The 140,403-nt window shown below is 46.5% G+C and overlaps 4 protein-coding genes and 1 non-coding gene across 17 annotated transcripts; 4 read left to right on the forward strand and 1 right to left on the reverse strand.

Annotated features, from left to right (window-relative positions):
* Positions 1 to 6,722: 6,722 nt before the first annotated feature.
* Positions 6,723 to 60,829, reverse strand: LOC115127296 (dynactin subunit 4-like). 12 transcript variants are annotated; one of them, XM_065018291.1, is made up of 17 exons: positions 60,537 to 60,829; positions 59,726 to 59,796; positions 57,776 to 57,954; positions 57,257 to 57,300; positions 30,301 to 30,408; positions 29,239 to 29,259; positions 28,458 to 28,531; positions 26,892 to 27,004; positions 17,054 to 17,163; positions 16,830 to 16,903; positions 16,656 to 16,710; positions 13,660 to 13,767; positions 12,606 to 12,703; positions 8,968 to 10,495; positions 8,887 to 8,930; positions 8,150 to 8,810; positions 6,723 to 7,536 (listed from the first exon to the last, which is right to left on the reverse strand). In XM_065018291.1, exons 1-14 carry the CDS (start codon positions 60,669 to 60,671, stop codon positions 10,279 to 10,281), a joined length of 1,407 nt encoding a protein of 468 aa, XP_064874363.1. In that variant the 5' UTR covers positions 60,672 to 60,829; the 3' UTR covers positions 6,723 to 7,536; positions 8,150 to 8,810; positions 8,887 to 8,930; positions 8,968 to 10,278. The 12 variants fall into 12 exon arrangements, with proteins under 12 accessions (XP_064874363.1, XP_064874364.1, XP_064874361.1 ...); XM_065018292.1 differs by lacking the exon at positions 8,887 to 8,930 and having other exon boundaries at positions 8,150 to 8,766; positions 9,054 to 10,495; XM_065018289.1 differs by having other exon boundaries at positions 8,150 to 8,930.
* Positions 60,830 to 61,063: 234 nt separating this feature from the next.
* On the forward strand, positions 61,064 to 81,746 carry pld7 (phospholipase D family, member 7). 2 transcript variants are annotated; one of them, XM_029647599.2, is made up of 12 exons: positions 61,064 to 61,249; positions 62,666 to 62,776; positions 63,441 to 64,445; positions 65,305 to 65,492; positions 70,611 to 70,794; positions 78,707 to 78,821; positions 79,150 to 79,277; positions 79,478 to 79,681; positions 79,922 to 80,061; positions 80,292 to 80,457; positions 80,640 to 80,739; positions 80,947 to 81,746. In XM_029647599.2, exons 1-12 carry the CDS (start codon positions 61,163 to 61,165, stop codon positions 81,138 to 81,140), a joined length of 2,622 nt encoding a protein of 873 aa, XP_029503459.2. In that variant the 5' UTR covers positions 61,064 to 61,162; the 3' UTR covers positions 81,141 to 81,746. The 2 variants fall into 2 exon arrangements, with proteins under 2 accessions (XP_029503459.2, XP_064874358.1); XM_065018286.1 differs by lacking the exon at positions 61,064 to 61,249 and adding an exon at positions 61,338 to 61,422.
* A 160-nt stretch (positions 81,747 to 81,906) lies between these two features.
* polr2g (RNA polymerase II subunit G) lies at positions 81,907 to 85,647 on the forward strand. The gene is made up of 8 exons (XM_029647602.2): positions 81,907 to 82,048; positions 82,408 to 82,517; positions 82,740 to 82,899; positions 84,494 to 84,544; positions 84,635 to 84,700; positions 84,822 to 84,893; positions 85,172 to 85,205; positions 85,298 to 85,647. The coding sequence occupies exons 1-8, from the start codon at positions 82,037 to 82,039 to the stop codon at positions 85,309 to 85,311; spliced, it is 519 nt and encodes a 172-aa protein (XP_029503462.1). The 5' UTR covers positions 81,907 to 82,036; the 3' UTR covers positions 85,312 to 85,647.
* A 307-nt stretch (positions 85,648 to 85,954) lies between these two features.
* Positions 85,955 to 117,709, forward strand: LOC115118871 (elongation factor 1-gamma-like). Its single transcript, XM_029647597.2, has 11 exons — positions 85,955 to 85,985; positions 87,339 to 87,416; positions 87,723 to 87,803; positions 88,530 to 88,593; positions 106,443 to 106,585; positions 109,432 to 109,575; positions 111,157 to 111,286; positions 111,781 to 111,991; positions 115,584 to 115,756; positions 116,709 to 116,833; positions 117,360 to 117,709. Exons 1-11 carry the CDS (start codon positions 85,974 to 85,976, stop codon positions 117,516 to 117,518), a joined length of 1,320 nt encoding a protein of 439 aa, XP_029503457.2. The 5' UTR covers positions 85,955 to 85,973; the 3' UTR covers positions 117,519 to 117,709.
* LOC115118875 (small nucleolar RNA SNORD36) lies at positions 88,186 to 88,265 on the forward strand. Its single transcript, XR_003861915.1, has one exon. It is a non-coding gene; the product is annotated as a small nucleolar RNA SNORD36 (small nucleolar RNA).
* Positions 117,710 to 140,403: the final 22,694 nt, after the last annotated feature.

A 140,403-nucleotide genomic window follows, 5' to 3' on the forward strand; every position in this document is an offset into this window, starting at 1 on the left:
TACCTTGTCAGCTCGGGGGTTTGAACTTGCAGCCTTCCGGTTACTAGTCCAACGCTCTAACCACTAGGCTACCCTGCCGCCCCCCCTCTGCTTGGCTCATAGTCAAGTTGTCGGCCATAGAGGAGCATTGCGCTTCTACAACGACAGGTTCGTCGATTCCGCAGCAGGAACCACTTATTGTCCTAGCAAGAGAAGGAACGGCCTCCTACTGTGATCAGTACCTATAGGGAGTCTATCAGCAGTCAGATTCTCTGTGTTTCATGCTTTAGTAAAATAAACATGGGGTCTACCCCCCTCCTCTGTGGCTTTCACCACTTGTAATGTCTGTTGTTATTTTTGGTCAGGTCTCTCTCGAAAAAGAGACGACCAGTTTCCAAGAGAATAAACCTGGTAGAATAAGTTGTGTTGTGGGGTTTGGATGAGGGCCTGGGGAAGGCTGAGAGAAGGAAACCAGACAGAGACCCACAGACCTCTCTGACAAACAACTCATGTATGTTTAGTCTGGTAGCATGGCTGTCTGCTAGGAGTGTGTAGTATCGCAGTAGTATTAAACTGGTAATAGAGTCATGTAATAAAGAACACACGCAGGGAAGGTTGAAACCACACCACACCACAGACCCAGTACCACCACAGACCCAGTACCACCACAGACCCAGTACCACCACAGACCCAGTACCACCACAGACCCTCAACCTTCAGGACAGACCCAGAATCACCACAGACCCAGAATCACCACAGACCCAGTACCACCACAGACCCAGTACCACCATAGACCCTCAACCTCCACCACAGACCCTCAACCTCCACCACAGACCCTCAACCTCCAGGACTGATGCTGCAATGTATTCCTGATCTATGTAGACTATGTCCTATAGCTACGTGTATGTACATGACATAGTTACTGACTTTTCTACGGACTTGATATTTCAGTCTTGTCAACATCTAGGCTCATTGAGACAGCTGGAGAAGACCTGGCCTGCATCGTATCTGACTGTGGTGTGTTAGCGGTTGCAGGGTCTCATGCGCTTCGTCCTGTATCAATGACCTGTGAAGCAGGGCCCGTATCCACAAAACATCTCAGAAAAGGTCCTAGGAATCCTGCTACAACCGGTTTTAAGAAGGATTTTTAAAAATGTAAATCCCACCTCAGAGTAGGTTTTTAGGATGATGTTTAAAGACCACTGGTCAGACAAACTCTGAGGCAGGAGTAAAATCAACGGATAAAAGTTTACCTCAGCTGGTAATCGCGACAGTTATTAACGCAAAGGAAGGATGGTGATGACGCTCATTTACATCGGTCACGCCCTGGTCTTAGTATTTTGTGTTTTCTTTATTGTTTTGATCAGGCCAGAGTGTGACATGGGTTATTTTATGAGGTGTGTTTTGTCTAGGGGTTTGTTGTAGGTAATGGGATAGTGGTTAGTGGGGTTGTCTAGAATAGTCTATGGCTGCCTGGAGTGGTTCTGAATCAGAGGCAGGTGTTTATCGTTGTCTCTGATTGGGAACCATATTTAGGCAGCCATATTCTTTGAGTGTATCGTGGGTGATTGTTCCTGTCTCAGTGTTTGTTTGCACCAGATAAGGCTGTTTAGGTTTTCACGTTACGGTTTTTGTTTTGTTCATGTTTATCTTTTATTAAACATGTATCGAAATAACCACGCTGCATTTTGGTCCGATCCTTGCTAAGAAAACCTTAACATCGTTGCAGATGATGGGGAACAACCAGCTGTGAACCCAGTACTGTGAACTCTATAGCTGCAGGTATCCACAGTGACTGTAGCCGACATTTTTATTTATTTTTATTTAACCAAGTCAGTTAAGAACAAATTCTTATTTTCAATGACGGCCTAGGAACAGTGGGTTAACTGCCTGTTCAGGGGCAGAACGACAGATTTGTACCTTGTCAGCTCGGGGGTTTGAACTTGCAGCCTTCCGGTTACTAGTCCAACGCTCTAACCACTAGGCTACCCTGCCGCCCAATGGTAAAACGTTTGCCATAATTGTTTGCCAGACACGATCACATTGCCTGCTCTTTATTCTTGCCTAACACGTTGGCATGCATAACCTTTTTTGAACCAATTCTGATATTTTGAATAATGTTATAAGCATATTGCAGAGAATCATTACAGTATGATGGTTGTTAACCCGCTAGAGTCGATTGACTCACCGGTTGGGTCAATCTAAGTTACATAACAAAAAAATAACAAAAAAAATCTGTCAGTTTGAGCCGGAGATATGGGTCTATATCCACCAGAATCCGTCAGTTTGAGCCAGAGATATGGGTCTATATCCACCAGAATCCGTCAGTTTGAGCCAGAGATATGGGTCTCTATCCACCAGAATCCGTCAGTTTGAGCCAGAGATATGGGTCTCTATCCACCAGAATCCGTCAGTTTGAGCCAGAGATATGGGTCTCTATCCACCAGAGTCCGTCAGTTTGAGCCAGAGATATGGGTCTCTATCCACCAGAATCCGTCAGTTTGAGCCAGAGATATGGGTCTCTATCCACCAGAATCCGTCAGTTTGAGCCAGAGATATGGGTCTCTATCCACCAGAATCCGTCAGTTTGAGCCAGAGATATGGGTCTATATCCACCAGAATCCGTCAGTTTGAGCCAGAGATATGGGTCTCTATCCACCAGAGTCCGTCAGTTTGAGCCAGAGATATGGGTCTATATCCACCAGAATCCGTCAGTTTGAGCCAGAGATATGGGTCTATATCCACCAGAATCCGTCAGTTTGAGCCGGAGATATGGGTCTCTAGCCACCAGAATCCGTCAGTTTGAGCCAGAGATATGGGTCTCTATCCACCAGAATCCGTCAGTTTGAGCCAGAGATATGGGTCTCTATCCACCAGAATCCGTCAGTTTGAGCCAGAGATATGGGTCTCTATCCACCAGAATCCGTCAGTTTGAGCCAGAGATATGGGTCTCTATCCACCAGAGTCCGTCAGTTTGAGCCAGAGATATGGGTCTATATCCACCAGAATCCGTCAGTTTGAGCCAGAGATATGGGTCTCTGTCCACCAGAGTCCGTCAGTTTGAGCCAGAGATATGGGTCTCTATCCACCAGAATCCGTCAGTTTGAGCCAGAGATATGGGTTTCTATCCACCAGAATCCGTCAGTTTGAGCCAGAGATATGGGTCTCTATCCACCAGAATCCGTCAGTTTGAGCCAGAGATATGGGTCTCTATCCACCAGAGTCCGTCAGTTTGAGCCAGAGATATGGGTCTCTATCCACCAGAGTCCGTCAGTTTGAGCCAGAGATATGGGTCTCTATCCACCAGAATCCGTCAGTTTGAGCCAGAGATATGGGTCTCTATCCACCAGAATCTGTCAGTTTGAGCCAGAGATATGGGTCTCTGTCCACCAGAATCCGTCAGTTTGAGCCAGAGATATGGGTCTCTGTCCACCAGAATCCGTCAGTTTGAGCCAGAGATATGGGTCTCTGTCCACCAGAATCCGTCAGTTTGAGCCAGAGATATGGGTCTCTATCCACCAGAATCCGTCAGTTTGAGCCAGAGATATGGGTATACATCACCTCACCCCACCTCCGGGGCCAACCAACCAGAGAAAGGAGGGGGGGGGGTCTGATACATCACCTTACCTCCGGGGCCAACCAACCAGAGAGAGGAGGGGGTCTGATACATCACCTTACCTCCGGGACCAACCAACCAGAGAGGAGGAGGGGGTCTGATACATCACCTTACCTCCGGGGCCAACCAACCAGAGAGGAGGGGGGGGGTTACACAAAATACCAGGGACCCTTTTCTTCACAACCCCTTCAGGTTGAGTGGAGGGTCTGATACATCACCTTACCTCCGGGGCCAACCAACCAGAGAGGAGGAGGGGGGGGGGGGGTCTGATTAATCACCACCCATCGTTCTCTGCTCAGCGGACCATCACCAGGCTAATTACAGGTAATAGATGATGTCTGGGTCAGATGGATGGAGGGATACAGACAGTCCTCAGGGTCTCCTGTTCTGACTAGAACCTGGCCCAACCTGAGAAACCTCTGGAATAAATCAACCCTTTTCTTTCTCGCTTTCTCTGTCATCCTTTCTTTCTCTGCCTCTTTTCCCCTCTATTTCCAATGTTGACTTTGGACCTTGGAGTGAAAAGGAACTCTGACCCCCCCACACGCTTCAGCCCTCGCCCTCGATGCCCCCCTCACCCTTACCCTCTACAACTGTAACATCAGGGGGCGGCAGCGTAGCCTAATGGTTAGAGCGTTGGACTAGTAACCGGAAGGTTGCAAGTTCAAACCCCCGAGCTGACAAGGTACAAATCTGTCATTCTGCCCCTGAACAGGCAGTTAACGCACTGTTCCCAGGCCGTCATTGAAAATAAGAATGTGTTCTTAACTGACTTGCCTGGTTAAATAAAGGTAAAATAAAAAAATAAAATTAAAGATACAGCTCTGGCCAGTGCTACAGAGAGGAGACGCCACTGGGGAGCCATTTTGGAGCCCCCGGGGCTCAAGTGTCTGTTATTATACTGCAGTGTGGCTGTCTGGGGAGTCTAGATGCCCCTTAGTGGAAGGAGAGGGAGATGGAGAGAAGGACAGAGGAGAAGAGTTGGAGAGGAAGAGAGGTGTCAGGGGTTGACTGAGTAAAAAGGGGGTGAGGGTAGGACTGATGTGGAAAGGTTGGAGAGAGGAAGGAGGGGAGATGGAGAGAAGGACAGAGGAGAAGAGTTGGAGAGGGTGAGGGAAGGGGGTGAGGGTAGGAATGATGTGGAAAGGAACATGTAGAGGAATGTCTTAAGCTCTGGTCAAGAGGATCTGTTGATAGGATACAGGCTCAGCCACAGGTGTGTCCCTATTGGCTCTGGTCAAGAGGATCTGTTGATAGGATACAGGCTCAGCCACAGGTGTGTCCCTATTGGCTCTGGTCAAGAGGATCTGTTGATAGGATACAGGCTCAGGTGTGTCCCTATTGGCCCTGGTCAACAGTAGTGCCCTGTAAAGAGAATAGGATGCCATTTGAGTCACACCCACAACATTCAGCTTCCTGTTTTGGGTTAGCAGTCGTCCCTGGGGTTTTCTCATGTCTCTCTGTAGTCTAGACGCTGGCTGATGTGAGTTTGTTGACTGACGTTTGGCTAATGTTGACAGATCACTATTCCACACAGCCTTTAAGTAGTTCTATAGTATCAGAACAGTAACAGTAGTCGTATAATATAGTAGTTTAACTACGGAGTCTTAAAAACACAACTACCACACAGCTCAGCCACCCACATGTTAACCTGCCTGCCTTCCTGGCTCCATTTACTGAAATTAGTTTACAGAACATTTACCCTACCAGATGTGAGATCGTTAGGCCATTATTTACAGTAGGGATACAACGGCCTCTATCATCAGCAGCTCTCTCTCTCTCTGTGTGCGTTATGTGTGTGTTAGTTGGATGTTTATCTTCTAGTAGAGCAACATCTCCTCCTCCAAAGTGTCTTTTCCTACAAAAACTTCAAGTGTGTTCCACTTACAAACAGCACCGACCTCAATTCCTTTTTCGGTAATGATTCATGTTTAATCTCTCCGCGGGGACTATTTTCTCCTAAGAAGACTTGTAATCATAATATTTTCAGTTTATTTTTTGAAAAGAGAGAATGGATACTTACATCGTGGAGGATACCTACATTGGTCGGCAGGTTGCCTAGTGATGGGCCAGTCACCAAATAGTTACCGGTTAGGATCCCCGAGCCGACTAAGTGAAAAATCTGTCGATGTGATCTTGAGCAAGGCACTAAACCCTAATTGCTCTGAATATAGAGAACCTGCTTAATGACTCAAAATATAAATTGTTCCTTTCACTTAAAACATCCTTTAAAAAAAGCAATATTCCAAATATAAATAAATTACACACACAAAAAATATATATATAATATAGTGTTATTTTTTTTTAGACAACTGCAAACTTTATTAGAGTAGGACATTCAAGGAGTTTATCTGATGGGAATCTGTTATGTCATCGACCTCCCTCTTTGCTTCAAAAATAAAAGGTTAAAAGGTCACTATTTTAGTCAAACGCACACAAGGTCCAACCTGAAAATGTGACTTCTGCTTTTAACCCCAACCCCTCTGAAAGACACACAACAGAGGAGCAATAGAGACCCTCTCCCACTTGTGCCATTCCATAACATACCACCACCACCACCTAATTTGACTTGAGTCTTTTGTGAAGTCAATCAGGTGTCAAAATGAGGTGAAAAAGGAAACTGGAGTCCCCACTTTACCACCGAGACAACTGTCCCTCTAATGTAGTTGTCAAAACAGTCACAGTTGATATACCTGTTACACTGTTAGCACACCAGTCACTGTCGACAGTGACTCGAGGCTGCCACCTACAGGATGTTGCATGCCGTTACACCATAAAAAAAATATTAAAAAATACAATTTAAAAAACAGCTCCACCTTGTGGTGGCATTGTCTACATGCATTAAATGACAGAGACATTGATAAGACTAGTTTCTTGGAAGAAAAACAATAAAATGTACGAATCAAAAGGTAAAAACACAATAGAATACTTCTGTTAAAGGCCATTGACGGCCAAAAAAGTAATGATTTTAACTCAAATAGGAGAAATAAAGTATCACCTTTTTAAATTGTGAGCGAGAGTTGTGATCTTTTGGTTGGTTGGTTGGTCCTCGTCTCTCGTTGTGGGGGGTGGGGGGTTGAGCCCTGGTGCCTTCGATACCTCTCCAATAACACATTCAAACACAAGGTGTTTTTCTGACATTATTTTATTAGCCAGTAACAGGTTAACCGTGTTGTAAGACTAACAAAACCCGAGAAATTCCTTCCAGACTTCACACAGAGACAACAAATTAAAATGAGTGCCAGTGAACCACAATAAACAGCAACCAGCCACTGTTGGTCAGATCTTCAGCAGAAACCATCCAATGAATATATATAATACACTTTACATTTTATGAAAATGTACGATTGATCGATAGTGATTTTAGGGAATGTATCTTACCTCAGACAAAGACCGTTTACAGGTCTCACTACTTCTATACTGCTAATAGAACTGACTGACTTCAGTACTGAAGACAACAGCAAAAATAACTCCCAACTCCTTAGTCTCACCCTACCTTCAACCCAGAGGAGATCACCCTACCTTCAACCCAGAGGAGATCACCCTACCTTCAACCCAGAGGAGATCACCCTACCTTCAACCCAGAGGAGATCACCCTACCTTCAACCCAGAGGAGATCACCCTACCTTCAACCCAGAGGAGATCACCCTACCTTCAACCCAGAGGAGATCACCCTACCTTCAACCCAGAGGAGATCACTCTACCTTCAACCCAGAGGAGATCACCCTACCTTCAACCCAGAGGAGATCACTCTACCTTCAACCCAGAGAGAAACAGTAATGAGTCTCACCCTACCTTCAACCCAGAGAGGAGAAACAGTAATGAGTCTCACCCTACCTTCAACCCAGAGAGAAACAGTAATGAGTCTCACCCTACCTTCAACCCAGAGGAGATCACCCTACCTTCAACCCAGAGAGAAACAGTAATGAGTCTCACCCTACCTTCAACCCAGAGAGATCACTCTACCTTCAACCCAGAGGGAGAGAGTCTCACCCTACCTTCAACCCAGAGGAGATCACCCTACCTTCAACCCAGAGAAACAGTAATGAGTCTCACCCTACCTTCAACCCAGAGGAGAAACAGAAACAGTCTATGACAGTCTCACCTACCAGATCACTCTACCTTCAGAGGAGATCAGTCCCTACCTTCAACCCAGAGGAGAAACAGTAGGATGACAGTCTTCATCCTACCTTCATCACCCACCCAGAGAGAAACAGTAATGACAGTCTCATCCTACCTTCAACCCAGAGAGGAGAAACAGTCAATGACAGTCTCACCCTACCTTCAACCCAGAGAGGAGAAACAGTAATGACAGTCTCACTACCTTACCTCTCAACCCAGAGGAGAACCCAGATAGGAGAAACAGTAATGACAGTCTCACCCTACCTTCAACCCAGAGAGGAGAAACAGTAATGACAGTCTCACCCTACCTTCAACCCAGAGAGGAGAAACAGTAATGACAGTCTCACCCTACCTTCAACCCAGAGAGGAGAACAGTGATGACAGTCTCACCCTATCTTCAACCCAGAGAGGAGAATGATAGTCTCACCCTACCTTCAACCCAGAGAGAATGACAGTCTCACCCTACCTTCAACCCAGAGAGGACAAACAGTAATGACAGTCTCACCCTACCTTCAACCCAGAGAGAATGACAGTCTCACCCTACCTTCAACCCAGAGAAGAGAAACAGTAATGACAGTCTCACCCTACCTTCAACTCAGAGAGGAGAAACAGTAATGACAGTCTCACCCTACCTGCAACCCAGAGAGGAGAAACAGTAATGACAGTCTCACCCTACCTTCAACCCAGAGAGGAGAAACAGTAATGACAGTCTCATCCTACCTTCAACCCAGAGAGGAGAAACAGTAATGACAGTCTCACCCTACCTTCAACCCAGAGAGGAGAATGACAGTCTCACCCTACCTTCAACCCAGAGAGGAGAAACAGTAATGACAGTCTCACCCTACCTTCAACCCAGAGAGGAGAAACAGTAATGACAGTCTCACCCTACCTTCAACCCAGAAAGGAGAATGACAGTCTCATCCTACCTTCAACCCAGAGAGGAGAAACAGTAATGACAGTCTCATCCTATCTTCAACCCAGAGAGGAGAAACAGTAATGACAGTCTCACCCTACCTTCAACCCAGAGGAGAATGACAGTCTCATCCTACCTTCAACCCAGAGAGGAGAAACAGTAATGACAGTCTCACCCTACCTTCAACCCAGAGGAGAAACAGTAATGACAGTCTCACCCTACTTTCAACCCAGAGAGAATGACAGTCTCATCCTACCTTCAACCCAGAGAGGAGAAACGGTAATGACAGTCTCATCCTACCTTCAACCCAGAAAGGAAAATGACAGTCTCACCCTACCTTCTACCCAGAGAGGAGAAACAGTAATGACAGTCTCATCCTACCTTCAACCCAGAGGAGAAACAGTAATGACAGTCTCACCCTACCTTCAACCCAGAGAGGAGAATGACAGTCTCATCCTACCTTCAACCCAGAGAGGAGAAACAGTAATGACAGTCTCATCCTACCTTCAACCCAGAGAGGAGAAACAGTAATGACAGTCTCACCCTACCTTCAACCCAGAGAGGAAGAAACAGTAATGACAGTCTCACCCTACCTTCAACCCAGAGAGGAGAAACGGTAATGAGTCTCATCCTACCTTCAACCCAGAGAGGAGAAACAGTAATGACAGTCTCATCCTACCTTCAACCCAGAGAGGAGAAACAGTAATGACAGTCTCACCCTACCTTCAACCCAGAGAGAAGAAACAGTAATGACAGTCTCACCCTACCTTCAACCCAGAGAGCAGAAACAGTAATGACATCATCTAAGAGACATTTATTAGCAGGTAGATGTAGCCTGGCATGGCATGCAGGTAAATACTCTTCATCCTTAGGAGGAGGATGATGAAGACAGTGCCTAAGTTGAAGCGTGAAGCGGGAAAGGGTCTCTGGAACTGCTTGGTGGTACAGAGAAGTGTTGCTAGTCGAGTACGTGTGTGTGTGTGTGTGTGTGTTGTGTGTGAGAGATATGTGATCCAATGCATGTACGGCGTGTGTGTGTTTGTCTGGTAGGTGTGTTCTCTCTCAACACTGCTCTACTATATATAATGAGCATACCAAACATTAGGAACCTGAGGTGCACCCCCCCCTCTCCGCTACCCCTCAGAACAGCCTCAATTCGTCAGGTCATGAACTCCAAAGTTGACTCCATTCTCACTGTTGTGTCAAGTTGGCTGGATGTTCATTGGGTGTCGGACCCTTCTTGACACACACGGGAAACTGTTGAGCGTGGAAAAACCCAGCAGCGTTGCAGTTCTTGACTCAAACTGGTGCGCCTGTCACCTACTAACATACCCTGTCAAAAAGGCACTTAAATCTTTTGTCTTGCCGATTCACCCGCTGAAAGACACACATACACAATCACATGTCTCAAATTCTCTCAAGTCTTACAATTCCTACTTTAACCCGTCTCCTCCTCTTCATCTACACTGATTGAAGTGGATTTATCAGGTGACGTCAATAAGGGATCATAGCTTTCACCTGGGTTCACCTTGTCAGTCTGTCATGGAAAGCGCAGGTGTTCTTAATGTTTTGTCCACTCAGTGTATATATGTATTTTGTGTTTCTGTTAACGTGTGTGTGTGTGTGTGTGTATTCAGTGTGTGTAACTTCACGCTACGAGCGGCCCCAGGCTGAGCTCTACGTGGTGTGTGAGCCATATTGCCTCGGTTGGGGCATCGTCCTCCTCGCTCGGCCTTATGGGAGCCGCCAAATTCCGGAAGTCGTGGCGAATCTTAAAGGACACCGTGACATCGCCGTCCTCCTCGCGCTGAGGGACCACCTTGATGAAGAAACCGATCTTATTGGATTTCCTGAAGGCCACCACACTGGAGGAGAGACAAGGCCAGAGAGGGAAGGTTAGGAGACCAGGACCAGAGAGGGAAGGTTAGGAGACGAGGGGCAGAGAGGGAAGGTTAGGAGACGAGGGCCAGAGAGGGAAGGTTAGGAGACCAGGGCCAGAGAGGGAAGGTTAGGAGACGAGGGCCAGAGAGGGAAGGTTAGGAGACGAGGGCCAGAGAGGGAAGGTTAGGAGACGAGGGCCAGAGAGGGAAGGTTAGGAGACGAGGGCCAGAGAGGGAAGGTTAGGAGACGAGGGCCAGAGAGGGAAGGTTAGGAGACCAGGGCCAGAGAGGGAAGGTTAGGAGATGAGGGCCAGAGAGGGAAGATTAGGAGACGAGGGCCAGAGAGGGAAGGTTAGGAGATGAGGGGCTGAGAGGGTAGGTTAGGAGACCAGGGCCAGAGAGGGAAGATTAGGAGACGAGGGCCAGAGAGGGAAGGTTAGCAGACGAGGGCCAGAGAGGGAAGGTTAGGAGATGAGGGCCAGAGAGGGAAGGTTAGGAGATGAGGGCCAGAGAGGGAAGGTTAGGAGACCAGGGCCAGAGAGGGAAGGTTAGGAGACCAGGGGCTGAGAGGGAAGGTTAAGAGATGAGGGGCTGAGAGGGAAAGTTAGGAGATGAGGGCCAGAGAGGGAAGGTTAGGAGATGAGGGGCTGAGAGGGAAGGTTCAGAGATGAGGCGCAGAGAGGGAAGGTTAGGAGACGAGGGCCAGAGAGGGAAGGTTAGGAGACGAGGGGCAGAGAGGGAAGGTTAGGAGACGAGGGCCAGAGAGGGAAGGTTCAGAGATGAGGCGCAGAGAGGGAAGGTTAGGAGACGAGGGCCAGAGAGGGAAGGTTAGGAGACGAGGGCCAGAGCTCCCCTCATCTCCTTATATTCCCTATGAAATACATTTGTTTTAACCTAGAGCTAATGTCATTTCTCCTCAGTTCTGATCATACCGTCACTTATAACGGTGTGTGTACCAGCGTGTATGTGTGTGTGTGTGTACCAGCGTGTGTGTGTGTGTGTGTACCAGCGTGTGTGTGTGTGTGTACCAGCGTGTGTGTGTGTACCAGCGTGTGTGTGTGTGTGTACCAGCGTGTATGCGTGTGTGTACCAGCGTGTATGCGTGTGTGTACCAGCGTGTGTGTGTGTACCAGCGTGTGTGTGTGTACCAGCGTGTGTGTGTGTGTGTGTGTACCAGCGTGTGTGTGTGTACCAGCCTGTGTGTGTGTGTGTACCAGCCTGTGTGTGTGTGTGTGTGTACCAGCGTGTGTGTGTACCAGCGTGTGTGTACCAGCGTGTGTGTGTGTACCAGCGTGTGTGTGTGTACCAGCGTGTGTGTGTGTACCAGCGTGTCTGTGTGTACCAGCGTGTGTGTGTGTACCAGCGTGTGTGTGTACCAGCGTGTGTGTGTACCAGCGTGTGTGTGTACCAGCGTGTGTGTGTGTGTGTACCAGCGTGTGTGTGTGTGTACCAGCGTGTGTGTGTGTGTGTACCAGCGTGTGTGTGTACCAGCGTGTATGTGTACCAGCGTGTGTGTGTGTGTGTGTACCAGCGTGTGTGTGTTTACCAGCGTGTATGTGTACCAGCGTGTGTGTGTGTGTGTACCAGCGTGTGTGTGTGTACCAGCGTGTGTGTGTGTGTGTACCAGCGTGTATGTGTACCAGCGTGTGTGTGTACCAGCGTGTGTGTGTGTGTACCAGCGTGTGTGTGTGTGTACCAGCGTGTGTGTGTGTGTGTACCAGCGTGTGTGTGTACCAGCGTGTGTGTGTGTGTGTGTGTGTGTGTACCAGCGTGTGTGTGTGTACCAGCGTGTGTGTGTGTACCAGCGTGTGTGTGTACCAGCGTGTGTGTGTGTGTACCAGCGCGTGTGTGTGTACCAGCGTGTGCGTGTGTGTGTGTGTGTGTGTACCAGCGTGTGTGTGTGTGTACCAGCGTGTGTGTGTGTGTACCAGCGTGTGTGTGTGTGTGTGTGTAGCAGCGTGCGTGTGTGTGTGTGTGTGTGTGTGTACCAGCGTGTGTGTGTGTGTACCAGCGTGTGTGTGTGTGTGTGTGTGTGTACCAGCGTGTGCGTGTGTGTGTGTGGGTGTGTGTGTACCAGCGTGTGTGTGTGTCTTACTCTGGGTCGTCCTTGAAGTCCTGTGGCTCAGCCAACTCGTCGTAATCTGCTGCAGCATCCTTCCCTGCCAAGACCAACTCCTTGGTAGGAACCATCACCTATAAAACATCATCATCATCATCATCAACAACAGAGGTCAGGGGTGAGAGGTCAGCAGTAGGGTTACAAAGGAAGGGTATATTCCTGGAAACGTCTTAAATGTTCCAGTAAACTACCATAACGTTGGTATCGTTCAAGTATTTTCTGTCATCTATAACAAGACATGAAGTGGCACTTTTGGGTAGCTGTCTGTCCCTCTGTGTGGCCTTATCACAATATGATTCAATAAGATCATTTTTATTTTTTTATTACAAAAATAAAAACAGAATGACAAAGATGCAAAATATCTAAACATAAAACATTAACTGAGTGAATAACATCAGTGTTTAATATGAGGGGTTCAGCACAAAATATAATTTATTTTATTTACTATGCTCATTTTTACATTTGATTTACTATGGGTCGGAAGGGTAGCCTAGTGGTTAGAGCGTTGGACTAGTAACCGGAAGGTTGCGAGTTCAAACCCCCGAGCTGACAAGGTACAAATCTGTCGTTCTGCCCCCTGAACAAGGCAGTTAACCCACTGTTACTAGGCTGTCATTGAAAGTAAGAATTTGTTCTTAACTGACTTGCCTAGTTAAATAAAGGTTAAAAAAATAAAAATGTGCCATGTTGTTGTCAAATGTTTTGTAGCCAAATTGGTCGTAGTTGTGAAAAAAAGTCAATAGTCGGAAGAGATGCTGAGAGAAAATAATTTAACTGTTGATTTAAAATGCTTTTTCATTAATTACACTATTTTCTGTTGAACCATATGGTCTATCTACTAGAAACGTGTAACACAAAAAAATAACACAAATATATATATATATATATATAAGAATAAATTTGTTATTCAAGTATAAATTACCAAAGTTGTGTGAGAAAATCTATGGCAATCTGTTAATTACAATAATGACTGAAGATTCCGGTATCTTTGGTAAATTACCGGTAGCTTCGCAAACCTAGTCAGTAGTACCTTCGCAGTGCTGTTGATGTCCTCTGGGTCTCCTTCCTCACAGCCCACCAGGGTGACGTGGGTAATACTCTCCACGGGGTTGGTCAGGGTGAGCAGCACCTGGCACTCCTACAGACAACATGATACCACTCATACTGTAAGTCAATCTGCTACCCTACAGACAACATGATACCACTCATACTGTAAGTCAATCTGCTACCCTACAGACAACATGATACCACTCATACTGTAAGTCAATCTGCTACCCTACAGACAACATGATACCACTCATACTGTAAGTCAATCTGCTACCCTACAGACAACATGATACCACTCATACTGTAAGTCATTCTGCTACCCTACAGACAACATGATACCACTCATACTGTAAGTCATTCTGCTACCCTACAGACAACATGATACCACTCATACTGTAAGTCATTCTGCTACCCTACAGACAACATGATACCACTCATACTGTAAGTCATTCTGCTACCCTACAGACAACATGATACCACTCATACTGTAAGTCATTCTGCTACCCTACAGACAACATGATACCACTCATACTGTAAGTCATTCTGCTACCCTACAGACAACATGATACCACTCATACTGTAATACCACTCATACTGTAAGTCATTCTGCTACCCTACAGACAACATGATACCACTCATACTGTAAGTCATTCTGCTACCCTACAGACAACATGATACCACTCATACAGACAAAGTACCATTCTGCTAACTCATTCCTACCCTACAGACAACATGATACCACTCATACTGTAAGTCATTCTGCTACCCTACAGACAACATGATACCACTCATACTGTAAGTCATTCTGCTACCCTACAGACAACATGATACCACTCATACTGTAAGTCATTCTGCTACCCTACAGACAACATGATACCACTCATACTGTAAGTCATTCTGCTACCCTACAGACAACATGATACCACTCATACTGTAAGTCATTCTGCTACCCTACAGACAACATGATACCACTCATACTGTAAGTCATTCTGCTACCCTACAGACAACATGATACCACTCATACTGTAAGTCATTCTGCTACCCTACAGACAACATGATACCACTCATACTGTAAGTCATTCTGCTACCCTACAGACAACATGATACCACTCATACTGTAAGTCATTCTGCTACCCTACAGACAACATGATACCACTCATACTGTAAGTCATTCTGCTACCCTACAGCCAACATGATACCACTCATACTGTAAGTCATTCTGCTACCCTACAGACAACATGATACCACTCATACTGTAAGTCATTCTGCTACCCTACAGACAACATGATACCACTCATACTGTAAGTCATTCTGCTACCCTACAGACAACATGATACCACTCATACTGTAAGTCATTCTGCTACCCTACAGACAACATGATACCACTCATACTGTAAGTCATTCTGCTACCCTACAGACAACATGATACCACTCATACTGTAAGTCATTCTGCTACCCTACAGACAACATGATACCACTCATACTGTAAGTCATTCTGCTACCCTACAGACAACATGATACCACTCATACTGTAAGTCATTCTGCTACCCTACAGACAACATGATACCACTCATACTGTAAGTCATTCTGTTACCCTACAGACAACATGATACCACTCATACTGTAAGTCATTCTGCTACCCTACAGACAACATGATACCACTCATACTGTAAGTCATTCTGCTACCCTACAGACAACATGATACCACTCATACTGTAGGTCAATCTTCTACCCTACAGACAACATGATACCACTCATACTGTAAGTCATTCTGCTACCCTACAGACAACATGATACCACTCATACTGTAAGTCATTCTGCTCTCCTACAGACACGATACCACTCATACTGTAAGTCATTCTGCTCTCCTACAGACAACATGATACCACTCATACTGTAAGTCATTCTGCTACCCTACAGACAACATGATACCACTCATACTGTAAGTCATTCTGCTACCCTACAGACAACATGATACCACTCATACTGTAAGTCATTCTGCTACCCTACAGACAACATGATACCACTCATACTGTAAGTCATTCTGTTACCCTACAGACAACATGATACCACTCATACTGTAGGTCAATCTGCTACCCTACAGACAACATGATACCACTCATACTGTAAGTCATTCTGCTACCCTACAGACAACATGATACCACTCATACTGTAAGTCATTCTGCTACCCTACAGACAACATGATACCACTCATACTGTAACTCATGCTGCTACCCTACAGACAACATGATACCACTCATACTGTAAGTCATTCTGCTACCCTACAGACAACATGATACCACTCATACTGTAAGTCATTCTGCTACCCTACAGACAACATGATACCACTCATACTGTAAGTCATTCTGCTCTCCTACAGACACGATACCACTCATACTGTAAGTCATTCTGCTCCCCTACAGACAACATGATACCACTCATACTGTAAGTCATTCTGCTACCCTACAGACAACATGATACCACTCATACTGTAACTCATTCTGCTACCCTACAGACAACATGATACCACTCATACTGTAAGTCATTCTGCTCCCCTACAGACAACATGATACCACTCATACTGTAAGTCATTCTGCTACCCTACAGACAACATGATACCACTCATACTGTAAGTCATTCTGCTACCCTACAGACAACATGATACCACTCATACTGTAAGTCATTCTGCTACCCTACAGACAACATGATACCACTCATACTGTAAGTCATTCTGCTACCCTACAGACAACATGATACCACTCATACTGTAAGTCATTCTGCTACCCTACAGACATGATACCACTCATACTGTAGGTCAATCTTCTACCCTACAGACAACATGATACCACTCATACTGTAAGTCATTCTGCTACCCTACAGACAACATGATACCACTCATACTGTAAGTCATTCTGCTACCCTACAGACAACATGATACCACTCATACTGTAAGTTCCATTACTTGAATAATTGACTTGCCTTCTGGAAGCGCAGGTTTGGAATGGACATTATTCTGACCTCAGGGATGTAACTCCTTTAGGATTGAAAATCACATCACTTTACTGAGAAATGATACAACAAAACCAACATTCAAGAGTAGAAAACAAAAGGTGAATGTGTTTCGGTACAGAGGAGACGCTAAGCAATACTTACACAGCCACCAGCTGGATTTTGAACTTTATTGAGGTTGGGTTGAATTCTGGCTTGCTCAGATTGTGCTCACATTTCTAGGAAGAAAAGCAACAACAACGAAAAATGTATCACGTCAAAGTAATTAAGTAATTAAGAGAAATTACGAACAAACAACAATAAAATAGTAGTAAAATGCCCTTCCTGAGAAGGGTAGTGTGGTGTAAAGTACTGCGCCGTGTACCGACCCTGCATCGCAGAGAGCGCTTGATCAACAGGTGTTTGTGTTTGGGGTGGAGCTGAGAGGCTCCGGCTGGTTGGAAGTCAGGCTGGAGCAGCCGCTGGCGCAAGGATGTTACTGGAATACATAACACACACCAGGAAGTTAACACATGGTCAACTAGACAACACCAGGAAGTTAACACATGGTCAACTAGACAACACTGGGAGTTAACACATGGTCAACTAGACAACACCAGGAAGTTAACACATGGTCAACTAGACAACACTGGGAGTTAACACATGGTCAACTAGACAACACCAGGGAGTTAACACATGGTCAACTAGACAACACCAGGAAGTTAACACATGGTCAACTAGACAACACTGGGAGTTAACACATGGTCAACTAGACAACACCAGGGAGTTAACACATGGTCAACTAGACAACACCAGGGAGTTAACACATGGTCAACTAGACAACACTGGGAGTTAACACATGGTCAACTAGACAACACCAGGGAGTTAACACATGGTCAACTAGACAACACTGGGAGTTAACACATGGTCAACTAGACAACACCAGGGAGTTAACACATGGTCAACTAGACAACACTGGGAGTTAACACATGGTCAACTAGACAACACCAGGAAGTTAACACATGGTCAACTAGACAACACCGGAAGTTAACACATGGTCAACTAGACAACACTGGGAGTTAACACATGGTCAACTAGACAACACCAGGAAGTTAACACATGGTCAACTAGACAACACCAGGGGAGACAACACTTAACACATGGTCAACTAGACAACACCAGGGAGTTAACACATGGTCAACTAGACAACACCTGGGAGTTAACACATGGTCAACTAGACAACAGTTACACCAGGAGTTAACACATGGTCAACCAGACAACACCAGGGAGTTAACACATGGTCAACTAGACAACACCAGGGAGTTAACACATGGTCAACTAGACAACACCAGGAAGTTAACACATGGTCAACTAGACAACACCAGGAAGTTAACACATGGTCAACTAGACAACACCAGGGAGTTAACACATGGTCAACTAGACAACACCAGGGAGTTAACACATGGTCAACTAGACAACACCAGGGAGTTAACACATGGTCAACTAGACAACACCAGGGAGTTAACACATGGTCAACTAGACAACACCAGGAAGTTAACACATGGTCAACTAGACAACACCAGGGAGTTAACACATGGTCAACTAGACAACACCAGGAAGTTAACACATGGTCAACTAGACAACACTGGGAGTTAACACATGGTCAACTAGACAACACCAGGGAGTTAACACATGGTCAACTAGACAACACCAGGAAGTTAACACATGGTCAACTAGAAAACACCAGGAAGTTAACACATGGTCAACTAGACAACACCAGGGAGTTAACACATGGTCAACCAGACAACACTGGGAGTTAACACTTGGTCAACTAGACAACACTGGGAGTTAACACATGGTCAACTAGACAACACCAGGAAGTTAACACATGGTCAACTAGACAACACTGGGAGTTAACACATGGTCAACTAGACAACACCAGGAAGTTAACACATGGTCAACTAGACAACACCAGGAAGTTAACACATGGTCAACTAGACAACACTGGGAGTTAACACATGGTCAACTAGACAACACTGGGAGTTAACACATGGTCAACTAGACAACACCAGGGAGTTAACACATGGTCAACTAGACAACTTCAACTAGACAACACCAGGGAGTTAACACATGGTCAACTAGACAACACCAGGGAGTTAACACATGGTCAACTAGACAACACTGGGAGTTAACACATGGTCAACTAGACAACACCAGGGAGTTAACACATGGTCAACTAGACAACACTGGGAGTTAACACATGGTCAACTAGACAACACCAGGAAGTTAACACATGGTCAACTAGACAACACTGGGAGTTAACACATGGTCAACTAGACAACACCAGGGAGTTAACACATGGTCAACTAGACAACACCAGGGAGTTAACACATGGTCAACTAGACAACACTGGGGAGTTAACACATGGTCAACTAGACAGGGAGTTAAACACTAGGGAGTTAACACATGGTCAACTAGTTAACACATGGTCAACTAGACAACACTGGGAGTTAACACATGGTCAACTATGGACAACACACTGGGAGTTAACACATGGTCAACTAGACAACACCAGGGAGTTAACACATGGTCAACTAGACAACACTGGGAGTTAACACATGGTCAACTAGACAACACCAGGGAGTTAACACATGGTCAACTAGACAACACCAGGGAGTTAACACATGGTCAACTAGACAACACCAGGGAGTTAACACATGGTCAACTAGACAACACCTGGGAGTTAACACATGGTCAACTAGACAACACCAGGAAGTTAACACATGGTCAACTAGACAACACCAGGAAGTTAACACATGGTCAACTAGACAACACCAGGAAGTTAACACATGGTCAACTAGACAACACCAGGGAGTTAACACATGGTCAACTAGACAACACCAGGAGTTAACACATGGTCAACTAGACAACACCAGGAAGTTAACACATGGTCAACTAGACAACACCAGGGAGTTAACACATGGTCAACTAGACAACACCAGGAAGTTAACACATGGTCAACTAGACAACACCAGGAAGTTAACACATGGTCAACTAGACAACACTGGGAGTTAACACATGGTCAACTAGACAACACCAGGAGTTAACACATGGTCAACTAGACAACACCAGGGAGTTAACACATGGTCAACTAGACAACACCAGGGAGTTAACACATGGTCAACTAGACAACACCAGGAGTTAACACATGGTCAACTAGACAACACTGGGAGTTAACACATGGTCAACTAGACAACACCAGGGAGTTAACACATGGTCAACTAGACAACACCAGGAAGTTAACACATGGTCAACTAGACAACACCAGGAAGTTAACACATGGTCAACTAGACAACACCAGGGAGTTAACACATGGTCAACTAGACAACACTGGGAGTTAACACATGGTCAACTAGACTGGGAGTTAAACATGGTCCAGGAGTTAACACATGGTCAACTAGACAACACCAGGGAGTTAACACATGGTCAACTAGACAACACCAGGAAGTTAACACATGGTCAACTAGACAACACCAGGGAGTTAACACATGGTCAACCAGACCACACCACATGGTCAACCAGACAACACCAGGGAGTTAACACATGGTCAACTAGACAACACCAGGGAGTTAACACAACATGGTCAACCAGACCACACTACATGGTCAACCAGACCACACGGGGAGTTAACACATGGTCAACTAGACAACACCAGGAAGTTAACACAACATGGTCAACCAGACCACACGGGGAGTTAACACATGGTCAACCAGACCACACCAGGGAGTTAACACATGGTCAACCAGACCACACCACATGGTCAACCAGATAACACCAGGGAGTTAACACATGGTCAACCAGACAACACCAGGGAGTTAACACATGGTCAACCAGACAACACCAGGGAGTTAACACATGGTCAACTAGACAACACCAGGGAGTTAACACATGGTCAACTAGACAACACAGGGAGTTAACTAGACAACACAGGGAGTTAACTAGACAACACAGGGAGTTAACTAGACAACACAGGGAGTTAACTAGACAACACAGGGAGTTAACTAGACAACACCAGGGAGTTAACTAGACAACACAGGGAGTTAACTAGACAACACAGGGAGTTAACTAGACAACACGGGGAGTTAACTAGACAACACGGGGAGTTAACTAGACAACGCAGGGAGTTAACTAGACAACACAGGGAGTTAACTAGACAACACAGGGAGTTAACTAGACAACACAGGGAGTCAACTAGACAACACAGGGAGTCAACTAGACAACACAGGGAGTTAACTAGACAACACAGGGAGTTAACTAGACAACACAGGGAGTTAACTAGACAACACAGGGATTTAACTAGACAACACCAGGGAGTTAACTAGACAACACGGGGAGTTAACTAGACAACACAGGGAGTTAACTAGACAACACCAGGGAGTTAACACATGGTCAACTAGACAACACCAGGAAGTTAACACATGGTCAACTAGACAACACTGGGAGTTAACACATGGTCAACTAGAAAACACCAGGAAGTTAACACATGGTCAACTAGACAACACTGGGAGTTAACACATGGTCAACTAGACAACACTGGGAGTTAACACATGGTCAACTAGACAACACCAGGAAGTTAACACATGGTCAACTAGACAACACCAGGAAGTTAACACATGGTCAACTAGACAACACTGGGAGTTAACACATGGTCAACTAGACAACACCAGGGAGTTAACACATGGTCAACTAGACACCACCAGGGAGTTAACACATGGTCAACTAGACAACACCAGGGAGTTAACACATGGTCAACTAGACAACACCAGGGAGTTAACACATGGTCAACTAGACAACACCAGGGAGTTAACACATGGTCAACCAGACAACACTGGGAGTTAACACAGGAGTTAACTAGACAACACAGGGAGTTAACTAGACAACACAGGGAGTTAACTAGACAACACAGGGATTTAACTAGACAACACCAGGGAGTTAACTAGACAACACGGGGAGTTAACTAGACAACACAGGGAGTTAACTAGACAACACAGGGAGTTAACTAGACAACACAGGGAGTTAACTAGACAACACAGGGAGTTCATAACACAGGGAGTCAACTAGACAACACCAGGGAGTTAACTAGACAACAGGGAGTTAACTAGACAACACAGGGAGTTAACAGACAACACAGGGAGTTAACCAGGGAGATAACACGGGGAGTTAACTAGACAACACAGGAGTTAACTAGACAACACCAGGGAGTTAACTAGACAACACAGGGAGTTAACTAGACAACACAGGGAGTTAACTAGACAACAGGAGTTAACTAGACAACACAGGGAGTTAACTAGACAACACAGGGAGTTAACTAGACAACACAGGGAGTTAACTAGACAACACAGGGAGTTAACTAGACAACACAGGAGTTAACTAGACAACACAGGGAGTTAACTAACACAGGGAGTTAACACAGGGAGTTAACTAGACAACACAGGGAGTTCATAACACAGGGAGTTAACTAGACAACACAGGGAGTTAACTAGACAACACAGGGAGTTAACTAGACAACACAGGGAGTTAACTAGACAACGCAGGGAGTTAACTAGACAACGCAGGGAGTTAACTAGACAACGCAGGGAGTTAACTAGACAACACGGGGAGTTAACTAGACAACACAGGGAGTTAACTAGACAACACAGGGAGTTAACTAGACAACACAGGGAGTTAACTAGACAACACAGGGAGTTAACTAGACAACACAGGGAGTTAACTAGACAACACAGGGAGTTAACTAGACAACACAGGGAGTTAACTAGACAACACAGGGAGTTAACTAGACAACACAGGAGTTAACTAGACAACACAGGGAGTTAACTAGACAACGCAGGAGTTAACTAGACAACGCAGGAGTTAACTAGACAACGCAGGGAGTTAACTAGACAACGCAGGGAGTTAACTAGACAACGCAGGGAGTTAACTAGACAACGCAGGGAGTTAACTAGACAACGCAGGGAGTTAACTAGACAACACAGGGAGTTAACTAGACAACACAGGGAGTTCATAACACAGGGAGTTAACTAGACAACACAGGGAGTTAACTAGACAACACAGGGAGTTAACTAGACAACGCAGGGAGTTAACTAGACAACGCAGGGAGTTAACTAGACAACACAGGGAGTTAACTAGACAACACAGGGAGTTAACTAGACAACACTGGGAGTTAACTAGACAACGCAGGGAGTTAACTAGACAACACTGGGAGTTAACTAGACAACACAGGGAGTTAACTAGACAACGCAGGGAGTTAACTAGACAACGCAGGGAGTTAACTAGACAACGCAGGGAGTTAACTAGACAACACAGGGAGTTAACTAGACAACAGGGAGTTAACTAGACAACGCAGGGAGTTAACTAGACAACACAGGGAGTTAACTAGACAACACAGGGAGTTAACACAACACGGCAGATTGCAAAATAACCTAAGTTGACCATATCCCTGATATAACTGTAGACTTCAATATTATAAAATAACTCTCAGGAAAAGTGGTGTATAAAGCTAATAATTAGTTTCTACATCCATGTTGGACTTAATGAGATACACCCATTTATATTAGTCATGAATCAATGGGTCTCTCTCAGTCATTTAATAGTTAAGTGATTCATGAAAAATACAACTTATTAAATGAGATATATTTTTTATGAATCACTTAAATGAATGTGATTACACCCATTGATTAATGAGGAATATAACTTGGAAATGCCTCATGAGCTTCCTTCATCAATCTTTAACAATATCACAAACTAAAATAGAACCTTGTTTTACTACAATGTTTGTAAACTATGTAAATGCAAACACTGTACAGCCCTCATTACATGGTTAAAACTACAATGTTGATATCATGGATGGTCAGTCATTTCATCGATAGCTTTGTTATTTAATTTTGAGAGTGGTTATATTTCTCCAGACCCTTCTCTTCTCTTAGCTTTATTTGCAAAACAGTGGTGGGGAGTATGTTTTGTTATTGTTTCAATTAAGGATTCTAGCTTTAAAAAAGTAGTGATCATTGTTTCCCTCAGGTAGGTTGATGGGTCTAGTGTAGGGTTAGTGGTTAGGCTTAGTTGATGGATCTAGGAGGGTTAGTGGTTCTTACCCTCAGGTAGGTTGATGGGTCTAGTGTAGGGTTAGTGGTTAGGCTTAGGGGTGGATACCTCTTACCCTCAGGTAGGTTGATGGATCTAGTGTAGGGTTAGTGGTTAGGGGTGGATATCTCTTACCCTCAGGTAGGTTGATGGGTCTAGTGTAGGGTTAGTGGTTAGGCTTAGGGGTGGATACCTCTTACCCTCAGGTAGGTTGATGGATCTAGTGTAGGGTTAGTGGTTAGGCTTAGGGGTGGATACCTCTTACCCTCAGGTAGGTTGATGGATCTAGTGTAGGGTTAGTGGTTAGGCTTAGGGGTGGATACCTCTTACCCTCAGGTAGGTTGATGGATCTAGTGTAGGGTTAGTGGTTTGGCTTAGGCTTAGGGGTGGATACCTCTTACCCTCAGGTAGGTTGATGGATCTAGTGTAGGGTTAGTGGTTAGGCTTAGGGGTGGATACCTCTTACCCTCAGGTAGGTTGATGGATCTAGTGTAGGGTTAGTGGTTAGGCTTAGGGGTGGATACCTCTTACCCTCAGGTAGGTTGATGGATCTAGTGTAGGGTTAGTGGTTAGGCTTAGGGGTGGATACCTCTTACCCTCAGGTAGGTTGATGGATCTAGTGTAGGGTTAGTGGTTAGGCTTAGGGGTGGATACCTCTTACCCTCAGGTAGGTTGATGGATCTAGTGTAGGGTTAGTGGTTAGGCTTAGGGGTGGATATCTCTTACCCTCAGGTAGGTTGATGGATCTAGTGTAGGGTTAGTGGTTAGGCTTAGGGGTGGATACCTCTTACCCTCAGGTAGGTTGATGGATCTAGTGTAGGGTTAGTGGTTAGGCTTAGGGGTGGATACCTCTTACCCTCAGGTAGGTTGATGGATCTAGTGTAGGGTTAGTGGTTAGGCTTAGGGGTGGATACCTCTTACCCTCAGGTAGGTTGATGGGTCTAGTGTAGGGTTAGTGGTTAGGCTTAGGGGTGGATATCTCTTACCCTCAGGTAGGTTGATGGGTCTGGTGTAGGGTTAGTGGTTAGGCTTAGGGGTGGATACCTCTTACCCTCAGGTAGGTTGATGGATCTAGTGTAGGGTTAGTGGTTAGGCTTAGGGGTGGATACCTCTTACCCTCAGGTAGGTTGATGGATCTAGTGTAGGGTTAGTGGTTCGGCTTAGGGGTGGATACCTCTTACCCTCAGGTAGGTTGATGGATCTAGTGTAGGGTTAGTGGTTCGGCTTAGGGGTGGATACCTCTTACCCTCAGGTAGGTTGATGGGCCTAGTGTAGGGTTAGTGGTTCGGCTTAGGGGTGGATACCTCTTACCCTCAGGTAGGTTGATCGGTCTGGTGTAGGGTTAGTGGTTCGGCTTAGGGGTGGATATCTCTTACCCTCAGGTAGGTTGATGGGTCTGGTGTAGGGTTAGTGGTTAGGCTTAGGGGTGGATACCTCTTACCCTCAGGTAGGTTGATGGGTCTGGTATGGGGTAGTGGTTAGGGGTGGATACCTCTTACCCTCAGGTAGGTTGATGGGTCTGGTGTAGGGTTAGTGGTTAGGGGTGGATATCTCTTACCCTCAGGTAGGTTGATTGGTCTGGTGTAGGGTTAGTGGTTAGGCTTAGGGGTGGATACCTCTTACCCTCAGGTAGGTTGATGGGTCTAGTGTAGGGTTAGTGGTTAGGCTTAGGGGTGGATATCTCTTACCCTCGGGTAGGTTGATGGGTCTAGTGTAGGGTTAGTGGTTAGGCTTAGGGGTGGATATCTCTTACCCTCAGGTAGGTTGATGGGTCTGGTGTAGGGTTAGTGGTTAGGCTTAGGGGTGGATACCTCTTACCCTCAGGTAGGTTGATGGGTCTAGTGTAGGGTTAGTGGTTAGGGGTGGATACCTCTTACCCTCGGGTAGGTTGATTGGTCTGGTGTAGGGTTAGTGGTTCGGCTTAGGGGTGGATACCTCTTACCCTCAGGTAGGTTGATGGGTCTAGTGTAGGGTTAGTGGTTCGGCTTAGGGGTGGATATCTCTTACCCTCAGGTAGGTTGATGGGTCTAGTGTAGGGTTAGTGGTTAGGCTTAGGGGTGGATACCTCTTACCCTCGGGTAGGTTGATGGGTCTGGTGTAGGGTTAGTGGTTAGGCTTAGGGGTGGATATCTCTTACCCTCAGGTAGGTTGATGGGTCTAGTGTAGGGTTAGTGGTTAGGCTTAGGGGTGGATACCTCTTACCCTCAGGTAGGTTGATGGGTCTGGTGTAGGGTTAGTGGTTAGGGGTGGATACCTCTTACCCTCAGGTAGGTTGATGGGTCTAGTGTAGGGTTAGTGGTTAGGGGTGGATACCTCTTACCCTCAGGTAGGTTGATTGGTCTGGTGTAGGGTTAGTGGTTAGGCTTAGGGGTGGATACCTCTTACCCTCAGGTAGGTTGATGGGTCTAGTGTAGGGTTAGTGGTTAGGCTTAGGGGTGGATATATCTTACCCTCAGGTAGGTTGATGGGTCTAGTATAGGGTTAGTGGTTAGGCTTAGGGGTGGATATCTCTTACCCTCAGGTAGGTTGATGGGTCTAGTGTAGGGTTAGTGGTTAGGCTTAGGGGTGGATATATCTTACCCTCAGGTAGGTTGATGGGTCTAGTGTAGGGTTAGTGGTTAGGCTTAGGGGTGGATATCTCTTACCCTCAGGTAGGTTGATGGGTCTAGTGTAGGGTTAGTGGTTAGGCTTAGGGGTGGATATCTCTTACCCTCAGGTAGGTTGATGGGTCTAGTGTAGGGTTAGTGGTTAGGCTTAGGGGTGGATATCTCTTACCCTCAGGTAGGTTGATGGGTCTAGTGTAGGGTTAGTGGTTAGGCTTAGGGGTGGATATCTCTTACCCTCGGGTAGGTTGATGGGTCTGGTGTAGGGTTAGGGGTGGATATCTCTTACCCTCAGGTAGGTTGATGGGTCTAGTGTAGGGTTAGTGGTTAGGCTTAGGGGTGGATATCTCTTACCCTCGGGTAGGTTGATTGGTCTGGTGTAGGGTTAGTGGTTAGGCTTAGTGGTGGATATCTCTTACCCTCGGGTAGGTTGATTGGTCTGGTGTAGGGTTAGTGGTTCAGCTTAGGGGTGGATATCTCTTACCCTCGGGTAGGTTGATTGGTCTGGTGTAGTAGTCTTCAGGCAGTGGTTCCACCTCGTCCAAGGCCTGGGCTGGCTCTATGTTAATCTCCTTTTGGTCTTCACCTTCCTTCAGACTGGAATAGCAGAAAGGGACAGACACAGTGAGGGCCATTATAGGAGACAGGGACAGACACAGTGAGGGCCACTATAGGAGACAGGGACAGACACAGTGAGGGCCACTATAGGAGACAGGGACAGACACAGTGAGGGCCACTATAGGAGACAGGGACAGACACAGTGAGGGCCACTATAGGAGACAGGGACAGACACAGTGAGGGCCACTATAGGAGACAGGGACAGACACAGTGAGGGCCACTATAGGAGACAGGGACAGACACAGTGAGGGCCATTATAGGAGACAGGGACAGACACAGTGAGGGCCACTATAGGAGACAGGGACAGACACAGTGAGGGCCATTATAGGAGACAGGGACAGACACAGTTGAGGACCATAATAGGAGACAGGGACAGACACAGTGAGGGCCACTATAGGAGACAGGGACAGACACAGTGAGGGCCACTATAGGAGACAGGGCCAGACACAGTGAGGGCCATTATAGGAGACAGGGCCAGACACAGTGAGGGCCATTATAGGAGACAGGGACAGACACAGTGAGGGCCACTATAGGAGACAGGGACAGACACAGTTGAGGACCATTATAGGAGACAGGGCCACTATAGGAGACAGGGCCAGACACATGAGGGCCATTATAGGAGACAGGGCCAGACACAGTGAGGGCCATTATAGGAGACAGGGACAGACACAGTGAGGGCCACTATAGGAGACAGGGCCAGACACAGTGAGGGCCATTATAGGAGACAGGGACAGACACAGTGAGGGCCATTATAGGAGACAGGGACAGACACAGTGAGGGCCATTATAGGAGACAGGGACAGACACAGTGAGGGCCATTATAGGAGACAAGACACAGACACAGTGAGGGCCATTATAGGAGACAAGACACAGACACAGTGAGGGCCATTATAGGAGACAGGGCCAGACACAGTGAGGGCCATTATAGGAGACAAGACACAGACACAGTGAGGGCCATTATAGGAGACAAGACACAGACACAGTGAGGGCCATTATAGGAGACAGGGACAGACACAGTTGAGGACCATTATAGGAGACAGGGACAGACACAATGAGGGCCATTATAGGAGACAGGGCCAGACACAGTGAGGGCCACTATAGGAGACAGGGCCAGACACAGTGAGGGCCATTATAGGAGACAGCTGTATTTATTAACTCTAACACAAGTCAGTGGCTTTATCCCAAACTGCACGCCATTCCCTAATTAGTGCACAACTTTTGACCAAATAGCCTATACAAAAGTAATGCAGTACATTGGGCGCCATTTGGGAACTCAGTCCTTGTGTAGGCTATTTGTGATGTGCTAATAACAGCAACATGATTTGTCACGTCAAATGTACAATAAATAAAAGGGTACAGTATTGTATTATATGAGGATGTGATACTCGTACTTTATGAACAGTAAAGTTTTTGTATATTCATGTCATACTCACGAAAGACCAGCCAGACTGGTGATAGGAGCTCCAGGTCTCTGTCTCTGTAGTCTGGTACCCAGACCATACTTCTCCTTTTACAGAGCAACACATCCACAAATGTCAACTAACTCACAGACAAGACACCACCACCATGTGGTAGACTTAAGGGAGAAGACACACTGGCATTTCTATTGATGACTGATTGTTTATTTTTACCTAATAACACATTTTCAAAAATATAATTAGGTAAACATGAACAATGTTTACAACAATGTTTACAACAACAATGAACAACAACAATGGGATTCGAGAAAAACGAGAACAAACATTTATGTCAACAGTGGGATAATTACTACTCCCTAATATATACTACAGACTAAAACAGCATTAACTGTACATAATTACTACTCCCAAATATATACTACAGACTAAAACAGCATTAACTGTACACTGCAATAGAATGCATCCTATTGATTCTCTTCCCCCCCCCCCCCCCCCAGTCAACATAAAGTATCCTATTGTGCTCCCTCCTGATAATATCTTTCTCCTGAGGGGACACTCATGTGATTAGGGAGGACACTCAGTTACAGATTAGATAGGGAGAAAAGATGAAGGGGGGGAGGGGTGGGGATGAGAGAGAGAGAGAGAGAGAGAGAGAGAGAGAGAGACAGAGACAGACAGAGACAGACAGGGAAGGGAGAAAGAGAGACAGAGAGAGAAAGAGACAGAGACAGAGAGAGACAGAGACATAGAGAAAGAGAGAAAGAGAGAGACAGAGTGTTTGAAAAATACAACTCACCACCACATGAATAGTGTGTTGCTGGGGGAGGGAGGGGTTAGAAACCAACATATCAGCGTGCAGAAGCAAAGAAAAAGAAGAACGTATCAAGGAAAACCAAAGCAGTTAATAAAGCAAACAGCTAGCAGTTAGCTTATAGTGACTCTTCAGCTACAGTAGCTACTATATAGCTAGCTAGCACACAGCTAGCAGCTAGCTCAGTGACTCTTCAGCTGCAATAGCTACTATATAGCTAGCTAGCACACAGCTAGTGCTAGCTTAGTGACTATTCAGCTGCAGTAGCTACTATATAGCTAGCTAGCACACAGCTAGCAGCTAGCTCAGTGACTTCAGCTGAAATAGCTACTATATAGCTAGCTAGCACACAGCTAGCAGCTAGCTTAGTGACTATTCAGCTGCAGTAGCTACTATATAGCTAGCTAGCACACAGCTAGCAGCTAGCTTAGTGACTCTTCAGCTGCAATAGCTACTATATAGCTAGCTAGCACACAGCTAGCAGCTAGCTCAGTGACTCTTCAGCTGCAATAGCTACTATATAGCTAGCTAGCACACAGCTAGCAGCTAGCTCAGTGACTATTCAGCTGCAGTAGCTACTATATAGCTAGCTAGCACACAGCTAGCAGCTAGCTCAGTGACTCTTCAGCTGCAATAGCTACTATATAGCTAGCTAGCACACACCCTTCACCAATCACAGGGTCTGAAATCAATAGTCCAGTATGCCCCAGGTTCTAATCTAAACCAATCCTTCTATCTATACACATTAACTATACATGCATGTCAATCAATGTCAACATACTGTAACAAAATATTACAGTACAAATGTAGAAATGTACACAATTCAGAAATAGTTGCCTTGTTCATTTCAGCAGGGTTAATAACACAGCAATAACCATCACAAACGAACACATATGAAAAGCATGATTTGTGTCATTATAAAAGGTGGGAGCTGGGCTTATTGAGAGAGGATAACATGTTCCTGAGAGAAGTGCACAGGCTTAGCATGTTATCTGCCGAAGTGTGTGTGTGAGAGATGTGTGTGTGTGTGTGTGTGTGTGTTTGTACCGAGAAGGCCAGAGGCATATAGGGTCGTCTCCTGGCCAGCTTCTTCCGATCCCGCTCCAGTTTCTCCCTCTGGGCCAGCTGCTGGTAATACTCTATCAGTTTATTGATCTGGAGGAAAATGACCCAACAATACCATGAGAATCCAGATGAAGACTACCCAACAACACCATGAGTATCCAGAGGAAGACTCCCCAACAATACCATGAGTATCCAGAGGAAGACTCCCCAACAATACCATGAGTATCATAAGGAAGACTCCCCAACAATACCATGAGTATCAAGAGGAAGACTACCCAACAATACCATGAGTATCCAGAGGAAGACTCCCCAACAATAGCATGAGTATCCAGAGGAAGACTCCCCAACAATACCATGAGTATCCAGAGGAAGACTCCCCAACAACACCATGAGTATCCAGAGGAAGACTACCCATGAGTATCCAGAGGAAGACTCCCCAACAACACCATGAGTATCCAGAGGAAGACTCCACAACAACACCATGAGTATCCAGAGGAAGATTACCCAACAATACCATGAGTATCCAGAGGAAGACTACCCATGAGTATCCAGAGGAAGACTCCCCAACAACACCATGAGTATCCAGAGGAAGACTACCCATGAGTATCCAGAGGAAGACTCCCCAACAACACCATGAGTATCCAGAGGAAGACTACCCAACAACACCATGAGTATCCAGAGGAAGACTACCCAACAACACCATGAGTATCCAGAGGAAGACTCCCCATGAGTATCCAGATGAAGACTACCCAACAATACCATGAGTATCAAGAGGAAGACTCCCCATGAGTATCCAGAGGAAGACTCCCCATGAGTATCCAGATGAAGACTACCCAACAACACCATGAGTATCAAGAGGAAGACTCCCCAACAATACCATGAGTATCCAGAGGAAGACTCCCCATGAGTATCCAGATGAAGACTCCCCAACTACCATGAGTATCCAGAGGAAGACTACCCAACAACACCATGAGTATCCAGAGGAAGACTACCCAACAACACCATGAGTATCCAGAGGAAGACTCCCCATGAGTATCCAGAGGAAGACTACCCATGAGTATCCAGAGGAAGACTACCCAACAACACCATGAGTATCCAGAGGAAGACTCCCCATGAGTATCAAGAGGAAGACTACCCAACAACACCATGAGTATCCAGAGGAAGACTACCCAACAATACCATGAGTATCAAGAGGAAGACTCCCCAACAATACCATGAGTATCAAGAGGAAGACTCCCCAACAACACCATGAGTATCCAGAGGAAGACTACCCAACAACACCATGAGTATCCAGAGGAAGACTACCCAACAACACCATGAGTATCCAGAGGAAGACTACCCAACAACACCATGAGTATCCAGAGGAAGACTACCCAACAACACCATGAGTATCTGGAGGAAGACTCCCCAACAATACCATGAGTATCAAGAGGAAGACTACCCAACAATACCATGAGTATCCAGAGGAAGACTACCCAACAATACCATGAGTATCCAGAGGAAGACTCCCCATGAGTATCCAGAGGAAGACTACCCAACAATACCATGAGTATCCAGAGGAAGACTCCCCATGAGTATCCAGAGGAAGACTACCCAACAACACCATGAGTATCAAGAGGAAGACTCCCCAACAATACCATGAGTATCCAGAGGAAGACTCCCCATGAGTATCCAGAGGAAGACTCCCCAACAATACCATGAGTATCCAGAGGAAGACTACCCATGAGTATCCAGAGGAAGACTACCCAACAACACCATGAGTATCCAGAGGAAGACTACCCATGAGTATCCAGAGGAAGACTACCCATGAGTATCAAGAGGAAGACTACCCATGAGTATCCAGAGGAAGACTACCCAACAATACCATGAGTATCCAGAGGAAGACTCGCCATGAGTATCCAGAGGAAGACTACCCAACAATACCATGAGTATCCAGAGGAAGACTACCCAACAATACCATGAGTATCAAGAGGAAGACTCCCCATGAGTATCCAGAGGAAGACTACCCAACAATACCATGAGTATCCAGAGGAAGACTACCCATGAGTATCAAGAGGAAGATGAGTATCAAGAGGAAGACTCCCCCAACAGAGGAAGACTCCCCATGAGTATCAGAGGAAGAGACAATACCATGAGTACCAGAGGAAGACCCAACAATACCATGAGTATCAAGAGGAAGACTACCCATGAGTATCCAGAGGAAGACTACCCATGAGTATCCAGAGGAAGACTACCCAACAATACCATGAGTATCCAGAGGAAGACTCGCCATGAGTATCCAGAGGAAGACTACCCAACAATACCATGAGTATCCAGAGGAAGACTACCCATGAGTATCAAGAGGAAGACTCCCCATGAGTATCCAGAGGAAGACTCCCCATGAGTATCCAGAGGAAGACTCCCCATGAGTATCAAGAGGAAGATTCCCAACAATACCATGAGTATCAAGAGGAAGACTACCCAACAATACCATGAGTATCAAGAGGAAGACTACCCATGAGTATCCAGAGGAAGACTCCCCATGAGTATCCAGAGGAAGACTACCCAACAACACCATGAGTATCCAGAGGAAGACTACCCAACAATACCATGAGTATCCAGAGGAAGACTAACATACCAATACCATGAGTATCCAGAGGAAGACCAACAACACCATGAGTATCCAGAGGAAGACTACCCATGAGTATCCAGAGGAAACACCATGAGTATCAAGAGGAAGACTACCCAACAATACAATCCAGAGGAAGACCATGAGTATCCAGAGGAAGACTACCCAACAACACCATGAGTATCCAGAGGAAGACTACCCAACAATAACATGAGTATCCAGAGGAAGACCACCTATGAGTATCCAGAGGAAGACTCCCCAACAATACCATGAGTATCCAGAGGAAGACTACCCATGAGTATCCAGAGGAAGACTCCCCAATAACACCATGAGTATCCAGAGGAAGACTACCCATGAGTATCCAGAGGAAGACTACCCATGAGTATCAAGAGGAAGACTACCCATGAGTATCCAGAGGAAGACTACCCAACAATACCATGAGTATCCAGAGGAAGACTCCCCATGAGTATCCAGAGGAAGACTACCCAACAATACCATGAGTATCCAGAGGAAGACTACCCATGAGTATCAAGAGGAAGACTCCCCATGAGTACCCAGAGGAAGACTCCCCATGAGTATCCAGAGGAAGACTACCCATGAGTATCAAGAGGAAGACTCCCCATGAGTATCCAGAGGAAGACTCCCCATGAGTATCCAGAGGAAGACTCCCCATGAGTATCAAGAGGAAGATTCCCCAACAATACCATGAGTATCAAGAGGAAGACTACCCAACAATACCATGAGTATCCAGAGGAAGACTCCCCATGAGTATCAAGAGGAAGACTACCCAACAATACCATGAGTATCAAGAGGAAGACTCCCCATGAGTATCCAGAGGAAGACTACCCAACAACACCATGAGTATCCAGAGGAAGACTACCCAACAATACCATGAGTATCCAGAGGAAGACTACCCAACAATACCATGAGTATCCAGAGAAAGACTACCCAACAACACCATGAGTATCCAGAGGAAGACTACCCAACAACACCATGAGTATCCAGAGGAAGACTACCCAACAACACCATGAGTATCCAGAGGAAGACTACCCAACAACACCATGAGTATCAAGAGGAAGACTACCCAACAACACCATGAGTATCCAGAGGAAGACTCCCCATGAGTATCCAGAGGAAGACTACCCATGAGTATCAAGAGGAAGACTACCCAACAACACCATGAGTATCCAGAGGAAGACTACCCATGAGTATCAAGAGGAAGACTACCCAACAATACCATGAGTATCAAGAGGAAGACTACCCATGAGTATCCAGAGGAAGACTCCCCATGAGTATCCAGAGGAAGACTACCCAACAACACCATGAGTATCCAGAGGAAGACTACCCAACAATACCATGAGTATCCAGAGGAAGACTACCCAACAATACCATGAGTATCCAGAGGAAGACTACCCAACAACACCATGAGTATCCAGAGGAAGACTACCCAACAACACCATGAGTATCCAGAGGAAGACTACCCAACAACACCATGAGTATCCAGAGGAAGACTACCCAACAACACCATGAGTATCAAGAGGAAGACTACCCAACAACACCATGAGTATCCAGAGGAAGACTCCCCATGAGTATCCAGAGGAAGACTACCCATGAGTATCAAGAGGAAGACTACCCAACAACACCATGAGTATCCAGATGAAGACTACCCAACAACACCATGGGTATCCAGAGGAAGACAACCCAACAACACCATGAGTATCCAGAGGAAGACTACCCAACAACACCATGAGTATCCAGAGGAAGACTACCCATGAGTATCCAGAGGAAGACTCCCCAACAACACCATGAGTATCCAGAGGAAGACTACCCAACAACACCATGAGTATCCAGAGGATGACTACCCAACAACACCATGAGTATCCAGAGGAAGACTCCCCATGAGTATCCAGATGAAGACTACCCAACAACACCATGAGTATCAAGAGGAAGACTCCCCAACAATACCATGAGTATCCAGAGGAAGACTCCCCATGAGTATCCAGATGAAGACTCCCCAACTACCATGAGTATCCAGAGGAAGACTACCCAACAACACCATGAGTATCCAGAGGAAGACTACCCAACAACACCATGAGTATCCAGAGGAAGACTCCCCATGAGTATCCAGAGGAAGACTACCCATGAGTATCCAGAGGAAGACTACCCAACAACACCATGAGTATCCAGAGGAAGACTCCCCATGAGTATCAAGAGGAAGACTACCCAACAACACCATGAGTATCCAGAGGAAGACTACCCAACAATACCATGAGTATCAAGAGGAAGACTCCCCAACAATACCATGAGTATCAGAGGAAGACTCCCCAACAATACCATGAGTATCCAGAGGAAGACTACCCAACAACACCATGAGTATCCAGAGGAAGACTACCCAACAACACCATGAGTATCCAGAGGAAGACTACCCAACAACACCATGAGTATCAAGAGGAAGACTCCCCAACAATACCATGAGTATCAAGAGGAAGACTACCCAACAACACCATGAGTATCCAGAGGAAGACTACCCAACAACACCATGAGTATCCAGAGGAAGACTACCCCCATGAGTATCCAGAGGAAGACTACCCAACAACACCATGAGTATCCAGAGGAAGACTCCCAATGAACACCAGAGATCTGGAGAAGACTACCCAACAACACCATGAGTATCAAGAGGAAGACTCCCCAACAATACCATGAGTATCCAGAGGAAGACTCCCATGAGTATCCAGAGGAAGACTACCCAACAATACCATGAGTATCCAGAGGAAGACTACCCATGAGTATCCAGAGGAAGACTACCCAACAACACCATGAGTATCCAGAGGAAGACTACCCATGAGTATCCAGAGGAAGACTACCCATGAGTATCAAGAGGAAGACTACCCATGAGTATCCAGAGGAAGACTACCCAACAATACCATGAGTATCCAGAGGAAGACTCGCCATGAGTATCCAGAGGAAGACTACCCAACAATACCATGAGTATCCAGAGGAAGACTACCCATGAGTATCAAGAGGAAGACTCCCCATGAGTATCCAGAGGAAGACTCCCCATGAGTATCCAGAGGAAGACTCCCCATGAGTATCAAGAGGAAGATTCCCCAACAATACCATGAGTATCAAGAGGAAGACTACCCAACAATACCATGAGTATCAAGAGGAAGACTACCCATGAGTATCCAGAGGAAGACTACCCATGAGTATCCAGAGGAAGACTACCCAACAATACCATGAGTATCCAGAGGAAGACTCGCCATGAGTATCCAGAGGAAGACTACCCAACAATACCATGAGTATCCAGAGGAAGACTACCCATGAGTATCAAGAGGAAGACTCCCCATGAGTATCCAGAGGAAGACTCCCCATGAGTATCCAGAGGAAGACTCCCCATGAGTATCAAGAGGAAGATTCCCAACAATACCATGAGTATCAAGAGGAAGACTACCCAACAATACCATGAGTATCAAGAGGAAGACTACCCATGAGTATCCAGAGGAAGACTCCCCATGAGTATCCAGAGGAAGACTACCCAACAACACCATGAGTATCCAGAGGAAGACTACCCAACAATACCATGAGTATCCAGAGGAAGACTACCCAACAATACCATGAGTATCCAGAGGAAGACTACCCAACAACACCATGAGTATCAGAGGAAGACTACCCAACAACACCATGAGTATCCAGAGGAAGACTACCCAACAACACCATGAGTATCCAGAGGAAGACTACCCAACAACACCATGAGTATCCAGAGGAAGACTTCCCAACAACACCATGAGTATCCAGAGGAAGACTACCCAACAACACCATGAGTATCAAGAGGAAGACTCCCCAACAATACCATGAGTATCCAGAGGAAGACTACCCAACAATACCATGAGTATCCAGAGGAAGACTACCCAACAATACCATGAGTATCCAGAGGAAGACTACCCCATGAGTATCCAGAGGAAGACTACCCAACAATACCATGAGTATCCAGAGGAAGACTCCCATGAGTATCCAGAGGAAGACTACCCAACAACACCATGAGTATCAAGAGGAAGACTCCCCAACAATACCATGAGTATCCAGAGGAAGACTACCCATGAGTATCCAGAGGAAGACTACCCAACAATACCATGAGTATCCAGAGGAAGACTACCCATGAGTATCCAGAGGAAGACTACCCAACAACACCATGAGTATCCAGAGGAAGACTACCCAACATGAGTATCCAGAGGAAGTACCCAGAGTATCAAGAGGAAGACTACCCATGAGTATCCAGAGGAAGACTACCCAACAATACCATGAGTATCCAGAGGAAGACTACCCATGAGTATCCAGAGGAAGACTACCCAACAATACCATGAGTATCCAGAGGAAGACTACCCATGAGTATCAAGAGGAAGACTACCCATGAGTATCAGAGGAAGACTACCCATGAGTATCCAGAGGAAGACTCCCCATGAGTATCAAGAGGAAGATTCCCCAACAATACCATGAGTATCAAGAGGAAGACTACCCAACAATACCATGAGTATCAGAGGAAGACTACCCATGAGTATCCAGAGGAAGACTACCCATGAGTATCCAGAGGAAGACTACCCAACAATACCATGAGTATCCAGAGGAAGACTACCCATGAGTATCCAGAGGAAGACTACCCAACAATACCATGAGTATCCAGAGGAAGACTACCCATGAGTATCAGAGGAAGACTCCCCATGAGTATCCAGAGGAAGACTCCCCATGAGTATCCAGAGGAAGACTCCCCATGAGTATCAAGAGGAAGATTCCCAACAATACCATGAGTATCAAGAGGAAGACTACCCAACAATACCATGAGTATCAAGAGGAAGACTACCCATGAGTATCCAGAGGAAGACTCCCCATGAGTATCCAGAGGAAGACTACCCAACAACACCATGAGTATCCAGAGGAAGACTACCCAACAATACCATGAGTATCCAGAGGAAGACTACCCAACAATACCATCCAGAGGAAGACTACCCAACAAGTATCCAGAGGAAGACTACCCAACAACACCATGAGTATCCAGAGGAAGACTACCCAACAACACCATGAGTATCCAGAGGAAGACTACCCAACAACACCATGAGTATCCAGAGGAAGATTACCCAACAACACCATGAGTATCAAGAGGAAGACTACCCAACAACACCATGAGTATCCAGAGGAAGACTCCCCATGAGTATCCAGAGGAAGACTACCCATGAGTATCAAGAGGAAGACTACCCAACAACACCATGAGTATCCAGATGAAGACTACCCAACAACACCATGGGTATCCAGAGGAAGACAACCCAACAACACCATGAGTATCCAGAGGAAGACTACCCAACAACACCATGAGTATCCAGAGGAAGACTACCCATGAGTATCCAGAGGAAGACTCCCCAACAACACCATGAGTATCCAGAGGAAGACTACCCAACAACACCATGAGTATCCAGAGGAAGACTCCCCATGAGTATCCAGATGAAGACTACCCAACAATACCATGAGTATCAAGAGGAAGACTCCCCATGAGTATCCAGAGGAAGACTCCCCATGAGTATCCAGATGAAGACTACCCAACAACACCATGAGTATCAAGAGGAAGACTCCCCATGAGTATCCAGAGGAAGACTACCCAACAACACCATGAGTATCAAGAGGAAGACTCCCCAACAATACCATGAGTATCCAGAGGAAGACTCCCCATGAGTATCCAGAGGAAGACTACCCAACAATACCATGAGTATCCAGAGGAAGACTCCCCATGAGTATCCAGAGGAAGACTACCCAACAACACCATGAGTATCCAGAGGAAGACTACCCAACAATAACATGAGTATCCAGAGGAAGACCACCCATGAGTATCCAGAGGAAGACTCCCAACAATACCATGAGTATCCAGAGGAAGACTACCCATGAGTATCCAGAGGAAGACTACCCAACAACACCATGAGTATCCAGAGGAAGACTACCCATGAGTATCCAGAGGAAGACTACCCATGAGTATCAAGAGGAAGACTACCCATGAGTATCCAGAGGAAGACTACCCAACAATACCATGAGTATCCAGAGGAAGACTCCCCATGAGTATCCAGAGGAAGACTACCCAACAATACCATGAGTATCCAGAGGAAGACTACCCATGAGTATCAAGAGGAAGACTCCCCATGAGTATCCAGAGGAAGACTCCCCATGAGTATCCAGAGGAAGACTCCCCATGAGTATCAAGAGGAAGATTCCCCAACAATACCATGAGTATCAAGAGGAAGACTACCCAACAATACCATGAATATCAAGAGGAAGACTACCCAACAATACCATGAGTATCAAGAGGAAGACTCCCCATGAGTATCCAGAGGAAGACTACCCAACAACACCATGAGTATCCAGAGGAAGACTCCCAACAATACCATGAGTATCCAGAGGAAGACTACCCAACAATACCATGAGTATCCAGAGAAAGACTACCCAACAACACCATGAGTATCCAGAGGAAGACTACCCAACAACACCATGAGTATCCAGAGGAAGACTACCCAACAACACCATGAGTATCCAGAGGAAGACTACCCAACAACACCATGAGTATCAAGAGGAAGACTACCCAACAACACCATGAGTATCCAGAGGAAGACTCCCCATGAGTACAGAGGAAGACTACCCATGAGTATCAAGAGGAAGACTACCCAACAACACCATGAGTATCCAGAGGAAGACTACCCATGAGTATCAAGAGGAAGACTACCCAACAATACCATGAGTATCAAGAGGAAGACTACCCATGAGTATCCAGAGGAAGACTCCCCATGAGTATCCAGAGGAAGACTACCCAACAACACCATGAGTATCCAGAGGAAGACTACCCAACAATACCATGAGTATCCAGAGGAAGACTACCCAACAATACCATGAGTATCCAGAGGAAGACTACCCAACAACACCATGAGTATCCAGAGGAAGACTACCCAACAACACCATGAGTATCCAGAGGAAGACTACCCAACAACACCATGAGTATCCAGAGGAAGACCCAACAACACCATGAGTATCAAGAGGAAGACTACCCAACAACACCATGAGTATCCAGAGGAAGACTCCCCATGAGTATCCAGAGGAAGACTACCCATGAGTATCAAGAGGAAGACTACCCAACAACACCATGAGTATCCAGATGAAGACTACCCAACAACACCATGGGTATCCAGAGGAAGACAACCCAACAACACCATGAGTATCCAGAGGAAGACTACCCAACAACACCATGAGTATCCAGAGGAAGACTACCCATGAGTATCCAGAGGAAGACTCCCCAACAACACCATGAGTATCCAGAGGAAGACTACCCAACAACACCATGAGTATCCAGAGGAAGACTACCCAACAACACCATGAGTATCCAGAGGAAGACTCCCCATGAGTATCCAGATGAAGACTACCCAACAATACCATGAGTATCAAGAGGAAGACTCCCCATGAGTATCCAGAGGAAGACTCCCCATGAGTATCCAGATGAAGACTACCCAACAACACCATGAGTATCAAGAGGAAGACTCCCCAACAATACCATGAGTATCCAGAGGAAGACTCCCCATGAGTATCCAGAGGAAGACTACCCAACAATACCATGAGTATCAAGAGGAAGACTCCCCAACAATACCATGAGTATCCAGAGGAAGACTCCCCATGAGTATCCAGATGAAGACTCCCCAACTACCATGAGTATCCAGAGGAAGACTACCCAACAACACCATGAGTATCCAGAGGAAGACTACCCAACAACACCATGAGTATCCAGAGGAAGACTCCCCATGAGTATCCAGAGGAAGACTACCCATGAGTATCCAGAGGAAGACTACCCAACAACACCATGAGTATCCAGAGGAAGACTACCCAACAATACCATGAGTATCAAGAGGAAGACTCCCCAACAACACCATGAGTATCCAGAGGAAGACTACCCAACAACACCATGAGTATCCAGAGGAAGACTACCCAACAACACCATGAGTATCCAGAGGAAGACTACCCAACAACACCATGAGTATCCAGAGGAAGACTACCCAACAACACCATGAGTATCTGGAGGAAGACTCCCCAACAATACCATGAGTATCAAGAGGAAGACTACCCAACAATACCATGAGTATCCAGAGGAAGACTACCCAACAATACCATGAGTATCAAGAGGAAGACTCCCCAACAACACCATGAGTATCCAGAGGAAGACTACCCAACAACACCATGAGTATCCAGAGGAAGACTACCCAACAACACCATGAGTATCCAGAGGAAGACTACCCAACAACACCATGAGTATCCAGAGGAAGACTACCCAACAACACCATGAGTATCCAGAGGAAGACTACCCAACAACACCATGAGTATCTGGAGGAAGACTCCCCAACAATACCATGAGTATCAAGAGGAAGACTACCCAACAATACCATGAGTATCCAGAGGAAGACTACCCAACAATACCATGAGTATCCAGAGGAAGACTCCCCATGAGTATCCAGAGGAAGACTACCCAACAATACCATGAGTATCCAGAGGAAGACTCCCCATGAGTATCCAGAGGAAGACTACCCAACAACACCATGAGTATCAAGAGGAAGACTCCCCAACAATACCATGAGTATCCAGAGGAAGACTCCCCATGAGTATCCAGAGGAAGACTACCCAACAATACCATGAGTATCCAGAGGAAGACTCCCCATGAGTATCCAGAGGAAGACTACCCAACAACACCATGAGTATCAAGAGGAAGACTACCCAACAATAACATGAGTATCCAGAGGAAGACCACCTATGAGTATCCAGAGGAAGACTCCCCAACAATACCATGAGTATCCAGAGGAAGACTACCCATGAGTATCCAGAGGAAGACTACCCAACAACACCATGAGTATCCAGAGGAAGACTACCCATGAGTATCCAGAGGAAGACTACCCATGAGTATCAAGAGGAAGACTACCCATGAGTATCCAGAGGAAGACTACCCAACAATACCATGAGTATCCAGAGGAAGACTCCCCATGAGTATCCAGAGGAAGACTACCCAACAATACCATGAGTATCCAGAGGAAGACTACCCATGAGTATCAAGAGGAAGACTCCCCATGAGTATCCAGAGGAAGACTCCCCATGAGTATCCAGAGGAAGACTACCCATGAGTATCAAGAGGAAGAGAGTATCCAGAGGAAGAATGAGTATCCAGAGGAAGACTCCCCATGAACAAGAGGAAGATTCCCCAACAATGAGTATCAAGAGGAAGACTACCCAACAATACCATGAGTATCCAGAGGAAGACTCCCCATGAGTATCAAGAGGAAGACTACCCAACAATACCATGAGTATCAAGAGGAAGACTCCCCATGAGTATCCAGAGGAAGACTACCCAACAACACCATGAGTATCCAGAGGAAGACTCCCAACAATACCATGAGTATCCAGAGGAAGACTACCCAACAATACCATGAGTATCCAGAGAAAGACTACCCAACAACACCATGAGTATCCAGAGGAAGACTACCCAACAACACCATGAGTATCCAGAGGAAGACTACCCAACAACACCATGAGTATCCAGAGGAAGACTACCCAACAACACCATGAGTATCAAGAGGAAGACTACCCAACAACACCATGAGTATCCAGAGGAAGACTCCCCATGAGTATCCAGAGGAAGACTACCCATGAGTATCAAGAGGAAGACTACCCAACAACACCATGAGTATCCAGAGGAAGACTACCCATGAGTATCAAGAGGAAGACTACCCAACAATACCATGAGTATCAAGAGGAAGACTACCCATGAGTATCCAGAGGAAGACTCCCCATGAGTATCCAGAGGAAGACTACCCAACAACACCATGAGTATCCAGAGGAAGACTACCCAACAATACCATGAGTATCCAGAGGAAGACTACCCAACAATACCATGAGTATCCAGAGGAAGACTACCCAACAACACCATGAGTATCCAGAGGAAGACTACCCAACAACACCATGAGTATCCAGAGGAAGACTACCCAACAACACCATGAGTATCCAGAGGAAGACTACCCAACAACACCATGAGTATCAAGAGGAAGACTACCCAACAACACCATGAGTATCCAGAGGAAGACTCCCCATGAGTATCCAGAGGAAGACTACCCATGAGTATCAAGAGGAAGACTACCCAACAACACCATGAGTATCCAGATGAAGACTACCCAACAACACCATGGGTATCCAGAGGAAGACAACCCAACAACACCATGAGTATCCAGAGGAAGACTACCCAACAACACCATGAGTATCCAGAGGAAGACTACCCATGAGTATCCAGAGGAAGACTCCCCAACAACACCATGAGTATCCAGAGGAAGACTACCCAACAACACCATGAGTATCCAGAGGATGACTACCCAACAACACCATGAGTATCCAGAGGAAGACTCCCCATGAGTATCCAGATGAAGACTACCCAACAATACCATGAGTATCAAGAGGAAGACTCCCCATGAGTATCCAGAGGAAGACTCCCCATGAGTATCCAGATGAAGACTACCCAACAACACCATGAGTATCAAGAGGAAGACTCCCCAACAATACCATGAGTATCCAGAGGAAGACTCCCCATGAGTATCCAGAGGAAGACTACCCAACAATACCATGAGTATCAAGAGGAAGACTCCCCAACAATACCATGAGTATCCAGAGGAAGACTCCCCATGAGTATCCAGATGAAGACTCCCCAACTACCATGAGTATCCAGAGGAAGACTACCCAACAACACCATGAGTATCCAGAGGAAGACTACCCAACAACACCATGAGTATCCAGAGGAAGACTACCCAACAATACCATGAGTATCAAGAGGAAGACTACCCAACAACACCATGAGTATCCAGAGGAAGACTACCCAACAACACCATGAGTATCTGGAGGAAGACTCCCCAACAATACCATGAGTATCAAGAGGAAGACTACCCAACAATACCATGAGTATCAAGAGGAAGACTCCCCAACAATACCATGAGTATCAAGAGGAAGACTCCCCAACAACACCATGAGTATCCAGAGGAAGACTACCCAACAACACCATGAGTATCCAGAGGAAGACTACCCAACAACACCATGAGTATCCAGAGGAAGACTACCCAACAACACCATGAGTATCCAGAGGAAGACTACCCAACAACACCATGAGTATCTGGAGGAAGACTCCCCAACAATACCATGAGTATCAAGAGGAAGACTCCCCAACAATACCATGAGTATCAAGAGGAAGACTCCCCAACAACACCATGAGTATCCAGAGGAAGACTACCCAACAACACCATGAGTATCCAGAGGAAGACTACCCAACAACACCATGAGTATCCAGAGGAAGACTACCCAACAACACCATGAGTATCCAGAGGAAGACTACCCATGAGTATCAAGAGGAAGACTCCCCATGAGTATCCAGAGGAAGACTCCCCATGAGTATCCAGAGGAAGACTCCCCATGAGTATCCAGAGGAAGACTCCCCATGAGTATCAAGAGGAAGATTCCCAACAATACCATGAGTATCAAGAGGAAGACTACCCAACAATACCATGAGTATCCAGAGGAAGACTCCAACAACGCCATGAGTATCCAGAGGAAGACTACCCAACAATACCATGAGTATCCAGAGGAAGACTACCCATGAGTATCAAGAGGAAGACTCCCCATGAGTATCCAGAGGAAGACTCCCCATGAGTATCCAGAGGAAGACTCCCCATGAGTATCAAGAAGAAGATTCCCAACAATACCATGAGTATCAAGAGGAAGACTACCCAACAATACCATGAGTATCAAGAGGAAGACTACCCATGAGTATCCAGAGGAAGACTCCCCATGAGTATCCAGAGGAAGACTACCCAACAACACCATGAGTATCCAGAGGAAGACTACCCAACAATACCATGAGTATCCAGAGGAAGACTACCCAACAATACCATGAGTATCCAGAGGAAGACTCCCCATGAGTATCCAGAGGAAGACTACCCAACAACACCATGAGTATCAAGAGGAAGACTCCCCAACAATACCATGAGTATCCAGAGGAAGACTCCCCATGAGTATCCAGAGGAAGACTACCCAACAATACCATGAGTATCCAGAGGAAGACTCCCCATGAGTATCCAGAGGAAGACTACCCAACAACACCATGAGTATCAAGAGGAAGACTACCCAACAATAACATGAGTATCCAGAGGAAGACCACCTATGAGTATCCAGAGGAAGACTCCCCAACAATACCATGAGTATCCAGAGGAAGACTACCCATGAGTATCCAGAGGAAGACTACCCAACAACACCATGAGTATCCAGAGGAAGACTACCCATGAGTATCCAGAGGAAGACTACCCATGAGTATCAAGAGGAAGACTACCCATGAGTATCCAGAGGAAGACTACCCAACAATACCATGAGTATCCAGAGGAAGACTCCCCATGAGTATCCAGAGGAAGACTACCCAACAATACCATGAGTATCCAGAGGAAGACTACCCATGAGTATCAAGAGGAAGACTCCCCATGAGTACCCAGAGGAAGACTCCCCATGAGTATCCAGAGGAAGACTACCCATGAGTATCAAGAGGAAGACTCCCCATGAGTATCCAGAGGAAGACTCCCCATGAGTATCCAGAGGAAGACTCCCCCCAGAGGAAGATGAGTATCAAGAGGAAGATTCCCCAACAATACCATGAGTATCAAGAGGAAGACTACCCAACAATACCATGAGTATCCAGAGGAAGACTCCCCATGAGTATCAAGAGGAAGACTACCCAACAATACCATGAGTATCAAGAGGAAGACTCCCCATGAGTATCCAGAGGAAGACTACCCAACAACACCATGAGTATCCAGAGGAAGACTACCCAACAATACCATGAGTATCCAGAGGAAGACTACCCAACAATACCATGAGTATCCAGAGAAAGACTACCCAACAACACCATGAGTATCCAGAGGAAGACTACCCAACAACACCATGAGTATCCAGAGGAAGACTACCCAACAACACCATGAGTATCCAGAGGAAGACTACCCAACAACACCATGAGTATCAAGAGGAAGACTACCCAACAACACCATGAGTATCCAGAGGAAGACTCCCCATGAGTATCCAGAGGAAGACTACCCATGAGTATCAAGAGGAAGACTACCCAACAACACCATGAGTATCCAGAGGAAGACTACCCATGAGTATCAAGAGGAAGACTACCCAACAATACCATGAGTATCAAGAGGAAGACTACCCATGAGTATCCAGAGGAAGACTCCCCATGAGTATCCAGAGGAAGACTACCCAACAACACCATGAGTATCCAGAGGAAGACTACCCAACAATACCATGAGTATCCAGAGGAAGACTACCCAACAATACCATGAGTATCCAGAGGAAGACTACCCAACAACACCATGAGTATCCAGAGGAAGACTACCCAACAACACCATGAGTATCCAGAGGAAGACTACCCAACAACACCATGAGTATCCAGAGGAAGACTACCCAACAACACCATGAGTATCAAGAGGAAGACTACCCAACAACACCATGAGTATCCAGAGGAAGACTCCCCATGAGTATCCAGAGGAAGACTACCCATGAGTATCAAGAGGAAGACTACCCAACAACACCATGAGTATCCAGATGAAGACTACCCAACAACACCATGGGTATCCAGAGGAAGACAACCCAACAACACCATGAGTATCCAGAGGAAGACTACCCAACAACACCATGAGTATCCAGAGGAAGACTACCCATGAGTATCCAGAGGAAGACTCCCCAACAACACCATGAGTATCCAGAGGAAGACTACCCAACAACACCATGAGTATCCAGAGGATGACTACCCAACAACACCATGAGTATCCAGAGGAAGACTCCCCATGAGTATCCAGATGAAGACTACCCAACAACACCATGAGTATCAAGAGGAAGACTCCCCAACAATACCATGAGTATCCAGAGGAAGACTCCCCATGAGTATCCAGATGAAGACTCCCCAACTACCAGAGTATCCAGAGGAAGACTACCCAACAACACCATGAGTATCCAGAGGAAGACTACCCAACAACACCATGAGTATCCAGAGGAAGACTCCCCATGAGTATCCAGAGGAAGACTACCCATGAGTATCCAGAGGAAGACTACCCAACAACACCATGAGTATCCAGAGGAAGACTCCCCATGAGTATCAAGAGGAAGACTACCCAACAACACCATGAGTATCCAGAGGAAGACTACCCAACAATACCATGAGTATCAAGAGGAAGACTCCCCAACAATACCATGAGTATCAAGAGGAAGACTCCCCAACAACACCATGAGTATCCAGAGGAAGACTACCCAACAACACCATGAGTATCCAGAGGAAGACTACCCAACAACACCATGAGTATCCAGAGGAAGACTACCCAACAACACCATGAGTATCCAGAGGAAGACTACCCAACAACACCATGAGTATCTGGAGGAAGACTCCCCAACAATACCATGAGTATCAAGAGGAAGACTACCCAACAATACCATGAGTATCCAGAGGAAGACTACCCAACAATACCATGAGTATCCAGAGGAAGACTCCCCATGAGTATCCAGAGGAAGACTACCCAACAATACCATGAGTATCCAGAGGAAGACTCCCCATGAGTATCCAGAGGAAGACTACCCAACAACACCATGAGTATCAAGAGGAAGACTCCCCAACAATACCATGAGTATCCAGAGGAAGACTCCCCATGAGTATCCAGAGGAAGACTCCCCAACAATACCATGAGTATCCAGAGGAAGACTACCCATGAGTATCCAGAGGAAGACTACCCAACAACACCATGAGTATCCAGAGGAAGACTACCCATGAGTATCCAGAGGAAGACTACCCATGAGTATCAAGAGGAAGACTACCCATGAGTATCCAGAGGAAGACTACCCAACAATACCATGAGTATCCAGAGGAAGACTCGCCATGAGTATCCAGAGGAAGACTACCCAACAATACCATGAGTATCCAGAGGAAGACTACCCATGAGTATCAAGAGGAAGACTCCCCATGAGTATCCAGAGGAAGACTCCCCATGAGTATCCAGAGGAAGACTCCCCATGAGTATCAAGAGGAAGATTCCCCAACAATACCATGAGTATCAAGAGGAAGACTACCCAACAATACCATGAGTATCAAGAGGAAGACTACCCATGAGTATCCAGAGGAAGACTACCCATGAGTATCCAGAGGAAGACTACCCAACAATACCATGAGTATCCAGAGGAAGACTCGCCATGAGTATCCAGAAGAAGACTACCCAACAATACCATGAGTATCCAGAGGAAGACTACCCATGAGTATCAAGAGGAAGACTCCCCATGAGTATCCAGAGGAAGACTCCCCATGAGTATCCAGAGGAAGACTCCCCATGAGTATCAAGAGGAAGATTCCCAACAATACCATGAGTATCAAGAGGAAGACTACCCAACAATACCATGAGTATCAAGAGGAAGACTACCCATGAGTATCCAGAGGAAGACTCCCCATGAGTATCCAGAGGAAGACTACCCAACAACACCATGAGTATCCAGAGGAAGACTACCCAACAATACCATGAGTATCCAGAGGAAGACTACCCAACAATACCATGAGTATCCAGAGGAAGACTACCCAACAACACCATGAGTATCCAGAGGAAGACTACCCAACAACACCATGAGTATCCAGAGGAAGACTACCCAACAACACCATGAGTATCCAGAGGAAGACTACCCAACAACACCATGAGTATCAAGAGGAAGACTACCCAACAACACCATGAGTATCCAGAGGAAGACTCCCCATGAGTATCCAGAGGAAGACTACCCATGAGTATCAAGAGGAAGACTACCCAACAACACCATGAGTATCCAGATGAAGACTACCCAACAATACCATGAGTATCCAGAGGAAGACTCCCCATGAGTATCCAGAGGAAGACTACCCAACAACACCATGAGTATCAAGAGGAAGACTACCCAACAATAACATGAGTATCCAGAGGAAGACCACCTATGAGTATCCAGAGGAAGACTCCCCAACAATACCATGAGTATCCAGAGGAAGACTACCCATGAGTATCCAGAGGAAGACTACCCAACAACACCATGAGTATCCAGAGGAAGACTACCCATGAGTATCCAGAGGAAGACTACCCATGAGTATCAAGAGGAAGACTACCCATGAGTATCCAGAGGAAGACTACCCAACAATACCATGAGTATCCAGAGGAAGACTCCCCATGAGTATCCAGAGGAAGACTACCCAACAATACCATGAGTATCCAGAGGAAGACTACCCATGAGTATCAAGAGGAAGACTCCCCATGAGTATCCAGAGGAAGACTCCCCATGAGTATCCAGAGGAAGACTCCCCATGAGTATCAAGAGGAAGATTCCCCAACAATACCATGAGTATCAAGAGGAAGACTACCCAACAATACCATGAGTATCAAGAGGAAGACTACCCAACAATACCATGAGTATCAAGAGGAAGACTCCCCATGAGTATCCAGAGGAAGACTACCCAACAACACCATGAGTATCCAGAGGAAGACTACCCAACAATACCATGAGTATCCAGAGGAAGACTACCCAACAATACCATGAGTATCCAGAGAAAGACTACCCAACAACACCATGAGTATCCAGAGGAAGACTACCCAACAACACCATGAGTATCCAGAGGAAGACTACCCAACAACACCATGAGTATCCAGAGGAAGACTACCCAACAACACCATGAGTATCAAGAGGAAGACTACCCAACAACACCATGAGTATCCAGAGGAAGACTCCCCATGAGTATCCAGAGGAAGACTACCCATGAGTATCAAGAGGAAGACTACCCAACAACACCATGAGTATCCAGAGGAAGACTCCCCATGAGTATCCAGAGGAAGACTACCCAACAACACCATGAGTATCCAGAGGAAGACTACCCAACAACACCATGAGTATCCAGAGGAAGACTACCCAACAACACCATGAGTATCCAGAGGAAGACTACCCAACAACACCATGAGTATCAAGAGGAAGACTACCCAACAACACCATGAGTATCCAGAGGAAGACTCCCCATGAGTATCCAGAGGAAGACTACCCATGAGTATCAAGAGGAAGACTACCCAACAACACCATGAGTATCCAGAGGAAGACTCCCCATGAGTATCCAGAGGAAGACTCCCCATGAGTATCCAGAGGAAGACTACCCAACAATACCATGAGTATCCAGAGGAAGACTCCCCATGAGTATCCAGAGGAAGACTCCCCATGAGTATCAAGAGGAAGACTACCCAACAACACCATGAGTATCCAGAGGAAGACTACCCAACAACACCATGAGTATCCAGAGGAAGACTCCCCATGAGTATCCAGAGGAAGACTCCCCATGAGTATTCAGAGGAAGACTACCCAACAATACCATGAGTATCCAGAGGAAGACTCCCCATGAGTATCCAGAGGAAGACTCCCCATGAGTATCAAGGGGAAGACTACCCAACAACACCATGAGTATCAAGAGGAAGACTACCCAACAACACCATGAGTATCCAGAGGAAGACTACCCAACAACACCATGAGTATCAAGAGGAAGACTACCCAACAACACCATGAGTATCCAGAGGAAGACTCCCCATGAGTATCCAGAGGAAGACTACCCATGAGTATCAAGAGGAAGACTACCCAACAACACCATGAGTATCCAGAGGAAGACTCCCCATGAGTATCCAGAGGAAGACTACCCAACAACACCATGAGTATCCAGAGGAAGACTACCCAACAACACCATGAGTATCCAGAGGAAGACTACCCAACAACACCATGAGTATCCAGAGGAAGACTACCCAACAACACCATGAGTATCAAGAGGAAGACTACCCAACAACACCATGAGTATCCAGAGGAAGACTCCCCATGAGTATCCAGAGGAAGACTACCCATGAGTATCAAGAGGAAGACTACCCAACAACACCATGAGTATCCAGAGGAAGACTCCCCATGAGTATCCAGAGGAAGACTACCCAACAATACCATGACTATCAAGAGGAAGACTCCCCATGAGTATCAAGAGGAAGACTACCCAACAATACCATGAGTATCAAGAGGAAGACTCCCCATGAGTATCCAGAGGAAGACTCCCCATGAGTATCAAGAGGAAGACTACCCAACAACACCATGAGTATCAAGAGGAAGACTACCCAACAACACCATGAGTATCCAGAGGAAGACTACCCAACAATATCATGAGTATCTGGAGGAAGATTGCACATAAAATGAGTCAGAATGTCATAGACTAGCCCCATGCAGTGCTACTATTCATATAGAAGGGGAAAGCATCGGCCTACACAGAGAACCATGTATACAGCAAGTTCTTATGACATCAAGAAAATATAAAGCATAACATTTCAACTTTAGAAACTTTAGACTGACAACTAATTTTAATTTTTTTATTTAACTAGGCAAGTCAGTTCAGAACTAATTCTTATTTTCAATGACGGCCTAGGAACAGTGGGTTAACTGCCTGTTCAGGGGCAGAACGACAGATTTGTACCTTGTCAGCTCGGGGGTTTGAACTTGCAACCTTCCGGTTACTAGTCCAACGCTCTAACCACTAGGCTACCCTGCCGCCTCTACACTCTAACCACTAGGCTACCCTGCCGCCTCCACACTCTAACCACTAGGCTACCCTGCCGCCTCCACACTCTAACCACTAGGCTACCCTGCCGCCTCCACACTCTAACCACTAGGCTGCCCTGCCGCCTCCACACTCTAACCACTAGGCTGCCCTGCCGCCTCTACACTCTAACCACTAGGCTACCCTGCCGCCTCCACACTCTAACCACTAGGCTACCCTGCCGCCTCCACACTCTAACCACTAGGCTACCCTGCCGCCTCTACACTCTAACCACTAGGCTACCCTGCCGCCTCTACACTCTAACCACTAGGCTACCCTGCCGCCTCTACACTCTAACCACTAGGCTACCCTGCCGCCTCTACACTCTAACCACTAGGCTACCCTGCCGCCTCTACACTCTAACCACTAGGCTACCCTGCCGCCTCTACACTCTAACCACTAGGCTACCCTGCCGCCTCTACACTCTAACCACTAGGCTACCCTGCCGCCCCAATAGTCTGCAGTGCTGTTATACTGACAGAAAGGGGGAAGTTATAGGCCAGAGAACCATGTATACAGCATGTATCATTCAGCATACCATGTATGTTACCAGCAGGAAAATAAATAGTAGAAAGCACAGTCATAAAGCCAACATTTAGACCTGAAGCTTGTATCAGGAGTGTGCTGTTTGTGGTTGATCACACGGTGCTTTTTTGTCATTACAGAATCAATTACAATAGACAACTTCCCTGTGTCACAGCATTCTACAACCTAAGGGGCTCAACTGAAGCGTGTCACAGCATTCTACAACCTAAGGGGCTCAACTGAAGCGTGTCACAGCATTCTACAACCTAAGGGGCTCAACTGAAGCGTGTCACAGCATTCTACAACCTAAGGGGCTCAACTGAAGCGTGTCACAGCATTCTACAACCTAAGGGGCTCAACTAAAGCGTGTCACAGCATTCTACAACCTAAGGGGCTCAACTTCCCTGTGTCACAGCATTCTACAACCTAAGGGGCTCAACTTCCCTGTGTCACAGCATTCTACAACCTAAGGGGCTCAACTGAAGCGTGTCACAGCATTCTACAACCTAAGGGGCTCAACTTCCCTGTGTCACAGCATTCTACAACCTAAGGGGCTCAACTGAAGCGTGTCACAGCATTCTACAACCTAAGGGGCTCAACTGAAGCATGTCACAGCATTCTACAACCTAAGGGGCTCAACTTCCCTGTGTCACAGCATTCTACAACCTAAGGGGCTCAACTTCCCTGTGTCACAGCATTCTACAACCTAAGGGGCTCAACTGAAGCGTGTCACAGCATTCTACAACCTAAGGGGCTCAACTGAAGCGTGTCACAGCATTCTACAACCTAAGGGGCTCAACTTCCCTGTGTCACAGCATTCTACAACCTAAGGGGCTCAACTGAAGCGTGTCACAGCATTCTACAACCTAAGGGGCTCAACTGAAGCGTGTCACAGCATTCTACAACCTAAGGGGCTCAACTTCCCTGTGTCACAGCATTCTACAACCTAAGGGGCTCAACTGAAGCGTGTCACAGCATTCTACAACCTAAGGGGCTCAACTTCCCTGTGTCACAGCATTCTACAACCTAAGGGGCTCAACTGAAGCGTGTCACAGCATTCTACAACCTAAGGGGCTCAACTGAAGCGTGTCACAGCATTCTACAACCTAAGGGGCTCAACTTCCCTGTGTCACAGCATTCTACAACCTAAGGGGCTCAACTGAAGCGTGTCACAGCATTCTACAATCTAAGGGGCTCAACTGAAGCGTGTCACAGCATTCTACAACCTAAGGGGCTCAACTTCCCTGTGTCACAGCATTCTACAACCTAAGGGGCTCAACTGAAGCGTGTCACAGCATTCTACAACCTAAGGGGCTCAACTTCCCTGTGTCACAGCATTCTACAACCTAAGGGGCTCAACTTCCCTGTGTCACAGCATTCTACAACCTAAGGGGCTCAACTGAAGCGTGTCACAGCATTCTACAACCTAAGGGGCTCAACTTCCCTGTGTCACAGCATTCTACAACCTAAGGGGCTCAACTGAAGCGTGTCACAGCATTCTACAACCTAAGGGGCTCAACTGAAGCGTGTCACAGCATTCTACAACCTAAGGGGCTCAACTTCCCTGTGTCACAGCATTCTACAACCTAAGGGGCTCAACTGAAGCGTGTCACAGCATTCTACAATCTAAGGGGCTCAACTTCCCTGTGTCACAGCATTCTACAACCTAAGGGGCTCAACTTCCGTGTCACAGCATTCTACAACCTAAGGGGCTCAACTGAAGCGTGTCACAGCATTCTACAACCTAAGGGGCTCAACTTCCCTGTGTCACAGCATTCTACAACCTAAGGGCTCAACTGAAGCGTGTCACAGCATTCTACAACCTAAGGGGCTCAACTTCCCTGTGTCACAGCATTCTACAACCTAAGGGGCTCAACTGAAGCGTGTCACAGCATTCTACAACCTAAGGGGCTCAACTTCCCTGTGTCACAGCATTCTACAACCTAAGGGGCTCAACTGAAGCGTGTCACAGCATTCTACAACCTAAGGGGCTCAACTTCCCTGTGTCACAGCATTCTACAACCTAAGGGGCTCAACTGAAGCGTGTCACAGCATTCTACAACCTAAGGGGCTCAACTTCCCTGTGTCACAGCATTCTACAACCTAAGGGGCTCAACTGAAGCGTGTCACAGCATTCTACAACCTAAGGGGCTCAACTGAAGCGTGTCACAGCATTCTACAACCTAAGGGGCTCAACTTCCCTGTGTCACAGCATTCTACAACCTAAGGGCTCAACTGAAGCGTGTCACAGCATTCTACAACCTAAGGGGCTCAACTTCCCTGTGTCACAGCATTCTACAACCTAAGGGGCTCAACTGAAGCGTGTCACAGCATTCTACAACCTAAGGGGCTCAACTTCCCTGTGTCACAGCATTCTACAACCTAAGGGGCTCAACTGAAGCGTGTCACAGCATTCTACAACCTAAGGGGCTCAACTGAAGCGTGTCACAGCATTCTACAACCTAAGGGGCTCAACTTCCCTGTGTCACAGCATTCTACAACCTAAGGGGCTCAACTGAAGCGTGTCACAGCATTCTACAATCTAAGGGGCTCAACTTCCCTGTGTCACAGCATTCTACAACCTAAGGGGCTCAACTGAAGCGTGTCACAGCATTCTACAACCTAAGGGGCTCAACTGAAGCGTGTCACAGCATTCTACAACCTAAGGGGCTCAACTTCCCTGTGTCACAGCATTCTACAACCTAAGGGGCTCAACTGAAGCGTGTCACAGCATTCTACAACCTAAGGGGCTCAACTTCCCTGTGTCACAGCATTCTACAACCTAAGGGGCTCAACTGAAGCGTGTCACAGCATTCTACAACCTAAGGGGCTCAACTTCCCTGTGTCACAGCATTCTACAACCTAAGGGGCTCAACTGAAGCGTGTCACAGCATTCTACAACCTAAGGGGCTCAACTTCCCTGTGTCACAGCATTCTACAACCTAAGGGGCTCAACTGAAGCGTGTCACAGCATTCTACAACCTAAGGGGCTCAACTTCCCTGTGTCACAGCATTCTACAACCTAAGGGGCTCAACTGAACTGCGTGTCACAGCATTCTACAACCTAAGGGGCTCAACTGAAGCGTGTCACAGCATTCTACAACCTAAGGGGCTCAACTTCCCTGTGTCACAGCATTCTACAACCTAAGGGGCTCAACTGAAGCGTGTCACAGCATTCTACAACCTAAGGGGCTCAACTTCCCTGTGTCACAGCATTCTACAACCTAAGGGGCTCAACTGAAGCGTGTCACAGCATTCTACAACCTAAGGGCTCAACTTCCCTGTGTCACAGCATTCTACAACCTAAGGGGCTCAACTGAAGCGTGTCACAGCATTCTACAACCTAAGGGGCTCAACTGAAGCGTGTCACAGCATTCTACAACCTAAGGGGCTCAACTTCCCTGTGTCACAGCATTCTACAACCTAAGGGGCTCAACTGAAGCGTGTCACAGCATTCTACAACCTAAGGGGCTCAACTTCCCTGTGTCACAGCATTCTACAACCTAAGGGGCTCAACTGAAGCGTGTCACAGCATTCTACAACCTAAGGGGCTCAACTTCCCTGTGTCACAGCATTCTACAACCTAAGGGGCTCAACTTCCCTGTGTCACAGCATTCTACAACCTAAGGGGCTCAACTTCCCTGTGTCACAGCATTCTACAACCTAAGGGGCTCAACTCCCGTGTCACAGCATTCTACAACCTAAGGGGCTCAACTGAAGCGTGTCACAGCATTCTACAACCTAAGGGGCTCAACTGAAGCGTGTCACAGCATTCTACAACCTAAGGGGCTCAACTTCCCTGTGTCACAGCATTCTACAACCTAAGGGGCTCAACTGAAGCGTGTCACAGCATTCTACAACCTAAGGGGCTCAACTTCCCTGTGTCACAGCATTCTACAACCTAAGGGGCTCAACTGAAGCGTGTCACAGCATTCTACAACCTAAGGGGCTCAACTTCCCTGTGTCACAGCATTCTACAACCTAAGGGGCTCAACTGAAGCGTGTCACAGCATTCTACAACCTAAGGGGCTCAACTGAAGCGTGTCACAGCATTCTACAACCTAAGGGGCTCAACTTCCCTGTGTCACAGCATTCTACAACCTAAGGGGCTCAACTGAAGCGTGTCACAGCATTCTACAACCTAAGGGGCTCAACTTCCCTGTGTCACAGCATTCTACAACCTAAGGGGCTCAACTGAAGCGTGTCACAGCATTCTACAACCTAAGGGGCTCAACTTCCCTGTGTCACAGCATTCTACAACCTAAGGGGCTCAACTGAAGCGTGTCACAGCATTCTACAACCTAAGGGCTCAACTTCCCTGTGTCACAGCATTCTACAACCTAAGGGGCTCAACTGAAGCGTGTCACAGCATTCTACAACCTAAGGGGCTCAACTGAAGCGTGTCACAGCATTCTACAACCTAAGGGGCTCAACTTCCCTGTGTCACAGCATTCTACAACCTAAGGGGCTCAACTGAAGTGTGTCACAGCATTCTACAACCTAAGGGGCTCAACTTCCCTGTGTCACAGCATTCTACAACCTAAGGGGCTCAACTGAAGCGTGTCACAGCATTCTACAACCTAAGGGGCTCAACTTCCCTGTGTCACAGCATTCTACAACCTAAGGGGCTCAACTTCCCTGTGTCACAGCATTCTACAACCTAAGGGGCTCAACTTCCCTGTGTCACAGCATTCTACAACCTAAGGGGCTCAACTGAAGCGTGTCACAGCATTCTACAACCTAAGGGGCTCAACTGAAGCGTGTCACAGCATTCTACAACCTAAGGGGCTCAACTGAAGCGTGTCACAGCATTCTACAACCTAAGGGGCTCAACTTCCCTGTGTCACAGCATTCTACAACCTAAGGGGCTCAACTGAAGCGTGTCACAGCATTCTACAACCTAAGGGGCTCAACTTCCCTGTGTCACAGCATTCTACAACCTAAGGGGCTCAACTGAAGCGTGTCACAGCATTCTACAACCTAAGGGGCTCAACTGAAGCTTTCCCCAGGTGAGCAACACTTGAGAGAGAGAGAGAGAGAAAATAGATCCGACCAAAAGGAAGGCAACATACCCGTTGAGTATGACGGTTGTCCGGCTCCTGCCATCCTCCACTGGCTGAAGTGAAGACGCACAAGAAAAATATATAAAGAAGTGAAATAGTCCTCCATAACACACCTAACAAGTCAATCACACCACAGACACATAGGCTACTAGTCAAGTACATGATAAGGGACACATCTCTATTCAGAGTAACAACTCAAAACAAAGTTCCATACATACAGATATGAATTAGTTTAGCATTTGAACCATTCTAACACAGCCTGTTAACGAGTCAGTCCCACATATCTCCGCCTCATTACCAGTGCAGGGGGCTCTTCATTCAATAGCTTAGTAATTACGATCACTAGCAAGGTTTGCTATTTGATTTGGTTGTAGCTACTTCTCGCACTCACCCAGCTACGGAATCGTTGGCCGTGCCGAACACTGGCCCAATATAAAACAAAAGTAAATAGTCAATAGTCCAAGATTACCCAACAAAATACCATGAGGTGACTCTCATCATCAACAGTAAAGTAGACCTGTCACTCACCCACAGACTTGTCAGCCATGCCCACATCTCTGGATGTCCAGCGACAGAAGCCACAGGCCAGGTAGTAGGCCTTCTTCATGGTCGTCTTGCTGGGGTCGTCAGGAAGAGGGGCTGGGATGTTGGTTGCCCGGGTGGACAGGGTGTGCATGCAGCACGGGCAGTCGAAGCAGTTGGCACACCTGGGACACGACGAGGAAGAAGGTACAGCTAGTTATAAACACTACCTTTGTTCTTCAACCGGGGTAAACAATCGCACTACTCTAACCCGATGCTAGCTTTTATGGCTTTCCTTTATTTAACGAGGCAAGTCAGTTAAAGAACAAATTCTTATTTACAATGACGGCCTACCGGGGAACAGTGGGTTAACTGCCTTGTTCAGGGGGCAGAACGACAGATTTTCACCTTGTCAGCTCGGGGATTCGATCCAGCAACCCTTTGGTTACTGGCTCAACACTCTAACTACTAGGCTACCTGCCGCCCCTACACTCTAACCACTAGGCTACCTGCCGCCCCTACACTCTAACCACTAGGCTACCCTGCCGCCTCTACACTCTAACCACTAGGCTACCTGCCACCTCTGCATTCTAACCACTAGGCTACCCTGCCACCTCTACACTCTAACCACTAGGCTACCTGCCGCCCCTACACTCTAACCACTAGGCTACCTGCCGCCCCTACACTCTAACCACTAGGCTACCTGCCGCCCCTACACTCTAACCACTAGGCTACCTGCCGCCCCTACACTCTAACCACTAGGCTACCTGCCGCCCCTACACTCTAACCACTAGGCTACCTGCCACCCCTACACTCTAACCACTAGGCTACCTGCCGCCCCTACACTCTAACCACTAGGCTACCTGCCACCCCTACACTCTAACCACTAGGCTACCTGCCTCCTCTACACTCTAACCACTAGGCTACCTGCCGCCCCTACACTCTAACCACTAGGCTACCTGCCACCCCTACACTCTAACCACTAGGCTACCTGCCGCCCCTACTCTCTAACCACTAGGCTACCTGCCGCCCCTACACTCTAACCACTAGGCTACCTGCCGCCCCTACACTCTAACCACTAGGCTACCTGCCGCCCCTACACTCTAACCACTAGGCTACCTGCCTCCTCTACACTCTAACCACTAGGCTACCTGCCTCCTCTACACTCTAACCACTAGGCTACCTGCCGCCCCTACTCTCTAATCACCCTGCCCCAGGTCACCCTGACCTCACGTAAACTAGGATACACCTAACTTTAATGTAACCTTCAACCCCATCGAGTTACATAGAATAGTAATGGAGGACAAATCTTGACGATATATCATATAGTTTTGACAATATCGCAGTATAATTTTTGTACCTGCACCAAAACTGCGGCATTTTTTTCTTCATAGCTTGCTCTCCATCTTCTTTTTAAATAGGGAGACAATTTGTTGTTAACATTTTCATTTCCACAACTGATGAAAACTATTTTTCTCCTGGCTCTCTATGTCCCTCTGCAGCAGACATACGGTGAGCAATATGTTAGGAAGATCGAATCGCAATAAAATCTCAGTATCGAATCGCGGGAATTGTGAGAGTTATAAGAAACGCCATTACATATCATATCGGCACCTAAGCATCGTGATAATATCGTATTGCATCGTGATAATATCGTATTGCATCGTGATAATATCGTATTGTGAGGTCCCTGGCAATTCCCCAGCCCTAATATAGAATATAAACATTAATAATAGATAACCCTGAGCTAAACCTTAACCTCTATGCCTAACCTGAAGTTTTCGTTCAGCTTGGTTGCATATCCTCTTCCTAGAACAAAACAGAGAGCTGGGAAATGTAGTCTGGATGCAGTGAGAAGTCATGCAGTGAATATTGTCCATGGCTACACAGTAAAGAATAGGTCTATGCCATAGACCGTATATAGCAGGCCAATGCTCAGTTGCAAATATTTCCCACCTGTTCTTCTTCAGCTTTGCCTCCGCTGAAGGCATATTCTCCAGGCAGCTCGGACAGTAATGGGAGTCCACCTAGAAACCAAACAGAGGCAGCATTCAACCATGTGGAAATACATGAATGTGCATGGCTATCTCTCGAAGCTAGCTACTAGTTATAACTGCAGATAGTAATTATGTTTCAGATACTGGTCCAAGCTTCAGTAATAAAAGTGTGAGTTTCTGTGGGCAAGGGGTCACTGTCCATTGTGTGGCTGTGTAAATTAAGAATAAAAGCTGTCTGACGTGGCACGTATCAAAATAGATGATAACTAGATAGCTATAACAAAACAAAATGGTTAGCTAGATACCTAAATAAGATATGTGGTCACTCTTGTCTGGGTGTGGTGATGAATAGGGAACATTAGCCAGCTAACAGCAGAATAGCTAACTAGGAGGTTTATCAAACAGTTGTTAGGTTTTAGTTGTATTTCCAGTGGGAATTCGTGTCACTGTTAATTGGAGAAAAAGAAGCTCATAAGTGAACACCGACCAAAAATAAAACACTGTATTGATTATGTTGCTAAGCCTTAATCTTAGGTAGCTTGATAAACGTACACTATTATGAATGTAGGGCGGAAGTAAAGACGAAAACGGCCAATCAGACCACAGGGTTGTTGAATAAATGTTGATTGACGTGCGGTATGACAAATACATATTTTGTGTTGTATGGGGGGGGGCTGGACTAAATTGACCAAATTCTCCAAAACCGCTAACGTTAGCTAGACATCTCTATGATAACAATAGCTAAGTTAGCCACGGTAATGTTAACATACCTCGTGAGACACACATTCTAAGGAACGCAATTCACTGCAATACCGGCAAAAATAAAGTGTAGACAACGACGAGCGGATTTTTTTCTCTCCGTGAACAAGGTAGAGAACCCTGTCGGGTTGCAGAAGAGACGCCATCTTTGACTGAATCGTCTGGCGTCGTCGTCACCCAGTGTTTTTTTGTCGTTGACTCGACGACGCCCCCTGGTGGTGCGTTGTGATAGTGGACATTTCGGTGAGGTGCAGTTTAATTTTAAACCAGCAGGGGGCAGCTTTGCCCCCCAATGCCTGGACATGTCATGCTTTGTGTTGTTGTGATGGTTACCACCAACCCATCATCAAAGACAGGAAATCGCGGTTATTTCAATTTATTGTTTTGTGTGTGTTTGTGGTGTCTTATGTTTTGCTAACACACCTAAATGTTAAACAAAAATAAGTTACCGGTGGGTGCAATGCGTAGTAGGATAGTTTACAAACTAGTTATTTTTTGCTAATTTACAAACAAAAAAGTTTGTTTTTTGACTTTCTAATAGTATTTTTTTTTTTGCGCGAAAACATTAACGTTAGCATGCTAGGCTAACTGTTGTGACTTGGCTCTTTCTGAGGCTGTAAGTTAGCAAAAGTTGAAGATGGAGCTTCGCAGGAAATCTGGTCGAGTTGTGATGCAAGTCAGAAGGTCGACCCGTCTCAGGAAAAATAACAGCACGTTTTTAGAGGTGGGTGAATATTTTTTTTTTGTTGAATTGAGTGAGTTAGCTTTTCCGCCTTCCTCTCTCTTCCTCATCCGACTTGTTCATAGCCACGTAGCTAACCAGGTTGGCACTGTAGAGTGACAAGAGTACAACACGTTCAGCGGGGTTGATTGTAGCTGGCTGCCGATAAACTCGTGGTAAGTTTAACTACCAAGCTAAAAAATTTTAAAAAATCCTTGAATATACATTCAAAGTTTAGGTGGATCACTATACTTAGACGCCAGGTTTGAAAACTCGCTCATAGGTTCCCTTTTCCGAGTTTCTGTTTTGTCAGACTGGTCTCATAGACTAGACGTAATATCGTAAACTAAAGCTACTCAAATGATTATGTTTGTTAAAGGGTTTAAAGATGGAAGGTTATTTGAGGTTAAAGCGAAAGGACGATGGGTGGGTGTGTATATAACGCGGAAGTGTAGCTATCCAAAAGGTTGCTGGATCGAATCCCAACACAGACAATTGAAGTTTATTAGCAACTTTACAACTGACATTACTTTTTTGTTGTTGTTTTTTGTTATTTTGTAACTACTTAGCATGTTAGCTAAAAGCCCTTTCTCTACCCGTAACTCCTAGAGCTAATTTAAGCCATCTAATTTTAGTTAGCGTTAGCCTCTTAGCTAACGTTAGCCACAACAAATACGTTCAGCAAATTCGTAGCATATCATACGTTTTGCAAATTCGGGAACATATATTGTATGTTTTGGCAACTCGTAACATATACAAATTGCAATTCATAGTATACAAAAATGGATGATGGACATCCACAATATACTACAATAGCATAGAACAGGGGTACTTAAGTAGAAGAGAAGTCCATATGGAGTTTTAAAAACACATTTCCCACAATTCTACACATTTTGCATGAATGCAGAGATTGTTTTTGCTTTTTTTAAAAGCTACGTCTTAGTAAAAAAATAAATAATACATATATTTATTTTTCTGGACCCCACGGTCCATGTTGACCCCTGTCTGGATCCAGTCTGTAGTCTGACAGTTGGCCCATAGGACATCTTAACACATCCCATACGAAAACGTAACACGTCACACTAAATGGAGTGGTCTCGAATTCACATGCATCATTTATACAAAATGCTCAGAACACCATTTCACATGCATCATTTATACAACATGCTCAGAACACCAATTCACATGCATCATTTATACAACATGCTCAGAACACCAATTCACATGCATCATTTATACAACATGCTCAGAACACCAATTCACATGCATCATTTATACAACATGCTCAGAACACCAATTCACATGCATCATTTATACAACATGCTCAGAACACCATTGGTTGTATCCGTTGGAACTAGGAGTTGCAGCAGGGTCATGTGCAAAATCGACCACCGAACTTGATTGTGTGACTCGTTCTAGGATACAGAAGAGTTTCAGGACCAAGCTATGATGGATGAGGATCATTCTCCCGCCCTGTCAGACGATGACGTCACCACGACGCGGTCTGAGGACTCCCAGCCGGACGTGATGGTAGGTTTTAACAGTACACCTATGGGTTTGTTTTCTTTTTCTTTTGCCATATACACAACTTGGCATTGCCCTGAATCAAATCAAATCAAATCAAATGTGTATTTATATAGCCCTTCGTACATGAGCTGATATCTCAAAGTGCTGTACAGAAACCCAGCCTAAAACTCCCAAACAGCAACCCATGCAGGTGTAGAAGCACGTATAATTTAGCCGACTCCTCACAGGAAATGAAAACATTCTACAGCTCTGTGATTGACCATGTCTTGATTTAACGTTTCTTACTGTTTGCATTAAAGAAACTGGAAGTGGAGACACTTTTTAAAAACGTTGGCCTTGTCCCGTTATGATTTACTCCTCACGGGAAATGACATCATGAATGTCTTTTTCCTATGTATTGATCATTTCCTTTCTGTTACTTTGCATTTGATGAAACTGTAGATGGGACACTGTGAAACGAAAAGACTTGTACGTTACGCTCGCCCCTCTCACTTTTTATCATCTACGATCTCTTCAAATTATTCACACACACCCTGCAACAACAAGTAACCTAAGATTCGTGTTTTCTTCCAGTTTAAATTTAAAAACAAATATTTTTAAAAAAATCTGACATTCTCTCCATTCCTGACCCCGGGGGGGGAATTCTTTTTTTTTTTTTGTAAAACAGGGAGCTAAGAATTGGACTGTAATGTTGAACCGGTTAGACCAAGAGGAAGACTCTGAGAAGAAAGAGGATGAAGAAAAAGAAGACGCGCGAAAAACTGGGAAACAACAACATGCGTCTCGAATTCCTGCTTTTCACAAAACATTAGCCAAAAAACGCCCAACCACCACCACCACCACCAGCAGCAGTCAACGCTCAGATCCACCTGCCTCATCTATTACCAGCAAAGAGTCTTCTAACCAGGCAGCTTTAACCGTTGCAGCTTCAACAAGCAGCAGTGGAGAGATGTCAAGATCAAAACTGCCCAATATTAGAGAAACGGGTCTCCCTCTTCCTACAGTCCGTCTACATAAACTCAATCCTCAGACCCTGTCTCATGCTGTTAGCTCCTCAGAGCAAAGCTCCAGCTCTCTGGATGTTACTCCACCCGAGGGGGATCAGGAGCAGCTCCATCCCATGACAGCAACCCCCAGACCGGCCCTCAGGGCTGAAGCAGGGGACTACGATGACCCGGGAGAACCACTTCATACCACTGGAGCTGCACAGAAGGCGACGGAGGAAGAGTTTGAGGCTGACGTTAGAATGGATGGCGGCGACGTCCCTTCTGGTCATGCCGAAAAGGAATCCCTAGAGACAGATGAAGGTGAGGAAGATGAGACCGATCTGAATCAGCCTGATGATGATGATGATGATGATGTAGAAACAGCCTACGAGGAAACTCCCTGTCAGGCTGAAGCCATGGAGATTGAGTTTCTGTTAGAAGAGGATGGAGATGGGTTGGACTCCTCCCCATTGCTGGAGGAGAAGGAGCTTGAGAAGCTCAGTGTTGAGACTGAGAGCTTCAGTGAATCAGAGGTTGTTCGTGAGAATCAAGACAAGCCTGCCAACAAGGAGAAGGCTTCTGGGAAATGGTCAAAAACCCTAGAGGATACAACCGTCACTGATACTGCAGTCCCCTCTAACAGAGCAGTGCCTCGGAGAACAGCTAAACCCAGTCAGTCAAACAAGGTGAGGTGTCTAGATACCACTTCTTTCTCTTGATATTACCCATCTTGGTATGCCACACCGTACACATCAGCTGTATTGTATTGATTTTATCTGCAATTGTACATTTCCTTTGTCTTGCTTTGTTTTGATTGTAGGCTATGCACAGAGTCGCAGACACAAATGACCCCATGGAGATTGTCCCAACATAAGATAATGACTATCTTAATGACAGAAACGTCTTAGCAGCCTGACCTTAATGACAGAAACGTCTTAGCAGCCTGACCTTAATGACGTACAAACGTCTTAGCAGCCTGATCTTAATGACAGAAACGTCTTAGCAGCCTGACCTTAAAGACAGAAACGTCTTAGCAGCCTGACCTTAATGACACAAACGTCTTAGCAGCCTGATCTTAATGACAGAAACGTCTTAGCAGCCTGACCTTAAAGACAGAAACGTCTTAGCAGCCTGACCTTAAAGACAGAAACGTCTTAGCAGCCTGACCTTAATGACGTACAAACGTCTTAGCAGCCTGATCTTAATGACAGAAATGTCTTAGCAGCCTGATCTTAATGACAGAAACGTCTTAGCAGCCTGACCTTAATGACGTACAAACGTCTTAGCAGCCTGATCTTAATGACGTACAAACGTCTTAGCAGCCTGACCTTAATGACACAAACGTCTTAGCAGCCTGACCTTAATGACAGAAACGTCTTAGCAGCCTGATCTTAATGACGTACAAACGTCTTAGCAGCCTGATCTTAACGACGTACAAACGTCTTAGCAGCCTAACCTTAACGACTTACAGACAATCCCTTCTTGTAATAGTTCACATGATCTGTTCTCTTTCTCATGTTTTAAATCTCACTCTTAAATTTGTAGACGTCATGGTGCTGGAGCTTTGCACTATTCTGCCTTTTCCCCTCCACTCTGCTTGTGATTGGAGGATTCGGTCAACATGTGTGGCACTATGGGATGCCTCTGTCGGTGTCCCAGTTGATGGGACAGTTGGAGCTGCACTGGCTGGAGGGACTGTGGGTGCCACACGAGCCTTGTAACTCAGATTGTCGGTAAGAAAAGAAGTGTGACAAGATAAATTGTAACATATTTTATTTGACCCTTCACTAAATCTATTCACATGTTTTTATATGTAATTTATAAGTAATTAATTGTTTCACAGCTTTTGGTGGATGTTGGGACGGGTCTAGATTTTTTGGGGGGGGGAATATTTAGTGCACTGCTTTGGACCAGAACCATTTGGGGTCATTTGGGATGTACCCTATGGGTGGTTCTGGTAAGAAGCAGAGCACATTCTAGGGAATAGGGTGGCGTTTTGCGACACAGCCATGGGTTGGTTACCGTTGGCATCATCTACCACATTGACATCGTCATTGAGATGTCTAATCTCTTAAAGAGCGACTGCTTTTAAAAAGCAACAAATCCCTTTGAGAAAGACCTGTAATGGCATTGATATGAGCCAGAAGCAGCTATTCTAGTTGTTACAATTGACTACAACGTGTAAAAGGATCATTTTGGTCAGTATGTCTCGTCTAAAACAGAGCTCGTAACATCTGTGCGTCACAACGGGTAAATGAAGGTTTGGTTTTGATTTGACGATGTCCACTTGCCCACTAACGTGGGGTGTGTTAAACTCGTAATGACACAACGACAAGGTTCCAGTTTACCAACGTTTACTAAACTCCATTAGCACTCAGGCCAAGTTCATCAACAACGAGTCTGCTGCGCAGGCGTACTAATAACAGAGTGATAGCCCCCCGGCAATAACGGAGTGATAGCCCCCCGGCAATAACGGAGTGATAGCCCCCCCGGCAATAACGGAGTGATATCCCCCGGCAATAACGGAGTGATAGCCCCCCGGCAATAACAGAGTGATAGCCCCCGGCAATAACAGAGTGATAGCCCCCCGGCCGTAACAGAGCGATAGCCCCCGGCCGTAACAGAGCGATAGCCCCGGCCGTAACAGAGCGATAGCCCCCGGCCGTAACAGAGCGATAGCCCCCCGGCAGTAACAGAGCGATAGCCCCGGTAGTAACAGAGCGATAGCCCCCGGCAGTAACAGAGCGATAGCCCCCCGGTAGTAACAGAGCGATAGCCCCAGCAGTAACAGAGCGATAGCCCCCGGTAGTAGCAGAGCGATAGCCCCGGCAGTAACAGAGCGATAGCCCCCCGGTAGTAACAGAGCGATAGCCCCCAGCAGTAACAGAGCGATAGCCCCCGGTAGTAACAGAGCGATAGCCCCGGCAGTAACAGAGCGATAGCCCCCGGTAGTAACAGAGCGATAGCCCCCAGCAGTAACAGAGCGATAGCCCCCGGTAATAACAGAGCGATAGCCCCCGGTAGTAACAGAGCGATAGCCCCGGTAGTAACAGAGCGATAGCCCCCGGCAATAACAGAGCGATAGCCCCCGGCAGTAACAGAGCGATAGCCCCCGGTAATAACAGAGCGATAGCCCCGGCAGTAACAGAGCGATAGCCCCCGGTAATAACAGAGCGATAGCCCCCCGGCAGTAACAGAGCGATAGCCCCGGCAGTAACAGAGCGATAGCCCCCGGCAGTAACAGAGGGTTAGCCCCGGTAGTAACAGAGCGATAGCCCCGGTAATAACAGAGCGATAGCCCCCGGTAGTAACAGAGCGAATACCCCGGTAGTAACAGAGCGATAGCCCCCCGGCAGTAACAGAGCGATAGCCCTCGGTAGTAACAGAGCGATAGCCCCCGGCAGTAACAGAGCGATAGCCCCGGTAATAACAGAGCGATAGCCCCCCGGCAGTAACAGAGCGATAGCCCCCGGTAATAACAGAGTGATAGCCCCGGTAGTAACAGAGCGATAGCCCCCGGTAGTAACAGAGCGATAGCCCCCCCCGGTAGTAACAGAGCGATAGCCCCCGGTAGTAACAGAGCGATAGCCCCCCGGTAGTAACAGCGATAGCCCCCCGGTAGTAACAGAGCGATAGCCCTCCCCCGGTAGTAACAGAGCGATAGCCCTCCCGGTAGTACCAGAGCGATAGCCCCCGGTAGTAACATAGCGATAGCCCCCGGTAGTAACAGAGCGATAGCCCCGGTAGTAACAGAGCGATAGCCCCCGGTAGTAACAGAGCGATAGCCCCCGGTAGTAACAGAGCGATAGCCCCCGGTAGTAACAGAGCGATAGCCCCCGGTAGTAACAGAGCGATAGCCCCGGTAGTAACAGAGCGATAGCCCCCGGTAGTAACAGAGCGATAGCCCCGGTAGTAACAGAGCGATAGCCCCCCCGGTAGTAACAGAGCGATAGCCCCGGTAGTAACAGAGCGATAGCCCCGGTAGTAACAGAGCGATAGCCCCCGGTAGTAACAGAGCGATAGCCCCGGTAGTAACAGAGCGATAGCCCCGGTAGTAACAAAGCGATAGCCCCCCGGTAGTAACAGAGCGATAGCCCCGGTAGTAACAGAGCGATAGCCCCCGGTAGTAACAGAGCGATAGCAACAGAGCGATAGCCCCCCGGTAGTAACAGAGCGATAGCCCCCGGTAGTAACAGAGCGATAGCCCCCGGTAGTAACAGAGCGATAGCCCCCCGGTAGTAACAGAGCGATAGCCCCCGGTAGTAACAGAGCGATAGCCCCCCGGTAGTAACAGAGCGATAGCCCCCTGTAGTAACAGAGCGATAGCCCCCTGTAGTAACAGAGCGATAGCCCCGGTAGTAACAGAGCGATAGCCCCCGGCAGTAACAGAGCGATAGCCCCCGGTAGTAACAGAGCGATAGCCCCCCGGTAGTAACAGAGCGATAGCCCCCCGGTAGTAACAGAGCGATAGCCCCGGCAGTAACAGAGCGATAGCCCCCGGTAGTAACAGAGCGATAGCCCCCGGCAGTAACAGAGCGATAGCCCCCGGTAGTAACAGAGCGATAGCCCCGGCAGTAACAGAGCGATAGCCCCCGGTAGTAACAGAGCGATAGCCCCCGGTAGTAACAGAGCGATAGCCCCCGGTAGTAACAGAGCGATAGCCCCCGGTAGTAACAGAGCGATAGCCCCCGGTAGTAACAGAGCGATAGCCCCCGGTAGTAACAGAGCGATAGCCCCCGGTAGTAACAGAGCGATAGCCCCCCGGTAGTAACAGAGCGATAGCCCCGGTAGTAACAGAGCGATAGCCCCGGTAGTAACAGAGCGATAGCCCCCGCGGCAATAACATAAATATAGGGATACATAAAACATGAAGTTAACAGGGTGGACAACTGTGGTGATTGCTTTCTATCCAGTAGACGGTACGACAGACATGTCCAGCAGCTCTGACTGTCGACATAAAACACCACGGCACGTGTGTTTTTGTTTTTTTACTTGAGAAATACAGCACCAAACACCTTTTAGTTGGATGTAAAAGCACCAAACACCTTTTAGTTGGATGTAAAATTGCTCAACAACAAAAATATATTCTACAACAAAAAAAATGTTAACTCCAGATATCTGGAAGCGATTTTTTAAAATGATCTTAGATTCATTCTGGGGATTTTATAGGAAGTGAAATTTATTTCCTACAGTGTCTCATGGAGGACAATCATTAACCAAAAGCAGAATCGGTCAGGAAACCACTCCTCCATGACCGAAATCACGTTTTTTTTTTCTTCTAATGAGCAACAGAAAAACACACGAGCCAATCGGTGTGTTCAGTTTCTCTTTAAGAAGATACCTGTAGCTGGGTCTGTTATCTCCTCTGGCCCTCTCCCACCGCAGAACCTGTCTGCTTCACCACCAGCCCAACGTCTGCAGTTGGAGATTACTGCGTTCACCCAACACAAGAATAGTCAATAGCCTGCTTCATTTTCCCTTTGTGCTGTACAGCTAACTCCAATGGTCATTTTGACTATACAGTATAAACTGATCTGGGACCAGGCTAGCAGGTCACAGCTTTCTCATGTCATAATGTCTTAACAGTCTTGCACAGTGAAGTTGAAGGTGTCACTGGACTCGTGTGAACCAAGTCCAGTGACTTGTAATGTCCAGTACCAATATAGAAGACAGTGTCTGAGCCCATGTACTTGGCATGGGACTCCCGAGTGGCTCAGCGGTCTAAAGCACTGCATCTGAGTTCAAGAGGCGTCGCTACAGTCGCTGGTTTGAATCCAGGCTGTATCACATCCGTCTGTCATTGGGAGTCTCATAGGGCGTGCACAATTGGCCCAGTATCGTCCGGGTTTGGACGATGTAGGCCGTCATTTGTAAATAAGAATTTGTTCTTAACTGACTTGCCTAGTTAAATGAAACTTTAAAAAGAAAAATAATGGATCACTCTTGATAAAGGGATCTTTTTCTGCTCTGCTGTTGAAGGCATCTCAAACACTTTTGGTATTTCATGGAAATGGGGCACATCCAATGTCTCCAGTCCAGTTTTTTCATTTTAATTTAACCTTTATTTTTAACTAGGCAAGTCAGTGAAGAACAAATTCTTATTTACAGTGACGGCCTACCGGGGAACAGTGGGTTAACTTAATTTTTTTTTTTTTTTCTACTGTGTTATTGACTTGTTAATTGCTTACTCCATGTGTAACTCTGTGTTGTCTGTTCACACTGCTATGCTTTATCTTGGCCAGGTCGCAGTTGCAAATGAGAACTTGTTCTCAACTAGCCTACCTGGTTAAATAAAGGTGAAATAAAAAAAATAAAAAAACTGCCTTGTTCAGGGGGCAGAACAACAGATTTTTACCTTGTCAGCTCGGGGGATTCGATCTTGCAACCTCTAACCACTAGCCTAGAGCGTTGAACTAGTAACCGAAAGGTTGCAAGATCGAATCCCTCGAGCTGACAAGGTAAACAATCAACTTTGTTGTTCAATGTGCTATTTAATGTCTCTGCCTGTTTGTTCTATCAACCAATCACATTTTATTTGTCATATGCTTAACTGACAACAAGGTGAACACTGCAGTGAAATGTTTACTGGCCGGTTGTTTTCCAACCAGGCAGAATTAAAGATTTAAAAAATAGAAATAGTGACACTGAATAAAGAGGAAAAATAACATGGCTATATACAGGAAGTAGATAATAACATGGCTATAGACAGGAAGTAGATAATAACATGGCTATAGACAGGAAGTAGATAATAACATGGCTATAGTAGTGTGTAGCCCTAATAGAATTGACATGTGTCTGGAGCGCTGCTGTAGCCCTAATAGAATATAATTGAATTGCTCTTCTCTAATCAGTGTGAGCCTGGTGGAAAGCATCCCTGAAGGCCTCTTCTACTCACTGGATTCCTCATCCCTGCCAAGCATTTCTGATACATGGACGAACCTACTGACCAGGGCCAACAGCTCTGTGGACATAGCTGCCTTCTACTTTACCCTCCGAGACACTGACCTGGGATTCACAGAGCCTAGTGCTGAACAGGTAGGAGAATACTGCCCTGAGACTCACAGAGCCTAGTGCTGCCCAGGTAGGAGAATACTGCCCTGAGACTCACAGAGCCTAGTGCTGCACAGGTAGGAGAATACTGCCCTGAGACTCACAGAGCCTAGTGCTGTACAGGTAGGAGAATACTGCCCTGAGACTCACAGAGCCTAGTGCTGCACAGGTAGGAGAATACTGACCTGAGACTCACAGAACCTAGTGCTGTACAGGTAGGAGAATACTGCCCTGAGACTCACAGAGCCTAGTGCTGCCCGGGTAGGAGAATACTGCCCTGAGACTCACAGAGCCTAGTGCTGTACAGGTAGGAGAATACTGCCCTGAGACTCACAGAGCCTAGTGCTGCACAGGTAGGAGAATACTGCCCTGAGACTCACAGAGCCTAGTGCTGCCCAGGTAGGAGAATACTGCCCTGAGACTCACAGAGCCTAGTGCTGTACAGGTAGGAGAATACTGCCCTGAGACTCACAGAGCCTAGTGCTGTACAGGTAGGAGAATACTGCCCTGAGACTCACAGAGCCTAGTGCTGTACAGGTAGGAGGAGAAAAAGGTTGATATTTTTTGTATTTTTAACATGTTTTGGGGGTTTACCATTTAATTTAAAAAAATATATATATATATAAAAAGATTTAAGGAAAACATTTTAATCTATTAATTTGTGTTTTGGTGATAATATACAAATGAATCACACAATCATCAACACAAATCTCAAATGACTTCCCCATTCCAAGTGTACCGGTGGATGTTTAGGATAGCTGTACCGGTTAGGATAGCTGTACCGGTGGATGTTTAGGATAGCTGTACCGGTTAGGATAGCTGTACCGGTTAGGATAGCTGTACCGGTGGATGGTTAGGATAGCTGTACCGGTAGATGTTTAGGATAGCTGTACCGGTTAGGATAGCTGTACCGTTAGGATAGCTGTACCGGTGGATGGTTAGGATAGCTGTACCGGTAGATGTTTAGGATAGCTGTACCGGTGGATGTTTAGGATAGCTGTACCGGTTAGGATAGCTGTACCGGTGGATGTTTAGGATAGCTGTACCGGTAGATGTTTAGGATAGCTGTACCGGTGGATGTTTAGGATAGCTGTACCGGTGGATGTTTAGGATAGCTGTACCGGTTAGGATAGCTGTACCGGTTAGGATAGCTGTACCGGTGGATGTTTAGGATAGCTGTACCGGTAGATGTTTAGGATAGCTGTACCGGTAGATGTTTAGGATAGCTGTACCGGTTAGGATAGCTGTACCGGTGGATGTTTAGGATAGCTGTACCGGTGGATGTTTAGGATAGCTGTACCGTGGATGTGGATGTTTAGGATAGCTGTACCGGTGGATGTTTAGGATAGCTGTACCGGTAGATGTTTAGGATAGCTGTACCGGTAGATGTTTAGGATAGCTGTACCGGTTAGGATAGCTGTACCGGTGGATGTTTAGGATAGCTGTACCGGTAGATGTTTAGGATAGCTGTACCGGTGGATGTTTAGGATAGCTGTACCGGTTAGGATAGCTGTACCGGTGGATGTTTAGGATAGCTGTACCGGTGGATGTTTAGGATAGCTGTACCGGTTAGGATAGCTGTACCGGTGGATGGTTAGGATAGCTGTACCGGTGGATGTTTAGGATAGCTGTACCGGTGGATGTTTAGGATAGCTGTACCGGTTAGGATAGCTGTACCGGTTAGGATAGCTGTACCGGTAGATGTTTAGGATAGCTGTACCGGTAGATGTTTAGGATAGCTGTACCGGTTAGGATAGCTGTACCGGTAGATGTTTAGGATAGCTGTACCGGTTAGGATAGCTGTACCGGTTAGGATAGCTGTACCGGTTAGGATAGCTGTACCGGTTAGGATAGCTGTACCGGTAGATGTTTAGGATAGCTGTACCGGTTAGGATAGCTGTACCGGTGGATGTTTAGGATAGCTGTACCGGTGGATGTTTAGGATAGCTGTACCGGTGGATGTTTAGGATAGCTGTACCGGTTAGGATAGCTGTACCGGTTAGGATAGCTGTACCGGTTAGGATAGCTGTACCGGTGGATGTTTAGGATAGCTGTACCGGTTAGGATAGCTGTACCGGTTAGGATAGCTGTACCGGTTAGGATAGCTGTACCGGTAGATGGTTAGGATAGCTGTACCGGTTAGGATAGCTGTACTGGTGGATGTTTAGGATAGCTGTACCGGTTAGGATAGCTGTACCGGTGGATGTTTAGGATAGCTGTACCGGTTAGGATAGCTGTACCGGTGGATGTTTAGGATAGCTGTACCGGTAGATGGTTAGGATAGCTGTACCGGTAGATGGTTAGGATAGCTGTACCGGTTAGGATAGCTGTACCGGTGGATGTTTAGGATAGCTGTACCGGTTAGGATAGCTGTACCGGTGGATGTTTAGGATAGCTGTACCGGTGGATGTTTAGGATAGCTGTACCCGTGGATGGTTAGGATAGCTGTACCGGTTAGGATAGCTGTACCGGTTAGGATAGCTGTACCGGTTACCGGTAGATGTTTAGGATAGCTGTACCGGTTAGGATAGCTGTACCGGTTAGGATAGCTGTACCGGTTAGGATAGCTGTACCGGTAGATGTTTAGGATAGCTGTACCGGTGGATGGTTAGGATAGCTGTACCGGTTAGGATAGCTGTACCGGTTAGGATAGCTGTACCGGTGGATGTTTAAGATAGCTGTACCGGTGGATGTTTAGGATAGCTGTACCGGTTAGGATAGCTGTACCGGTTAGGATAGCTGTACCGGTGGATGTTTAAGATAGCTGTACCGGTGGATGTTTAGGATAGCTGTACCGGTTAGGATAGCTGTACCGGTTAGGATAGCTGTACCGGTTAGGATAGCTGTACCGGTAGATGTTTAGCATAGCTGTACCGGTGGATGTTTAGGATAGCTGTACCGGTTAGGATAGCTGTACCGGTTAGGATAGCTGTACCGGTTAGGATAGCTGTACCGGTGGATGGTTAGGATAGCTGTACCGGTGGATGTTTAGGATAGCTGTACCGGTTAGGATAGCTGTACCGGTTAGGATAGCTGTACCGGTAGATGGTTAGGATAGCTGTACCGGTTAGGATAGCTGTACCGGTGGATGTTTAGGATAGCTGTACCGGTTAGGATAGCTGTACCGGTGGATGTTTAGGATAGCTGTACCGGTTAGGATAGCTGTACCGGTGGATGTTTAGGATAGCTGTACCGGTAGATGGTTAGGATAGCTGTACCGGTAGATGGTTAGGATAGCTGTACCGGTTAGGATAGCTGTACCGGTGGATGTTTAGGATAGCTGTACCGGTGGATGGTTAGGATAGCTGTACCGGTTAGGATAGCTGTACCGGTGGATGTTTAGGATAGCTGTACCGGTGGATGTTTAGGATAGCTGTACCGGTGGATGGTTAGGATAGCTGTACCGGTTAGGATAGCTGTACCGGTTAGGATAGCTGTACCGGTTAGGATAGCTGTACCGGTTAGGGTAGATGTTTAGGATAGCTGTACCGGTGGATGGTTAGGATAGCTGTACCGGTTAGGATAGCTGTACCGGTTAGGATAGCTGTACCGGTGGATGTTTAAGATAGCTGTATCGGTGGATGTTTAGGATAGCTGTACCGGTTAGGATAGCTGTACCGGTGGATGTTTAAGATAGCTGTACCGGTGGATGTTTAGGATAGCTGTACCGGTTAGGATAGCTGTACCGGTTAGGATAGCTGTACCGGTAGATGTTTAGGATAGCTGTACCGGTGGATGTTTAGGATAGCTGTACCGGTTAGGATAGCTGTACCGGTTAGGATAGCTGTACCGGTGGATGTTTAGGATAGCTGTACCGGTTAGGATAGCTGTACCGGTGGATGTTTAGGATAGCTGTACCGGTGGATGGTTAGGATAGCTGTACCGGTGGATGGTTAGGATAGCTGTACCGGTTAGGATAGCTGTACCGGTTAGGATAGCTGTACCGGTAGATGTTTAGGATAGCTGTACCGGTTAGGATAGCTGTACCGGTTAGGATAGCTGTACCGGTTAGGATAGCTGTACCGGTAGATGTTTAGGATAGCTGTACCGGTGGATGGTTAGGATAGCTGTACCGGTTAGGATAGCTGTACCGGTGGATGTTTAAGATAGCTGTACCGGTGGATGTTTAGGATAGCTGTACCGGTTAGGATAGCTGTACCGGTTAGGATAGCTGTACCGGTAGATGTTTAGGATAGCTGTACCGGTGGATGTTTAGGATAGCTGTACCGGTGGATGTTTAGGATAGCTGTACCGGTTAGGATAGCTGTACCGGTGGATGTTTAGGATAGCTGTACCGGTAGATGTTTAGGATAGCTGTACCGGTAGATGTTTAGGATAGCTGTACCGGTTAGGATAGCTGTACCGGTGGATGTTTAGGATAGCTGTACCGGTGGATGTTTAGGATAGCTGTACCGGTGGATGTTTAGGATAGCTGTACCGGTTAGGATAGCTGTACCGGTTAGGATAGCTGTACCGGTGGATGTTTAGGATAGCTGTACCGGTAGATGTTTAGGATAGCTGTACCGGTAGATGTTTAGGATAGCTGTACCGGTTAGGATAGCTGTACCGGTGGATGTTTAGGATAGCTGTACCGGTAGATGTTTAGGATAGCTGTACCGGTGGATGTTTAGGATAGCTGTACCGGTTAGGATAGCTGTACCGGTGGATGTTTAGGATAGCTGTACCGGTTAGGATAGCTGTACCGGTGGATGGTTAGGATAGCTGTACCGGTGGATGTTTAGGATAGCTGTACCGGTGGATGTTTAGGATAGCTGTACCGGTTAGGATAGCTGTACCGGTTAGGATAGCTGTACCGGTAGATGTTTAGGATAGCTGTACCGGTAGATGTTTAGGATAGCTGTACCGGTTAGGATAGCTGTACCGGTAGATGTTTGTTTACCGGTTAGGATAGGATAGCTGTACCGGTAGGTTAGGATAGCTGTACCGGTTAGGATAGCTGTACCGTGGATGTTTAGGATAGCTGTACCGGTTAGGATAGCTGTACCGGTAGATGTTTAGGATAGCTGTACCGGTTAGGATAGCTGTACCGGTGGATGTTTAGGATAGCTGTACCGGTGGATGTTTAGGATAGCTGTACCGGTGGATGTTTAGGATAGCTGTACCGGTTAGGATAGCTGTACCGGTTAGGATAGCTGTACCGGTTAGGTGGATGTTTAGGATAGCTGTACCGGTTAGGATAGCTGTACTGGTGGATGTTTAGGATAGCTGTACCGGTTAGGATAGCTGTACCGGTGGATGTTTAGATGGTTAGGATAGCTGTACCGGTGGATGTTTAGGATAGCTGTACTGGTGGATGTTTAGAGGATAGCTGTACCGGTTAGGATAGCTGTACCGGTGGATGTTTAGGATAGCTGTACCGGTTAGGATAGCTGTACCGGTGGATGTTTAGGATAGCTGTACCGGTAGATGGTTAGGATAGCTGTACCCGGTAGATGGTTAGGATAGCTGTACCGGTTAGGATAGCTGTACCGGTGGATGTTTAGGATAGCTGTACCGGTGGATGTTTAGGATAGCTGATGTTTAGGATACCCGTGGATGGTTAGGATAGCTGCTGTACCGGTTAGGATAGCTGTACCGGTTAGGATAGCTGTACCGGTTAGGATAGCTGTACCGGTAGATGTTTAGGATAGCTGTACCGGTTAGGATAGCTGATACCGTAGATGTTAGGATAGCTGTACCGGTGGATTAGGATAGCTGTACCGGTAGATGTTTAGGATAGCTGTACCGGTGGATGTTTAGGATAGCTGTACCGGTGGATGTTAGGATAGCTGTACCGGTTAGGATAGCTGTAGCCGGTGGATGTTTAAGATAGCTGTACCGGTGGATGTTTAGGATAGCTGTACCGGTTAGGATAGCTGTACCGGTTAGGATAGCTGTACCGGTTAGGATAGCTGTACCGGTAGATGTTTAGCATAGCTGTACCGGTGGATGTTTAGGATAGCTGTACCGGTTAGGATAGCTGTACCGGTTAGGATAGCTGTACCGGTTAGGATAGCTGTACCGGTGGATGGTTAGGATAGCTGTACCGGTGGATGTTTAGGATAGCTGTACCGGTTAGGATAGCTGTACCGGTTAGGATAGCTGTACCGGTAGATGGTTAGGATAGCTGTACCGGTTAGGATAGCTGTACCGGTGGATGTTTAGGATAGCTGTACCGGTTAGGATAGCTGTACCGGTGGATGTTTAGGATAGCTGTACCGGTTAGGATAGCTGTACCGGTGGATGTTTAGGATAGCTGTACCGGTAGATGGTTAGGATAGCTGTACCGGTAGATGGTTAGGATAGCTGTACCGGTTAGGATAGCTGTACCGGTGGATGTTTAGGATAGCTGTACCGGTGGATGGTTAGGATAGCTGTACCGGTTAGGATAGCTGTACCGGTGGATGTTTAGGATAGCTGTACCGGTGGATGTTTAGGATAGCTGTACCGGTGGATGGTTAGGATAGCTGTACCGGTTAGGATAGCTGTACCGGTTAGGATAACTGTACCGGTTAGGATAGCTGTACCGGTTAGGGTAGATGTTTAGGATAGCTGTACCGGTGGATGGTTAGGATAGCTGTACCGGTTAGGATAGCTGTACCGGTTAGGATAGCTGTACCGGTGGATGTTTAAGATAGCTGTATCGGTGGATGTTTAGGATAGCTGTACCGGTTAGGATAGCTGTACCGGTGGATGTTTAAGATAGCTGTACCGGTGGATGTTTAGGATAGCTGTACCGGTTAGGATAGCTGTACCGGTTAGGATAGCTGTACCGGTAGATGTTTAGGATAGCTGTACCGGTGGATGTTTAGGATAGCTGTACCGGTTAGGATAGCTGTACCGGTTAGGATAGCTGTACCGGTGGATGTTTAGGATAGCTGTACCGGTTAGGATAGCTGTACCGGTGGATGTTTAGGATAGCTGTACCGGTGGATGTTTAGGATAGCTGTACCGGTGGATGGTTAGGATAGCTGTACCGGTTAGGATAGCTGTACCGGTTAGGATAGCTGTACCGGTAGATGTTTAGGATAGCTGTACCGGTTAGGATAGCTGTACCGGTTAGGATAGCTGTACCGGTTAGGATAGCTGTACCGGTAGATGTTTAGGATAGCTGTACCGGTGGATGGTTAGGATAGCTGTACCGGTTAGGATAGCTGTACCGGTTAGGATAGCTGTACCGGTGGATGTTTAGGATAGCTGTACCGGTTAGGATAGCTGTACCGGTGGATGTTTAGGATAGCTGTACCGGTGGATGTTTAGGATAGCTGTACCGGTTAGGATAGCTGTACCGGTGGATGGTTAGGATAGCTGTACCGGTTAGGATAGCTGTACCGGTAGATGGTTAGGATAGCTGTACCGGTTAGGATAGCTGTACCGGTTAGGATAGCTGTACCGGTGGATGGTTAGGATAGCTGTACCGGTTAGGATAGCTGTACCGGTAGATGTTTAGGATAGCTGTACCGGTGGATGTTTAGGATAGCTGTACCGGTGGATGTTTAGGATAGCTGTACCGGTTAGGATAGCTGTACCGGTTAGGATAGCTGTACCGGTGGATGTTTAGGATAGCTGTACCGGTGGATGTTTAGGATAGCTGTACCGGTTAGGATAGCTTTACCGGTGGATGTTTAGGATAGCTGTACCGGTGGATGTTTAGGATAGCTGTACCGGTTAGGATAGCTGTACCGGTGGATGGTTAGGATAGCTGTACCGGTTAGGATAGCTGTACCGGTGGATGTTTAGGATAGCTGTACCGGTTAGGATAGCTGTACCGGTAGATGTTTAGGATAGCTGTACTGTTGAATTCTTTTGTACATTGATCAGTTCTATTTTGATGTGTGTGTGTGTGTGTTTTATTTAATGTGTTGTCACTTTGACCTGTATGTGGGGTTTTTTACAGGGTAAGCAGGTTTTCAAGCAGCTGATGGAACTGGAAGCAAAAGGAGTGAAACTTCAGATTGCTGTTAATGGTCCTCAGAATGAGAATCGAGACACGGCTGATTTAGCCAGAACGGGTACATGCAGCTACTTGCACATCTGTCACCACAGCTGGCCCTGCTTTTGGTTCTTCAGGTTATGCATTATTCTGTAAATGACTAGCAAATGGACTGTATGTGGTTGTCTGTCCCACCTTAGTTGACTGATATGTGGTTGCCTGTCCTACCTTAGTTGACTGATATGTGGTTGCCTATCCTACCTTTAGTTGACTGATATGTGGTTGCCTATCCTACCTTTAGTTGACTGATATGTGGTTGTCTATCCTACCTTTAGTTGACTGATATGTGGTTGTCTGTCCTACCTTAGTTGACTGTGTCTAACCTCCTGCTTCGTTTTTGTGTCCAGGTGCAGAGGTACGGGAGGTGGATCTCCAGTCAGTGACGGGAGGTATCGTCCACACCAAGCTGTGGGTCGTGGATCAGAAACACCTCTACCTGGGCAGTGCCAACATGGACTGGCGGTCCCTCACACAGGTATTTCCTAAAGTACTGATATATAATACCGTCCTCACTAGTTCATTTATTTTATTTTTTATATAGAAAACGTCGTCTGAACAGGGAAACTGATTAAACAGCATGTTGAGCCATTAAAAAATATATATATTATTATACTCATTATATATCAATGCATTGATCGTTGATTGATTGATTTCACGATTGATTGATCACCTCAGGTGAAGGAGGTGGGAGTTTCAATGGAGGACTGCAGCTGCCTGGCACAGGATGCGTCAAGGATATTCGGGGTGTACTGGAACATTGGTGCTCAAAAAAATGGCTCCCTACCCCCCTTCTGGCCTGCCCGATACTCTGCCCTCTCTAGCTCCAAGCACCCCTTAAATCTCAAACTCAATGGAGTCCCTGCACGAGTATATCTCTCTGTGAGTTGGATCTTGTCGTTTTTTTTTCTGTGTTCCAAATGGAAACGTATATCCCTACATAGTTCTCTACTTTTGAACAGAGCCCTATTCCCTACATAGTGCTCTACTTTTGAACAGAGCACTATGGGTAAAAAAAATTGTGTTCTTTGAGATGCCGTCTTTGACTAAATAACCCTTTCCACTCATATTTTGCATAATGCTACTGAATGTTTGTTTTAACTAACTGTCCTTTTGTTTCAGAGCGCTCCACCCCAGATATCAGCTTATGGACGCTCCGACGATCTATCCACCATCCTCTCTGTCATCGCAGACGCCCAGAAATATGTCCACATCTCAGTCATGGACTATCTTCCACTGTCCCAGTTCACTGAGCCACTCAGGTGACTGTCCGTACTCGGCTGAATCCTAACTTCCACTTGAGTAGAATTTTTTCACTTCTCCCATTGACTTCAGTGTCGGAGTGAAAATTCAACTTAAGTGGAAGTGTAAGATTCACTCCTTAAATCATTCTCTAACTTTGTATCAGATTTCATTCATGAAGACGTTTTATTGGATGTATGTTGTGCATATGTTTTAAACGTCTAACCAATCAGGTCCATTTCTGTATTAGGTTCTGGCCTGCGATTGACTCGGCCATACGGGCAGCAGCGTGTACTAGAGGGGTAGAGGTCAACCTACTAGTGAGCTGTTGGTCACACTCTCCAGGCTCCATGTTCCTCTTTCTACAGTCCCTGACCGTCCTCAACAGACCTCCCCTGGGATGCAACATCAATGTGGTACGTTTGCTCTTTTAATTTCTCTCCTTTTTTTAAAATGTTTTAAATACCATAAAAATACTTGTAGACAGCTAAAGCAAGCACACAATTTTCTTCAGGAAATGTACCTTCTTTTTTTTCTTTCTAGTTTTTTGCATTCGGTTGTTGTCACTCATGTCCTATTTCCATGATGTGTCCTACAGAAAGTGTTTGAGGTGCCTTCGACAGCAGAGCAGAAAAAGATCCCTTTCTCAAGAGTGAACCATGCCAAGTACATGGTGACCGACCGAGTCGTCTATATTGGTACTGTACATCACAATCACTAATCGTTGGACAAAATGGCCGTCGCTTTTATGGATTTGATTCTGCTGCAAAACCAATGTCTACTGTTTATTGTATTTTTTTGACAATATAAACATTACATTGCACATAGCATTCTGTTGTACACAGAAATGTTTCGGACCTGTCATATCATTACACTAACTTGCATCTTGTATTGTGTGATCACAGGAACGTCCAACTGGTCAGAGAACTATTTCACCCACACTGCAGGTATCGGGCTGGTGGTGAACCAGACCGGTTCTGTGGTGGTACAGGGCCAGAGGAGTTTACAGGGCCAGCTACAGGAAGTGTTCCTCAGGGACTGGACATCTCAATATGCCCGGATCCTTTCCAATGACGATGTCAAACACTGTGGTAGATGATGCTAACGGCGATGACTCAGGGATTCATCCCAAATGGCACACTATTCCCTATCTAGTGCACTACTTTTGACCAGAGAAAATAGTGCACTATAATGTAGAGAGTAGGGTGGGTGCCATTTTGGGACACCGACCCATATTAGTTTTAGATAATTGTTTTGGCATATACTTTCACCGGCTCTCAGAATGCTGCCTATCATAATAAGAGCATGCGCTTACCTTGCATTGCTTAGTTGTTTTTTTTAAAACCACTCCCATTTGACAATTCTGTTGTTACATGCAGCATTTGACTGTATATATTTGCAAATTTTTGGTGAAAACATATTTTCTACTTGAGTGATTTGCTGTATCTTTGTTTTCCCCCTTTCTGAATGGAAGTGTCAATATTGAATCAATCTTGAAGTTCTGTTTTTGATCAATTTCTTTTGCTTTGACTGACTGAGGTTGTCAGTGACTCAAGGCATGTGTTGTCTATAAAGGAAAAGACTGATGACCTTTGTCATGCCAGGTGTATTTTTGTGTTATGTCATATGTTTATACAGTTTTTCAACCAAAGATGTTTCAACTTCATTCTTATTCTTGAAATTAAATATTTGTTATTATTTTTAAGCCAACAAATCCTTGTCTTTTATCACAATCAGTGATCACATTATTGGGACCAAAAAAAGCTCGTGTGTTCATGATCCAGTCTGTTTTAAGGTGATGAAAGCTACACAGGGCTTTTATTTTGAAATCCGACGTCACACAAGTCTTCTGCTCCGGAAGTAAAAGTTTTTTTCCCCAGAAGTTAAACATCAGTTTCCTGTGATTTGCTGCTGGATTTAATAATTTAGAGACGATTCATTCCTTTCTGATAAATTAAACAGAAGACGACAATCAAGGAAGAGTGAGCGGGAAAAATGTTTTATCATGTAAGTAGTTAGATTTGTATGATATTGTGACGATAACATGCATGACCATGTCTAACTGCTATCTCTAGTGCTAGCTTTGTTAACCGGTTGGATAGCTATCTAGCTAACTGTTCTCTTAACTAACTTGCCAAAAGTGAAAACAACTCAACGTCCATAATAGTTCTGCATATTTAACGGGTTTATACATGTCTGGTGATGTTAGTTTGTTAAAAGCAGCTATGAATCAGATATCTACGTTACTTAGACTTAAATGAAAGTGCTAGCATTCTCAACAATAAACAGTACAACTATTCAGGTACAGTAATTTAGTACTATTGTAAAACAAACTGTACACTAACATATATATATATAATTCACAGATTTCCCTGGAGCATGAGATCCTGCTCCACCCTCGGTACTTTGGTCCCAATCTCCTGAACACTGTGAAACAGAAGCTCTTCACAGAAGTGGAGGGAACATGCACAGGAAAGTGAGTGGTATTGTGCCAGGGCGGCTTTCCTTTCATTAGCCTGGAACCGATAAATTAGTATTGCTGAGTGTAGTGAGATTCAGTGTGGACTCCAGGCTAAATTTCAAAGTAGAATAAAGACGAAACAGTTTACAGTTTCACAACACTGGGTAGGTTGTTTTGGCCAGTAACAAGTTGATTTGCTTGCTCACTTAATTAATGACACTTGACTCTCTGTTCCAGATATGGGTTCGTCATTGCGGTGACCACCATTGACAACATTGGTGCAGGTGTCATCCAACCAGGCAGGGGATTCGTGCTTTACCCAGTCAAGTACAAGGCTATTGTTTTCCGTCCATTCAAAGGCGAGGTGGTAGATGCCGTGGTTACCCAGGTCAACAAGGTAAGGGAACGAAGGCTACGTCCCAACGGAAACGTATTCCCTTTATCAGGGATCCTCAGCTAGATTCAGCCGTGGACCGATTTATATATACACACACACACACAGTGGGGAGAACAAGTATTTGATACACTGCCGATTTTGCAGGTTTTCCTACTTACAAAGCATGTAGAGTTCTGTAATTTTTTATCATAGGTACACTTCAACTGTGAGAGACGGAATCTAAAACAAAAATCCAGAAAATCACATTGTATGATTTTTAAGTAATTAATTAGCATTTTATTGCATGACATCTTATGCGAGGGAATAATTTGGAACAGATTTCCAAAATTACAATCACTTGATTTGCTAGTTGTTTTTACTTTTCTTATGTCCAACGATTAATAATAAAGCCTAGTGGTTAGAGCGTAGGGTCGGCAGGTAGCCTAGTGGTTAGAGCGTAGGGTCGGCAGGTAGCCTAGTGGTTAGAGCGTAGGGTCGGCAGGTAGCCTAGTGGTTAGAGCGTAGGGTCGGCAGGTAGCCTAGTGGTTAGAGCGTAGGGTCGGCAGGTAGCCTAGTGGTTAGAGCGTAGGGTCGGCAGGTAGCCTAGTGGTTAGAGCCTCAGGCCAGTAACCGAAAGGTTGCTAGATCAAATCCCCGCGCTGACAAGGTAAAAATCAGTCGTTCTGCCGCTGAACAAGGCAGGTAACCCACTGTTCCTAGATCAGTTAACCCACTGTTCCCAGACCAGTTAACCCACTGTTCCTATATCAGTTAACCCACTGTTCCTGGATCAGTTAACCCACTGTTCCTGGATCAGTTAACCCACTGTTCCTGGATCAGTTAACCCACTGTTCCTGGATCAGTTAACACACTGTTCCTGGACCAGTTAACCCACTGTTCCTGGACCAGTTAACCCACTGTTCCTGGACCAGTTAACCCACTGTTCCTGGACCAGTTAACCCACTGTTCCTGGACCAGTTAACCCACTGTTCCTAGACAGTCATTGAAAATAAGAATTGTTTCTTAACTGGCTTGCCTGGTTAAATAAAGGTAAAATTAAACTTGGGGGGGGTAAAATGTATTCAATGTTCTAGGTACAAAAAAAATACACAACATTTACTGTACCTAGACCTACATGATGTCCTAATGAGAATATCTAGAGGTTGCATGAAAACATTGAATGCTGACAGACACTGGAGTAGTTCAGTGAACTGGGACAGTGGAAGACAGTACATGGCTGAGATGTGGACATATTTCTGGGGAAATCAATGGATATATGACAGAGAGGATGGTGGATAGATCATCTGAGTGTCCATAAGATGATACCTGTATCTGGCGTTGTGCGATCTGAAAGAATGGGATAGTTAATTTAACTATCAGAAGCATTATGCAAAATATGAGTGGAAGGAGTAAGTTATTCAAAGACTGTGTTTAAAAAATAAAATGACACCCTCCTCCCTTTAAAAGTGCTGTACTTTTGACCAGAGCCAATAGGGTGCCGTTTGAGACACAGACCAATCTTCTTTGATCTCACTAACATCTGAATAAGGATTGACAAGAAAAGATCTTATTGTTTTCATGTTGAAATTTATACAAGATGTTCTATTCTTTTCAGGTTGGCCTTTTCACAGAGATCGGTCCCATGTCCTGTTTCATCTCTCGTCACGTAGGTCCACATGGAAATGTCTTGTTGTTGTTGAGTGGTTTTATTGATAAACTCTTACAATGTCAATGTGGTTACTTACTGTTTCTGCAGTCCATTCCCTCAGAGATGGAGTTTGACCCCAACTCAAATCCTCCCTGTTATAAGACCACTGACGAGGTAAGACACTAAAACTAGCCCTCCTCTTCACTAAAAAAATGTGGTCGTCATTTGGAAAATAAATATTTAGTAAACATGGATACATGTCCTCTTATTAAGGATTCTGTCTTCTCCACATTAGGACATTGTAATCCAACAGGATGATGAGATTCGGTTGAAAATCGTGGGAACAAGAGTGGATAAAAACGACATTGTGAGTACACTGTCAAAGCACCATAAACTAAGGATGCTACCTGATAGGTCAAATAAAAACGACATTGTGAGGACGCTGTCAAATCACCATAAACTAAGGATGCTACCTGATAGGTCAAATAAAAACGACATTGTGAGTACACTGTCAAATCACCATAAACTAAGGATGCTACCTGATAGGTAAAATTTTAAAAAATCCTCGCCGATTGCAAGCCACCGCTAGCTATCTGAAGAGACCTGCAAGTTGTAACTTGGAATAATTTATTTCTTCTGTTTCAGTTTGCCATTGGATCCCTCATGGACGATTACCTGGGTATGTTGACGTTATTAGTCTTCTTTCATTGGGTGTCAAATCAATAATTGAATTGATCTGTAATTTTTATTTTATTTTCTTCTGTTTTTCAGGTCTTGTCAGCTGATGTCCCTGTAGTGCTACACTGGTTTATCAACATCTCTTATATTTCATGTAAATGCCCCTACAATACAGTATTGTCAATACAAATATTTTTCCAAGTTGATCATGTGGTATTGCTGCACATAGTCAAGTTCTGTACTTATTGGGGAAGGATCAATGATCCTTTGACACAGTATGAATGCATACTATTGAAACCACAGAGCCTGGTGATAAGCAGGTGGTTGTTGTATTATTAAACGCTACTGTGTCTTCTGAGTTACCCTTCAGTTGCTGTTGTATATTGTATTTCGACAACTTGAGAACTGAAATAAAACCGTATTTTTTTTTTTGATAATGTGGACCTTGTCTCCTTTGAGTGTTCTGTCATTGTAAAATATGCTTTGCCTTGGTCTGCTCCATTTTGTATGTGTTGTGCTTTTTCAAATGACAATGCACACAACGCACAGGATACGGAGTTATCCATCACATTCAATCAATAGAAATTCATTGAAACCTACTTAGAAAAATGTAATATATTTTATTGTTTAAATGTAATGTCGTACCCATATTTTCTTATTTGGGCCAAATTTGATTTATATTCAGTCAAACTCTGGTTACAGCGACGCGCCCGAACTGGCAGTAAATACGTCACTGGTGCGCGTCCACGTTCTTTCTCTCGTCCTAAAGATGGCGGCAGGGGTGAGTGAACTGGAGAGATGCCTTGTCACAGAATTTATACTTGTGTTTTAACAACCATCTGTACAATATCAGCCCCATCCATCCACTTATCCGCTACCTTTTAGTGCATCTGAAATATTTATGCCCTTTAAACGTCATTGCCGTGTTTATTTGTACCCCTTTTTCAGTCTTGACGATGCAGAATAATGGCTTGGGTGGTGGTTAAATGACGCCTCTTTCCGTGCCTTATGCCACGCCACGTTGGGTTTCTTCAGAGTCCGTGACGAATAATGAATGATATTTCATCGCAGTCGTATGTATACATGGCATATTTAGGACTTTAATGTTCTAATCAAAGCATCAACATATTGCCATCCGGAGTCTGGCTAACACCAGCTGGCTGGTCACAAGTAAGATACCAATAGACTCCGGATGGCAATATGTTGATGCTTTGATTAGAACATTAAAGTCCTAAATATGCCATGTATACATACGACTGCGATGAAATATCATTCATTATTCGTCACGGACTCTGAAGAAACCCAACGTTAAACTGAACAATAATGTAAACGTAACGTGTTGGTCCCATGTTTCATGAGCTGAAATAAACGTTCCCAGACATTTTCTGTACGCCCAAAAAAGCGGAATTCTCTTAAATTTTGTGCACACATTTGTTTACGTTCCTGTTAGTGGGCATTTCTCATTTGTCAAGATAATCCATTTACCTGACAGATGTGGCATTTCGAGAAGCTGATTAAACAGCATGATCATTACATAGGCGCACCTTATGCTGCCGACAAGATAATGTCCACTCTAAAATGTGCTGTTTTGATGCACACCACAAATGTCTCAAATTTTGAGAGAGTTTAAAATTGGCATGCTGACGGCAGGAATCCACCTGAGCTGTTGCAAGTTTTTTATTGTCTGTTAATAATTTTGTTTAGTATATTTTACCTCTTTTATGTTTGTGGGATTGGAGAAGAAAGTTGACGAGTTAAGGCTAACCGACAGGCTCACCATTTAACTCAAAGCCCAGCCTCGCTGACGCTATGCTATTTTCCAGATTTATTTTGGTTGTTGACCACATTATTTCTCTCTGGCCCCCGTTGATTTAAGTCACTAATCATACAAGGGTAAAAAAAACTCTATTACTTTTGTTATATTATTTGACCTATTGGTTAAAAGGTGTTTTTGATTGGATACCCTACATAGCCTACTGTTAGAACCCCATAGTTGTGTAGCTTCTACTAGTTCCTGCCTAAACCACCACCACCTGGATCTAGAAGCACTGCTGTGTACATGGTTTTTCCTCCGCTATTTTTTAAAATAAAATTATGTGTTTAAAAAAAAAAAAAACTCTTCTCCCTTCCACAGACTCTGTACACGTATCCAGAAAACTGGAGAGCCTTCAAGGCTCAGATTGCAGCCCAGTACAGCGGTGCCCGCCTCAAGGTACTACACGTTTAAACCTGCCTTCATCATATGTCTTTTTTCTTATTGTCCTGTGTTTTGTTGTTAAATGATGTATTTATATATATTTTTTTTTTTACTGAGGCTGTAAGGATGACAAACTAACTCTGTTTACACAGGCAGACCAATTCTGATCTTTTTCCCACTAATTGGTCATTTGACCAATCAGCTATTTTGTCCATAATTGGGAGAGAAAAAAAGAAAGAGAAATCAGAATTGGGCTGCCTGAGTAAACGCAGTCTAATTTTCCCTTTAGGATGAATTAAGTATCATCTGGTCTCTCTTAAGGTGGCCAGCAGCACCCCCGCCTTCACCTTCGGACAGACAAACCGTACCCCTGCCTTCCTCAACAACTTCCCCTTGGGCAAGGTGAGTTTCAGCATCCCCTTTTGTAATGAGATGCGTCTTAAATGGGTACCCTATTCCCTACACAGTGCACTACTTTACCAGGACCCTATATAGGTAATAGGGTGCGACTTGGTATATGGTTTCCATGGTTTCCTATTTAGTCATTTAGCAGACGCGCTTATCCAGAGCAACTTACAGGAGCAGTTGGGAGTTAAGTGCCTTGCTCAAGGGCACAACGACAGATTTTTCACCTAGTCACCTCGGGGATTTGAACCTGCGACTTTTCCGTTACTGGCCCACCGCTAGGCTACCTGCTTTACTGTGTACACATCCTTGAACTTGGACGATAATATTTTGTATTGTCTGTGGTTGTAGGCTTATATTCCTAAAAATAGTTTGTATGATGCAATGATGATGATTTTTTTGAATTTCTTCACCTGAAATAATAATGAAGTTTTATTGAGCTTTTTAACCCTGAGCATCAGACGTAAACAGACTGTTAACGTAGCCTGATCCCAGATCTGCTGTCATATCTACTCCTCGTCGTGCCAAACACGGCAAGGTGTGGCACGATGGCACAGACTGGTGCCCAAGCTAGATTGAACATGAGTTTCATATCGATGCTGGATTTTCCCATAAAGAAAACAAAATGGTTGTTGTCGCCCGTCTAGGTACAGGTGTTGAAAACGGACTCAAACTAATCCAAATAAATGACTGAATTTTTGTTTTTACTGTCCCCCTCAACAGGTTCCAGCTTTTCAGGGCGATGACGGCTTCTGTCTTTTCGAGAGTAATGCCATTGCTCACTACCGTAAGTCTGTTTCACATCCCATCTTTTTCAGGGGTTCGTCCCAAATGGCACCCAATCCTCTACATACAATAGTGCACTATCTTTGACCGGAGGCCATAGGGTAGTGCACACCATAGGGAATATGGTGTCGTTATGGACTCTAGCCCCTCTGCATTTTATGTGGACTGAAAGTGTCCGAAGATTAATTCAGAGATGCAAACTAGTCACCTTTTGGCCAAATGTACAGGTTTGAATCCAAAATAGGTGACCTATGTTATTTGTGTAGAAGTTTTTTTGGGGGTGGATCACTACTGGTTGTAAGGGGGGTTGGATCACTACTGGCTTTAAGGGGGTTGGATCACTACTGGCTTTAAGGGGGTTGGATCACTACTGGCTTTAAGGGGGGTTGGATCACTACTGGCTTTAAGGGGGTTGGCTCACTACTGGCTTTAAGGGGGTTGGATCACTACTGGCTTTAAGGGGGGTTGGATCACTACTGGCTTTAAGGGGGGTTGGATCACTACTGGCTTTAAGGGGGTTGGATCACTACTGGCTTGAAAGGGGGGGTTGGATCACTACTGGCTTTAAGGGGGTTAGATCACTACTGGCTTTAAGGGGGTTGGATCACTACTGGCTTTAAGGGGGTTGGATCACTACTGGCTTTAAGGGGGTTGGATCACTACTGGCTTTAAGGGGGTTGGCTCACTACTGGCTTTAAGGGGGTTGGATCACTACTGGCTTTAAGGGGGTTGGATCACTACTGGCTTTAAGGGGGTTGGCTCACTACTGGCTTTAAGGGGGGGTTGGATCACTACTGGCTTTAAGGGGGGTTGGATCACTACTGGCTGAAAGGGGGGGGTTGGATCACTACTGGCTGTATGTGAATGAGTGATGAGTGTTTGGAGCAATACTGGCTGTATCCAAGGCTCAGCCAATCGTTTTACAGAACAGAATGCAGCACGTGACTGAAGAGAGATGAGACGACCAACCTACTATTTACAGCATCAGCCTGCGCTCTGAAAGACAGTTTGCCAGTTAACTTTACAGCAGCGCGTCCCCTGAACCATAACGAAGAGGTACTGTAGGTCAGAAGCCTGCGCTCTGAAAGACAGTTTGCCAGTTAACCTTACAGCAGCGCGTCCCCTGAACCATAACGAAGAGGTACTGTAGGTCAGAAGCCTGCGCTCTGAAAGACAGTTTGCCAGTTAACCTTACAGCAGCGCGTCCCCTGAACCATAACGAAGAGGTACTGTAGGTCAGAAGCCTGCGCTCTGAAAGACAGTTTGCCAGTTAACTTACAGCGCGTCCCCCTGAACCATAAGAAGAGGTACTGTAAGGTCAGGAAGCCTGCGCTCTGAAAGACAGTTTGCCAGTTAACCTTACAGCGGCGCGTCCCTGAACCATAACGAAGAGGTACTGTAGGTCAGAAGCCTGCGCTCTGAAAGACAGTTTGCCAGTTAACCTTACAGCGGTGCGTCCCCTGAACCATAACGAAGAGGTACTGTAGGTCAGAAGCCTGCGCTCTGAAAGACAGTTTGCCAGTTAACCTTACAGCAGCGCGTCCCCTGAACCATAACGAAGAGGTACTGTAGGTCAGAAGCCTGCGCTCTGAAAGACAGTTTGCCAGTTAACCTTACAGCAGCGCGTCCCCTGAACCATAACGAAGAGGTACTGTAGGTCAGAAGCCTGCGCTCTGAAAGACAGTTTGCCAGTTAACCTTACAGCAGCGCGTCCCCTGAACCATAAGCCTGCGCTCTGAAAGAGGTACTGTAGGTCAGAAGCCTGCGCTCTGAAAGACAGTTTGCCAGTTAACCTTACAGCAGCGCGTCCCCTGAACCATAACGAAGAGGTACTGTAGGTCAGAAGCCTGCGCTCTGAAAGACAGTTTGCCAGTTAACTTACAGCGGTGCGTCCCCTGAACCATAACGAAGAGGTACTGTACGTCAGAAGCCTGACCACGGAGACGGGGGGTGAGGTGATCAAATAAAATAAAATGTATTTATATAGCCCTTCGTACATCAGCTGATATCTCAAAGTGCTGTACAGAAACCCAGCCTAAAACTCCAAACAGCAAGCAATGCAGGTGTAGAAGCACGGTGATGAAGCAGTACTTCATGACATTCGTAGCATTGTGAAGTATCTTGCTAGCGGGATCGAATTCTCCGTTAGCTAGCCAGAGAAATGTTGAGCAACATTAGCCAACTTATTAAATAATAGAGTTTATGGTGTGAAAATTAGCAGGCTCATAAAGTCAAGACCGCTAACGTTACAACATCAGATGAGCTGACGTTAGTAACCTAACCAATTCAATATAGTATTAACTGGTATACGACTCCTTGCCGTTCCTCAAGTTGTAACGTGTTAGTTGCTTACTGGACCCTGGAAATCGGTGTGAAATGGTAACGAACTAACTACTATCTGTGAACTGATGTTTTCCCTCTAAAGTATGTGGTTCATTTTCAGAATGCGAGAATTGGGTGAAAATTAGTTGTTGCTTGTTAAACAGGTGGATTCGGGGATGAAGTGTAGCTGGGCCTGGTTTAACAGGTGGATTCGGGGATGAAGTGTAGCTGGGCCTGGTTTAACAGGTGGATTCGGGGATGAAGTGTAGCTGGGCCTGGTTTAACAGGTGGATTCGGGGATGAAGTGTAGCTGGGCCTGGTTTAACAGGTGGATTCAGGGATGAAGTGTAGCTGGGCCTGGTTTAACAGGTGGATTCAGGGATGAAGTGTAGCTGGGCCTGGTTTAACAGGTGGATTCAGGGATGAAGTGTAGCTGGGCCTGGTTTAACAGGTGGATTCGGGGATGAAGTGTAGCTGGGCCTGGTTTAACAGGTGGATTCGGGGATGAAGTGTAGCTGGACCTGGTTTAACAGGTGCATTCGGGGATGAAGTGTAGCTGGACCTGGTTTAAACTGGAAGCGGCTATAGAGGTGAAAGAAACACCACACACTTTCCATCTTTCTCAATACAGGTGTTACTCTGCCTGAAAGAGATCAATTATGCCATCAAACGGTCTCATTCATGGGGCGGCAGGGTAGCCTAGTGGTTAGAGCGTTGGGCCTGTAACTGAAAGGTTGCTAGATTGAATCACCGAGCTGACAAAGTAGAAATCTGTTGTTCTGTCCCTGAACAAGGCAGTTAACCCACTGTTCTCCGGTAGGCCGTCGTTGTAAATAAGAATTTGTTCTTAACTGACTTGCCTCGTTAAATAAAGGTAAAATAAAACATTTCTCTGCTGGCACATTGTAGAACAGATGTCCACAGGCAGAACGTGTACAATGTAATAACCTGCAGTGTAGCCCAAAGATATGGTTTTAGTTGTGTTGAACTTGACAGTAACACCTGAGAGTGAGGAGGATTATTCCATGTTTTACTCAGTGAATGTTATTTTTCCACACATGAAGCCTTGTGCACTTGATCGACGTCTACTATCGTGGCCACTAGAATAGAACAAAAATAGAATCCCCGTTCTGTTTCATTCTATTTCTACTTTAAGATGTTTTTCCCCAAGTGCAATATTTACATGTGTGGTCACAAGCGTTCTATTATAAAGGCTGTCATGGTAACCAGCGTACTATTATAAAGGCTGTCATGGTAACCAGCGTACTATGGCTGTCATGGTAACCAGCGTACTATTATAAAGGCTGTCATGGTAACCAGCGTACTATTATAAAGGCTGTCATGGTAACCAGCGTACTATTATAAAGGCTGTCATGGTAACTGCAATATCAGTGTTTTGTTTATTTCTCAAGACTTGAGTGTCATTTTGCAGTAAAGTCTAGGCAACAAATAACATTGGATTGCCGTCGTTACATTCTTTTTGTTGCTGTGAGTCAGATTCACATGAACCACTTTTTATTTGACACACCGAGACTAATCATGTTAGATGATATTCTTTGTTTAATTAGTTAACCTTCATTTCACCCTAGCAGGGGATTTTGTCTTTTGCATGTTTCAGTGAAACCATTTTTGGCCCTCAGCAGTTTCCGTCCCTGTGAATTGTTTTGGTCTTTTTAAGACAAGGGTGGCCAGCTACCCTCCTCCATAGCAGAAAACCTACAGGAGGGTATCTCTCCAGGAACAGGGGTGGCCAGCTACCCTCCTCCATAGCAGAAAACCTACAGGAGGGTATCTCTCCAGGAACAGGGGTGGCCAGCTACCCTCCTCCATAGCAGAAAACCTACAGGAGGGTATCTCTCCAGGAACAGGGGTGGCCAGCTACCCTCCTCCATAGCAGAAAACCTACAGGAGGGTATCTCTCCAGGAACAGGGGTGGCCAGCTACCCTCCTCCATAGCAGAAAACCTACAGGAGGGTATCTCTCCAGGAACAGGGGTGGCCAGCTACCCTCCTCCATAGCAGAAAACCTACAGGAGGGTATCTCTCCAGGAACAGGGGTGGCCAGCTACCCTCCTCCATAGCAGAAAACCTACAGGAGGGTATCTCTCCAGGAACAGGGGTGGCCAGCTACCCTCCTCCATAGCAGAAAACCTACAGGAGGGTATCTCTCCAGGAACAGGGGTGGCCAGCTACCCTCCTCCATAGCAGAAAACCTACAGGAGGGTATCTCTCCAGGAACAGGGGTGGCCAGCTACCCTCCTCCATAGCAGCCCTCATACAGGGTTTGGTTTCCAGCTGTCCTAGTTGAACACCCGATTCTACTAATCAGCTGACAATCATGGACTTGGTTGGTTGCATTGGGTGTTTAGGGCTGCTGCCCTGTTCTTCTCCTGTACACTTATTTTCTCAAGTGGATTAAACAAGGTTGGAGAATTGAGACTGTTTAGGCTCTGTCCTCTCTCTCCCTGTGGTGTCCTCTCTCTCCCTGTGGTGTCCTCTCTCTCCCTGTGGTGTCCTCTCTCTCCCTGTGGTGTCCTCTCTCTCCCTGTGGTGTCCTCTCTCTCCCTGTGGTGTCCTCTCTCTCCCTGTGGTGTCCTCTCTCTCCCTGTGGTGTCCTCTCTCTCCCTGTGGTGTCCTCTCTCTCCCTGTGGTGTCCTCTCTCTCTCCCTGTGGTGTCCTCTCTCTCCCTGTGGTGTCCTCTCTCTCTCCCTGTGGTGTCCTCTCTCTCCCTGTGGTGCCCTCTCTCTCCCTGTGGTGTCCTCTCTCTCCCTGTGGTGTCCTCTCTCTCTCCCTGTGGTGTCCTCTCTCTCCCTGTGGTGTCCTCTCTCTCTCCCTGTGGTGTCCTCTCTCTCCCTGTGGTGTCCTCTCTCTCTCCCTGTGGTGCCCTCTCTCTCCCTGTGGTGTCCTCTCTCTCCCTGTGGTGTCCTCTCTCTCTCTGTGGTGTCCTCTCTCTCTCTGTGGTGTCCTCTCTCTCCCTGTGGTGTCCTCTCTCTCCCTGTGGTGTCCTCTCTCTCCCTGTGGTGTCCTCTCTCTCCCTGTGGTGCCCTCTCTCTCCCTGTGGTGTCCTCTCTCTCTCTGTGGTGTCCTCTCTCTCCCTGTGGTGTCCTCTCTCTCTCCCTGTGGTGTCCTCTCTCTCCCTGTGGTGTCCTCTCTCTCCCTGTGGTGTCCTCTCTCTCCCTGTGGTGTCCTCTCTCTCCCTGTGGTGTCCTCTCTCTCCCTGTGGTGTCCTCTCTCTCCCTGTGGTGTCCTCTCTCCCTGTGGTGTCCTCTCTCTCTCCCTGTGGTGTCCTCTCTCTCCCTGTGGTGTCCTCTCTCTCCCTGTGGTGTCCTCTCTCTCCCTGTGGTGTCCTCTCTCCATGTGGTGCCCTCTCTCTCCCTGTGGTGTCCTCTCTCTCCCTGTGGTGCCCTCTCTCTCCCTGTGGTGTCCTCTCTCTCCCTGTGGTGCCCTCCCTCTCTCCCTGTGGTGCCCTCTCTCTCCCTGTGGTGTCCTCTCTCTCCCTGTGGTGTCCTCTCTCTCCCTGTGGTGTCCTCTCTCTCCCTGTGGTGTCCTCTCTCTCCCTGTGGTGTCCTCTCTCTCCCTGTGGTGTCCTCTCTCTCCCTGTGGTGTCCCTCTCTCCCTGTGGTGTCCTCTCTCTCCCTGTGGTGTCCTCTCTCTCCCTGTGGTGTCCTCTCTCTCCCTGTGGTGTCCTCTCTCTCCCTGTGGTGTCCTCTCTCTCCCTGTGGTGTCCTCTCTCTCCCTGTGGTGTCCTCTCTCTCCCTGTGCTGTCCTCTCTCTCTCCCTGTGGTGTCTGGCTCTGCCCTCTCTCCCTGTGGTGTCTGGCTCTGTCCTCTCTCTCCCTGTGGTGTCTGGCTCTGTCCTCTCTCTCTCCCTGTGGTGTCTGGCTCTGCCCTCTCTCTCCCTGTGGTGTCTGGCTCTGCCCTCTCTCTCCCTGTGGTGTCTGGCTCTGCCCTCTCTCTCCCTGCGGTGTCTGGCTCTGTCCTCTCTCTCTCCCTGCGGTGTCTGGCTCTGCCCTCTCTCTCTCCCTGTGGTGTCTGGCTCTGTCCTCTCTCTCTCCCTGTGGTGTCTGGCTCTGCCCTCTCTCTCCCTGTGGTGTCTGGCTCTGCCCTCTCTCTCCCTGTGCTGTCCTCTCTCTCTCCCTGTGGTGTCCTCTCTCTCCCTGTGGTGTCTGGCTCTGCCCTCTCTCTCCCTGTGGTGTCCTCTCTCTCCCTGTGGTGTCTGGCTCTGTCCTCTCTCTCTCCCTGTGGTGTCTGGCTCTGTCCTCTCTCTCCCTGTGGTGTCTGGCTCTGTCCTCTCTCTCTCCCTGTGGTGTCTGGCTCTGCCCTCTCTCTCCCTGTGGTGTCTGGCTCTGTCCTCTCTCTCCCTGTGGTGTCTGGCTCTGTCCTCTCTCTCCCTGTGGTGTCTGGCTCTGCCCTCTCTCTCCCTGTGGTGTCTGGCTCTGCCCTCTCTCTCCCTGTGGTGTCTGGCTCTGCCCTCTCTCTCTCCCTGTGGTGTCTGGCTCTGCCCTCTCTCTCTCCCTGTGGTGTCTGGCTCTGCCCTCTCTCTCTCCCTGTGGTGTCTGGCTCTGCCCCTCTCTCTCCCTGTGGTGTCTGGCTCTGCCCTCTCTCTCCCTGTGGTGTCTGGCTCTGCCCTCTCTCTCCCTGTGGTGTCTGGCTCTGTCCTCTCTCTCTCCCTGTGGTGTCTGGCTCTGCCCTCTCTCTCCCTGTGGTGTCTGGCTCTGCCCTCTCTCTCCCTGTGGTGTCTGGCTCTGCCCTCTCTCTCCCTGTGGTGTCTGGCTCTGCCCTCTCTCTCCCTGTGGTGTCTGGCTCTGCCCTCTCTCTCCCTGTGGTGTCTGGCTCGGTCCTCTCTCACTCCCTGTGGTGTCTGGCTCTGCCCTCTCTCTCTCCCTGTGGTGTCTGGCTCTGTCTCTCTCTCTCCCTGTGGTGTCTGGCTCTGCCCCTCTCTCTCCCTGTGGTGTCTGGCTCTGCCCTCTCTCTCCCTGTGGTGTCTGGCTCTGTCCTCTCTCTCCCTGTGGTGTCCTCTCTCTCTCCCTGTGGTGTCTGGCTCTGTCCTCTCTCTCTCCCTGTGGTGTCTGGCTCTGTCCTCTCTCTCTCCCTGTGGTGTCTGGCTCTGTCCTCTCTCTCTCCCTGTGGTGTCTGGCTCTGCCCTCTCTCTCCCTGTGGTGTCTGGCTCTGTCCTCTCTCTCCCTGTGGTGTCCTCTCTCTCTCCCTGTGGTGTCTGGCTCTGTCCTCTCTCTCTCCCTGTGGTGTCTGGCTCTGTCCTCTCTCTCTCCCTGTGGTGTCTGGCTCTGTCCTCTCTCTCCCTGTGGTGTCTGGCTCTGCCCTCTCTCTCCCTGTGGTGTCTGGCTCTGCCCTCTCTCTCCCTGTGGTGTCTGGCTCTGCCCTCTCTCTCTCCCTGTGGTGTCTGGCTCTGCCCTCTCTCTCTCCCTGTGGTGTCTGGCTCTGCCCTCTCTCTCTCCCTGTGGTGTCTGGCTCTGCCCTCTCTCTCTCCCTGTGGTGTCTGGCTCTGCCCTCTCTCTCTCCCTGTGGTGTCTGGCTCTGCCCTCTCTCTCCCTGTGGTGTCTGGCTCTGCCCTCTCTCTCTCCCTGTGGTGTCTGGCTCTGCCCTCTCTCTCCCTGTGGTGTCTGGCTCTGCCCTCTCTCTCCCTGTGGTGTCTGGCTCTGCCCTCTCTCTCCCTGTGGTGTCTGGCTCTGCCCTCTCTCTCCCTGTGGTGTCTGGCTCGGTCCTCTCTCACTCCCTGTGGTGTCTGGCTCTGCCCTCTCTCTCTCCCTGTGGTGTCTGGCTCTGTCCTCTCTCTCTCCCTGTGGTGTCTGGCTCTGCCCTCTCTCTCTCCCTGTGGTGTCTGGCTCTGTCCTCTCTCTCTCCCTGTGGTGTCTGGCTCTGCCCTCTCTCTCTCCCTGTGGTGTCTGGCTCTGCCCTCTCTCTCCCTGTGGTGTCTGGCTCTGTCCTCTCTCTCCCTGTGGTGTCCTCTCTCTCTCCCTGTGGTGTCTGGCTCTGTCCTCTCTCTCTCCCTGTGGTGTCTGGCTCTGTCCTCTCTCTCTCCCTGTGGTGTCTGGCTCTGTCCTCTCTCTCTCCCTGTGGTGTCTGGCTCTGCCCTCTCTCTCCCTGTGGTGTCTGGCTCTGTCCTCTCTCTCCCTGTGGTGTCCTCTCTCTCTCCCTGTGGTGTCTGGCTCTGTCCTCTCTCTCTCCCTGTGGTGTCTGGCTCTGTCCTCTCTCTCTCCCTGTGGTGTCTGGCTCTGTCCTCTCTCTCCCTGTGGTGTCTGGCTCTGCCCTCTCTCTCCCTGTGGTGTCTGGCTCTGCCCTCTCTCTCCCTGTGGTGTCTGGCTCTGCCCCCTCTCTCTCCCTGTGGTGTCTGGCTCTGCCCTCTCTCTCTCCCTGTGGTGTCTGGCTCTGCCCTCTCTCTCTCCCTGTGGTGTCTGGCTCTGCCCTCTCTCTCTCCCTGTGGTGTCTGGCTCTGCCCTCTCTCTCTCCCTGTGGTGTCTGGCTCTGCCCTCTCTCTCCCTGTGGTGTCTGGCTCTGCCCTCTCTCTCTCCCTGTGGTGTCTGGCTCTGCCCTCTCTCTCCCTGTGGTGTCTGGCTCTGCCCTCTCTCTCCCTGTGGTGTCTGGCTCTGCCCTCTCTCTCCCTGTGGTGTCTGGCTCTGCCCTCTCTCTCCCTGTGGTGTCTGGCTCGGTCCTCTCTCACTCCCTGTGGTGTCTGGCTCTGCCCTCTCTCTCTCCCTGTGGTGTCTGGCTCTGTCCTCTCTCTCTCCCTGTGGTGTCTGGCTCTGCCCTCTCTCTCTCCCTGTGGTGTCTGGCTCTGCCCTCTCTCTCCCTGTGGTGTCTGGCTCGGTCCTCTCTCACTCCCTGTGGTGTCTGGCTCTGTCCTCTCTCTCTCCCTTGTGTGTCTGGCTCTGCCCTCTCTCTCTCCCTGTGGTGTCTGGCTCTGTCCTCTCTCTCTCCCTGTGGTGTCTGGCTCTGTCCTCTCTCTCTCCCTGTGGTGTCTGGCTCTGTCCTCTCTCTCTCCCTGTGGTGTCTGGCTCTGTCCTCTCTCTCTCCCTGTGGTGTCTGGCTCTGCCCTCTCTCACTCCCTGTGGTGTCTGGCTCTGTCCTCTCTCTCTCCCTGTGGTGTCTGGCTCTGTCCTCTCTCTCTCCCTGTGGTGTCTGGCTCTGCCCTCTCTCTCCCTGTGGTGTCTGGCTCTGCCCTCTCTCTCCCTGTGGTGTCTGGCTCTGCCCTCTCTCTCTCCCTGTGGTGTCTGGCTCTGCCCTCTCTCTCTCCCTGTGGTGTCTGGCTCTGTCCTCTCTCTCTCCCTGTGGTGTCTGGCTCTGTCCTCTCTCTCTCCCTGTGGTGTCTGGCTCTGTCCTCTCTCTCTCCCTGTGGTGTCTGGCTCTGTCCTCTCTCTCTCCCTGTGGTGCCCTCTCTCTCCCTGTGGTGTCCTCTCTCTCCCTGTGGTGTCCTCTCTCTCTCTGTGGTGTCCTCTCTCTCTCTGTGGTGTCCTCTCTCTCCCTGTGGTGTCCTCTCTCTCCCTGTGGTGCCCTCTCTCTCCCTGTGGTGTCCTCTCTCTCTCTGTGGTGTCCTCTCTCTCCCTGTGGTGTCCTCTCTCTCCCTGTGGTGTCCTCTCTCTCCCTGTGGTGTCCTCTCTCTCCCTGTGGTGTCCTCTCTCTCCCTGTGGTGTCCTCTCTCCCTGTGGTGTCCTCTCTCTCCCTGTGGTGTCCTCTCTCTCCCTGTGGTGTCCTCTCTCTCCCTGTGGTGTCCTCTCTCTCCCTGTGGTGTCCTCTCTCTCCCTGTGGTGTCCTCTCTCTCCCTGTGGTGTCCTCTCTCTCCCTGTGGTGTCCTCTCTCTCCCTGTGGTGTCCTCTCTCTCCCTGTGGTGCCCTCTCTCTCCCTGTGGTGTCCTCTCTCCCTGTGGTGTCCTCTCTCTCTCCCTGTGGTGTCCTCTCTCTCCCTGTGGTGTCCTCTCTCTCCCTGTGGTGTCCTCTCTCTCCCTGTGGTGTCCTCTCTCTCCCTGTGGTGTCCTCTCTCTCCCTGTGGTGTCCTCTCTCTCCCTGTGGTGTCCTCTCTCTCCCTGTGGTGTCCTCTCTCTCCCTGTGGTGTCCTCTCTCTCTCCCTGTGGTGTCCTCTCTCTCCCTGTGGTGTCCTCTCTCTCCCTGTGGTGTCCTCTCTCTCCCTGTGGTGTCCTCTCTCTCCATGTGGTGCCCTCTCTCTCCCTGTGGTGTCCTCTCTCTCCCTGTGGTGTCCTCTCTCTCTCTGTGGTGTCCTCTCTCTCTCTGTGGTGTCCTCTCTCTCCCTGTGGTGTCCTCTCTCTCCCTGTGGTGTCCTCTCTCTCCCTGTGGTGCCCTCTCTCTCCCTGTGGTGTCCTCTCTCTCCCTGTGGTGTCCTCTCTCTCCCTGTGGTGTCCTCTCTCTCCCTGTGGTGTCTCTCTCTCCCTGTGGTGTCCTCTCTCTCCCTGTGGTGTCCTCTCTCTCCCTGTGGTGTCCTCTCTCTCCCTGTGGTGTCCTCTCTCTCCCTGTGGTGTCCTCTCTCTCCCTGTGGTGTCCTCTCTCTCCCTGTGGTGTCCTCTCTCTCCCTGTGGTGTCCTCTCTCTCCCTGTGGTGTCCTCTCTCTCCCTGTGGTGCCCTCTCTCTCCCTGTGGTGTCCTCTCTCTCCCTGTGGTGCCCTCTCTCTCCCTGTGGTGCCCTCTCTCTCCCTGTGGTGCCCTCTCTCTCCCTGTGGTGCCCTCTCTCTCCCTGTGGTGCCCTCTCTCTCCCTGTGGTGCCCTCTCTCTCCCTGTGGTGCCCTCTCTCTCCCTGTGGTGTCCTCTCTCTCCCTGTGGTGTCCTCTCTCTCCCTGTGGTGTCCTCTCTCTCCCTGTGCTGTCCTCTCTCTCTCCCTGTGGTGTCTGGCTCTGCCCTCTCTCTCCCTGTGGTGTCTGGCTCTGTCCTCTCTCTCCCTGTGGTGTCTGGCTCTGTCCTCTCTCTCTCCCTGTGGTGTCTGGCTCTGCCCTCTCTCTCCCTGTGGTGTCTGGCTCTGCCCTCTCTCTCCCTGTGGTGTCTGGCTCTGCCCTCTCTCTCCCTGCGGTGTCTGGCTCTGTCCTCTCTCTCTCCCTGCGGTGTCTGGCTCTGTCCTCTCTCTCTCCCTGTGGTGTCTGGCTCTGCCCTCTCTCTCTCCCTGTGGTGTCTGGCTCTGTCCTCTCTCTCTCCCTGTGGTGTCTGGCTCTGCCCTCTCTCTCCCTGTGGTGTCTGGCTCTGCCCTCTCTCTCCCTGTGCTGTCCTCTCTCTCTCCCTGTGGTGTCCTCTCTCTCCCTGTGGTGTCTGGCTCTGCCCTCTCTCTCCCTGTGGTGTCCTCTCTCTCCCTGTGGTGTCTGGCTCTGTCCTCTCTCTCTCCCTGTGGTGTCTGGCTCTGTCCTCTCTCTCTCCCTGTGGTGTCTGGCTCTGTCCTCTCTCTCTCCCTGTGGTGTCTGGCTCTGCCCTCTCTCTCCCTGTGGTGTCTGGCTCTGTCCTCTCTCTCCCTGTGGTGTCTGGCTCTGTCCTCTCTCTCCCTGTGGTGTCTGGCTCTGCCCTCTCTCTCCCTGTGGTGTCTGGCTCTGCCCTCTCTCTCCCTGTGGTGTCTGGCTCTGCCCTCTCTCTCTCCCTGTGGTGTCTGGCTCTGCCCTCTCTCTCTCCCTGTGGTGTCTGGCTCTGCCCTCTCTCTCTCCCTGTGGTGTCTGGCTCTGCCCTCTCTCTCTCCCTGTGGTGTCTGGCTCTGCCCTCTCTCTCCCTGTGGTGTCTGGCTCTGCCCTCTCTCTCCCTGTGGTGTCTGGCTCTGTCCTCTCTCTCTCCCTGTGGTGTCTGGCTCTGCCCTCTCTCTCCCTGTGGTGTCTGGCTCTGCCCTCTCTCTCCCTGTGGTGTCTGGCTCTGCCCTCTCTCTCCCTGTGGTGTCTGGCTCTGCCCTCTCTCTCCCTGTGGTGTCTGGCTCGGTCCTCTCTCACTCCCTGTGGTGTCTGGCTCTGCCCTCTCTCTCTCCCTGTGGTGTCTGGCTCTGTCCTCTCTCTCTCCCTGTGGTGTCTGGCTCTGCCCTCTCTCTCTCCCTGTGGTGTCTGGCTCTGCCCTCTCTCTCCCTGTGGTGTCTGGCTCTGTCCTCTCTCTCCCTGTGGTGTCCTCTCTCTCTCCCTGTGGTGTCTGGCTCTGTCCTCTCTCTCTCCCTGTGGTGTCTGGCTCTGTCCTCTCTCTCTCCCTGTGGTGTCTGGCTCTGTCCTCTCTCTCTCCCTGTGGTGTCTGGCTCTGCCCTCTCTCTCCCTGTGGTGTCTGGCTCTGTCCTCTCTCTCCCTGTGGTGTCTGGCTCTGTCCTCTCTCTCCCTGTGGTGTCTGGCTCTGTCCTCTCTCTCCCTGTGGTGTCTGGCTCTGCCCTCTCTCTCCCTGTGGTGTCTGGCTCTGCCCTCTCTCTCCCTGTGGTGTCTGGCTCTGCCCTCTCTCTCTCCCTGTGGTGTCTGGCTCTGCCCTCTCTCTCTCCCTGTGGTGTCTGGCTCTGCCCTCTCTCTCTCCCTGTGGTGTCTGGCTCTGCCCTCTCTCTCTCCCTGTGGTGTCTGGCTCTGCCCTCTCTCTCCCTGTGGTGTCTGGCTCTGCCCTCTCTCTCCCTGTGGTGTCTGGCTCTGTCCTCTCTCTCTCCCTGTGGTGTCTGGCTCTGCCCTCTCTCTCCCTGTGGTGTCTGGCTCTGCCCTCTCTCTCCCTGTGGTGTCTGGCTCTGCCCTCTCTCTCCCTGTGGTGTCTGGCTCTGCCCTCTCTCTCCCTGTGGTGTCTGGCTCGGTCCTCTCTCACTCCCTGTGGTGTCTGGCTCTGCCCTCTCTCTCTCCCTGTGGTGTCTGGCTCTGTCCTCTCTCTCTCCCTGTGGTGTCTGGCTCTGCCCTCTCTCTCTCCCTGTGGTGTCTGGCTCTGCCCTCTCTCTCCCTGTGGTGTCTGGCTCGGTCCTCTCTCACTCCCTGTGGTGTCTGGCTCTGTCCTCTCTCTCTCCCTTGTGTGTCTGGCTCTGCCCTCTCTCTCTCCCTGTGGTGTCTGGCTCTGTCCTCTCTCTCTCCCTGTGGTTTCTGGCTCTGTCCTCTCTCTCTCCCTGTGGTGTCTGGCTCTGTCCTCTCTCTCTCCCTGTGGTGTCTGGCTCTGCCCTCTCTCACTCCCTGTGGTGTCTGGCTCTGTCCTCTCTCTCTCCCTGTGGTGTCTGGCTCTGTCCTCTCTCTCTCCCTGTGGTGTCTGGCTCTGCCCTCTCTCTCCCTGTGGTGTCTGGCTCTGCCCTCTCTCTCCCTGTGGTGTCTGGCTCTGCCCTCTCTCTCTCCCTGTGGTGTCTGGCTCTGCCCTCTCTCTCTCCCTGTGGTGTCTGGCTCTGTCCTCTCTCTCTCCCTGTGGTGTCTGGCTCTGTCCTCTCTCTCTCCCTGTGGTGTCTGGCTCTGTCCTCTCTCTCTCCCTGTGGTGTCTGGCTCTGTCCTCTCTCTCTCCCTGTGGTGTCTGGCTCTGTCCTCTCTCTCTCCCTGTGGTGTCTGGCTCTGTCCTCTCTCTCTCCCTGTGGTGTCTGGCTCTGTCCTCTCTCTCTCCCTGTGGTGTCTGGCTCTGTCCTCTCTCTCTCCCTGTGGTGTCTGGCTCTGTCCTCTCTCTCTCCCTGTGGTGTCTGGCTCTGTCCTCTCTCTCTCCCTGTGGTGTCTGGCTCTGCCCTCTCTCTCTCCCTGCGGTGTCTGGCTCTGCCCTCTCTCTCTCCCTGTGGTGTCTGGCTCTGTCCTCTCTCTCTCCCTGTGGTGTCTGGCTCTGTCCTCTCTCTCTCCCTGTGGTGTCTGGCTCTGTCCTCTCTCTCTCCCTGTGGTGTCTGGCTCTGCCCTCTCTCTCTCTCCCTGTGGTGTCTGGCGCTGTCCTCTCTCTCTCCCTGTGGTGTCTGGCTCTGTCCTCTCTCTCTCCCTGTGGTGTCTGGCTCTGTCCTCTCTCTCTCCCTGTGGTGTCTGGCTCTGTCCTCTCTCTCTCCCTGTGGTGTCTGGCTCTGCCCTCTCTCTCTCCCTGTGGTGTCTGGCTCTGTCCTCTCTCTCTCCCTGTGGTGTCTGGCTCTGTCCTCTCTCTCTCCCTGTGGTGTCTGGCTCTGCCCTCTCTCTCTCCCTGTGGTGTCTGGCTCTGCCCTCTCTCTCTCCCTGTGGTGTCTGGCTCTGTCCTCTCTCTCTCCCTGTGGTGTCTGGCTCTGTCCTCTCTCTCTCCCTGTGGTGTCTGGCTCTGTCCCTCTCTCTCCCTGTGGTGTCTGGCTCTGCCCTCTCTCTCTCCCTGTGGTGTCTGGCTCTGTCCTCTCTCTCTCCCTGTGGTGTCTGGCTCTGTCCTCTCTCTCTCCCTGTGGTGTCTGGCTCTGTCCTCTCTCTCTCCCTGTGGTGTCTGGCTCTGTCCTCTCTCTCTCCCTGTGGTGTCTGGCTCTGCCCTCTCTCTCTCCCTGTGGTGTCTGGCTCTGCCCTCTCTCTCTCCCTGTGGTGTCTGGCTCTGCCCTCTCTCCCTGTGGTGTCTGGCTCTGCCCTCTCTCTCTCCCTGTGGTGTCTGGCTCTGCCCTCTCTCTCTCCCTGTGGTGTCTGGCTCTGCCCTCTCTCTCTCCCTGTGGTGTCTGGCTCTGCCCTCTCTCCCTGTGGTGTCTGGCTCTGCCCCTCTCTCTCTCCCTGTGGTGTCTGGCTCTGTCCTCTCTCTCTCCCTGTGGTGTCTGGTTCTGCCCTCTCTCTCTCCCTGTGGTGTCTGGCTCTGTCCTCTCTCTCTCCCTGTGGTGTCTGGCTCTGCCCTCTCTCTCTCTCTCTCTGTGATGTTACCTAGAGAGTAGGGTTGGGCTGTGTACCGAGGTATAATTGGAATTACCCACAGGATGGATTTCATAAGCCGTCAAATTTCGTTGAAATAATTTTATTTTGAGTTTTTCGGTAGATTTGAATATTTTGTAGACGCTGCTGAGTAAATACCTGCAGTCTACCTGTGCAACACGCAAGGAGATTAACGACACATCTCATTATTCATTTTTCTTGTCACGTTATTAGTCGTTATGAACCAAAGTTCCCCCAGAACAGCGTGAGCTGGTGAGTCTGTAGTGTTGTTCGTCATATCAGTGAGTCTTGTGTTGTGTGGTGCACCTGAGGTGAAGTCATTCACTACTAAATGTTTCGTATCTTATAACTGTCTTAAGATGTGCTATAGTCTCCAGCTGTGTATTTGGTTTGTTGTTAGTTATCTAAGTGGCTGATTTTAATAAGGAGACACGGGGGGTTCTGCTTTGTTTTCAAAGTCAAAGATCTCTGGATCTGTGCAGCTGCCATATCTCCCCCCTGTGGTTCCCACTAGCGGTACCCCCCCCCCCTGTGGTTCCCACATTTTTTGGGGTTTTGGTTTCAGCACTACACAGTTGATCCAAATAACCAGCTCCTCAGGCTTTGATTATTTGAATCAGCTGTGTAGTGCTGGAACAAAAACATAAAACGTGCTCCCAGGGGTGTGACTGTGTTTAGGAAAACCGTGTGCTAGAGAACAGATGGCTTGAGGCTCTGGTGTGTTTCCTTGGGTTGTAATTATGAGAGGTATTGACATGTTGAATGAACAGAGCTGTCTGTCTAAACTACTGGCTCACGGCTTGGACACCCCATATGCATACCCCACAAGACATGCCTACAAGAGGTCTCTTCACAGTCCCCAAGTTTAGAGCAGACTATGGGAGGCACATAGTCCTACATAGAGCCATGACTACATGGAAATTTATTCCACAGTACTACATAGAGCCATGACTACATGGAACTCTATTCCACAGTACAACATAGAGCCATGACTACATGGAACTCTATTCCACAGTACTACATAGAGCCATGACTACATGGAACTCTATTCCACAGTACTACATAGAGCCATGACTACATGGAACTCTATTCCACAGTTACTACATAGAGCCATGACTACATGGAACTCTATTCCACAGTACAACATAGAGCCATGACTATATGGAACTCTATTCCACAGTACAACATAGAGCCATGACTACATGGAACTCTATTCCACAGTACTACATAGAGCCATGACTACATGGAACTCTATTCCACAGTACAACATAGAGCCATGACTACATGGAACTCTATTCCACAGTACTACATAGAGCCATGACTACATGGAACTCTATTCCACAGTACAACATAGAGCCATGACTACATGGAACTCTATTCCACAGTTACTACATAGAGCCATGACTACATGGAACTCTATTCCACAGTACTACATAGAGCCATGACTACATGGAACTCTATTCCACAGTACTACATAGAGCCATGACTACATGGAACTCTATTCCACAGTTACTACATAGAGCCATGACTACATGGAACTCTATTCCACAGTACTACATAGAGCCATGACTACATGGAACTCTATTCCACAGTACTACATAGAGCCATGACTACATGGAACTCTATTCCACAGTACTACATAGAGCCATGACTACATGGAACTCTATTCCACAGTACTACATAGAGCCATGACTACATGGAACTCTATTCCACAGTACTACATAGAGCCATGACTACATGGAACTCTATTCCACAGTACTACATAGAGCCATGACTACATGGAACTCTATTCCACAGTTACTACATAGAGCCATGACTACATGGAACTCTATTCCACAGTACAACATAGAGCCATGACTACATGGAACTCTATTCCACAGTACAACATAGAGCCATGACTACATGGAACTCTATTCCACAGTACTACATAGAGCCATGACTACATGGAACTCTATTCCACAGTACTACATAGAGCCATGACTACATGGAACTCTATTCCACAGTACAACATAGAGCCATGACTACATGGAACTCTATTCCACAGTACTACATAGAGCCATGACTACATGGAACTCTATTCCACAGTACTACATAGAGCCATGACTACATGTAACTCTATTCCACAGTACTACATAGGTAGGTTTATAACTCAAACCCTGTTCCCAGAGAGCTAACCTCCTGTAGGTTTTTAACTCCAACCCCAGTGCTAACCTGGTTCAGCTTTTCAACCAGCTATTTATTAGAATGATGTGCGTTAGATGAGGGGTGGAGTTAAAACCTACAGGAGGTTAGCTCTCTAGGAACAGGGTTTGAGATAAAAAACCTACAGGAGGTTAGCACTCCAGGAACAGGGTTGGAGTTAAAACCTACAGGAGGTTAGCTATCTAGGAACAGGGTTAGAGTGAAAACCCACAGGATGGTATCTCTCTAGGAACAGGGTTTGAGATAAAACCTACAGGAGGGCATCTCTCCAGGAACAGGGGTGGAGTTAAAACCTACAGGAGGGTTTAGATCCATCCTTATCAGTGGGATTTCTCTGCCACAACACCAGGGTGTTTTATAAAGGAGTACCACTGCAGTGAAAAGCCCTACTGCTAGCATACTGTATCTGGGGGTTTTGATCTGAGATATATACGTCATGACTGGACTTTTCTAAGAAAGGTCATTGGTCTGAAAAGTCCACCAAAGCATTTGGATTCTCACAGCCCTTTGGGACGACATTACCTCGTTAAGACCTGTGCCCACATTCTCACCTTGTGGACTGTCTGTCTTGTCTTCTCCTCCAGTGAGCAATGAGGCCCTGCGTGGCAGCAGTCCCCAGGCCCAGTCCCAGGTGCTTCAGTGGGTAAGCTTCGCTGATGCTGAAATCATCCCTCCAGCCTCTACCTGGGTCTTCCCCACTTTGGGAATCATGCAGTTCAACAAGCAGGTATGTACTGTTATCACTGATGCTATTTCTGCGTTTGTTCCAGGTTCACTGTAGTTAAGTTATGCTGTAGATCAGGTGTGTATTGTAGTTATGCTGTAGATCAGGTGTGGGCAATTCCAATCCTCGAGGGCCTGAATGGTGCCACAGTTTTGCCCCCCAGCTAACACACCTGACTCCCAACAATCACCTAATCAGGATATTCAGTTTAGAATGCAATGTGATTCATCAGCTGTGTTTGCCAGGGACGGAGTAAAAAGTGTGACTCCAATCAGGCCTTCGAGGAGCCCAGCCCTGATTTATATGATTCAATCTTACAACCAGGTTGGAAATGACCTTTTTCTCCACCAGCCACATTAAAAAATCTACCAGCCACTCAGATTTTTCCCAGCAAAAATATTATTTTTTATTATTACTTATTACACCAAAACATATCATTTCTATGTATGTGTTGCCTGACATTACTACATATCTGTCATTAGTCCTGTGGGACATTACTACATATCTGTCATTAGTCCTGTGGGACATTAATATATATATGTCACTAGTCCTGTGGGTTATTACTACATCTCTGTCATTAGTCCTGTGGGTTATTACTACATCTCTGTCATTAGTCCTGTGGGTTATTACTGTGGGACATTACTACATATCTGTCATTAGTCCTGTGGGACATTACTACATATCTGTCACTAGTCCTGTGGGTTATTACTACATCTCTGTCATTAGTCCTGTGGGACATTAATATATATCTGTCATTAGTCCTGGGGGTTATTACTGTAGGACATTAATACATCTCTGTCATTAGTCCTGTGGGACATTAATACATATCTGTCATTAGTCCTGTGGGACATTAATATATATCTGTCATTAGTCCTGTGGGACATTAATACATCTCTGTCATTAGTCCTGTGGGACATTAATACATATATGTCATTAGTCCTGTGGGACATTAATATATATCTGTCATTAGTCCTGTGGGACATTAATATATATCTGTCATTAGTCCTGTGGGACATTACTACATCTCTGTCATTAGTCCTGTGGGACATTACTACATATCTGTCATTAGTCCTGTGGGACATTAATATATATCTGTCATTAGTCCTGTGGGACATTACTACATCTCTGTCATTAGTCCTGTGGGACATTACTACATATCTGTCATTAGTCCTGTGGGACATTAATATATATCTGTCATTAGTCCTGTGGGACATTAATATATATCTGTCATTAGTCCTGTGGGACATTAATACATCTCTGTCATTAGTCCTGTGGGTTATTACTACATCTCTGTCATTAGTCCTGTGGGACATTAATATATATCTGTCATTAGTTCTGTGGGACATTAATATATATCTGTCATTAGTCCTGTGGGACATTAATACATATCTGTCATTAGTCCTGTGGGTTATTACTACATATCTGTCATTAGTCCTGTGGGTTATTACTACATCTCTGTCATTAGTCCTGTGGGACATTAATACATATCTGTCATTAGTCCTGTGGGACATTAATACATCTCTGTCATTAGTCCTGTGGGACATTAATACATATCTGTCATTAGTCCCGTGGGACATTAATACATCTCTGTCATTAGTCCCGTGGGTTATTACTACATCTCTGTCATTAGTCCTGTGGGACATTAATACATATCTGTCATTAGTCCCGTGGGACATTAATACATCTCTGTCATTAGTCCCGTGGGTTATTACTACATCTCTGTCATTAGTCCTGTGGGACATTAATACATGGCTGTCATTAGTACTGGGGGTTATTACTGTAGGACATGAATACATATCTGTCATTAGTCCCGTGGGACATTAATACATCTCTGTCATTAGTCCCGTGGGTTATTACTACATCTCTGTCATTAGTCCTGTGGGACATTAATACATGGCTGTCATTAGTACTGGGGGTTATTACTGTAGGACATGAATACATATCTGTCATTAGTCCTGTGGGACATTAATACATATCTGCCATTAGTCCTGTGGGACATTAATACATATCTGCCATTAGTCCTGGGGGTTATTACTGTGGGACATTAATACATATCTGTCATTAGTCCTGTGGGTTATTACTACATATCTGCCATTAGTCCTGGGGGTTATTACTGTGGGACATTAATACATATCTGCCATTAGTCCTGTGGATTATTACTGTGGGACATTAATACATATCTGTCATTAGTCCTGTGGGTTATTACTACATATCTGCCATTAGTCCTGGGGGTTATTACTGTAGGACATTAATATATATCTGTCATTAGTCCTGGGGGTTATTACTGTAGGACCTACTTTGTCAGTATTGCTGTTGATAATCTCTCACAACACCTAGAGACTGTTAATTCACATGCTCTAGTGATCACCTGAGAGATGTTCAGCGTGAACATCCATTTCCCGATGCAGTAAAACAACTCATTGAAATGCAGTTTGGTGGCTGTAGTTCTTAATGAAGTGTCTTAGGAGCTACCTCATCGGTTCTTAGGAGCTACCTCGTCGGTTCTTAGGAGCTACCTCGTCGGTTCTTAGGGGCTACCTCGTCGGTTCTTAGGGGCTACCTCGTCGGTTCTTAGGGGCTACCTCGTCGGTTCTTAGGGGCTACCTCGTCGGTTCTTAGGGGCTACCTCGTCGGTTCTTAGGGGCTACCTCATCGGTTCTTAGGGGCTACCTCATCGGTTCTTAGGGGCTACCTCATCGGTTCTTAGGGGCTACCTCGTCAGTTCTAGTTAACTGCTACTCTGATCAATTTGGATGCCATGTCTCTTGTCCTGTATGTAGCCTCTAGTTTTGTACAATGTAATGTATTCATTGATAATTGTAATGCATTGCATATACCCCTCCCTCCAGGCAACAGAGCAGGCCAAGGAGGAGATGAAGAAGGTTCTGTATGTCCTCAACCATCACCTCAACACCAGGACCTTCCTGGTTGGAGAGAGAGTCAGCCTGGCTGATATCAGCGTGGCCTGTAGCATGATCTGGCTCTATAAACAGGTTTGATTTTTCTCTTTTACTGTTATGACAGCGAATACCCTAGGGGCTTCATGTCTCTGACTTTAGTTTAAGTGGGTGTTTCCCTATGCGTTCCTCAAAGTACCTGTTGGACTGCACACACTTTGCTTCAGTTAACTGATCAGTGGTTTGTTGAATCAGGGAACCTCGTGTGTTTATTAACAAACAGGATGTGTCTCAAATTGGCTCCCTATTAAGTGCACTTTGGGACTAAAACACGGGGACGATTTACGAGACCGTAACCATAGTGATGGACTAAAACACAGGGCAGATTTACGAAACCGTAACCATAGTGATGGACTAAAACACAGGGATGATTTACGAGACAGTAACCATAGTGATGGACTAAAAACACACTAGTGTTCCATTTAGGATGGTTCACCAGAGACAGTAACCATAGTGATGGACTAACACACTAGTGTTCCATTTAGGATGCTTTACCAGAGACGGTAACCATAGTGATGGACTAACACACTAGTGTTCCATTTAGGATGCTTTACCAGAGACAGTAACCATAGTGATGGACTACAACACACTAGTGTTCCATTTAGGATGCTTTACCAGAGACAGTAACCATAGTGATGGACTACAACACACTAGTGTTCCATTTAGGATGGTTTACTGGAGACAGTAACCATAGTGATGGACTACAACACACTAGTGTTCCATTTAGGATGGTTTACTGGAGACAGTAACCATAGTGATGGACTACAACACACTTTCAATGGAGATTGGAAAGTCCATTGATGGATTTTGAATCCAGGACTTAATCTGGGTCCGGGAACCCTGACGAAATGGCTTTGATGTTCTATGACTTGGCCTAGGTCAGTATTTCTCTGTCCATTCCTCGAGGGAGTACCTCCTAGGACTGCACATATCAGCTCTAGATACAAACGTGCTCGGTGGATTGGGAAACACTGTCCACGTGGTTGGTTTGGGGTAGTGGAGCTGGCCACGGTGGTTGGTTTGGACTAGTAGAGCTGGCCACGGTGGTTGGTTTGGACTAGAGGAGCTGGCCACGGTGGTTGGTTTGGACTAGTAGAGCTGGCCACGGTGGTTGGTTTGGACTAGAGGAGCTGGCCACGGTGGTTGGTTTGGACTAGTAGAGCTGGCCACGGTGGTTGGTTTGGACTAGTGGAGCTGGCCACGGTGGTTGGTTTGGACTAGTGGAGCTGGCCACGGTGGTTGGTTTGGACTAGTGGAGCTGGCCACGGTGGTTGGTTTGGGCTAGTGGAGCTGGCCACGGTGGTTGGTTTGGGCTAGTGGAGCTGGCCACGGTGGTTGGTTTGGGCTAGTGGAGCTGGCCACGGTGGTTGGTTTGGGCTAGTGGAGCTGGCCACGGTGGTTGGTTTGGGCTAGTGGAGCTGGCCACGGTGGTTGGTTTGGGCTAGTGGAGCTGGCCACGGTGGTTGGTTTGGGCTAGTGGAGCTGGCCACGGTGGTTGGTTTGGGCTAGTGGAGCTGGCCACGGTGGTTGGTTTGGGCTAGTGGAGCTGGCCACGGTGGTTGGTTTGGGCTAGTGGAGCTGGCCACGGTGGTTTTAAATTACCCTCTCCTCCTGTAGGTCCTTGAGCCTTCCTTCCGCCAACCGTTCCCCAACGTGACCCGCTGGTTCCAGACCTGCGTCAACCAGCCCCAATTCAAGACCGTGCTCGGAGAGGTCAAGCTCTGCGACAAGATGGCTCAGTTTGATCGTAAGGACCAACCTTAGCATTAAGCATTGTTCTAGTGCCATGATCCAAAAATGATGTTTTCTGTGAAGCATAGTGTTGTATTTTCTGCACATTTTTACACGTTTTGATAGATTTTCTAAATGACAAATATTTGGAGTTTGTTTTCATGGAGAAGATTGAAAGGTGTTTCTATGAAGTAATTTGTCACCCACCCAAGACCGTACTATCATGACAGAGGCATCCACCTCGTTGTGAAATCTAATCATTGGGAGAATAACGCAGGACTTTGGCACAGGTTAAAGTAGACCCAATCTACAATAATCTGACTTGAAGACCTGGGACAGTATTTACTATATTATGAGAGGTGCCGGTACGCCCCACTTAAAGCACTGATGTATGCTAATGTTGTCAAATGGTAATAGCATTTCGTTTTGATGTTAAAAGATGCAAACGCAAGGATACACTGAGTGTAGTACACTACACTGGATTGGTTATTGAATGTCTTTATTCTCCAGCCAAGAAGTTCTCTGACATGCAGCCCAAGAAAGACTGCCCTTCCAAGAAAGACGCTCCCCCCAAGAAAGAGAAAGCTGGAAAGGAGGGAGGCAAACCTCAGGAGAAGAAGAAGAAGGAAGCTGCCCCTGCCGAGGAGGAAATGGACGAGTGTGAAGCAGCTCTGGCTTCAGAACCCAAAACAAAGGACCCTTTCGCTCACCTACCAAAGAGGTATATCATATCTCCACCTACATCAGACCTGAGGGTTATACTGACAATCTGGATCAATGCGTTAGCAAGCTAACTTGTCTAAATATTGTGATTTTAATTTGTTTGGAAGATGAGCTTGACATGGTCTTGGTGTAATTTATTGAAACAACCAAATAACATACTCTTAAGTGTGTTTCTTGAGTGTGTTTCAGATATCTGGAAACAGATTTTCAGACATCTTTGCACTGAAATTACGTTTACATAAGTATTCAGACCCTTTACTCAGTACTTTGTTGAAGCACCTTTGGCAGTGATTACAGCGTCAAGTCTTCTTGGGTATGACGCTCCAAGCTTGGCACACCTGTATTTGGGACGTTTCTCCCATTCTTCTCTGCAGATCTTCTCAAGTGCTATTTTCAGATCTCCCCAGAGACGTTCGATTGGGTATAATTCCTGGCTCTGGCTGGGCCACTTAAGGACATTGAGACTTGTCCCAAAGCCACTCCTGTGTTGTCTTGGCTGTGTGCATAGGGATGGTAAAACCTTTGCCCCAGTCTGAGTGCTATAGAGCAGGTTTTCATCAAGGATCTCTGTACTTTGCTCCATTCATCTTTACCTTGATCCTGACTAGTCTCCCAGTCCCTGCCGCTGAAAAACATCCCCACCGCATGATGCTGCCACCGCCATGCTTCACAGCATGATGCTGCCACCTCCATGGTTCACAGTAGGGATGGAGCCGGATGTCTTCCTGATGTGACGCTTGGCGTTCAGGCCAAAGACTTCGGTCTAGGTTTATTCAGACCAGGCAGTCCTTTGGGTGCCTTTTGGGAAACTCCAATCGACCTGTCATGTGCCTTCTACTGAGGAGCGGCTTCCGTCTGGCCACTCTACCATAAAGGCCTGATTGGTGGAGTGCCGCATAAATTGTCCTTCTGGAAGGTTCTCCCATCTCCACAGAGGAACTCTGGAGCTCTGTCAGTGACCATCGGGTCCCTGACCAAGGCCCTTCTCCGGATTGGTCAGTTTGGCCGGGTGGCCAGCTCTAGGAAGTGTCTTGGTGGTTCCAAACTTCTTCCATTTCAGAATGATGAAGGCCACTGTGTTCTTGGGGACCTTCAATGCTGCAGACATGTTTTGGTTACCCTTCGCAGATCTGTGCCTCGACACAATCCTGTCTCAGAGCTCTACGGCCAATTCCTTCAACCTCATGGCTTGGTTTTTGCTCTGACATGCACTGTCAACTGTGGGACCTTATATAGACAGGTGTGTGCCTTTCCAAATCATGTCCGAACAATTGAATGTACCACAGGTGGAGTCCAATCAAGTTGTAGAAACTTCTCAAGGATGATCATTAGAAACAGGGTCCACCTGAGCTCAATTTCTAGCCTCTTAGCAAAGGGTCTGAATACTTTTTTCTTTTTTTTTTAAGGTATTTCTGTTTTATATTTGCAAAACAATTTAAAAACCTGTTTTTTGCTTTGTCATTATGGGGAATTGTGTGTAGATTGAGGAAACATTTCAGTTAATCAATTTTAGGATAAGGCTGTGACGAAATGTGAAAATTCAAGGGGTCTGAATACTTTCTCGAATGCACTGTACACTGAACAAAAATCTAAACGTGTGAATGTTTTGGTCTCATGTTTCATGAGCTGAAATAAAAGAGCAACAGAAATGTTCCAGACGCACAAACATATTATGTCTCTTCCTGTTAGTGAGCATTTCTCCTTTGCCAAGATAATCAGCCACCTGACAGGTTAAACATCCAATTATCTGTCAACAGCTCTGGTGGACATTCCTGCGGTCATCATGCCAATTGCACGCTCACTCAAAACTTGAGACGTCTGTGGCGTTGTGTGACAAAACTGCACTTTTTTGGGGGGGGGGTGCCTTTTATTGTCCCCAGCACAAGGTGCACCTGTGTAATAATCATGCTGTTTAATCAGCTTCTTGATATGCCACACCTGTCAGGTGGATGGATTATCTTGGCAAAGGAGAAATGCTCACTGACATGGGATGTAAACAAATTTGTGCACAACATTTTAGCGATGCTTTTTTTGTGTGTATGAAACATTCCTGTGATATTTTATCTCCGCTCGTGAAACATGGGACCAAAACGTTTACATGTTGTGTTTAAAAATAATCATAATAATAATAATTCTTCAGTGTATAATTGGCTTCGGAGGAGAGACGGGGTAAATCAAATCAAATCAAATGTTATTTGTCACATACACATGGTTAGCAGATGTTAATGCGAGTGTAGCGAAATGCTTGTGCTTCTAGTTCCGACAATGCAGTGATAACCAACAAGTAATCTAACTAACAATTCCAAAACTACTGTCTTATACACAGTGTAAGGGGATAAGGAATATGTACATAAGGATATATGAATGAGTGATGGTACAGAGCAGCATACAGTAGATGGTATCGAGGGTGAGCTTAAGATTCTGGCTTGACTATTTAACCGTATGTGTAGAGACTCAAGCTGTCCCAAATGGCTCCCTAGGGCACTGGTTAGAAGTTGTAAAGAACCTAGTACCATTTGGGAAGTATCCCAAAAGGCAGAGATTGAGTTTTGAGGGAGCTAAAAACTGGTATGCTGGCTTGCGGGGAATGTCTACCAGAGCTGTTGACAAGAGTTTGGCAGTACGTCCAACCGGTCTCAGAACCACAGACCACGTGTGTGGCGTTGTGTGTGGGCTTGCGGTTTTCTGATGTCAACATCGTCAACTGATTGGGGTTATGGTATGGGCAGGCATAAACTACGGACAATGAAAACGATCGCCTTTTATCCACATCAATTTGAATGCGCAGAGATACCGTAATGATATCCTGAGGCCACTTGTCGTACCATTCATCCATCCACGTTCATCGCTGCATGTTTCAGCATGATAATGCACAGCCCCCATGTCTCAAGGATCTGTACACAATTCCTGGAAGCTGAAAATGTCCCAGTTCTTCCATGGCCTGCATACTCACCAGACATGTCACCCGTTGAGCATGTTTGGGATGCTCTGGATCGGCGTGTACGGCAGCGTGATCCCGTTTCCACCAATATTCAACAACTTCACACAGTCATTGAAGAGGAGTGGGACAACATTCCACGCGCCACAATCAACAGCCTGATCAACTCTATGTGAAGGAGATGTGTCAAGCTGCATGAGGAAAATGGTCACACCAGATACTGACTGGTTTTCTGATCCACGCCTCTTTATACATCTGTGACCAACAGATGCATATCTGTATTCCCAGTCATGTGAAATCCATAGATTAGGGCCTCGTGAATTAATTTATTCATTTTGACTGATTTCCTTATGAGCTGTAACTCAGTAAAATCTATGAAGTTTTTGTTTTTTATTTTATTTTTTATTTTTTTCAGTATATTTAGTCCTGTGTATCCTACATGATCTGCTCATAACTCAGTCTTCTCTTTTCTCTACTGGTCAATAGTTTATTGTGTACGTGGTCGGATTGTGGTCTAATAACTCAATCTTCTCTTCTCATACCTCTCATTCACTTTACCGGTCCAAAGTCTATATATATCAACCTCTTGTACTCTACATAGCCTCCTAATAACTCGGTCTCCTCGTGTCCTGCTCTCTCGCTCTCTGTGCAGTGCGTTTGTCATGGACGAGTTCAAGAGGAAGTACTCTAACGAGGACACGCTGACTGTAGCCGTGCCCCACTTCTGGGAACACTTTGACAAGGAGGGCTACTCCATCTGGTACGGCGAGTACAAATTCCCCGAGGAGCTTACCATGACCTTCATGAGCTGCAACCTCATCATGGGTGAGATACCTACCACAGCCGTCCATAGGCTCTACACCCACAGATCCACACAGCTGTCCATAGACTCTACACCCACAGAGCCACACAGCTGTCCATAGGCTCTACACCCACAGATCCACACAGCTGTCCATAGGCTCTACACCCACAGATCCACACAGCTGTCCATAGGCTCTACACCCACAGATCCACACAGCTGTCCATAGACTCTACACCCACAGATCCACACAGCTGTCCATAGACTCTACACCCACAGAGCCACACAGCTGTCCATAGGCTCTACACCCACAGATCCACACAGCTGTCCATAGGCTCTACACCCACAGAGCCACACAGCCGTCCATAGACTCTACACCCACAGAGCCACACAGCTGTCCATAGGCTCTACACCCACAGATCCACACAGCTGTCCATAGGCTCTACACCCACAGATCCACACAGCTGTCCATAGGCTCTACACCCACAGATCCACACAGCTGTCCATAGACTCTACACCCACAGATCCACACAGCTGTCCATAGACTCTACACCCACAGAGCCACACAGCTGTCCATAGGCTCTACACCCACAGATCCACACAGCTGTCCATAGGCTCTACACCCACAGATCCACACAGCTGTCCATAGACTCTACACCCACAGAGCCACACAGCTGTCCATAGGCTCTACACCCACAGATCCACACAGCTGTCCATAGGCTCTACACGCACCAGACTCTCAAATGAATCATTTAGAAAGTAGTGACACGTGTACTTCATACTGTTACGGTACAGTTATGTAGACGCCGACTCGACAGTAAATTTCACGTCCATCTCAATTAACACGCAGCGTGACGGCCATGTATTTAGAGTCAAGGATTCCACGTGTATCGATCGTTGTCACAAAAAAGTACTGAATGTCTGGAGTCTTGAGGGTGTAAAAATGGCGATGTTCTGAGAGCGGCTTCATCTTTTCAGGAATGTTCCAGCGACTCGACAAACTCCGCAAGAACGGCTTTGCCAGCGTGATCCTGTTCGGAGGGAACAACGACAGTAGCATTTCTGGAATCTGGATCTTTAGGGGACAGGACTTGGCTTTCACTGTGAGTTTCTGTTTCCCTTTGGGGTGGAAGGACATTTTTACTAGGCCATTCTGGTCTGTTATTTGCCCTGGAGACAATAAAGTTGACTAAACTGAGCACTTTTGGAGAGACACTGGGGGACTGGTTTCCCAGACATAGATTAAGTGTAGTCCAGGACAACAACAAACAAAAAAACTTCATGTGTCTGGGAAACTGGTCCTTGTGGTTGAATTGAAAATGTGCTCTTGGAGATCTGTGTGCACACACACACACACACACACAGGTAGATATGTGTGTGTATGCACACACACACACACAGAGATCTCCAAGAGCACATTTTCAATTCAACTATATATATATATATGCACATTTTGTGTGTACATATATATATACATACGAGTGACTTGGTTGATCTTGTTATAGTCTCACCAAGCATTGATAAAACCCTACAAGTTACTTCTTCTCTCCCAATATTGGGGATATCGTTAATTCAATGATTGTGTGCTTGCGTTTAGTTGACCACATATCATCTCTCCCTCCTGTGTAGTTGTCTGATGACTGGCAGATTGATTACGAGTCGTACGCCTGGCGCAAACTGGACCCCGACAGCGACGAAACCAAGACCATGGTCAAGGAGTACTTTGCTTGGGAGGGAGAGTTCAAACACGTGGGGAAACCCTTTAGCCAGGGCAAGTGCTTCAAGTGAGCAGCGTGGAGGAGGATGGCACCATGACCCCTATACGTCCGACCGCTATACATCAACACCTTAACCTAAAGGACATACAAACACCTTGTGCTTGGACCTTCTCAAACTGATCTTCAGTTGGAGTGGATTGTGTCGCAATGGTTCAACAAAAGTACTTGTTTTGAGTTGACAAATAAACATGTTTTCCACAATGCCATTCTTTTTGAGAGGGGGGGGGGTGTTTTTGGTGATAGAATTCCCGCCCAAAAAAAAGGGAATGGTAGATTTCTTGACTCTTTTTTTGTTGTTTTGTGGCCTTGAGTTGTGTCCCCTCACCTCTTGAGCCTGAATCTCTTCTCAGTTCAGAGTGCCAGTCTGTTTGAGCCACTACCTTGTCAGTCATTGTCATGTTTGGCTTAACAATGAGCAATGGAATTGGCACAAACAGATCTGGGACCAGGCTAATTCGGTTAAAATATTCAGTAATTTTATTCTTTTGGTGTATCTATCATGAAGCTGAAATCTGGACATGGAGTAAAAAATAATTAAATGGCTGCCCATTAAATAATTGGTTGTGTACATTATAGCCTTAATGTGGTGGAAAATAAATACATTTAACATCGACAATCTAAACATCTAGTCTCCCGCCCCTCATCCTCGCGAGTCTCCCGCCCCCTCCCTCATCCTCGCGAGTCTCCCGCCCCTCCCTCGGCCTCGCGAGTCAGTGCATACAGTGACTGTGTCCCAAATGGTACACTATTCCGTATAAAGGGCGAGTAAATTGTGTCGTGTATAATCATAGTAAATAGAGTACCACAGGTACGAGTCATAATACCCATAAAACCTAGTGGTCAAACAGGGAAATGGTTCCAATAGTTTTTCCACCAGTCATTTTTCCTATAGGGGATATTTAAAACATTTAAATAAGGGCCGTGCTTCTTTGTGGGCTTACCCTGATGTGACATTTTGATGTCTGTGTAAATCTCAGACAAGGTGACTGTTATCAATATATTTACCCCCCCTCAATAAGGACATTCCAATTATCTGCTATGGTAGCTATCATGAACTACAAATGCCTCATCTGGACGAGACTGTCGCGATTGAGGCAAAACTAAGAATTTCTGGATTAACTAATGAATAAGTTGGTTACATCGTCTATAAATGGACAATTTTGTGAACTGTCTTGTGTACATTTTAAATTGACACTATTTGATAGCAACGGTGTCTGCTAGAGATGACGTACAAGGATCTTGCAGGGATTTGTAGTTTTACGTGTCTACTTTTTGATGCTAATTAGCATTTTCTAACCCGTGTGTAAAATAGAGCCAATTATATTGATAAATCAGCTTGTCCGAGAGATTTACACGGCCATCAAAACATCACGCCAGGGTAAAGCCTTTCCTGTGGGGGAAAAACTAGTGGATAAATGATGGGAACAATTTCCCTGTTTGACCACTAGGTTTTATGGGTATTATGACACCCCCACTTTGGGGCTCTAGAACAGCCTTTTTCATAATGAATGACAATATTTGCATATGATTTCATTTGTATACATTTTATGTGCTCTATGAAATTGGAAAATATTTAGATTTTGCCATTGTAAATCATTTTCTTAGGGAGTAACATAAGAACAAGTAAAGTCTGGAGCTAGTTTCAAAACAAAGCCTACAAAATGGCAGCTTTGGTATTTCAATGAGCAATATTTTTTTTGGGGGGGGGGGGGGGGGGTGAATATGAAGATGGTGCAGTATTTTCTTTGTCCTCCAGGGGACGTACAAACCCTTGGATTAGATACAGTATTTCTGAACGGGGTGGAATGGGAAAAGAGTCGTGTTCTCCAGGAAACAAAGACGTGCAACAAATGGGATAATGTTTTCACCCAGGGCCTGTTTACAAGGTACAGTTTAAGCCTAGACCTACACTAAAACATAATGTTCAATGAAGGTTCTCCATGGGAAGTGTTTCTTAAATCTCTGTTTGAGAAACCAGCTCTCAAATGGGTTATGGTTTACATTCTCAAATGTATTTTACAATCGACAGTTGTCAAACGCCAAAGAGCAATAAAATCTCAGTGGCCAGGAAAAACTCCCCAGAAGAAAGGAACGATGCTTTTGATATTTCAGAATTTATTCTAGACCTTTTATTTTAACTAGGCAAGTCGGTTAAGAACAAATTCTTATTTACAATGACGGCCAGTGGGTTCACTGCCTGGTTCAGGGGCAGAATGACAGATTTTTTACTTCGTCAGCTCGGGGATTCGATCTTACTGACCCCGACGCTCTAACCACTAGGCTACCTGCCATCATGTCACTAACATTGAATGTAAATTGTTTACTATGACAAAGAACGGGAGATGAAAGCAGCAACCTGAAGAACCAGCATGGGATGGAACGAGATTGAGAAGACAGAGCAGAGTGCGAGGCAGAGGAGTCATCAATGGCCTATTCCCCCTGGGGAGAGATGGGCATAAATCATTTAAACTGGGGGAGGGGGGGCTTTTTTCCTACTCTATTGCATTAACTGCTCATAGTCTACAGTCAAATTCCTCAGGCATGTCGTTCAATCATCTGAGCATACAGTATCTGTTTTCCATAGGGGGGGGGGGGGATTGCCCTTTTTCGTTAATCAGTCAACACTCAAGTATAACCACTTCACAACCAGACCACTCACTGATTAGTTAACCAGCTTCCTATAACACGGTCATGAAAAGAGGAACACGCAAAACATAATTTGCATACGTTGCATATTGTCAAGACCTCAGGCTTCACCGGCAGTGCAGGGAGTGTTTTTCAATGCTTTTTTCTTTTTTTTTTACCAGACCAAAAACATATATGACAGTTTTTCCTTTTTGATAGCTGACGAGATGAACTGCTCTTCTAGTTATTATGAGAAGTATTACTGTAATGAAAATTCCAGATAGTCTGCATAATTAAATAACATTCAGCTCAGACACCCATACATACCCAGCAAGACATGCCTCCAGCGGTGTCGTCACAGTTTCCCGAATTCACCGCCACACACAGTATTACGCAGAGCCATGAACGCAAGGAACTCCCTCCTGTCTCCAATTATTCAAGCTAAACAAACACACAGAAGTGCACAGACACATTATTGTTTGTACATTGTTGCATTTTACATTTATGTGACTGTCCTTTTCTATCGCTAGCTAGGTTTACATCCAATTTGGGACAGATTTTTATGCAGATATTCTAAAACAATATGCGCATTTTCCAACCAGAGATGTGTTTCCATCAAACTGATTCATTGCGAATCAAAGGTTGTGTGTGATGAGGTAGTGCATATAACAATAACTTTTGCGGTTAAATTCCCATGTACCGAATGAAAAATACAAGTTACTTGTGTTTCCATCGCACTTTCAACTCTACTGATGGTTTTGTCTCAAACTGTTGCGTTATATAGCGAATGTTTTGCCGCTCTGACATTGCTCGTCCATACATTTTATATATTCTTAATTTCATTCCTTTACTTAGATTTGTGTATATTAGGTTTATATTGTGAAATTGTTAGATTACTTTAGATATTATTGCACTGTCTGAGCTAGAAACAAGCATTTCGTTACACCTGCCATAACATCTGCTAAACACGTGTATGTGACCAATAAAATTTGATTTAATTTTATGTGCCCACTCTGGTCTTGGCACATGCGCTGTAGCCAACATCTCGCACAAAGTCGTGGCCAAATTTTTTGAAAATGACACGAATATTAACTTTCACAATGTCTGCTGCCTCAGTTTGTATAATGGCAATTTGCATATACTCCAGAAGAAGAGTGAAGAGTGATCAGATTAATTTCAATTAATTGCAAAGTCCCTCTTTGCCATGCAAATGAACTGAATCCCCAAAAAACATTTCCACTGCATTTCAGCCCTGCCACAAAAGGACTAGCTGACATCATGTCAGTGATTCTCTCATTAACACAGGTGTGAGTGTTGATGTGGACACGGCTAGAGATCACTCTGTCATGCTGATTGAATTCAAATAACAGATCAGAAGTTTCAAAAGGAGGGTGATACTTGGAATCATTGTTCTTCCTCTGTCAACCATGGTTACCTGCAAGGAAACATGTGCCTTCATCATTGCATTGCACAAAAGGGCTTCACAGGCAAGGATATTGTTGCCAGTAAGACTGCACCTAAATCAACCATTTATTGGATCATCAAGAACTTCAAGGAGAGCGGTTCAATTGTTGTGAAGAATGCTTCAGGGCGCCCAAGAAAGTTCAGCAAGCGTCAGGACCATCTCCTAAAGTTGATTCAGCTGCGGGATCGGGGCACCACCAGTACAGAGCTTGCTCATGATTGGCAGCAGGCAGGTGTGAGTGCATCTTGCACACACAGTGAGGCGAAGACTTTTGGAGGAGGGCCTGGTGTCAAGAAGGGCAGCAAAGAAGCCACTTCTCTCCTGGAAAAACATCAGGGACAGACTGATATTCTGCAAAAGGTACAGTGATTGGACTGCTGAGGACTGGGTTAAAGTAATTTTCTCTGATGAATCCCCTTTCCGATTGTTTGGGGCATCTGTAAAAAAGCTTGTCCGGAGAAGACAAGGTGAGCGCTACCATCAGTCCTATGTCATGCCAACAGTAAAGCATCCTGAGACCATTCATGTGTTGGGTTGCTTACATTTACATTTACATTTAAGTCATTTAGCAGACGCTCTTACAAAGGGAGTGGGCTCACTCACAATTTTGCCTAAGAACACAGCTATAAATAAAGAATGGTACCAACACATCCTCCGAGAGGATGGTCAATCCTCAAGAGGCAGGTGGACAAACAAAAACCCACAAATTCTAACAAACTCCAAGCATTGATTATGCAAGAATGGGCTGCCATCAGTCAGGATGTGTCCCAGAAGTTAATTGACAGCATGCCAGGGTGGATTGCAGAGGTCTTGAAAAAGAAGTGTCAACACTGCAAATAATGACTCTTTGCATCAACTTCATATAATTGCCCTTATTACACTTATGAAATGCTTGTATTCCATAGTAACATCGGACAACAACAAAAATATCTAAAGACACTGAAGCAGCAAATTTTGTGAAAGTTAATATTTGTGTCATTCTCAAAATGTTTGGTCACGACTGTGCAGTGTGGGATTATTATGGATAATTTTTAATTTTGTCGAACGGCAGCCAATCATCGATGATCATGTCACCAGAATATGACCCTGGATATTTATTGGAACGGAGCATCAAGCTCATCACCATGTACTTTCACCACCCCGTGAAGTTCCTCATCATTTATTTCATCTGTATACCTAATAAACTGCATGATTTCCCGAGTCGTAATGGGAGGAGCACACAACAGATCATCGCGTGGTTCCAGTTTACTTCGATATCATCAAATTTATTTATTTATCAAGCCCTTCTTACATCAGCTGATATTTCAATGTGCTGTACAGAAACCCCAGCCTAAAACCCCAAACAGCGAAGCAATGCAGGTGTAGAAGCACGGTGGCTAGGAAAAACTCCCTTGAAAGGCCAAAACCTAGGAAGAAACCTAGAGAGGAACCAGGCTATGAGGGGTGGCCAGTCCTCTTCTGGCTGTGCCGGGTGGAGAGGAACCAGGCTATGTGGGGTGGCCAGTCCTCTTCTGGCTGTGCCGGATGGAGATTATAACAGAACATGGCCGAGATGTTCAAATGTTCATAGATGACCAGCAGGGTCAAATAATAATAACCACAGTGGTTGTCGAGGGTGCAACAGATCAGCACCTCCGGAGTAAATGTCGGGTTGGATTTTCATAGCCGATCATTAAGAGTATCTCTACCACTCCTGCTGTCTCTAGAGAGTTGAAAACAGCAGGTCTGGGACAGGTAGCACGTCCGGTGAACAGGTCAGGATTCCATAGCCGCAGGCAGAACAGTTGAAACTGGAGCAGCAGCACGGCCAGGTGGACTGGGGACAGCAAGGAGTCATCAGGCCAGGTAATCCTGAAGCATGGTCCTAGGGATATGGTCATTATATCAATATTTGTTCATAGAGGTGTTTCCACCGCCATTTGTCCCATAATTCATTTGTACTGATATAAATAATCTCGCTCTTATCCATAATAATCTAATCGTGTATATATATATATATATAGGCTATAGCTGTGTTCTGGCCAACTGCTTGTTGGAACACAGGTTCCAATACCAGAGAGCACAGTCGCTACATAACGCAACATTCTACCATCAGTAGAGTTGAAAATACCATGGAAACCCATTGAACTTGTATTGTTCGTTCGGTACATGGGGATTTACCCCTCCACACACACGTATGTGTGTATGTCATCACGCACAGCCTTATATCTGCAACAGGACAATTTGACAGAAACGTCTCTTTTTAGAAAATGCACTGATAGTTTTTTTAATGTGGATTGTTGAATATTTGCATAAAAATCTGTGTACCAGTGGTTTGTTACTTGTCATGTTTTATGTTTTTTTTAATGATTTTTTTTTGACCCCAGGATGAATAGCTGCTGCCTCTGCAAAAGCTAATGGGGATCCAAATGAACAAATAGGTAGTACTGGTAGGCCACAAGATCTCCACCTGACCTGGGTCTTATACATTAGTGCACAGCAAACGTCTTGCAACAAAAAAAGTTAGTCTTAGTCCCTCCCCGTTTGTCTGTTTTCCTCAGTTTGGTGCCTAGTGAATGCCACCCAGGTTGACTACATGAACTCTGCCTGAACCTGGCTCTTATACCTGCCTGCTACAGGCTCTGAGCCCCACCACGCCCGAACCTGGCTCTTATACCTGCCTGCTACAGGCTCTGAGCCCCACCACGCCCGAACCTGACTCTTATACCTGCCTGCTACAGGCTCTGAGCCCCACCACGCCCGAACCTGCCTTTGCTTTGATGCAACCTCTGGCCTGTGTGCCAACCTCAGCCACATTAAGTTCCCTTCCAATAATCAGTCTGCGTCTCCAATGGCTCCCTACACCCTTTATAGTGTACTCCTTTTGACCAGAAGCTTACTGGCCCACCATAGTTCTTTTACTCCTTTCATTACAATAGGCTGGTGACTCAGAGCCGAGTTAAACTATTGTTGACATTAATGTAATTCCCAATTCCCAATGGGACCGTGAAGAATGAACTGAGTTTATATTGAGGACGGTAATCTGTCTTGGCAAAGGACAACTGACTGACACTTTATGAAGTGTAGTGGGTTATGCCTGGTTCCATTTGGCAGTGTAGTGGGTAATGCCTGGTTCCATTTGGCAGTGTAGTGGGTAATGCCTGGTTCCATTTGGCAGTGTAGTGGGTAATGCCTGGTTCCGTTTGGCAGTGTAGTGGGTAATGCCTGGTTCCGTTTGGCAGTGTAGTGGGTAATGCCTGGTTCCGTTTGGCAGTGTAGTGGGTAATGCCTGGTTCCGTTTGGCAGTGTAGTGGGTAATGCCTGGTTCCACTTGGCAGTGTAGTGGGTAATGCCTGGTTCCATTTGGCAGTGTAGTGGGTAATGCCTGGTTCCATTTGCAGTGTAGTGGGTAATGCCTGGTTCCGTTTGGCAGTGTAGTGGGTAATGCTTGGTTCCGTTTGGCAGTTTAGTGGGTAATGCCTGGTTCCATTTGGCAGTGTAGTGGGTTATGCCTGGTTCCATTTGGCAGTGTAGTGGGTAATGCCTGGTTCCGTTTGGCAGTGTAGTGGGTTATGCCTGGTTCCGTTTGGCAGTGTAGTGGGTAATGCCTGGTTCCGTTTGGCAGTGTAGTGGGTTATGCCTGGTTCCGTTTGGCAGTGTAGTGGGTAATGCCTGGTTCCATTTGACAGTGTAGTGGGTTATGCCTGGTTCCGTTTGGCAGTGTAGTGGGTTATGCCTGGTTCCGTTTGGCAGTTCAGTGGGTAATGCCTGGTTCCATTTGACAGTGTAGTGGGTTATGCCTGGTTACATTTGGCGATTGATTGATTGCTGTGCAAAGAGTGCTATACAAATCCATTTTGATTTAAATTGATTGAATGTCTTTATTCCCCGAAGAGGATTAATAATGATACAAATGAATGTCAATAAGACAGGACTGAACTGTAGGCTAACAGTTCAGTGCCTGCATACAGTGGGGCAAAAAAGTATTTAGTCAGCCACCAATTGTGCAAGTTCTCCCAATTAAAAAGATGAGAGAGGCCTGTAATTTTCATCATAGGTACACTTCAACTATGACAGACAAAATGAGAAAAAAAAATCCATAAGATCACATTGTAGGATTTTTAATGAATTTATTTGCAAATTATAGTGGAAAATAAGTATTTGGTCAATAACAAAAGTTTATCTCAATACTTTGTTATATACCCTTTGTTGGCAATGACAGAGGTCAAACGTTTTCTGTAAGTCTTCACAAGGTTTTCACACACTGTTGCTGGTATTTTGGCCCATTCCTCCATGCAGATCTCCTCTAGAGCAGTGATGTATATATATGGCAGTCACATCACTCTAGTATTATACTGTATATCTATGGCAGTCACATAACCACTCTAGTATTATACTGTATATCTATGGCAGCCACATAACCACTCTAGTATTATACTGTATATCTATGGAAGTCACATAACCACTCTAGTATTATACTGTATATCTATGGCAGTCACATAACCACTCTAGTATTATACTGTATATCTATGGCAGTCACGTAACCACTCTAGTATTATACTGTATATCTATGGCAGCCACATAACCACTCTAGTATTATACTGTATATCTATGGCAGTCACATAACCACTCTAGTATTATACTGTATATCTATGGCAGCCACATAACCACTCTAGTATTATACTGTATATCTATGGCAGTCACGTAACCACTCTAGTATTATACTGTATATCTATGGCAGCCACATAACCACTCTAGTATTATACTGTATATCTATGGCAGCCACATAACCACTCTAGTATTATACTGTATATCTATGGCAGCCACATAACCACTCTAGTATTATACTGTATATCTATGGCAGTCACATAACCACTCTAGTATTATACTGTATATCTATGCAGTCACATAACCACTCTAGTATTATACTGTATATCTATGGCAGTCACGTAACCACTCTAGTATTATACTGTATATCTATGGCAGCCACATAACCACTCTAATATTATACTGTATATCTATGGCAGTCACATAACCACTCTAGTATTATACTGTATATCTATGGCAGCCACATAACCACTCTAGTATTATACTGTATATCTATGGCAGTCACGTAACCACTCTAGTATTATACTGTATATCTATGGCAGCCACATAACCACTCTAGTATTATACTGTATATCTATGGCAGCCACATAACCACTCTAGTATTATACTGTATATCTATGGCAGCCACGTAACCACTCTAGTATTATACTGTATATCTATGGCAGCCACATAACCACTCTAGTATTATACTGTATATCTATGGCAGTCACGTAACCACTCTAGTATTATACTGTATATCTATGGCAGTCACGTAACCACTCTAGTATTATACTGTATATCTATGGCATACTGCTGGGCATACACTCTGTATGTATTTGGACAGTGAAGCTAAAATGTGTACATTTGGCCCTATACTCCAGCATTTTCGATTTGAGATCGAATCTAACATTTTTTTTTTTTGTGGTATTTTATTAGGATCCCCATTAGCTGGTGTGAAAGCAGCAGCTCCTCTTCCACACAAAAACACGAAACATGACATAATACACAACATTTAGAGACAAGATCCGCTCAAGGACAGAACTACATACATTTAAAAATGACACACACAGCGTACATACAGTTGAAGTCGGAAGTTTACATACACTTAGGTTTGAGTCATTAAAACTCGTTTACATACACTTAGGTTTGAGTCATTAAAACTCGTTGACATACACTTAGGTTTGAGTCATTAAAACTAGTTTACATACACTTAGGTTTGAGTCATTAAAACTAGTTTACATACACTTAGGTTTGAGTCATTAAAACTCGTTTACATACACTTAGGTTTGAGTCATTAAAACTCGTTTACATACACTTAGGTTTGAGTCATTAAAACTCGTTTACATACACTTAGGTTTGAGTCATTAAAACTCGTTTACATACACTTAGGTTTGAGTCATTAAAACTCGTTTACATACACTTAGGTTTGAGTCATTAAAACTCGTTTACATACACTTAGGTTTGAGTCATTAAAACTCGTTTACATACACTTAGGTTTGAGTCATTAAAACTCGTTTACATACACTTAGGTTTGAGTCATTAAAACTAGTTTACATACACTTAGGTTTGAGTCATTAAAACTCGTTTTTCAACCACTCCTTTCAACCACTCCTTCTTGCTAACAAACTATAGTTTTGGCAAGTCGGTTAGGACATCTACTTTGTGCATTGACACAAGTAATTTTTCCAACAATTGTTGACAGACAGATTATTTCACTTATAATTCACTGTATCACAATTCCAATGGATCAGAAGTTTACATACACTAAGTTGACTGTGCCTTTAAACAGCTTGGAAAATTCCAGAAAATATCATGGCTTCAGAAGCTTCTGATAGGCTAATTGACATCATTTGAGTCAATTGGAGGTGTACCTGTGGATCTATTTCAAGGCCTACCTTCAAACTCAGTGCCTCTTTGCTTGACATCATGGGAAAATCTAAAGAAATCAGCCAAGACCTCATAAAAAAAATTGTAGACCTCCACAAGTCTGGTTCATCCTTGGGAGCAATTTCCAAACACCTGAAGGTACCACATTCATCTGGACAAACAATAGTACACAAGTATAAACACCATGGGACCACGCAGCCGTCATACCGCTCAGGAAGGGGACGTGTTCTGTCTCCTAGAGATGAACGTACTTTGTTGCGAAAAGTGCAAATCAATCCCAGAACAACAGCAAAGGACCTTGTAAAGATGTTGGAGGAAACAGGAACAAAATAATCTATATCAACAGTAAAACGAGTCCTATATCGACATAACCTGAAAGGCCGCTCAGCAATGAAGAAGCCACTGCTCCAAAACCTCCATAAAAAAGCCTGACTACGGTTTGCAACTGCACATGGGGACAAAGATCGTACTTTTTGGAGAAATATCCTCTGGTCTGAAGAAACAAAAATAGAACTTTTGACCATCATTATGTTTGGAGGAAAAAGGGGGAGGCTTGCAAGCTGAAGAACACCATCCCAACCGTGAAGCACGGGTTGGCAGCATCATGTTGTGGGAGTGCTTTGCTGCAGGAGGGATTGGTGCACTTCACACAATAGATGGCTTCATGAGGTAGGAAAATTATGTGGATATATTGAAGCAACATCTCAAGACATCAGTTAAACTTTAACGTTAAAGCTTGGTCACAAATGGGTCTTCCAAATGGACAATGCAAGCATACTTCCAAAGTTGTGGCAAAATGGCTTAAGGACAACAAAGTCAAGGTATTGGAGTGGCAATAACAAAGCCCTGACCTCAATCCTATAGAAAATGTATGGGCAGACCTGAAAAAACGTGTGCGAGCAAGGAGGCCTACAAGCCTAACTCGGTTACACCAGCTCTATCAGGAGGAATGGGCCAAAATTCACCCAAATTATTGTGGGAAGCTTGTGGAAGGCTTCCCAAAATGTTTGACACAAGTTAAACAATTTAACGGCAATGCTACCAAATACTAATTGAGTGTATGTAAACTTCTGACCCACTGGGAATGTGATAAAAGAAATAAAAGCTTAAATAAATAATTCTCTCTACTATTATTCTGACATTTCACATTCTTCAAATAAAGTGGTGATCCAAACTGACCTAAGACAGGGCATTTTTACTAGGTTTAAATGTCAGGAATTGTGAAAAACTAGAGTTTAAATGTATTTGGCTAAGGTGTATGTTAACTTCTGACTACAACTTTATCAATACATACACACTAACTATCTTGGGCAAATATGGGAGAGGCGTTTTGCTGTGAGGTGTTGCTTTATCTGGTTTTTTGTTTTAAACCAGGTTTGCAGTTCATTTGAGCAACATGAGATGGAAGGGAGTTCCATGCAATAATGGCTCTATACAGTGCAGTGAAAAAGTATTTCCTTCCCGATTTCTTATTTTTTTTGCACATTTGTCACAGATCATCAAACACATGTTAATATTACACAAACATCACCCAAGTAAACACAAAATGCAGTTTTTAAGTGATAATATTATTTATTAAGGGAAAAAAAGCTATCCGAACCTTCATGGTGACAAAGTAATTGCCCCCCTCCCCATTTCATGAATTTACTGTGGTTAATCACATTTTTTGGGAAGCTGAGTTCAATTTCACTAGCCACACTCAGGCCTGATTACTGCCAGACCTGTTGAACCAAGAACCTGTCTGACAAAGGGAAGTAGGCCAAAAGATCTCAAAAAGCAAGACATCATGCCACGATCCCCCCCAAAAAATATAGGAACAGATGAGAAACAAAGTAATTGACATTTATCAGTCTGGAAAGGGTTCCGAGGCCATTTCTAAAGCTCTGGGACTCCAGTGAACCACGGTGAGAGACGTTATCCACAAATGGAGAACATTTGGAACAGTGGTGAACCTTCCCAGGAGTGGCCGGCCTCCCAAAATTACGCCAAGAGCGCAGCGATGACTCATCCAAGAGGTCACAAAAGAATCCACAACAACATCTAAAGAACTGCACTTCTCACTTGCCTCAGTTAAGGTCAGTGTTCATGACTCAACCATAAGAAAGAGACTGGGCTGAAAGAGTTCCAAGGTGAAAACCACTGCTGACCAAGAATAACATAAAGGCTCGTCTCACTTTTGGCAAAAAAAAACATCTTGATGATCCCTAAGACTTTTGGCAAAATATTCTGTGGACTGACGAGACAAAATTTGAACTTTTTGGAAGGTGTGCGTACCGTTTCATATGGCGTAAAAGTAACACAGCATTTCAGATAAAGAACATCATACCAACAGTCCAATATGGTGGTGGTAGTGTGATGGTCTGGGGCTGCTTTGCTGCTTCAGGACCTGGACAACTTGCTGTGATCGATGGAACCAGGAATTCTGCTCTCTACCAAAAAATCCTGAAGGAGAATGTCCGGTCATCAGTTCCTGACCTCAAGCTGAAGCGTGAATTCGGGTCTCTACCAAAAAATCCTGAAGGAGAATGTCCAGTCATCAGTTCCTGACCTCAAGCTGAAGCGTGAATTCTGCTCTCTACCAAAAAATCCTGAAGGAGAATGTCCAGTCATCAGTTCATGACCTCAAGCTGAAGCGCATTTGGGTTTTGCAGCAGGACAATGATCCAAAACACACCAGCAAGTCCACCTCTGAATGGCTTTAAAAAACAAAATGAAGGTTTTGGAGTGGCCTAGTCAATGTCCGGACTTGAATCCGATTGAGATCCGAATGAGACCCACGTGATGTGTGGCTTGTGACACACAACACACACACACACACACACACACACACACACACACACACACACACACACACACACACACACACACACACAGAGTATGACAGTGGTGCCAGACCTGAGTCCTACAGTGGATGAATGACTCACTCATCCCGGGCCAAAGCCTACAGTAACATAAGAAGTTGTTTACTCACACCAAATTCATTATGATAGTCACCGTAGCAACAAGAATTTGGGTGTTCCCTACATAGACAACATGCTTACCTATTCCTTGATCCCATTCCTGCAATAAGGACTGGTATTGTTGAACGGAACACCTCCCTTGCTCTAACTGTGTATAAAGCATATTGGTATGTAGAGCCATAGACCTACAGGGAACTATGACTTGATTAGAGTAGTACAAGCAGACACATTCCTAACCTCTTCAATTCCTTCAGTAAAAGTCCCGGCATTGTTGAACCGCTCCCTCGCTCTATTTATGAGAAAAACACATATTTTGAGTTAGAACAACGTCTCACTACTCACCTACAGGGAACGTTGGACTGAAGAAGTACAAGAAGACAGTTCAACCAGTTTATTGTAGAGTACAAACAGACAGTATTTCTATTAAGGGTTGAGACATGGCAAAGTTTCCAACACTGCACGCATTCCAAACGGCATCCTGTTCCCTATATAGTGCACTACTTTAGACCAGGACCCATAGTAGTTCCACTATATAGGGAATAGGGTGCTATTTGGGCCAGTCACCAAGCTACACAGCACAGCAGCCAGAACACGCCTAGTCACCCCAGAACAAGCCTAGTCTCCCTAGAAAAAGCCTAATCTCCCCAGAACAAGCCTAGTCTCCCCAGAACAAGCCTAGTCTCCCCAGAACAAGCCTAGTCTCCCCAGAAAAAGCCTAGTCTCCCCAGAACAAGCCTAGTCTCCCCAGAACAAGCCTAATCTCCCCAGAACAAGCCTAGTCTCCCCAGAACAAGCCTAGTCTCCCCAGAACAAGCCTAGTATCCCCAGAACAAGCCTAGTCTCCCCAGAACAAGCCTAGTGTATCCAGAACAAGCCTAGTCTCCCCAGAACAAGCCTAGTCTCCCCAGAACAAGCCTAGTCTATCCAGAACAAGTCTCCCCAGAACAAGCCTAGTCTATCCAGAACCATCCTGGTCTCCCCAGAACAAACCTAGTCTATCCAGAACAAGCCTAGTCTCCCCAGAACAAGCCTAGTCTCCCCAGAACAAGCCTAGTCTCCCCAGAACAAGCCTAGTCTATCCAGAACAAGCCTAGTCTCCCCAGAACAAGCCTAGTCTATCCAGAACCATCCTGGTCTCCCCAGAACAAGCCTAGTCTCCCCAGAACAAGCCTAGTCTATCCAGAACTATCCTGGTCTCCCCAGAACAAACCTAGTCTCCCCAGAACAAGCCTAGTCTCCCCAGAACAAGCCTAGTCTCCCTAGAACAAGCCTAGTCTCCCCAGAACAAGCCTAATCTCCCCAGAACAAGCCTAGTCTCTCCATGAACAAGCCTAATCTCCCCAGAACCATCCTGGTCTCCCCAGAACAAGCCTAGTCTCCACAGAACAAGCCTAATCTCCCTAGAACAAGCCTAGTCTCCCCAGAACAAGCCTAGTCTCCCCAGAACAAGCCTAGTCTCCCTAGAACAAGCCTAATCTCCCCAGAACAAGCATAATCTCCCCAGAACAAGCCTAATCTCCCCAGAACAAGCCTAGTCTCCCTAGAACAAGCCTAGTCTCCCTAGAACAAGCCTAGTCTCCCCAGAACAAGCCTAGTCTCCCCAGAACAAGCCTAGTCTCCCTAGAACAAGCCTAGTCTCCCCAGAACAAGCGTAGTCTCCCCAGAACAAGCCTAGTCTCCATAGAACAAGCCTAGTCTCCCCAGAACAAGACTAATCTCCCCAGAACAAGCCTAATCTCCCCAGAACAAGCCTAATCTCCCCAGAACAAGTCTAGTCTCCCCAGAACAAGCCTAATCTCCCCAGAACAAGCCTAGTCTCCCCAGAACAAGCCTAATCTCCCCAGAACCATCCTGGTCTCCCCAGAACAAGCCTAGTCTCCCCAGAACAAGCCTAATCTCCCCAGAACAAGCCTAATCTCCCAAGAACCATCCTGGTCTCCCCAGAACAAGCCTAGTCTCCCCAGAACAAGCCTAATCTCCCCAGAACAAGCCTAGTCTCCCCAGAACAAGCCTAATCTCCCCAGAACAAGCCTAGTCTCCCCAGAACAAGCCTCCCCAGAACAAGCCTAATCTCCCCAGAACAAGCCTAGTCTCCCCAGAACAAGCCTAATCTCCCCAGAACAAGCCTAGTCTCCCCAGAACAAGCCTAGTCTATCCAGAACAAGCCTAGTCTCCCCAGAACAAGCCTAGTCTCCCCAGAAAAAGCCTAATCTCCCCAGAACAAGCCTAGTCTCCTCAGAACAAGCCTAATCTCCCCAGAACAAGCCTAATCTCCCCAGAACAAGACTAATCTCCCCAGAACAAGCCTAGTCTCCCTAGAACAAGCCTAGTCTCACTAGAAAAAGCCTAGTCTCCCCAGAACAAGCCTAGTCTCCCCAGAACAAGCCTAATCTCCCCAGAACAAGCCTAGTCTCCCCAGAACAAGCCTAATCTCCACAGAACAAGCATAGTCTCCCCAGAACAAGCCTAGTCTCCCTAGAACAAGCCTAGTCTCCCCAGAACAAGCGTAGTCTCCCCAGAACAAGCCTAGTCTCCCTAGAACAAGCCTAGTCTCCCCAGAAGAAGCCTAATCTCCCCAGAACAAGCCTAATCTCCCCAGAACAAGCCTAATCTCCCCAGAACCATCCTGGTCTCCCCAGAACAAGCCTAGTCTCCCCAGAACAAGCCTAATCTCCCCAGAACCATCCTGGTCTCCCCAGAACAAGCCTAGTCTCCCCAGAACAAGCCTAATCTCCCCAGAACAAGCCTAGTCTCCCCAGAACAAGCCTAGTCTCCCCAGAACAAGCCTAGTCTCCTCAGAACAAGACTAGTCTCCCCAGAACAAGCCTAATCTCCCCAGAACAAGCCTAATCTCCCCAGAACAAGCCTAGTCTCCCCAGAACAAGCCTAGTCTCCCCAGAACAAGCCTAGTCTCCCCAGAACAAGCCTAATCTCCCCAGAACAAGCCTAATCTCTCCCCAGAACAAGCCTAATCTCCCCAGAACAAGCCTAGTCTCCTCAGAACCATCCTGGTCTCCACAGAACAAGCCTAGTCTCCCCAGAACAAACCTAGTCTCCCCAGGCTGTACATTTAATAAGTGTTTGGCCAGTAACTTTAGAGTTAAAAAAGCCAAACCCAAGACAATACTCTGTTTTATGCCAACAGCAACACCCCCATTTACAACTTCTTCTGTACTTTATGGGATTTTTTTTCCCCAAAAAATCAAAGAATTTTTGGCAAATAGAAAAAGAACAATAGCTCTGCATTGTTTTTTTCTGTCTCTCTGTCAATCCCTGGTGAATGTTTAGGCATGTGCTCGGCATCTGTTTCTGTCCACACATCTGGAGAGAGTGGGATGGTTGTAGTCAAGGTTTTGGGTTTGGTCTGGAGAGAACAAACACAGCAGAAGTAGAAACCAAACCTCACCCCAATCTCTACTTCCCTGTTCTCTAAATCTTTCACTTCAACTCACGCACTTTATTTTACCGGCATACTTGTTCTATTGTTTGTGTCGTTACTATGGTAGAGTGCCAGTTCCGTTACTCTAGTTTTTTTGGGGGGGAGGATCTCCACAACGCTGTGTGTCATTGGTTGAATGACCAACCGATGTATATCAGAATCTTTAGAGGAAGTGGGTTTAGACACATTTTGTCTAAATTGGGATCTTCTCTGTCTTGATATATTCATGCCAGAAATACTGGTTTCATTGTCAATACCAGATAGTTTTAGGAATTAGACAGTGAACTACAACCCAGTAATATATTGCATATTTATCTTTGGCCACATCTTGCAAAAGTACCAATGTTACTATTTTGCATGGGAGACAGAAGATAATATTTAGTATGGTAGACAGTGGTAAGGATATACTAACATATTGACATTCTTCTAGAATTGTTTTACATTATCTAAAAAATAAATACAATTTTGATCAACATTAATCCTCTTATTTTGCTTTATAACAACAACAACAAAAAATAGCAAAATTAACAAACTGTTGTTTTTAAATATCCTACTTAGTCCACCGTGGGATATGAATTTAACCTTTAACCTCAAATTTCATTTTGCAATCTTTTGTTTTTACAACAAAAAAAATCCTGGGTGGGTGAGTGTGGGTGTCTCCCTCTCTGGGTGGGGGAGTGTGGGTGTCTCCCTCTCTGGGTGGGGGAGTGTGGGTGTCTCCCTCTCTGGGTGGGGGAGTGTGGGTGTCTCCCTCTCTGGGTGGGGGTGTGGGTGTCCCCCTCTCTGGGTGGGTGAGTGTGGGTGTCTCCCTCTCTGGGTGGGGAGTGTGGGTGTCTCCCTCTCTGGGTGGGGGGAGTGTGGGTGTCTCCCTCTCTGGGTGGGGGAGTGTGGGTGTCTCCCTCTCTGGGTGGGGGAGTGTGGGTGTCTCCCTCTCTGGGTGGGGAGTGTGGGTGTCTCCCTCTCTGGGTGGGTGAGTGTGGGTGTCTCCCTCTCTGGGTGGGGGAGTGTGGGTGTCTCCCTCTCTGGGTGGGGGAGTGTGGGTGTCTCCCTCTCTGAGTGGGGGAGTGTGTGTGTCTCCCTCTCTGGGTGGGGGAGTGTGTGTGTCTCCCTCTCTGGGTGGGGGAGTGTGTGTGTCTCCCTCTCTGGGTGGGGGAGTGTGTGTGTCTCCCTCTCTGGGTGGGGGAGTGTGGGTGTCTCCCTCTCTGGGTGGGGAGTGTGTGTGTCTCCCTCTCTGGGTGGGGAGTGTGGGTGTCTCCCTCTCTGGGTGGGGGAGTGTGTGTGTCTCGCTCTCTGGGTGGGGGAGTGTGTGTGTCTCCCTCTCTGGGTGGGGGAGTGTGTGTGTCTCCCTCTCTGGGTGGGGGAGTGTGGGTGTCTCCCTCTCTGGGTGGGGGAGTGTGGGTGTCTCCCTCTCTGCAGTCTCCAGTCAGCTGGTACACTTAACGGGGCATATGGTGTTGTTTTACCGTGGCACTAAAATGCAGCAGCAGAGTCGTTTTGCATCAGAATGGAATGGTGAGGGTCAGAGGTCAAGGATTATGACTGTGGTAAGGGTAAACTAGCTGAATGGGGCTGGGGAGGAAGACAGTGTCTTTGCATAGACAATGTTTTTTATATAGTGCCCTACTTTTGACCAGGGAAATAGAGCATGTTCAAAGGACTCTGGTCAAAAGTAGTGCACTATTTAAGGACTAGGGTGCCATTTGGGTTGCATAGACAATGTTTTTTATATAGTGCCCTACTTTTGACCAGGGAAATAGAGCATGTTCAAAGGACTCTGGTCAAAAGTAGTGCACTATTTAAGGACTAGGGTGCCATTTGGGATGCACACTGTCTGACATCAACACTCACCAGGCATGGGAGCCAAGGCAACATAGTCACAAATATTTTGTACATAAACAATGTTTAATTTAATTTCTTGGTAGCCTGCATATATCATTCTAGATGCTCTGTAGGACTGTGTAAGAGAGAAGAAAAGAGAACAGAAGAGAGAACACTGCATGTCATCGCTACATACCAGGAAGAGGGAGAAGAGAGAGACCGTGGGAGAGGAGAGAGAGGAAGAGGAGAGAGACCGTGGGAGAGGAGAGAGAGGAAGAGGAGAGAGACCGTGGGAGAGGAGAGGGAGAGAGAGGGAGAAGAGAGAGACAGTGGGAGAGGAGAGAGGGGGAGAGAGGAGAGAGAGGGAGAGGAGAGAGAGGGAGAGGAGAGAGAGAGGGAAAGGAGAGAGAGAGGAGAGATGTGGAGAGTTAAAGGGAGAGAGAGAGAGAGAGAAAGGGACAGAGTAGAGAAACAGGCAGGCAGCCCCTGCATTTTTGGATTTAAGACCCCAAAGTTCCTGAGGCTCATGTTTCCCAAGTTGGGAGGTGTGGCATTGAACTTCATATCATCTTCCCAAGCACAACTACAATGCTCACTAAAGTCACAGGCACTATTGTGTTATTTGACTGTACGTTTGTTTATGTGTAACTCTGTGTTGGTGTTTGTGTCGCACTGCTTTGTTTTATCTTGGCCAGTTCACAGTTGTAAATGAGAACTTGTTCTTAACCTGGTTAAATAAAGGTGAAATAAAAATTTAAAAATAAAATAAAAACTTGTTTTCTGATCATCTACAAGAATATATCTGATTTGATATTGCTCAAATAACGAGCAACAGTTAAATAGCATAAATAGCATGTGTGTCTCAGTGTCTGTTTTGATATAGATAAATAGCATAGCTTACATTCTGCAGAGGTATAGAATGACTTAAATACTTCTCAATATGGCGGCAGGGTAGCCTAGTGGTTAGAGTGTAGAGGCGGCAGGGTAGCCTAGTGGTTAGAGTGTAGAGGTGGCAGGGTAGCCTAGTGGTTAGAGTGTAGAGGCGGCAGGGTAGCCTAGTGGTTAGAGTGTAGAGGTGGCAGCGTAGCCTAGTGGTTAGAGTGTAGAGGCGGCAGGGTAGCCTAGTGGTTAGAGTGTAGGGTCCGCAGGGTAGCCTAGTGGTTAGAGTGTAGAGGCGGCAGGGTAGCCTAGTGGTTAGAGTGTAGAGGCGGCAGGGTAGCCTAGTGGTTAGAGTGTAGAGGCGGCAGGGTAGCCTAGTGGTTAGAGTGTAGAGGCGGCAGGGTGGCCTAGTGGTTAGAGTGTAGAGGAGGCAGGGTAGCCTAGTGGTTAGAGTGTAGAGGCGGCAGGGTAGCCTAGTGGTTAGAGTGTAGAGGTGGCAGGGTAGCCTAGTGGTTAGAGTGTAGAGGTGGTAGGGTAGCCTAGTGGTTAGAGCGTTGGCCTAGTAACTGGAAGGTTGCAAGTTCAAACCCCCAAGCTGACAAGGTACAAATCTGTCGTTCTACCCCTGAACAGGCAGTTAACCCACTGTTCCTAGTCCGTCATTGAAAATAAGAATTTCTTCTTAACTGACTTGCCTAGTTAAATAAAATAAAAAATACAGGTTTCTTTGGTGAGGTCTGAGGGAGGGCAGAGAGGAGTGAGCACACTATTGAACCCAAATACACTCAAGACAGACTCAAGTTAAACCAGGTTACCTTATTGGTGTATTTGGGACTTGTTTGTTTAAGGTGAGTCTAGCTACCAAGGGGGTAGTGTCCAAATGACTCCTTCGGCATACGTTGGAGTCACTTAGATAACGGCGGCTCAGTCTGGTTTAACACACTCGTTCAACAGCTTTTATTGCATCGTCACCTTCTGCTTTTAACAGAATTCACTGCGATTCGTTGCCACACTGCAGTGTGTTAGACTCCTGGAACACGGCCAACTCCTGGAACACGGCCAACTCCTGGAACACGGCCAACTCACAGGAAGGTATCTGTCTGAATAAAAACATACCGGAGGGTCGACGAGGGCTACTCCAAACTGTTTCAAACACACACACTGGGTCAATGTTATTAAAATCCCTCTGACTCGAAGAACAATGGCTCGGGCATCCACATTTGAGAAGCAGGTTATCTGTGACTGGAAGGAGGTCGTACTTGATGATGACACCTTCTGATAAAGTTCAAACTATCATTGTCTTTATTCTTCAAGTAGAAAATGAAAGGGGTTTATCAACTTTTTTTTGTTTTTTGTTGCGTTAGCCGTTTGAAACTCTAGGTGGAGTGTTACGCGCGTTGAGCAAAGTGTTGAGGTAACTCTATTTTCCCAAGTCGTTGATTGTTCAGTGCTGTGGTCGGCTATGACAAGGCATAACATGCCAACGCTGTTAGCCGTGAGAAGGTAATCCCAGAAAAAGCCCAAAGTATGGGGACATATTCTTACTTCTATAGACAAATCATCTATTCCCCATGCAATGATAATGTAAATAGGTTCATTTCTGCATCGTTTTGTTACAGCACTTTACAACTGCATTTCTGCATCGTTTTGTTACAGCACTTTACAACTGCATTTCTGCATCCAATATTTATATATACACACGGGGCATTGCTATGGAAACATCCCTGCAATAACCTGCCCCCTTGCTTATTATGTTGCTATAGCAACCAACCATCCCAGAATAGTATTATTTTTTTTCAGCCTCCTCTCTGTGTCGTCGTCGTCGTCGTCGTCCCCCCCCGTGTTCGTGACTCACAACTTTTTGCAGTGTAAACCACAATTCAATCTGTCCCTCATTCCCTGCTTTTACGTTTCTTCCTTCTCTTCTCTGTAGCCTATCAGAGGAAGGGATAGGGGTGGGGGAGGCTCTGGGGAAGGCTTGCCCGACTTTTCTCAATCATGTGAGAGCGTGGTGGGGAAATCCCAACTATGGTAACCACGGAAATCAGGCCGTTGTTATGATTTGTATGCTATGCGTGTTGCAAGATGGTTCGATGTTTCCTGCTGTCTTCGCTGGTTTGGCTGTTTAGTTTTTACACTACATGGTCAGTGGTAACCGTGGAGATATTTTGGTGTCTGATAACGCTGCCGTCCTGACCTACAGTAACCGTTGCTTGTCCCATATCATGATTACCATGGGTTGCGACCCAAATGGCACCCTATTCCCTATAAAGTGCACTAGTTTTGACCAGGTACCATAGGGCTCTACCTTACCAACATGAGAGGGCTTTGTTTGCTTTGTTTGCTTGTGGTTTATGGGGGGGAGCAGGTGGCCTAGTGGTTGGGGGGGGGGGGGCGGCAGGTGGCCTAGTGGTTGGGGCGGCAGGTAGCCTAGTAGTTGGGGTGGCAGATAGCCTAATGATTAGAGCGTTATACTAGTAACCAAAAGTTTGCAAGATTGAATCCCTGAGCTGACAAGGTAAAAATCTGTCGTTCTGCCCCTGAACAAGGCAGTTAACCCACTGTTCCCTGGTAGGCTGTCATTAAGAATGAGACATTTAGAACTAAAGTTTCAATGAAAGCAAAATGTCCCAAAAGTTTACAGAAGGATACAGAAAAAGGATACAGAAAAAGCCCTATAAAATAGGAGATACATAAATATACATGTTGTACCATGTTCCTATTCAAATCTGAATATGACTGTAGGAGACTACATTTTCCTACTTAAAGTCTACCTTGGAGTTCATTCCATATCTGGAGGACAAATACCAACACAAAATCATTAGGTTACACTGAAGACAACACAACATACTAAGGTACACTGAAGACAACACAACATACTAAGGTACACTGAAGACAACACAACATACTAAGGTACACTGAAGACAACACAACATACTAAGGTACACTGAAGACAACACAACATACTAAGTTACACTGAAGACAACACAACATACTAAGGTACACTGAAGACAACAACACAACATACTAAGTTACACTGAAGACAACAACACAACATACTAAGTTACACTGAAGACAACACAACATACTAAGGTACACTGAAGACAACAACACAACATACTAAGTTACACTGAAGACAACAACACAACATACTAAGTTACACTGAAGACAACACAACATACTAAGTTACACTGAAGACAACACAACATACTAAGGTACACTGAAGACAACACAACATACTAAGTTACACTGAAGA

This window comes from Oncorhynchus nerka, linkage group LG5 (assembly GCF_034236695.1).
Source record: "Oncorhynchus nerka isolate Pitt River linkage group LG5, Oner_Uvic_2.0, whole genome shotgun sequence".
Lineage (NCBI taxonomy): Eukaryota > Metazoa > Chordata > Actinopteri > Salmoniformes > Salmonidae > Oncorhynchus > Oncorhynchus nerka.

What these genes read in the sequence shown, in the direction of transcription:
- pld7 (XM_029647599.2), top strand. Translation starts at nt 61,163, where the DNA reads ATGGAGCTTCGCAGGAAATCTGGTCGAGTTGTGATGCAAGTCAGAAGG. An exon ending in CCTTGTAACTCAGATTGTCG is followed by an intron (nt 65,493 to 70,610) that starts GTAAGAAAAGAA and finishes TTCTCTAATCAG; the next exon opens with TGTGAGCCTGGTGGAAAGCA. An exon ending in CTGCACGAGTATATCTCTCT is followed by an intron (nt 79,682 to 79,921) that starts GTGAGTTGGATC and finishes CTTTTGTTTCAG; the next exon opens with AGCGCTCCACCCCAGATATC.
- LOC115127296 (XM_065018292.1), bottom strand. Translation starts at nt 60,671, where the DNA reads ATGGCGTCTCTTCTGCAACCCGACAGGGTTCTCTACCTTGTTCACGGA. An exon ending in GCAAAGCTGAAGAAGAACAG is followed by an intron (nt 57,955 to 59,725) that starts GTGGGAAATATT and finishes GTCGTGTCCCAG; the next exon opens with GTGTGCCAACTGCTTCGACT. An exon ending in ATATGCCTCTGGCCTTCTCG is followed by an intron (nt 29,260 to 30,300) that starts GTACAAACACAC and finishes TCCCTCCCCCAG; the next exon opens with CAACACACTATTCATGTGGT.
- LOC115118871 (XM_029647597.2), top strand. An exon ending in ACAACTTCCCCTTGGGCAAG is followed by an intron (nt 87,804 to 88,529) that starts GTGAGTTTCAGC and finishes CCCCCTCAACAG; the next exon opens with GTTCCAGCTTTTCAGGGCGA. An exon ending in TGATCTGGCTCTATAAACAG is followed by an intron (nt 109,576 to 111,156) that starts GTTTGATTTTTC and finishes CTCCTCCTGTAG; the next exon opens with GTCCTTGAGCCTTCCTTCCG.
- polr2g (XM_029647602.2), top strand. An exon ending in TGGTTACCCAGGTCAACAAG is followed by an intron (nt 82,900 to 84,493) that starts GTAAGGGAACGA and finishes TATTCTTTTCAG; the next exon opens with GTTGGCCTTTTCACAGAGAT. An exon ending in GAGTGGATAAAAACGACATT is followed by an intron (nt 84,894 to 85,171) that starts GTGAGTACACTG and finishes CTTCTGTTTCAG; the next exon opens with TTTGCCATTGGATCCCTCAT.